The sequence below is a fragment of the Psittacula echo genome (assembly GCF_963264785.1).
Source record: "Psittacula echo genome assembly, chromosome: 7".
Taxonomy (NCBI): domain Eukaryota; kingdom Metazoa; phylum Chordata; class Aves; order Psittaciformes; family Psittacidae; genus Psittacula; species Psittacula echo.
Window position 1 is genome coordinate 31,572,278 of NC_137740.1, and position 143,389 is coordinate 31,715,666.

Sequence of the window (143,389 nt, forward strand, 5' to 3'; positions counted from 1 at the left end):
CCACCGCTGCGAGGGGACGGTTTTGCGCTCAGTGCCCGGTGCCTAACACGAGGCTTCCGCTGACACCGCGGCTACCCCACACAGAACGCAGCCGCCCTTCTGCGGCCAAGTGAGCCCCGCCCGACCGGCCTCGCCACGCCACCTTGGGCTACAGCGAGCTCGGCAAGCCTCAGTGCGGGGATCTCCGCTGCGCTGTCCCTTTAAGCGCTCTGACGTCAGTGCTGGGTAGCCATGGCAACGGCCCGTCACGTTGGCTGGGTCCATGCGGGAGGGGGAGGAGCTCCTCCTGCCGCGACTGAGCGCCATGGAGGCGGCTTCTCGGTGACACCCGCGCGGACCGTTACCCGGCGGCGGCGAGCCCGCAGGTATTTCCCGCCCGGGCCGTGGCGGAGCAGAGGATGCCCGCAGAGCCTGGCCACTACTGGCGGAGGGCGAAGCTTTGCCCGGTTGGCAGCAATGGCCGGCCCCCAGGGCTGCCTGAGGGCGGCGGCTGGTTCCGCGGGGCGACCGGCGGCGTTCCCCCGCCATCGGGGCAGCCTCAGCCGGGTGGGGCGCGGCGACACGGGCAAGCTGCTGGGGGCTGCAGGCTCACTTCCTGCTCCGGCCGCCCCCGCGCCGCGCTCAGTCGCACACGGGGCGGAGGACAGGGGCTGCCGGCGGGCGGCGGCCTCTCGGGGCCGGGCGGAAGGTTCCAGCACCCTTCCCGTTTGGGGCGGCGCTGCTAGGTTGGGGCTGGGCCCCACCGCCCCTCAGCGCGGAGCAGACGGGGCCGCTCCGGCGGGAAGTCCCGGCGTGTCGCGTCCTCTCCCGCCCGGGGCCACCCCGTAGCGCTGCCGCCGCCCCGCGCCGGCCGGCTCCCGCCCCTCGTGGGCGGCTCCATCCCGCGGGTGGGAGAGGGGGGGAGCATGGGCGGCACCACCGCAGCGCTGGGGGGAGGAGGCGGTGCTCGGCGGGGAGAGCCCAGCCGCAGCGGGAGCGAGCGCTAAGGCTGCCGCGGGCGTCGCCGCCAGCAGCGGCCCCAGGGCGGCCGGGAGCCCCGTTGCGGCCCTACACAGCAGGTAAAGACCCCCCGACGCAGATAAAGCCCTGCGCTCCCCACTGGGCCGCTGGCTGGGGCCGCGGGCGGAGGGGGCCTGCTAGGGCGCCGCCCTAAGGATGCGGACGGGTGAGGGGCGCGGTTCTGCCCCGGGGTTGCGGGCGCCGGGGTCCGTCGGGAGCGGCTCGACCCAGCGGAGTTGGGCAGCATCGTTGGTTGGCATCGTTGGTTTCTCGTCCCATCCCGTCCCCCGCCGCCCCGGAGCGCGGGCATGCCGAGGCACCGCGCCCAGCCCCCGCGGAGAAGGGTGTTGTCGGGGCAGGGCGAGGTCTCTAGGGCTTCGCGGCCTCGGGGCAGGGGACCCTGGAGGTGGTGCGGGGGAGCGGGAAGGGAGGGAGAGGTTCGTCCCCACGCTGAGGGAGAGGTGAGAAGCGGAGCGGGCGGCTCCAGCCGCCTGGGGAGCCGGTGGCAGAGAGATCATCTTGGTGCCCCTTCTCGCCTGGGAATCATTTCCTTGTGCCCGGGGGTCGTCCGGAACAGGCCCGGGGCTGAAACAGCGGTACCAGCAGTGCCGGTGGCAGGCTGACCTGTGCGCCGGGGTGTTCAGAATGCTCCTGCCGCCCCAGCAGTGTCAGGCAGCCCAGCAGTTCGGAGTTGAAAGTCTGTACGGCTGACAGCAACAGGCAGTTTCCGGGTTTATGGAATATGTAGAGGAACTCTTCTTTTTTATTTCTATACCTGTCTAGAACTTTTTGGGTTTCCATAAATTTATACTGTGGCCAGGGGCTATGCCTTATGTGCACCGTGTATTTTGTGACAGAAGTAAATCTGAAGGTACTCTCTGTCTTTAGGAAAAATGCAAAGTCATTAGATGCTTTTTGTGTCATTCTTCGTAAGTATTGCTGGTTTTCACATCCAGATTTGTATCCCCCCTGCCCCCGAAAAAAGTCTTTTTAATTTTATTTGCACTTTCTGTTGAGGTTATCAGCTTCTTTAATTTTTAGTTTGGTTTCTGTTGGAAAATGTAAAAAGCATCCACATGGTTTATATCTGTTAGACAAGTTTAGTTTATGCTGTAATATTACCTGAACTAGTGCAAAATAAGCTTTGATCTATTCCTTCTTGTTAGTTATACAGTTTGGGAATAGACATGTTGTCTTTTATTAGAATGATGGTTGTGGCTTGGAAAATACATGATTTTCCAGGCTGGTTTTCAGTTCTGAACTAGGAGCATGGAAGTCTCAAAGCTAAGTACGAGTTGAGGAAAAAATTGCTTAGAGTTTAGTTGGTTATATAGAATCAATTTGTGAAACATCAGAGTAGTAGCTGTTCTCTGCTAGGTAGAGAGTATTAAGACAGGAAGGGAGGAAATGGCAAGATGCTCTGGAGACCTTTAAAACTTGCCATAAAAGCATTGGGAGCGATGAAAACTGTCGTTTTCAGTCTGGTGAGTTTTCCGTGTTCAGTGGAGTTTTGTATTCTAGTTTGGTCTCTGCTTGAAAAATGTTTTGTCTATTTTCTGCTGCCAGTGTGAACTGGGAGCTTGGAGCACTTGCTCTGAGGGAGGGGGTTCCCAGTCGTAGCTGGGTGCTTTTCCTCTTTGGCCAGTTGTCAGTGCAGGCTCATTCTGATTCGTAGGGATTGCAGTGCTTCACTTAAGGAGTTCACTGCAAGAGCGTTTAATGTGCCTTACACAATTTCATATACTTCCCTAAGCGTAAATGGGGGATCCATAGATTTTGGCCATTCTTGTGGGGAGTAGGGGGAATATCAGGGGACATGAGCCTTCAGACTAATTTGAGGGTGCGGAAGAAAACCCAAAGCTGCTCTCTGACTGCTAATAGAAATACTGGAGGTGATGTAAAAGATGACTAATTTGACAATTAAATGACAGATACAGCAGATGTAATTACTGGTTAAAGTTGGGGAAAGTCTGAAGTAATGTTAACAGGAATAATAACTGTATCAACAGATCAAAACAAAACAAACCACATGACAAATCCTGACAATCTTGAAAGTATTTTAGTGGGATAGGAATCTTCAGTGGGTTTTTGCGATGTTTGTTTGTGATTCTTAAGCACAATAGCTGTGGTGAAGTTAATTTGTGCTTCCAAAAAACAGACTGATTTTTATCTTGAAAGAAGGGGGCTAGGAAAAAGAGGGAGATCGTACGTACATGGATATGTCTCGCTGTGTGTTTAATATAGCAAAATACAAGCAATTTTGAATTACACATTATTTCTTTGAAATGAACAGTTTTTACAGTGGGCAGTGTAGAAGAGTTGTATAAATTTAATACAGTGAGAAGCAAGCCTATAATAATACCTGTCATCTGTTAATCATGAAAAATTTGAGCAAGTTACAGGGATGTCTTTTTCTGTATCTTGTATTGTTAAAGTGATACAACAAATAGCTGGTGTCTTTCTCTCTTGTTTATCCCTTTCCTGAGTGCTCAAAAAGTTGGTCTTGATTGACCACTCATGTCATTTGAATCTGAAGTAGAAGATTGTTGGCTACAAATGTAATTTGCTGGATAATGAAAGTTTCATCTACATCTTCATGTTGCTTATTACTAAGATATCTAGTGTTTAATTTGTCCATTTTAATTTTCCAAACAGTTTCTAAAGAAAAACCTGGCACCTCATTATAAAACCTTGCAAAAATATTCTTGCATACAGAACTGTGCATAGTTCTCTCCTAGACCATTATGCAACTTTAAAAAATGCCACAAAATTGATGATGAGATTTTGAAGGTGAAGTAAAAAATAACCCCCAAACCCCACAATATGCAGTGCATTGTAGGTCTTCCTCAGTTACTGTCTTCTCTGCCAGAGTCCTGAATTAAGACTATCGTGTCATTGAAGACAGGGTAATTTCATTTATTAACTTTTTAATCTCAGGAGTCATAAAAGTCTCATCAAACTAGTAAGAAATTAGAAATCTCTGAGCTCGATGTGCAGTGCGTGCTCAGGGAATGTAAATACCAAGAGACAATGATAATGCAGTGATTGTGTTTTGTACTTAATACTGTCTGAGAATATCAATTCTCAGATTAATGGAGTTCACATGTGACTGGAACTTGCTATTTAGAAAGTATGCATAGTATTGGTAATCAAGAAAATACTTTTTTTCAAGTTCCACCAGAATTCTTTTCTCTAATTGGATGCAGACCTGTCACTTATTTAATCTTCTTCAGTGTATAATTAGATCTAGTTGTTATTTTTTTGTTCTTGTATGAAACCTCTGTGTTTTGCAACTCGGACTTTTGTCATAGAATTTATGTTAAAGATGCTAAACAGAACTAGAGCAAGTGATCACGAAAAATGTGAACATATGCTGTTTTCTTAAGGCTGTGGTTTGATGTGATACTAGGGCAGAAAGCTTAAAAAGCTTTCTAGATAACGTGAGGCAGTGATATACAACACTGCAGCTTTAATTTAAAAAGATCTGTATTGTTTCAGATTATGTTAATGTGTTCAGTGGTGTGGGAACAATGAAACAGTCCATCTTTGCAGAAAGCCTGAAACACAAGAGCAAGAGGTGAACTTCTTAATGTTTTGAATGGATGTCAACTTGGATGCCATCAGATGCTTGATGTTCTGATTATTATGAGTTGCTCTAGTTACTATGAGGAAGAACCAGAATGAGAACTGAGCTGAAGGTTTATTAAAAACAAAATTAAAACAAGTACAGATGGACATCGACTGGCAGCTAGTTATGCAGTGAAGATAGTTTCATTTCCTTTAAGGTGTCTCAGCTTCTGAAAGTAAATACTGACAAACAGTAAAACAAATTCTGATTCAGTTTCTGTAACTCTTGCAGTCTGTTGCCTTCTGAAAGGACTTAAACTGGAAAGGAAGGAAAAGACAGAAGTGCCTGACTGTAAATTAAAGTAAAAGACACTTTCAAGTTCCACTTGTTACCTAAAATTAGTTGCTTGGAGGCAAAATAGTTTTGCCAATTTGCAGAAACTGTTGTTATCCCCCCCCTTCTTATGTTAGATCTCAGACAAGTATTAAACATATGGATTTTCAGCATAAGCCAAGTGTTTGAGTCATTATGAGACCTACTATTTTGAAACATTAGAAAAGCTGAGTAATATTAAGATTAAAATTATAAGATTTTAATTTTCAAATGGGAGAGAGGGGACCAAAATAAAACCATCAAATCAATCCCAGGATTCAATGTGTTTCTTAAGTGACATTGAAGAGGTTGGAGCTGCACTTGCTGACTGGCTTGGCATCTTTTGACAAGAACAAATAACCTCACCGTCAGCAGTGGGGACTCTTGGATCTGTTTGGTTTGTTTTCATAGTGAAGTTATTAGTTCAGTTGTCAGCATCTCATCTAACACAGGAAACTCAAGGAGATTCAGGATAACCTGAAAATTTGATTCTTGTTGGGTTAACTTTTGTCTTAAGTTTTTGCTGCCCTATATATATTTTTTTTTTTACTGTAGTAATTATTTCTAAAATATATTGCAGTTATGTAAATTTAAATTTACATGTTAAAATGCAGTTTGTGCACATGTAAAGTATTAAAGATGTTTATTCATGATCTATTGTTAAAACATGTATTTAAAATTGCTCTGATAAAAAGAAATATTTGATCTGAGTATTTTTCTAGTGACCCTTTCTATCTTGACTGATCATTTTAAGTGATTGTTCATGTAAACCAATTTTATCCCAAGCTTGGAAATGGAAGACATGTTCCTTCCTTCAGATTCTTGATTTAAGCTGAGCTTAGTTGTTACTGAGCTGAAACAAATACTCAGGTGGCATATATAGATGCTACACTTGTCGAAATCTGATGTAACACAGTGTGAATTTAGAGCCTCAGTATGTATCTAGTGACTGATTGGTCTTGGTGATTTGACTTAAAGATTTTGACAGTGCAACATAATGTCAAGACTCCTAAAAAATTAATATATCTGTAGTATATTAGGTTTTGGGTAGGTTTGTTCTAGAAAAGCTCTTCTCAAATTATAAATTAGGTTTAAACAAATGATCTATCTTGTGCTGCTATGTCAGAATGCAAACTGGAGTACTTTATGTGTTCATGTTGGTGATGGGAAGGAAAAGAAGTACAAGAGCTCATCAAGTTTTGTAGCAATCTAAACATTAGGTACAACAGGCAGAGTTCAAAAAATGGCACAGCAGAGTTTCCACGAAAGCACGAAGTCCAGCTCCCCCAAATAATGACAATAATATCATTTTCCTTCCATTGGAGTGGTAGGAAGGACACAGGAGGAATGTCTGGGTGCGCCTAACCATCCTGGGGGAGAAGGGCAGTGGTCCACAGGGAAGTGTTCCAGTATTTTATAGGATGTTAACTGTCCCTTTTTAATCTTAATGACTGACACTTGAAGGACAAGAAACTTTTCCATTGAGGTTGCTCTTTCTGGTGGTTTGAATACAAGATGTCTAAATAAAAAAAGCGGTCTGAAGTATGGATAATGAGGTGGCCAGGAAGTAAAACTAATGTTTTGGGCACTACGAACACAATCCTAATCTCTTAAGATACACAACAGAAAAGGGGAAACTCCTCTGTTGTCCTAAAAGCAGCCTAAAAGAAGGAGCTGGATATTTTTATTTTTGTACAGCAGGATAAAAATGTAATACAAGTCCAAAGTAAAAGTGCTGTTAATGAGTGTGTGGTGGTGTCAGCACTGTGTTGCTGTTAGGCTTTAGGAAAAAGCGGCTAATTGGGAAGGTCAGGTAGCTGGAGACAGGAAGTCATAGAAGCTTTTTTCCCCCTCTCTCGTCTCTTATAGTTTGTTACAAATACAAATAGATGAGCATCAAAAGCCAAACATGCACTTTGAAAAGGGATGAAATGAGGAAAATTGACTTTTCCTAATGGTGGTGCTTCAGAGGTTTGAACAATTTTCTCTTCTCAATCTCTACAGAAGCCTTGCAGCCCTGAACTGTAGACTTTCATAGTAACTTTTGACAAGATGACAGCTAAGAGGTTAACATCTTAAGCGAATAGTTAAATTGCTTGAGAGTTTCGTTGGTATGGCTAATGTTTGCCTTTTTGTTGAGTCAGATATCATTTTGCTTTACACTTGGCTTAGTAATCTTTCAGACAATTGATGAGAAAAATGCTAAACTAGTAGTATGCATATGCCAAAGGTTAAAAGCCTTACAAGAACAGTGTCAGCTCCTTGGTGAAGAGTAGAAGCAGAGATGATGTACTTGGCTAGGCTGCTTTTGACCCAGCTCACTTTGACCAAGATATCTAGAAAATATCTACAAGAACAGAAGTTTCAGTGGGTTGGAAATACAACCTTCAGCAAAGCAGGTTGTGGAGCCACAGGCTCTCTTGTGGCCACAGTGCCTGGCAGATACATTCCTGTCTATAACCTGAGGCTTTGTCTCCACAGGAGAGTTTTGCTATTTATAACCCAGTGAGTGTCACATTTTCATAGAAAAGTTATTGTATTAAAAAAAAAGAAAAAATCCCAAAGTGACACATTAGGGAAGACTGTTTCTAGTGGGAATATTGTAATTATTTCCTTCAGCTTGTTCTTTTCCATCCTTTTATGTTGGAAACCTTATCTAGGGTAATTTTCCTTCCAATAGCCAGGTAGGTAATTTCTGACTTTTGGGCTCTTACAGTCTGTATACAGTTCATGTGACCTGAATGTCTTTTTATTCTTTTTGGGCTGTGAACTCTACAAATATATTTGTATTTTAATGCATTGTAAAGGTGTGAAAAATAATGAATCACAAGTTTAATTTACAACTTCCTTTTAAATAATGCCAGCTTTATCTAGATAGGTTTTTTTATGAGAGGTTTTTATCTTGCCTAAAAATTTTGTTGTTTTTTTGGGGGCTAGGTATAATCAGTGTGCTTAAAATATTCCTACTGTAAAGACAGCCTTGATTTTGAGAACATAGAAACACAGTGGTACATCCTGCTTCAATATAACATCTTCCTTAAATACTTCTTAAATACCTTATTTTTTAGTAAGTGGCCATTTGAAAACTGGCAATACTGCATGAGAAACATCAAAAGCAATTCAAAAGAGTATGGATCAAATATATCAATCTCATCTGAAGTGGTACCTGAGGTAGTTACACAGCCTGTGTACTCTTAATCCTGCACTTGGGTTAGTAGGAGTGAAAAACAGTTCTTGGGGTTCTCACTTTCTACTCTTGAGATTTTTAATTAAGTGGCCCTCTGTAAAGTGAGATTGCTGATAGATATTTTTACAGGCCTATGGTATAGTATGCATCTCAGAGAAGAAGAAAAGAGAAGAGAGAGAAACCTACTAAAGCAGACTGGAAGAGGACTTAATTTTTGTTGCTTAGAATCACAAATAATTGACCAGAAATGCATTGTGAATCAAAAGCAAAATTAAAATTATACCTGAGGGTAATAGTTTTGTCTGATCTTTGGATAATAGTATAAAAAAGCAAATGTTTTTATTTCCTTGTTTTCTTAAGAAAGAGTACAGCTGTATGCTAAATGTTACAGCTGCATGATTATGTGAACTGCATAATGCTTCGCTGTAACTTTGGTACCAAGGGAGTGTGTTTGTGGTGCTGAATGGTGAGGAGGAGGGAAGGGTGCTGAAGACTATGTTTAGATCAAATGCATTTTTCTTTTCCCCCAAGCTGGTGATACATTAGAAAGGGTGCAGTGTGTGTGTAACTGGTACTGCTGGGCTCTCTTCTCCTGACGTGTGTAAGAATGCTTCACTTCGAAAAACTGCCAGTCAGGAATTATTTCAGTCAAACGAATAGTCATCTGAGTTGAATTGAGGCACTTGTGCTGTAGATGGTATTAATGTTTCTTAATGTGTATCTTCTTCACTGGCTTTAAACTTGCTTTTTTCTGTGTACTTCGTGCCTTTTATGCTTACCATTCAGTCTGCACGCTGTCAGAAAACAGGAGGCTGCTTAAGCAATTTTTTGTGCATGTAGGTGCCAGACCAGATTTTGTATGCATAACACTGCTTGGCCTTACAAGATGCAAGGGTACTCTGCCACTGCAGTAAATATCAATGTGTTAGACCCTTAGGAAATTCCAAAATCAAACTTGTTTAGGGGTGGATTTAAATGTGAGTGGTCTTTCAAAATGACTTTGAATTGTCCCTCTACGCTTTTCATAGGAAAACTTCTTAGAATAGCTTCTGGGTATAGCTGGGTATTTGGAGAGAAAAATAACAGTATGTTAGCTCACTCTGTGTGTCCACCTGTATGTCCCGAAGGAAAAAATTGGACTGGAGAACCATCTCTGTCTTGTTACTTAGGGTTGTATCTTTTTTGCTTAATTAAGCTTTCTTGTCACTTCTTACATGTTTTGAATTGTAAAACCAGTAATAATTTGTTCAGTGATGGACTGTCCTGTGGTCAGTGATCCAAATTTTCACTGGAGAATTATCGTTACAGTCACTAAAGACAACACAATTTGAATTTCACATGAAGTTCTGTTTGCTGGGAGTGTGATAAAAATAAACCTGTGCTTGCATACTAAAATATTTTGACCTGGAAATGAACATAATGAATATAAGATGTGAGAATGTTACTTTTGGACTGTGAAATATTTATGACTTTTAAAATTCCTTGCTTCCTGTGTTTTTTTCAGTCTTGTGCTTGACACTGAATTTCTTGGGTTTTTCTTAGAATCTAGTGTGTGGGCAAAGAAGAGTAGGGGCTTTCTGTGCACGTTTTATGAACGTACTTGTCTGTGCTGTAGAAATAAACTCAGATATCTCTAAGCAGCAAACACTCGTCTAGTGAGCTGTCAACTTACTGTATAAAAAAGAGTAAAAGTCTAAAGTCACTGATCATTTTTCCTAGTAAACTTAATAGAATTCTTTCACTCTTAATTTCAAAGCAGTGATTTTCTTTGTTTTGTAACTGCTGTTAACAAGGTCGATATTTATTGGTCTGTTCTGTCTTCCATGGAAACCATAATCAAACCAGTCGTCAGACACAGAGACGTGTTGTGATCTGTTAAGACTGGTTGTGGTTAGGGTTTGCTCTCTGTTTGGCAAGCTGTGTGTGCGCAGTGGCAGCAACACTGATAAAGTGGCATTGGCTTCTAAACCAAACAGCACTCCTGCAAGATGCCTCTGCTTTTCTCTTTTAGTGAAAAACACTAAAGGTTGATACTTACCACACTGAAGTCTGAAGGTGAACACAGATATTTACATTCGTCTGACTGAAATTGCTTCTCTTAATAACTCCATATAGTTATTGCAGGAAATACAAACATTTTTGTGGCAGGCTTTATTTCAAAGTTGTATTAAAATCACAAGCTAAGTAGCTATGTGTGTATAAATGGCACATACTACTTTATGATGTGTAGAGAGGTATGAGGTGTTTTGCAGAGGAAGGGAGGAGCAATATTGTTGGCTTGAAACTGCTTCTGCCACACAGTTTGTGGGTGGGGTTGTATTTGTGATGTAACTGTATGGGGCATATTGGCACACGAAGCAAGACTCTTCATATCCCACTGATCTCTTGTTTGCTTGTGGGTCTCTTTTGTGACCTCTCCTTTCTAGCTGTACTTGCAATTTCAGGCACATATATTCATCAGTTCCTTAAAATTGGGAGTGGTATCTGTTAGAGAAATGGGTGTTTGAGTAAGTTCTCCTAATATCCTTCCTCTTGAGAGGCGTTGGTTGATTATTTCCTGTTTTTGTACCAAAGCTATAATGGAGACATATCACTTTAAAACACTTCCAAAATGTGCAGAAGTGCAACAATAGCGCTGACCTCAGTGAGTGAGGTCACACCCAGGCTGCTTCCTGTTTTCTTCTTGGAGAGACCAGAGGCCCTGAATACGGGAGAACCCTTCTATATATGTGCCCTGGGGGCTCAGAAATTGGAGTGACAATTAATTCCCTCTTACAAAATGAAAATTTAAAAATCTTAAGAAAAAGATTTAGTTAGGATTTCTGATTTTTTTATAACAATTTTCTTAAAAATTTACCATTATTCTCTTTCTTTATGAAAATGTCTATGTTCTGCAACATAAATACACTCCTCAAAAGTATACATAAAAGATACAGCAGGGAAGGAGATGCACTGGCAAGTTTTGAGGGGAGAGAAAGAAAGAGCAGGATACACAATGGCACAGTTACAACTCTTATATACTGTTATTCCAATTTATGTCTCTCTGTTCAGATTTAAGTATTAGTTGACCAGTATAAAAGCTCCTTGCTTTGTTGTCTTTGTTTATTGATGCAGTACAGCTACAAATCAGAACAAAAAATTCTTGTGAAAATAAATAGCTTGTAAGGTCTGTGAGAAAGGGAGGAGAGACAACTTAGGGCCAAGGTACGGGGAGGAAAAAGGCATTGTGTTTATTTTCTTGTGTGGAGAGCTCTGTGTGTGTGTGGTCATCAAGCAGCTCTGCTATAGTAAATATATTACATAAAATTCCAACTGAAATACTGTTTATATATGAAGGTACATAACTCCAGCAATGCATTTATTTCAAGTGACTGTTGTGCAGGCAGCAATTCCACTTTATGCAAGGCTTTGTCCACTGTGTCAGAGTTTGTAGATTTTGAGCTGTTCTTGAATATTGCAAATCCATTTCCTTCAGGCTGTGAGATATAAAACCTCTGTCATGTTTTTCTTCTCTAGTCATGACTCTGAGAAGACATGAGCGAGAAAAGTTGTTGAAGTCTTGGTTAATGTCACTAAATAAGAAAAAATGTTTCATCAAAGTTTTCTTTGGCACATCCTGAGCATATAAAGTATTTGGTTTGTGTATGGTGCTGGAGGTCAGCTTCACAGCCTGAATCCCATTGTCTACCACTCTTGAGACAGCAAAGCCTGTGTACACTGTCAGCAGTTACTCAAGACAAGCAGGTAACTTTACACAGGTGACTTCAGCATATAAGGGTTTTGTGGCCTGAAGCTTGAATGTGAGTTACAATATAGCCCCGTTGAGAGGTATCTGAAGTATGTCTAGGTGTTGTCTTCCTGTAATTAGTAAAGCCTTATAGTTCCTTATGTTTACTCACCTGTGTGATCACTAGTAGGAATGAAACCACTTCTTACTTTCTGCTGCTGTGTGTTGATGACTTGGGTGATGTTACTATATATATGAGTCAAAAAGCTGAGGTTGATTTATATAGGTAAGCACTTAGTTCTAAAGGACCGATTTTTTTTGATACAAAATGAAATTCTTGCCTAAATAATTCTTAGTCTGAAGCATCCAGACAGGCAGACTATTCTTTCTGCAGTCCCTTTAATCTCTATATATTTGGCACAAAACCAGCAATGCTTTATTGTGGGGAGGGTATATTGACACTTATCTAGTCATTGGTTTTGTTTTTTTGCTCTTGCCTATATGGTCATTTTTACATGGGAATAAGCTGGGCTTGCTGAGGCAAGTGCAAGTGCCTCCCCCCCCCCCCCCCCTTTTTCTTATATATTTTTTTTTTCTAGAGAAACCAGATTTTTTAGCCATCTTAGTTTGTAAACTGTAATCTTCTCAGGGACAGAAAGATTAAGAAGAAGAACTGTAATCTTCTCAGAGACAGAAATAGATCTGCTTTGCAGAACTAAAGGTTCCCATCACTACAAGTCTGACTATTCTGCTTTGAGTAACCTGCAAATATCAGACTATTTCCTGGCTTTCCAGAGCTGTGTTGGCTCTCGGTCCCTGTGCCAGCCTTCTGCTCAGTGCTGTGGGGTCAGCAGGTCCCTGCCTGATGAACTCCTGCATCCCAGCTTGTGTAGGCACTGTGTCCTGCTCTGCTGCCAGCCAGGGTTACACAGAGGTCCTGGGCTTGGTGAATCTTCTTACAGTGTGTCCTCAAGTGCATTTGGAGTGATTTTTTTTTTTTTTTTTTCCAGAGGAAAGAAATTTGCTCAAACATTTGCAGTGTTGGAGTCCACAGGTTGCAGGGAAAGTACTTCAGAGACAAGAACCTGTGGTAATTTGTCACTGCCTGCCTGTATAATGAAGAATTAAACTCTTAGCAAATTATGCTGCTACTGAATCAGGCATAGTGTAAGGGGTAATTTATATGTGGAGCACTCAAGCCTGCCAGTGGCTTTCTTGACGCTAGATAGCTGTGGAATCTGACTTAGTTAATTATTTTGCCTTGGGAGGCACTTTATTTTGGTATCAGTAAATTCACTTGTACAAGTCCACTGAGGAAAAATTGCACTGAGGTACAGTTCAACCTACAAATGATATTACTTTTATGAAGGCAAAGATGTGCTGCCTTGGTTACACAATAGTTATTGCTCACAATGAGCTCCCATGTTGTTGCTTCTGATGGGAAGCATCTCATGTCCTTGACCCCATTTCCTAATCACTTGGGTGTCCTGCAGTGGTACACCCTCTGGCTACCAGTTGTATTAAAAAGTTCTTCCTCTTCCTGTTGCTCATCCCCTCAAGGCCTTTTTGCCGTAGCAGATTATATTTTTCCTAGTACATCTTGCACATCATCAATTGCTTTTGGGAGAAGCATCTGGTGGCTTCATCAGGGTTTCTACCTGTGAATGCTGAAAAGCAGATGCCACTAGTATTCCGCATCTAAGGTAACTCTAGTATTTTTTTCTCTGACTAAATGTTTATTAAAAATATTAATAAATCATGGAGATAGACATTACATTAACCCCAGTCTCCTCAGGTGGTAGGAGGAATCCTGACTGCCCATAGAAGTGCAAGAGATGATGGCCTTGCTGTGATCACAGCGGAGTATGATGCAACTGAGCTCCAGGGGAAGTTCATGTCCAGAATAAAGAATTTTCCAAGCTGTGGAGCAACGCTCCTTCCTGTCTTCCTGGAGGGGGAGAATAGACAGGTTAAGTGGCCTGTGTAATGTAGTACAGGTTGGAGGTGAATCCATTGAGTTTTTCTGCAATTTGTTGTATGTGGAAAAATTTGCAATGAAGAGATTAGCTCTGTACTTCGCAATCCCTGTAAGCCCTGCAGAAGCAGTCCCAGCACTTAATCAGATAAGAAACAAGAGGTTTTTTTTATCTGATGACTGGTAGCATTGGGAAATAGCACATTTCAAGGTTGTGGTGATGACCTGCTTCTCTGCACTGAGAACAGGTTTATAGGATGCAGCCTCTGCTTTGCCATTGCTGCCAGCCGTCTCAGTTCTGTGTTCTTGCTCTGCTTCACTGGTCACCTCACTGATACACTTAACTATAAAGGGTATTACAGCAAGTGTCTACCTAACTGATACATTTAACTGGAAACAGTATTACAGCAAGTGTCTCCATCTTGACTGTGGCTTTCTCTCTTTATCCGTATCACTTTAGTAATCATTAGAAGCACTAAACCAGACACAGATGTGTCTGTGCACGCAAGTTCCAAGCAAGTGCTTATCTTCTTGGGTTGCTGTTGTATGGCATCAGCAAGGTTGTTTGTATGGTAGTCTGACATGAAGAGTTCAGAAATGCTGCTTGCAGAGTTACTGTGAATCAGGAAAGGCATCCATTAGAGTTTCCTCCCTACCCACTCTGTTTCTTTGATTTTCTTTGAGTACCTCAAAATAGTGCTTAAAAAATATAAAATCCCAAGTGGAAGCAGTTTGCTCATGGTTCTGCTAAATACATAATGGTGAATAATCATCTGAACACACAAGCAGTTGCACTGGGAGCTGCAGACAGCCAGTACAACAGAACGCATTGAATAGACTTCAGTTTAATAGTTAAACTGTGCATTTAGTTTGTTTACTGTGTTTGTTTACACTATCCCAGTGTTTATATATAGCTTAATAATGTCTGAGAGTTTGCTGTTCAGCTGCTGTGTAGTGGAAAGGAACTTCAGTGCTTTAAAGCTAAAATAGTCTAGGTCTAAAGTGAATCTAGATCTTGTAAAAATGTGTACTGGCTTGGAGGCCATTATGTTCATTGTGATATAGCTTGACCTTGAACCACTGATAATGTTTCTACTAAGCAGCAATGCCAATGACCTTACAAATTTAGAACATACTGATGTTCTAGGACTTTTGAACTACAAAAAAGAATTCGTTCAAAAAAGCATGCAAGATCGTTGTCCTTTAATTTGCTTTTAAAATTTGCTTAGGAGTTGATTTTTAAGCTAAAGGTGGGTGGATGGGAAGGGCTTCTGGAGCTGGATTTTGTTCATGTAGGAACTTGTACAGGTATAACGCAATTTGAAGATGTTAAGCTTAACAGGTGTTTAGCTGCTGGTGCTTCTTGATACAGAAATGGCATTAATGATGAACAGTACTGCCATGAATGACAAGGTCATTAAGACTGACTTTGTATACAACTGAAGTGCAATACGGTCATTGATGGTCTTTGAGTGCCAGTGCAATGTTACAGCTAATTTTCTAATATGGTCCCGTTTTTACTTAGCGATAAGAAAATGCCCTGACTTCAGCTACTTGTGAAGAGCCATATGTGCTTCCAGTTGTAGTAATGGCACTTTCTTTATGGTCAGTTCCTCTCTGTGTTGATGTTACTGTTTACAGAGCACTGAAGTGTGTGGCACATCACAGGGCAGAAGCTGACTTCCCTTCTCAGAAAATCAGAGATACATCAACTTCTGTGTTAGGAATCCTTATCTTCTGCTAAAAAGAGCAGGCAAGACTACTGAAATGTTGGCAGGCATCATGGCTGGCTTGCTTTAGACCTTTGAATCCATTGTTTTGTCTGTGTTAACCTTTGTGTAGGTTCTAGAACAAAAAAAGGAAAACATGCTGAAAAGGCTAATTTGACACTCTTGAAGCTGAAAATGGGACTATATTTCATAGAGGTATAGTATTCCAGTCAAATGTATTAAGATTGTAATTAAGCTTGATAGACTATAAAGGCATGTGATTAGCATGCATGCTAAAGTGATATTTTTAATGCTTGATTTTTTTTTAAATCGGACATTAGTGTTGATGACTTCTGTTTTGTGCCTGATATGCATTAGGCAGTATTAAATAGTCTGGGCTTCTGAAATAGGAAAATGGTAGTAAATAAAGTAGTCCCCTAGAGTATTTGCATACAAACCATAATGTCTTTGTAGTTGAGCATAAGTTTGAGGAGGAGAAAGGTGTGAACTTAATTTGCTTATGTGTAACTGAAAATACAGGTTAGACCTTCTAAGTCACCACTAGTTAGGATGTATTTTGATTTGGAGATGATCCAGTTTGTACATGCGAGTTGATTCTGAAATGGACTTTCCAGTGATATCTGTGTAAAGCATGGAGTTTCATATTGAAAAAAAGAGTAGGTGGATAATTAATGAGGATGGACTTTTCTTGAGTGAGATGTTTCATAACTCTCAAACACTTGCTTAAGGTGTTTAGTCCAAGGTTAATCATCTTGTTAGTAAGTTACTTTGAACCAAAACTTTTCACTGTTTACATCTATGGAGTGTCGTGTTTTATAGGTGGAAAAAACCTTTCCAGAGTCTGTCTTTTAGAGCAAGTCACTACTGAACTACAGAGGATCCGAAGCCAGAGCAGACAAGGGGTTTTGCTAGAGGTGTATGACTTGCCAGACACTGTGACCTTTCTTCACTCATTTTTTGTGCATTTTTCAGTGGACTAAATTGGAGGTACGCTACTGTATTATGTCTTGTGGCTTCAGTAAAAGGCTAATAATAATGTTTTAAATTGGTTCTTCTCCCTGCTTCTTTAGTTTCCTCCCTCAATTTTAATTTTGTAAGCAGTTTGACTTTTGTCTTTCTTTTTCTATGAGCTAGAAGTGTTTTGGGCTTTTGAGATAATGTCATGGGACCACCACTGCCGCCTTTCTGGCATGGTTTTTCTATAATGAAAAACATACAGACAAGTGCCTGGTGTGTTTTTGAGCCGCCCTACTGGCTTATTTTATTTTCATTGCAAGGTTATTGAAGTCTGCATGTATGTGAATAGACTTAAAAGGTTTCTGTAGTGGTATTGGGTGTACTGCTGCTCTGGGAATAAAGAGGAAAAATGAACTGAGGAAACTGTTTAACACTGAAAAAATCAGATGCAAAATCTGATTGAAAAAATTGCTAACCTGAAAGTGGTCTTACTGTTTCTTGATCTTTTTATTAAGGTTGCTTTGAGTCCTTGTTCAGATGAGAGCTGCTTTAGGCTGCTGTGGGCTATACCAGCATGAGGATGCTTTTAGGGATGGTTTGGTTTTCGCTATCCATTTTCACTGTGTGGCTGCCTTGAAATAAGAACATTATTGTGCCTTGCCCAAGAAAAATATTGGGCGGGGGGGGGGGAATACCCAAGTAGAAAGCTGCTATTTCAGCCGTAGTCCAGGGTTCAAAATTTTCATCTTCAATAAAAAAAACCCGCTTGGATGTCATGTGCAAAGGTGCTTGTATTGCAGCACTGTTGAGCTCAAAGGTTAAGAAAGGTTTAAGGCGACCACTGCCGTCTTTGCTCTCTGTTGCCATCTTGGGGTGAAGACTTACAGGGGTTTCGGGGAGGGGGGTGAGGAGAGTGGTGCTACAAATGCATTCAGTAAGTTTTTTGAAGTACAGTGGGTGTTTCTGTTGACAGCTGCTTCTGTATTCGAACTGGACTTCATTTAATTCTGTTTTTCATGCTAGTTCAGGAATTAAAATAACTTATGTATTGCCAAACTAGGCAGTGCACTAAAGGGAAGCCTTTCTAAAGGCAGAGCAGGTATAAGTTCATGGTGACTTTGGGTGTTTTTTTTTTTTGAAGAGGTGAAAGTGATACTGAAACTTACTTTTCTCCCCCCTGGCAGGTTTTCTTCACCAGTGGAGTGTGAGAAGTAGAGGCTGAAGATGAGTGAGCTGGAACAGTTACGGCAGGAGGCAGAACAGCTGAGAAATCAAATCAGAGTAAGAATTGCTAATTGCTTATTCTTCATGATAAAGTTCCTCCTTTAAAGGAATAAAATGTGACGATCGCATCTATTACTTACTTTTTTTAAAGTTGTACAGAGCTTGAAATATTTTGGGAATATTTGCTTAAAAATCGGAAAAGTAAGCCATTGGTCTGATGAAATGCATTTGTGATGTGTTGAACAAAGTGTTTTGTTTGCTAAGACGTTTGCTGTGTTTTGGTACTAGGGATGTGTCTCTGCAATTTTTTTATTTTGTATTTAAAAAAAAACAACCCAAAAATGGAGCGGCAAAGTGCCAGAACCCAGGCATGACAAGTAGGGGTTAAGGGTATTAAAAAAGCTTATTCTGGCTAAAAGTGACTACTGTGCTGCCATGCTTGGTAAACGTGCAGGTCAAAGCATTACGGAGTGCGGGAGAAAACCTTCAAGGGGTGGATGTCATTTCTACAAGCCTTATTTCTTTGCTTCCTGTTGAATTTTTTTTTTTTTTTTTTGAAAATGTAGATCCCCCCCATATGTGCTCATTTTTTGTTAAAATTACTCATTGAAGAGAGACTGAGTATGAGCTCTGAGTTTACCAGAAATCTGTTGTAGCACTTCTGTGTATTTCAGAGATGCAGTTTTCTGTAGGGAGAAAAGTACAGAGTATAATAAGGATCTTCAAGGCCTGTTTATGCTTCATCAAGATTTCCCTTTCCTAAGCATGAAGCATTCATAAATCTGGTTTATATGGGAATGCCATATTTGCGAACATTTCTGTCGGCTCAGGCTACAGGTTTCCTAGAATCTGTTGCATGCACACGGACTTTTTCAGCGTGGCATCTGCTGGCAGTAGTTGTTTTTGTGGTGGTTTGCTGCTTACTGCAGTGGATGTCAAGCTGCTTGTTAGCATCAACCACATGGTAAGCAACACTTTGTATGGTAGTAGTTATACTACTGAGGACAGATGTTTTCCTGTCTGCTCACTCAGTATCATCCAAGGAGTGCTCTGTGTCCTGTTTTCAGTTAATACACTGATGAAAGATAAGCAAGGATCAGTCAGTGTTGTGGCACTTGGTATCCCTTTTAGCAGCTCTGTAGAGGAATGCAAATAAATTTTAGTTTAAAATACTGTTTCTTAAATTTAAGCTTTATTATGTCATTGCACAAATAAAAGGTATACATAACTTTTCAATTATTCCTCTGCCTGATATTTAAAGACTTTCTCATTATACTATGTTGGGGTGAGCCAGTTAGCCTAAATTCAGTCTTAGTAATCAATCAGTCTGGTTCTATGCAAAATTATGTTGCGTGAAGAAAGAGATACAAGGCAAGTAAGAGAGCTAGACTGTGTTGCAGGAATGTTTGGGTTTAAGTTTTAGGTCATAAAAATCTGATTGTCTCTTTGTAAAAGTATTTAGTTTTGTGGCGTTGGATTGATTCAACATCTCCCTTGTAACTCTGTCACTGAAAGTTGTAACTGGATATAGACAGATGTAGCTGATTAATCATGGTTATTGCTATTGGAGTCCTTTGGCTCAGCACTGGTAATCAGCATTTGCCCCTTTGGATCTGAGTGCAGGCTCCCGATGACTTAATATTCAAGAAACTTTCTGACCAAATAATTCAGTTTCGTATTTGTATAGGTGATTATTTATCTTGCTTATTGTGCTTATCTTCACACAGTTTTCTTTATAAATTGGTGTGTTGTGTGGGATGGGTACCAGGATAGATAAAGGATCTTAAAAAATAATAAAATTTCAATTGTCTAGAATAGCGAGTGGGCTGGGAATTTTCAGAAATTATTGTTGATGCATTCCTAAAGAGAGATGAGGTCAGCAACAGCACTTGATGTTTTACAGATAGCAGTTTGCTGTTGTAGCTGTTCACAACTCTTGGGTTTTGCCTGATATTTTCGCTAACAATATAATCGCAAAAAATCAGCTTTGTGCTTAAGAGTGAGGTCCAGATAAGATTGTACCTGCAGCTTCCTGAAGTAGAATAAACTCTGACGCGTAGCTTTCAGTTTCCCATTAGTCTGCTATGTTTTAGGTATGTTTAATGATTATTTTTTTTCTTTACAATACCTCGGTGATGTAGTACCTTTGCCTCCCCATGCCGTTATTACAGCTCTAGCTCTGTACACAGATACACTATGCTGGAGGGATAAAGTAAAGCTGCATGAAGTTTTAGTGCCGGAAGTTCGAAATGTCATTGAATAATGAACCATTAGATAGCAGATGGCTTTATGATCCCCAGTTCTGTCTGTAATAAAAAAATAAATGTAAAGCATAATAAAATTCTCATGTGATGCATGTCCCTCACTTTCAGAATTGAAATTCAGGTTATGATGTCTGGAGGTGTTGTATACTTGGTACAGTGTGATTTGAAACTGAATGACATTTTGAACAAATAAAGACACTATATTTAGAAAAACACATATAGGGGGTTTTTTGGAAAAAATGAAACCCTAAGTGTGTGTGCTGGGAAGTTCTGGGAGCTGCACAATCCGCATGGAGTGCATAGATTTTTCTCACAAATTCTGCATTGTCTACTGTATGAACTGAGAAAAAGCTACAACTGTATAGAGAAAGGTGTTTATGTTACGACACTAATGTGTCCCTGCCCCTGGCAGGGGGTTGGAACTAGACTAAGGTCCCAGTATCCCAGTATCACAGTATGCTAGAGATTGGAAGGGACCTCAAAAGATCATCTAGTGCAATCCCCCTGCTGGAGCAGGAACACCTAGATAAGGTCCCTTCCAACCCAAACTGTTCTGGGATATTAATGGTTCTGCTACAATGATTCATATGTAGAAATGACAGTTAAAATAGGAGAATTAAAATAGCCTGCTGAAACTTTGCTTTCCCTCCAGCTTTGCCAATTTCATGGCAAGTAATTAGACAGCCTCAAGTATAGGTGTTGCTAATAGCCCTTTCTTTAGAAAAATTGCTTTGTTTTGTTCAGTCTGCATTCAGAATTCATTTGATGTTGAACGTGTTCAAGTATTCCAGCTACACTAAACAAAGTTGTTTAAAACGCAGTGTGTTTCTTCCTGTGGATGAAATAAGTCCTGAGTGCTAGGGGATTTGCTGCTTTGGTATTTTAAACCCCTCCTGATTCCAGACGTCAACATTTTATAAATAGTTTCACAGTTCAGACATTTTAAAAAGAAGTTGAGATGGTTTAATCCACTCTAAGGCTTGTGCTCTGGGAGGAAAGCTTTAAAGGGTGGTCAAAAAAACATGCACTAAAAATTGTTAAAGTTGCAGTGTCAAGTAACTCTCAAGCAGGAGCTTGAAGAGCTTTAAGATCTCAGTCTGAAAGTGTTGGTGTAGTTCCAAAATGTGTTGAGTAAATGTTTCCATTCTTCCTCTCAAAGAGGGCATTGCCATCAGTGCACAGATTGAATGCTTTCCTGGGATGGGGGAGGACACACAGATTAGTGGCAAAGGTGTCCATCCATCTGTCATTTGTGAGAGGCCTGCTTCACTGCTTTACAGCAGTTGGAAGGTATTTGGGGAAATTACAGGGAATTAGAGAGGATCTTGTTAGAGAGGGCTAATCCTTCAATACTGCTGTTGATAGTTTCATCTTTAACTTGTGCTATAGTTCCTGTCTTTAATATTAAGTTAGTTATTTTAAAACATGCTTCTCAGAAGTGGTTGCTGACTGTGTGCCTGTTTATTTGGTTTTTTGGAGCCTGAGTTGCCAGGGTGTGCTGTAGTCACAATTGCAACTGAAACCAGGCTTTGCAAAATCAGGGTGTTGCCTTTGTCAGGTGTCTAATCTGTTACTCTGATTATATAAACAAAAGTGAAGTCTGTTTTCTAGGTAAGATTGAATAATGTGCAGAAGTATGTCGTATACCCGTAGAGTCTGAAATAATAAAAGAAAGACAGGAGGATCTGCATGGAGACGTGAGCACCATCCATTTCATGAAATGAATGAGGGTGTTAGCTGACTGGTTTTATCTTGGTTTTGTATGAAGTGCATCAGCAGCTTAAGCTTCAGTTAAGCCTGCTGTCTGTCCTGCTCTCCAGGTCCTGCCTGTTAATTTTCAACCTGCCTCTCATAACTAGCATCATCACAGCTGTGCTCATAAGGGGGTTAATGGAAAAGTCTCCTGTAGCACAAAGCTTGCTAATTATGTATAATACATAGTTGGTTTTTCAGGTGGATTGGTTTTCCCTTGGTGCTCAGCACACCCACAGCAGGGAAGGAATACAGGGAAGAGGATAGGCTATGGGACTTCCAAATGGGTCCAGATGCCTTTGAATCACATATTCTGTAGAAAGGTACTCCAGAGAAGGGCATGGCCCTCCTTAAGTCCCTTTTCCTCTGCTACCACCAGCTTAGATTCGTTGGACAATAAAACATCAGGGTGACAGAAGGCATATTGGCATGTAAGTTGTTACTGGCTTGAGGCATTTTGACTGTAGTGAAGTCTAGCTTAAGAGTTATTTTTCCTTTAGATGCTTTCAGTTGTTGCTCTGTGTTGCCTTTTAGATTGAAATTGTCCCATTATTTTGTTTCAGGATGCAAGAAAAGCATGTAGCGACACAACTCTTGCTCAGGTATGTTATGTTCTTGATTCTGTGCATAGCCTGTTACTTGATGTATAAATAAAAATCCATACAGTTTATGTCTGTAACATGCTTCTGCTTAGTAACTGACAGAATAAGGTGAAATAAGCCTTTGGAAATGTCCTATGTATTTTTACAGTTACTTAAAACCAATACAAAACAACCTCACCAGAAAACCCCAAACCAAGTAAAACAGCAAAAAGCCCCAGCCAGTCAAAACCCACCACCATCATAATGAGTCCCACTTCCAGTTTACAAATAGAGTGTGTTTATTGAGTTTAGTATATTTAGAAAGACTTAAATAAATGTCTTCTAGCTCTGTTTTGGAAACAGAAGTATTTTGCATTTAAAGTTCTGCCATGCTTTAAAAAGTAGCAATGCAGCAAATACTGGAGGATTTTCTTCCATTGGTTTCAACTGAAAACTTTGAGATTCAATAATATGAAATAGCTTAAATATTACAGGGCAGTATATTTTGAAAACCTTCGGAAGTTTTAGGTACACCCATAGTGAAGTTGTTAGTCTGTATTCTATAAAGTTTTTCCTCAGCATTGCATGGCCCTAACTAATCCTGGGCTGTACGCTAGTGTCCTTTATGTTTAGTTTTATGTTGCATGCCAAGATTATTCTCTATCAGAGTTCAAAGTATTTTGTTATCTTGTGTATTAAAAATAGTTCTAAGTATCTCAAGGGTTTGTTTTATTTATTTTTAGATCACAACAAGTCTGGACTCAGTGGGTCGAATTCAAATGCGAACAAGGCGTACGCTTAGAGGTCACTTAGCCAAAATCTATGCTATGCACTGGGGATCGGACTCGAGGTTTGTACAAGTGACCCTTAAACCTGCAGCTTAAGGGCTAGAAATCAGAATGTCGACTTCAGAGTTAATACCAGGTTTTGGGAGCCATGTGCTATGGTGTTGGTGCCCTTGCAGGGGGGTCACAGACCACAACTATAGTGGGGTTTTTGTCTTTAGTTATAGTTCACCTTTTTATAGCCAGTGAGGATTGCGTAGTGGTGACAGAGGAGCCTTGATTGAAAAAAGAGGTACTTTATGTGTTCTTACCACAGACATTTTGCCCTTTCAGTCTTTTAGTGTTAACTATGTTTATGTTCTTTGAATCTTAAGCAGAGGAGGTTATGTGGTGGGGCATGTTTTGGGAATGATGGATATTGCATTTTCCATGATGTTGACTAATCCTGTAATTTCTGTGATAACAGATTTAAAAACTTTACAAATTTTATTTCATTGAAAAAAGATCCTTTTGTACACAGTGGGAAAAGTTACTTAGCTTCTAGGAAGGAATTTTTATTGTGCTGTCTTTATATCAGCTGATGGTCAGTTGTTAACAGTGCCTCGTCATTGATACTCTGTTTTGTAGTTCAGAAAGAAATGCATCCAGAAGGAAATACGTCTAGGAGCTGCTCTCAAAACAATATTTATTTCACCTGAATTTCGTGTTTATTTTTGTGTAGCTGTGCAGGTAAAATATTAGTATCTGAAAAATAAAAGCAGCTGTGGAGAGAGTTCATAAAATGCATTTTCAGTAAGTTTGATTTCGTCCATTGTTAATCATGAGTCCCTGTGGACATGTGATTCTTTGATCAGGTAATGTGTAGACCTTTGCACGTATTTTTTCCAACACCATCTCTTCAGTTTCCAGCCCCCAAAGAAGAGGGTTATAAAGAAATTATGACATTTCTGAATCACTTGGTTATCGTGCATGATGTATGTCTGGTTTGAGCCTTTTGGGGAGTTTGGTTTATATTAACATAATTTATCTTATTTTATTTTTAGGCTACTAGTCAGTGCTTCTCAAGATGGAAAATTAATTATTTGGGATAGTTATACAACAAATAAGGTAGAGTTATTTATCACTTCTATCAATAATTCATGGACACTTGTGTGTGATTGAGGGGGCTTGTGTCTATTTTCTTCTATGGTTGCAAGGCAAAAATGAAAAGAGGCAATCTTTTTCTAATTCAGACATAACCTTTTTCCTTTCATGAATAGCTGGTTACTAGTGATAAGTTGTAGGTTGTGTTTCGAAAGCAATAGTTGTAGGTAACACATCGCATTTTCTTTCTAACTTGCTAGTGCGGTAGCTTGTAGCGGTTGCTCTCTGCCTGTGTGGTGTTGCTTCTGAAAGTCATTTGGTTTTAAATTGTAGACATACACAACCTCAGAATTTACAAGAGAGCTTTGGAGGGCAGAGAAAGGGGGGGGGGAATGATGAAAGAAAAACCTGTTAAATGAGAGAAGCTTAGGTAGAGTGTGGAGTGGTGACCTGTTTTGTAAACTGTCTGCTCTCCGTGGGTGCAACCATCCCATTTTATAACCTATAGTTCTGTAGAAGAATTGGACAAAGGAATTTAAGTAGAATAAACAAATGTTGAAAATGTTTGTTCAGAATAGCTTTGCTATTAAATAATGTTGTACTGAAGTTCTGTACTTCTACTTCGGAGCCTACTGGCACTTTTCATCCTAGTGTGTATGTTTGCTTAAATATGAAATGAGTTGTAATATGTTGTAAAATCAAAATACTGAAACTTACAATACACACTTTGTCTAATCTGCTCTAATTCACAAACTGATACGAATGACCTCAGTGAAAAATGAAAGCTGACATGTAATGAGACATTCATGAGCTCTGTCTTTCTGCAGATGCACGCCATTCCTTTGAGATCCTCCTGGGTGATGACTTGCGCCTACGCACCATCTGGAAACTATGTTGCCTGTGGTGGATTGGACAACATCTGTTCCATATACAACTTAAAAACCAGAGAGGGCAATGTGCGAGTGAGCCGAGAGCTGCCAGGGCACACAGGTCAGCCATATTCTTGCTCCAGCTTTGTTTTTTTATTGTACTGAATGAGTCAATCTCACTTTGGAGTGCATTGTGAACTGTGAATTAGTTTTGTTGGCTAAAGATTAGCTGTGGGAGAACTTTATATCACTGCTTTTGGATTTTAAACTTCAGTTATTACTCCAGCCTCTGAAATTAACATAAAGGTTTTGTTTTCAGGTTACTTGTCCTGTTGTCGCTTTCTGGATGACAACCAAATTGTCACTAGCTCAGGAGACACCACCTGGTGAGTTTTTGAGCTGTTGCCCCCTTTCCCCTCTATTTCCCCCTCTTGTTTATTTTCTTCACCCCCTCACCCATCCTCTCCAATGCCTTAGTTTGTATTTGAAACTTAAAACTCTCAGATAAACCACATACATTGTATTAATGTTGTCACTTTACCTGCAGCGCTTTGTGGGATATTGAAACTGGTCAACAGACCACCACATTCACTGGGCATACTGGCGATGTGATGAGTCTCTCCCTAAGCCCAGATATGAGGACTTTTGTTTCGGGTGCCTGTGATGCCTCCTCAAAGCTTTGGGATATTCGAGATGGAATGTGCAGGCAGTCATTCACAGGGCATGTGTCAGATATTAATGCAGTTTGTGTAAGTGATCATTTATATTTCCACATGGGAAGAAAGGGGGAGGATAAAAGTTGTAGTTGCATGAATTCAGCTTACTTTCTACTGAGTTACCTTGATTTAAAATCAAGTACTTTGTTAGGGTGGTGACTAAAATTGTATGTAATGAAGAAGGTTGTCTAATAACTTACAATCTAGTTTATAAATGAATTATTATTACTGTTATCTGTGATGCGTTGAAGTGTTCTTGGAATAGTTTCGACTATGTTTTTGTTCAGTAACTGAGAACTTCTATTAAGAAGCAAAGAATGGAGGAGTGAAACTTTTTTGCAGTGTGGTGATGTGTTAAAAACTGAAAATTGTAGATAAATGCAATACACTGACAGGGAGCAAAATAGCCAGACATCTTCATCTGAAAGTTCTGTATTGGACAAAAGTACTTGATGTATTTTGTTGAAAAGAGCTTTTGGCAAAATACTCTGGAAGGCAAAGTTTAAATCAGTACATATGTTGAATATTCATCCCTGGAATAATTTTGTAATACTTATAAACTGGATTATATTTCCTCCCTGTCATAGTAACACTATGTTCTGATCTGCAAGATACACACTCTGATAAATAGGGAATGAAATCTAAGGCTAAGCTGCTTCTGGTTTTGATAAACATGAGACATTATGAATGCTGAGAAAATACCAAAAGCATGACCAGCAGAAAAATGCTGTTCCTATACTTAGACCTGAATCCTGAGCTGTGTTGAGCTCTCTTCATTCCCTTTTCAATCAATATGGCTGTTGTAAGAATGACTCTGATCTGGAGTAGGTTTTTTGGAAATTGAATTGCTTGCAATCCAGTCTCCTGGCTGAGCGAATCAGGATGACCAGCTCGAGATGGAACATTGGGCCCATTTCACCCAGGTCTTCCTGGCCCGCAGCCAGGATCCACACAACTGCCTTTTGCTTCATTTTGTTAGGAGTTAGTTGCATCTCCTTTGATTCCCATTAATACCACTTGCAGGAACTGTCTGGGTAAAACTTCAGTCATTCAGGTGTCACCAATACTATTCCAGAAGCGTTCCATTGTGTAGTTGGGTATATGCATTTTTTTAACGTGCAGATTGGTTTTGGGTTTGTGTTTTAAATAAATGATTGTGCCTTTACCTTGTCACCCTGGCAAAATAATCCTGTGATGTTCTTGAAATAATGCATGGGCAATGTATCTTTCTGGTGTCAAACTCGTGTCTCCTAATTAAAACTTCCAGTTTTTCCCTAATGGACATGCATTTGCCACTGGATCTGATGATGCCACTTGCCGACTCTTTGACCTACGTGCCGATCAGGAATTAATGCTGTACTCCCACGACAACATCATCTGTGGGATCACTTCTGTAGCCTTCTCAAAAAGCGGCCGCCTCTTGCTAGCAGGTTATGATGACTTCAACTGCAACGTGTGGGATACTCTGAAAGGGGAGAGAGCAGGTGAGGACACGTAACTGCAATGAGCTGAACTTTTCCGTTTCCTTAGGAGAAGATGGATATTCAGAATCTCTGCAAAACACTGAACCAGGTCCTTGCCAGTGCTATTGCTGATGATATGGAACCTGCTTGCTTTGTTTAAACCGTATCTTCTTTTGGAATGGCATCCTTTTATTTTATTGCATTTGGTTATATTTTCCAGTTGTTACACTGCATTATAGTTTCATCTGTATGATGTGTGAAGTAAATGCTTCAGTTAGTGAAATAGTCTTGTTCTTGGGTATTGGCTATTATATATCTGTGCTGGAAGATACCAGCTCTTGAGGCTAAGGAACAGCCTCCAAAATTATGTCCACAGGAAATTTATTTGACTCAAGTGTGTGAAATGAAGTAATACAAAATTACATATTTGCAGGACATAACTTGGATTATAGTAAATTACACTGGTCCTTTTGCTCTGGGGACCGTAATTTCCTGCTATTGGGAGAAGAGGGGAAGTGGACATTTTTAGTCTTTGAGTTAGTCACTTCTGTGAGGATAGGCAGCATAGCTGCATCATTCTCACTTTGTACAGTAAATCAAATGATGGGGCTTGGTTCAGCTCTAAACCTTGATCTTGCTGCTCAGACTGAAAATCTGTCCTTTTCCTTAAGGGACATGGACAAGCTGAGTTTTAATAGACCTGGATGTGGTACCTCAGGAGAGCAGACAAGTGCAAATAGAAGGAAACTGAAAAGAAGGCAGGAGTCAGGGTACAGTGCTGACTTTCCTATAGTCTCACAGAAGTACATGGGGGATTTTTGATCCTCAAGTTTTGCAAACATGAGAATATCAAGGTAGCTCCTGTATCCAGGACACTGTCAGGAGATAATCACATTTGTTTTCAGAAGCACTTGATGGCTGAAATTGTGGACAGTATTGTTGAAAGCAAGGGAAAAACAGTAAAGAGGCTGAATAGGGATGAGGAGGTCTTTGGGAAGTCAGAAAGGAGAAATAAGAGCAAGAAAAATGGAGGGAATATTGTGCTTACACGTTTGTTAAAAATCTTGTTGGGTTTCTCTACGGCTGTTGTGATGTACAGAGTTCTTCAGGTGAAAGAGAAAAAGGATGATTGGAACTTGCAGTACATTGTTTTTAGCAAAATCTGAAGACTTCTCTGGGCGAGCAGAGGAACAGCTGAAGTCCTTGGCATTCTGTGGATGCTAACTTCTGTTGCTTCTTCTTTTGCAGGTGTCCTTGCTGGCCATGACAACCGTGTGAGCTGTTTAGGTGTTACTGATGACGGCATGGCTGTAGCTACAGGGTCTTGGGACAGTTTTCTCAGAATCTGGAATTAACTGGGAGCCAAACATGTACATTCTCCATTTGAGATCTGGAGAGATCAATGCTGCAGCCTATAGCTGTGAAATAACATTTCTACCTTGTATTTGCAGGTGAAGTTTTTCTATTCACTGATTATTACACAAAAAGGCTTTCTGTAAACTAGAAAAAAAATCAAGTGAAGAAATAGGGAGGGGGGAAGAAATCACTGACTTTTTAAAAGGGGCCAGCACACATAATCATGGTGACCGACAAACTAAGAGCCAGTCTTTTTGTTTTTGGTGGTTTGGTTAGATTGTCCTTGAAGGGTTTTTGCTTGTGCTCAGTCTGCTAATCCTGTACTTTTTTTTTCTGTACATAACAGAATATACACGTTATAGCGGCCAATCATGTAACATGTGTCTGTATGTAAAGAAATATGTTTGCATTTTTTAAGGAACTACATTTATAGCTTTGCTTTTAACCCGAGATGTCACTTCCGAGTTTGTAGTGGATGAACTAGATTGCTGTTTTAAATGTTTTTGTGAATTTACTGTAGATAAAGTGAAGCCAATGGTATGTATGTGTTTTTATAATGGAAGGCATTTGAACTTTTGGTTTTTTAAAGGCCCTGGAGACTCCCAGTTAATACCTACCGCCTTACACACTCACTTCTTGACCTGCTTGCCTATTTTTAATCCTGGGGGTTCTTTCTTCAAGCTAGTGGTTCCTGGTTCATCCATTGGCAATCATGGCCTCCAAACACCAAGGAGTTAATGCCAGGCAGACTTGCAACAACAGCAAAAATAATTATAAAATAATAACATTTTATAAATCAGAAGTATTAGAGCTTCCTTACTGCAGCTTTTCACATCAGTTATTCCATGCAGTCCTCGGGTATGGAAGCCCAGTGCCCTCCACTGCTGTTGTTAAGTGGCCGAGTGCTTTTTCTTCCAACAGTTCAGCTCTAACTAAATGAGATTGTTTCAACCCATCCCAAATTCTGGCTGACCTGCACTCCCAGACTGACTGGGCATGCTGCTCAGTGCAGGGAGCTGTGTGTTTGTGCTCAATTACCACAATCAGCTGAGAAATTCAGGAGGACTTTGCTTAAATTCTTAACATAGATTTAAATGTGCAGTTAATCGCCTGTAATCCCCCTCGAAGTTACGGGCTTGCCAAAGCATACCACAACCAAAAGCGCTTGTCATTTATGTGCAGTGTGAAGTCTAAAAGGAATTGTGTAACTTGCAACAAACCAAATGACATTACTTACCTGTATGACCCTTTAAAACTTTACCCTGTCAACTTTGTGACTTGCTTCTTCTCCTGTGGTCACAGAGCTCTGGGCTGTGGGGGCTTATTAGATGCTAATTGTTCTGCAGCTCTGACACTGTAAATAGCCATTTCCTCTCCCGTTCCTGATTTTATTCTGATTTTGATGTCAGCTGCTTATAATGATAGGTTCTAATCAAGTACAGGTGAGTGTAGAGGTAGGAAAATCAAGGGACTTATGCCTGTTTCAAGTGACCTAAGATCAGTTAATTTCTTGGTGCCTGGCAGCACTCCTGCACTTGCAGATGTTCTCTTGGAACCTGGATGTCTGTGGCGTTTTTGGAAAAAGGAATTAGTCTATTGGCTGCTCATAAGTGGCTTTTTTTAAGATAATGCAAATTTTAGATCATTGGGTTGGAAGGTAATGTTGATCTGCCCTCATCTGAAGCTATGGGGAGCCTGGGTATCTTGGGGTCAGGTAGGAAATAAAAGGGCCTGGTATCCTGTAGTACACCACAGCAGATTTGTGGACGAGATGACTCCTTGTCAAGTTTCTACCATTTTTAAATCCTAAATTTTGGTACTTCCAGACTGTGCCTGTAAACCTGCCATGTCTGTAATGGTGAAGTGCCAAGAAACATACCAGTCAATCAGTGCATTCACTTTTAGAAAAAGGCGCACCTTGTGCTGGAGAAGTAAACATTTCCTGACAGTAGACTGTAGTGTAGGACCAAAATCACACTGTATTGTATGTCACAGGGATGCCTTGGCATTTTGCTTTATGATGTCTGCATTAACAGAACTATTATGGAATTCCTGTTACTCTCTCAAGCGAGCAGCTCTTCGGGATCTTGCAGGCATGGTTTATTTTTTCAGTGGTGCACTTGTTTTTAACTCACAGCTGCCTTGAGCGAATCATTCTGGAAATTTGTTACTAAGGCATTATAAGAAAATCTTCTTTTTCTAAAAAATGGTTTTCCATAGAAGTGTTTTGAACCAATTTCCTAATGAACACCTTGGAGAAGACAGGTGCCATTTTTACATTATTCTGATATTAAGAACTAGTTTCTACTTGCAAAACTCCAATAAAATTTTACAGATGTATATAACTTTTCTCAGCAGTTCAGGTAGACTGTAATGTGGTCATGCCTCTCGAGCAGGGATTGCCACAAATAATTTGTCATCGTTTGATGGGCAACTGTGGTTGGATTCAGCTGCTTTTAAAATAAGGAATGCCAACTATGTGCTAATGAGGTTTCCAAAAGCATCATGCAGGTATCTGCCGGCTTCTGCCATCCAGTTAACCAGTGTCTGTAGTATCGCAGGTCCCGAGGTGGCTCCTTCTGTGCCTGTGAACAAGGAAACCTGAAAGGAGCCCATGCACAATGGGGGAAAAAGGGTATTGATGCTTCTGGGGAGCTTGTAGGAAGCTGGTGGTAGATCCCACCAAGGTGATGTGTGCTGTTGAGTTACTGTCCTGGATAGAGCTTAGATTTTGGTTGTTTTTTGTTTAAAGCCTACAGATTCAGTGTAAGGCATTGATATTATATGAGGCCAAATAATGAACTTGCACAGGCCAGGTTATTTCCTTCTTTCCGCAGTGAGCAGTGGCCTTTCAAGATTGATGACTTTACTAAAATGGATGGGGTTTTAATGGTAGAAGCTCAAACTCCTAACATGAGAAAGGTAATAAAATGACCCTTCTTCAGTTTTACTTCAAAGGTTTTACTCCCAGTTTTGAATCTCAAACGAAAGGGAGTGTGCCTATAGTTTAATGTAGGTTCAGGTATGTGTCTTGTATGCCTGTGCACCACAGCCTTCTTACACTGGAGGTTTTGCAGCACTAGTGGGTCCATTGGAACCCATCTGTAATGGTTTGTTGCCAAACCACATCATTACCTGAATGTCACACAACTTGTGTAATTACAGGAGTGGAGGAACTAAGACCACTCTGCCAAAACGGTGGCGATGTAACTCTTACCCAGCCTCTTGTCTATGGCTTGAAAAGTGGAGCTATGTGCTTTGGGTAACAAGATGTATTTTGTTCAGGTACAGTATTTTTGTCAGCATTTTCTATTGTTGATGTATCTTTGCAATAGCAAATACTTATCAGGCAAGCGCCCAGCCAGGCTTGTTCCCATATAGACTCAGACATGGGTTTGTTGGTTGAGATTCTGGAAACCACAAGAAGCTTCTCCGTGGCATTGTGCTGATGTGTACTCGCTTCCTCCAATACCGTGGGCCTGTTTCCATCTGTCTCTAGAACTTTTTTTCTTCCAAACATCGCTGTCCTCTGCCTTGCTAAATTGCAGGTATGTTGCAGTATCTGGCAGAATTGATAGTTCAATGTATTGACAACAATACAACCCATTTCAAATGGAACTCGGATTAAATGGGCTTTTCCCCCTGCCACAGGAGAGGGCCTGACCTTGACTTGGCAAAGCTGAACTGCTGTAACAGCTGGTCCTAGTGTGCTTACTGTAATGCATGGGTTGGAACTAGTTACTCTTTAATTCAGTTCGTGTAACCGCTTGTCCCATGATGAAGTTCACATTACTTTAAGGTGGAATGAAACCATTGTGAAAACATTCCAAGAGTGCTTAGTCTTTCCTCTTTGAGGACACTGTCACCTCCACTAGGTTTAGTGCTGTGCTTTAAGATGTTGGTGAGAGTATTGGCTAATTAAACTAGTTGGTATAAATGGTCGTGTAGCAGAATGACTGATTTTTGAGATAGCATTTCCTGTACAAGTACTTAAGCATGGGTTGATGGTGCACTTTGTATACCGTAATCTGGCATGCATGCTGGTAAAACTACTTCCTACACTTCGGAGGCACCACAAGCCTTTTTATCCAATTGCTGGTTATGTAAAATACATGCAGAATGTTAATGCAGTGTTGTTATGGTAAATGTGTGAACAGTGTTACTAATTGATATAATAACTGATAACAGATTACATGTGCCTGACATTCTTATACCACACAGTATGTTTAGGTTTTAACTAATATGGACTTCGGTGGAATAGTCTTAGGTATTTCAAGCCTTTATTTTACTTACACAATGGTGCTCTCTTTGTGTTTTTCCTCCTTTTTTATTTTAAAAAGACAAAAAGCATCTGAACCCTTGTAGTACATATTACATCCAAAGGAGTCCAAAAAAAGTGCTTCTAAACATGCTTGGTTTTAATCTGCCTTTAGTTTCCAGCAGTTCTCATCAGCTTGGTTTCTGTTTTGTTTGTTTCATTTTTTAACTTGTTGCTGACTACTTTGGAAAACTTCAGTAATGTTACCAATTATGAAGTGATTCTGCACTGCCTTTGGATTGTGTATGTATTCAGAAACAGTCTTAAAGCTTTTATTTAAGCTATTAAAAAAACCAGGGACTTGTGCCATTTGTTCTTTAACAGTGCTGTTGTAAAAAGACTTCCCTGTGAAAAAAAAAAAATCACTTGCTATGAACTCTGTTTATAGCTTCTTTTTTTTCCCACGATGGATCTTTTTCTTTGTATTTGTACAGTGGCTCAGTGAAAGATGTTGCCATGAGTTGATATTGTAACCAATAAACAAGTGCTTTTAACCAGACTCTGGCACCTGTGACTCTTTTATTACAGCATCCACATTGTTCCTGTTGACACTGCCCATGGACAGAGCCACAACTAACTCTTGCGCCCAGTTACCTGGGCACAGTGAGCTGAGCTGGTGCTTATGCATCTGCAATGGCAACAGCAACATGCTGTGCAAGTAAATGCCCTCAGAACAGATGATAACTGAGATGTTTTTTTCTTCCCCAAAGCAGAAGGTCTTTGTGTGTGTTCTGCCTGAGGAAGGTGCAAGGCATGTTTATGCTCCAGTGAGATGAGCTGGAAGTTACCCACCAATCTCAGACTGGAAATAAACCCAGCTTTTAGAACACTTATTCATCCTTGGTGTTAGAATCACTGCTAACTGTACCACACTCCCATCAGGGGCAGACACTGTTGAGCCCTCTGTATCAGGTCTGTATCAGTACTGCTTTTCTCCAGAACACTGAAGTGGGCAGTAAGCTGTGCGGAGCGCCCAGCTGGCTACAGGAAACAGCTTTTTTAACTCCACCTCAGCAGTTTTGCCCTGTACTGGGTATGTACAGAGCTGCCAGAGTGCTACAGTGTGGGTTTTCACCTTGGATACAGCTGCCAAATAACTGACTAGAGCAAAGGGGTAGTACTGTTTTTAATAAATAGCTCTATAGAACACATGCATGTCAAGTTTTATCTTCATACAACATCCATTAAACGCTCACACACCTGTAACCCTACACACAACAAGGTTGGGCTGTCATTCAGTGCTGTAGTTCAGTTTCCGTTGAAAGCCTGGAGGCTCCTCACACTTGCTGCTACTGACAGTTCCAGGAGAGCTGCGCTTGTGCTAGCACAGTCAGACACAAACAGCAAGATGCAGTGTGGTGAAAGAGGTGTGCTTTGCCTGCCAACAACAACCTGTCCCTAGCATTAGATTTTAAATCTGTTTCCTTAAGACAGCCCTTATTTACTGGAAAACAGCAAATCCCTACATCTTGAGTTTAAAGTCGAATTTCATTTAGTCGCATTAAGAGTTGCATAAAAATATATAAATATTCTGAAAAGGCTTTCTCTCTTAAAATAAGTTATTTTAAAAAGTCTAGTTAGAAAATATTAAATGAGTGTAGATGCAACAGCAAAAATGTGCTTTTTTTTTTTTTAAAGAGGCTTTGCATTGCTGGGCATGAGCAAAGGTGGATACTGCAGCCCGCCTGCCTTGTGTCTCACCCAGGAGAGAGCTGGGCTACAGCCCAACCAAGCAACTGTGCAGGATGGTGCATAAGTACAAACTGTCAAACCCAGTTGCTTCCTGCGCTGTTAATCCAGAAGCAGGAGCACACCCCCAGCTTCCTCCCCCAACATGAAACACCTGCTCAGCAAGTTCTCTTTGCCTAGACACGAGCTGGGTGGCATCAACAGGCACCTGCAGCTCCCCCCAAGGGATGCTCTCATGGGCAAATGACCATTTCACTGCTTCACCAGCTGCAAGGCAGACTTGTTGAAATAGATTTATTTTTACTTAAACAATGCCATCTTGTCTAAATGTGTTAGCCAGAAGGAAAACTAGAGCCTACTGCATTTCATTAGTGAAGACTCTGTGCTTTACTATCAGTTTTCACTTCAATTTACAGAAGAGAACTGCTGCCCAACACAATTTCACTTCCTTTCAAAACAAGTCAAGAGTCCTTCTCCATGCTAGAGTTTGTATCTCCATCCTTAAACACACTCATGAAAAAGCAGCATCCTCCATCCCCAGGTAATTCCTAAACAACCCAAACTAGGAGACAGTGGTAACCGTGGTAAGCTCTCTCTCCCTGCATAAACTCCTGGATGCCAGGAAGCGAGACTTGCCACTGCTAAGTACTAATGGAAACCAGTAGGGATTTGTGTTTTTATTGTCAAGTGCCCCAAGAAATCTAGTGTTTAAAGATAATTTTTAACCCCAAATCTGCAAAACATGACACTCAAGAGAACCATTGCTCTTCAGTTTGATTTACCGTCAACCTTTTAGAATAATTAACAAATGTAATGAAAGGAACATCTAAAATAGAAATCATTTCATGTGACTCCACAGAGGAGAAGCATAATTTGTAAAAATTCTACCTTGTCCTACAGAGGATCATTGGGAAAGTTGGCAACAATGTTTTATTTGCTCTTTTGAAGAAAGTGTTTGGTGAAGCCATCTAGTTCATTCTCAAGGTGAATGGCTTTATTCCTGCAAAACAAACAAAAGCGGTGGCTTTACTTCAATGCAGTAACCAGCAGCAGTACTTAATTTCTCTGCTCCTCTATTCCTGAAGCCCACAGCACTGAGAAAACCTAAATGTGTTGCCTGCGACCTCATGAGCACAGGGCCTGGCCTGAGAGCAGAGGCCTGCCAGCAACCTGCTCCACATCTCCTCCTCCCCAAAGGATGGGCCAGGCCCACGTGGGGCTTCCCCAGTTCTGGCCTTTCTTTTCCACCTTCACCTTAGGAGAGGTTTGGCAACTGGAAGGAGGCAGAGGGCTCCTCACACAGGCTGTTCATGCGGCACACCATGCCACAGGGGTGCGCCACAGGGCTGGGCTTCATCCGATGGTGGTCTGCAATGCCTGAGGCCAAGAGACAGCCCCTGGCCAGGGCAGGCTTACACAGCAGGGAGAAAAGAACATGGGAACTAGGGCTGAAGCTGCCTCTAAGAACCTAAACTACCAGTTGCTGGAAGTTTTTCTTCTGTCTAAATACCTACTACTGGTACTTGAAAACAGTATTGTACTGAATGGCGTATAAGGCAGCTCTCTTGTGTTCTCCTGTGGGGAAGGTTCTTTGGGCAGAACTAACTTACCTACAGAATCATAGAATGGTTTGGGTTAGAAGAGACCTTAAAGATCATGGAATTCCAACCCCCTGGCATGGGCAGGGGCACCTCCCACTAGATCAGGTTGCTCAAGAAGGTTAACACATGAAACTCATCTCTCCCATACAATAGAGACAAAGGTAAAAACAATCTAAGGAAGAACATTCTCAGAGCTTTGCTCATTCACCTAGGTAGAAGCCTACATTGATTTAACCTAACCAGAGCTGTTCAGTTACAACTAAAGGAAACAGACATTGCTGTGTACCCTGCTGCACCTGCACCTACCTCATTTCAACCTGAACAGCAAGCACTAATCCCACTTACGTCAGCAGGGCTGGGAATCTGCTCATGGCCAGTCACAACCAGACTTACCTCAGCTGCTTGGAGCTGCTCTGTATGTTCTCCAGCTGATCTATTTCTTTGGAAAGCCTAGCAATTTCTTCTTCCAGGTTTTTCTGGGTAATATCCACCTGCTGACAGAGCCGAGCAAAGGTAGTGGCCATTTCCCTAAAGGGAAAGCAAGGTTGCAATCATGATTTACAGAAGTCTGTGGTATGAAATAAAAATCTTAAGAAATTAAATGAAGTATTTTAAATCTGATGGCACTGCAGTGTGCAGGACACAGCAATCTAAGTCTCCCGCTGTTAAAGAGAATAGCAGAAAGCAGGAAAAATGTGTGTTTTTTAAATTCAAAAAGAAAACTTAAACATGCAAAATGCCTCTGCCAACGTCATGTCTGGCCACCTTCCATTGAGCATTAACAGGTACAAGCCTGAGATGGGAACTCTGGCAGCCGCACATGCTGGAGCAGCTGAGTGCCCCTTCTGAAGTGCCCTGTGCCACACCAACTGCCCTGCACACTGGGAATATGGGCACTTTGCAGGGTGAGGTCCTAGCTGCCTCCTCAGCCATGTTCTCCCAACCTGAGTTCCAAGACTCCTCCTTACACGAAGGGAAAACAACCAGTTACCACCCTGAGCCAGCAAGCAGGCTCTCCCATAGGAGAGGAGACACACCCTCTCCTCTCTACTTCACCTCACTGGAGCACTGGTTTGAGTCCAGCTCTTCCATGTCCTCACAGAGACACACGGCTGCTGGACACGGGGATGATTCTCCTTCCTCTGCAGAAGCTGAACTCTGTATTAGTAAAGTATTCCCTGGGCTACACAGGAGAGGTGTTCTGCACCCTGGGGGTTAGAGGTCTCATTTAGCAGGCCTAATTTTCTGAAATAATAATTTAATCAAAACAAGCAGTTTCAGCAGGAGAGGCTGAGCACACAGTCACCCAGATGTTACTTTGCAGAGACAGGTGAAAAACTATTTGTGAAAGATACACACAAAAACAATGGAACTGTTCAGAAAGGCTGTTGAGTTCCTCTGCCACAGTGCTGAAAGGCCAGGACTGGCTGTGTAGATCTCACCCATACCAATGCCTGAGGCAGAACAAATGCTCACCACTGAAGTGACTCAATGCTCATCCATAAGCAGATCAGTTCAGCCTCCCCCCTAGATCTGAGCCAACTCACATGTTCACAGTAAGGTGCTGGACAGAGTCTGCAACTTAAGACTAACTCTCGCACTGCATGTACATACACAAAGACTATTGACCTCTCCAAGTAGTAATTTCAAACTCTTAAAAATCCCTTACGATAAACGCCCAGGGACACTAAAGCTGCCTTCCCACATCACATACAGCCAGTCTCTACTCCAGGACAGTACAGCACTGACAGGGATGAAACACCAGCATGGTACTTACTGTTGCACCTGATGGCTGCAATTAGCACTTGTGAGACTGACGATCATCTGCAGCTTTTCAGTAGCATAGTTTACAAACTGCTGTTTAAAGGCTCTCTCTTTTGCTTTAGTGGTCCAAGTGAGTCTCTCATAAAGATATAACAACCCATACATACTTAAGGAAAGAGAGATGAGTTTCCAGCCTACTGTTCTCCAAATCTGAAAGAGAGGAATCTTTATTAGCTTAAATAAATTGCCATGCAGAATAAAATCTAATTCCCACCATTTTTAAAATCCTCTTCACAGCCCTTCTACCACATTAGTTAAAAAAAGAGTATTATTTCCGTATTATTATTGCAGCTGTATTCAGAACAGCTGGTACCCCAGTGGCATAGAGAACATGCAGGTTACAGAAGCTTTGCTGCTTTTCCATGAAGGAGAAAGCAAAGCCTCCCCTAAATCCAAATCGAATGAGGTATCATTAAATCATCCTTTAATTCAGAAGCTGAGCCCAGATATATGGCATAGAGAATACGTCCAACTATCTTCAGAATAATTAGACCAATTTTCTCACTACAACCTCATTGCAGGTATCAGCATACTACACGCACTCATCCAGCCCATTGTTATTAAGTCCATTACATGCTTCATGTGGCACCCAAACCAGGAAAGATCAGCTTAATTTTTGCCATCCCTTCTAGTACAGTGAATGTTGCTAATACTACTTGCCACTCCGCCAACAATGATGATGCTCATAGAAGTCCGTGATGTCAGTGAAGCTAAACCCATTACCAAAGGAACCATAAAATCATCCTGCGATACATTCTCTGGAGTCATAGCAGGAAGGCTGGCAGTAGACGGGGTGGTAGCTAAAGGACGAGGGATCTAGAAGAGTGGAATATGGCAGCCTGAGTAAAAGGCATTAAGGAACTACACAGCAGATTGGTTTTATTTTCATATATTCAGGGATTGATTTACTGAAAGGAAACTCTTCAGCACAGAAACGTGAACAACGCTCCTGATAAGCAGTGGAGGTTTTGACAGTTCCTTGCCCAGTGGGGACTGGGACAGAATAAGGGTTCTGCATGGTCCCTGCAATAAGGATCCAGAAGTTACAAATAAAAAGGTTACCCAAAAGGGTTCAATCCAAAGAAAAACAAAACTCAGGTAACAGCTGCAGAAAGTTTAGGAAAGGTTTTTTTGTTCCATTCTAACCCTGAATATAATCCAATAAAAATAATCCTCACCAAAAATGTTTCACATAAAGGGACTAGGGGAAAGTAGCAGTGAGCATGTAAATAATATAGGCAAATAGAGCAAAACCCAATATATTCTCATCAAGGTAAAACGAAGCACTTAACGTCAGCCTAACCTCTGAAGCACTCACTTGTAAGTTTGGATCTGCTAGTCCCAACAGTACTTTCTGAGCTTGTTTAGCACCCACGAAACGGTTTACAAGTGAAGTCCATCCCAAGGAAAAGTGGAACATGATATCCTCTTGAAAATCTGCACACAGACTATGACAGTTTAGATCATAGCTAAGGTCAAACCTCCTGCAAGGAATTAGCAAGTGGAGCTGATTCTGAGCACCAGAAGGCAACAATGGTTTCAGATTTTCTAGAAATAAAACCAAACAGTAAAGGTGAGTTAGTATGGAAAACTTCACAGCATATTCACAAGTAACATCCTTGCACTGCTGACCGGCTTTGTCAACTACCAGAACGTAAACTGATTGGGCATTTTAGCAGCACTGATTCTAATAGAATAGGCAATTTATTACTCTGATAAAATAAAACAGTCACACAAAATCAACTCAGAGAAAGCACTTCTGGAAAAAATGGTCAAGGTAACTGAAAGACCTCTAGCAATAGTCAAAAGATAAGGACAGACTAAGAAAAAGTTGGTTTATCCAGCAGTGTCATACAGAAAAGGCTATATTATTGCGTTAAGAATCTTGCTCAAGCTTTTACTACCAGAAACAGATCACAACAGATGAATACGCAATAAAGTTACTACTTATTTAAAAAATAATAATAAAAGGGAACGTACAAATACTTTACGAAACTATCCTGTTTTGCACTCAGAATCTGGAGAGACCCAGGGAGAGGAATCTACTGCAGAAACATTATCTACCTAGTGCATTTCATGTATCTGTTGTGGAAGCCAAAGTTTAAATGGGTTTATAAAAGGATTAGACAAGTTCCAAGAGGAAAGGTCCATTACTATTCCCTTAAGCCATTAATCCAGATGCAGTATCTTGTCTCAGAAGTCCCTGAATTGAGGATGCATTGCTGTATTTACCCTGGTTCATCATGCTTCTCCCCAAGCATCTGCTACTGGTTCATTGCAGAGACAGGGTACTAAGCTGGACAGACATTAGTCTTGGTCTAGGATGGCTTTTCCTTTATCATTTTATAATGGTAAATCATTATCAGAAAGAAAATTATTTTGAAAGCAAGTTTCCTTAAGTTGTCTTCCTCTAAACAAGGAAGTATTTTTTTTCCTCTCTTCAGCCCAGAGAAGACAAGACTCTAGAGAGACCTTATTGTGGCCTTTCAAGTGCTTACAAGGGCAGAAGATGGAGAGAGACTTTTTATCAGGGCCTATTGCGATAGGACGAGGGGTGATGGTTTTAAACTAAAAGAGGGGAGATTCAGGCTGGATGCAAGGAAGAAATTTTTTACAGTGAGGGTGGTAAAATACTGGCACAGGTTGGCCACAGAGGTGGTGGATGCCTGGAGACAATCAAGGCCGGACTGCATGGCGTTCTGGGCAACCTGATCTAGTTGAAGACGTCCCCGCTCACTGCAGGGCAGCATGGACTAGATGACTTTTGAAGGTCCCTTCCAGCCCAAACTATTCTGTGATTCTATAAACAAAAAGTCTTAACATTCCTCCTCCCTCATCTTACCAATCATCTCCTGCTGCGACTGACGCATTGACTCATTGACTTCATTGGAGCAACGATCAGCCAGGTTCCTTCCCAAACCATCTTCTATATGTTTGTTCAGTTCCTGAAGTTTTATAACTCATCAATTATATTATACAGAGCAGAGATACGTTAAACACCAAGTGTTGTTATTTACAGTGGGAAGAACAGCATGTTACCATGGAAATACCATGCTTTTAAACCGCACACTGTGAATGAAAACTTAATTGAAGTGACACAGGAAAGATTTCTCTAGGGCTGTAATCATTAAAGGCATATGGAAAAGGCTGTATTTTGAATAAACCATGACACTGAAAAGCATACCATTGTTATACTGCCCTGCAAAGCCTCTACTGTCACTGTTTGATGAGAGCCTATTTCATTGCTCTGCACAAAGATAAACTGATCCCTTCAACTCCCACGGGGGTCTGCTCTGGGCATTTTGAAGAGAACACACCACAGAGGACACCGCAGACTGGCCTGAAAACACAGCAGTATAGAGCTGATCAACAAGGCTGAAGCAGGTGGGAGTTATGGGAGTCATTCATCAGCAGCAAAGGTGTATGTATGCACCTTTAAAACACTAAGGTTGAGGAATCTACAAAGTTTTGTTTGTTTTTTTTTTTCTTAAAAATTTAAAAACCCCCACAAAGTGTTGGGTATTTGCAAGCTTGTTTCATTTTTACATCAGTTTCCTTTTAGGTGCAGTGAAAATTGTTTATGTAAGGTCTTTATTTACTAGAAGTGAAGACTATGGATCAGGGTGTCAGTTTCAGTAACCACTCTGGTAAAAATGGCAGTGGAAACAAAAACTAATTCCTGTCATAAAACAAAGCAGAAAATACTTTCAGGCTTTTCCAGTTTTAGGTAGAGATATGCATATGTCAGAAAGTAAAACACCTGCTATGCTTAAAGTGTCACATAAAATGCTATGCAAATTATAAAAACACAGCAGTAGAAATTCAAGGAAAGACAAGGAGCCTGGCTTCAAACATGGACGAAAACTTACTGTCTTATACAGCTTCAGTACTTGAGGAGAAGGGTGAAAATCTGAGTAAAAGTCATCAACTAAAACCGAAAGTCTGCAAATCTCATCAGTCATGGCAGAAGAGACCTGGAAGAAAGCAGTAAATACATGAAGTATTTCTCCTACCTTTTCCAGCCACAGTGAAACCAAACAACTGCATTAACTGTTACAAAGAATGATAGCACTACCTGACAGTCAAGAAGGATTGCCATTTTAAGGGAGTTTTACTCTTTTTTTTTTTAATATTGGCAAAGGAACATACCAGACATTTCAAATATACTTCGTGAGATGGGTGGGCACCTAAAGAAGCTGCCTTCTAGAAGGGACAACACTTGAATCTTGAGAGATTGCTCACACTGCTGTTACTTACTTTGTTTTCTACTTCCTCAGTAACACGTTTGATTTTTTCCTTAGTATCTTCTGTCAAAATATTCAGCTGGTTTCGAACAAAGTCCAGTCTATCCTTCTGATCTTCTCGCTCTTCCATTGACTGGACTCTAACATAGCAAAAAGGAAATCATCATCACCAGCAGATACTCTCCCAGCAACGAAACAAGCGCCATCATCAGGCACGGACCACCTAGCCGATGGTTTTACTGAGTTTACTGAGCAGCCAAAAAGAATTCAAAGTAACACAGGCTGAACAAAGCAGAGGTACTGCTTCAGAATGACTGCAATACAGGTATTAAATTTACAGGTGCAGTTAAAGGCTGCACTGATTGTACATAAGCCAAATTACTGTTTTTTGCTATATTTACAAAAACCAGCATTTGCATTTGGGATTGTTACCACTGTACGTAGTTATAACTCAGAAAGCTGTGGGGAATCAGCCTTTAATACTTCACCTATCCTGATTAGAAAATAAAACAATAAATCTAATCAAACTGTCCTACTGCTGCTCACCAGCACCACTCAGCTATTCCTTAATAGTGACACGGGTCTGATGACCCTGCCAAGCAAAGGGGAGGTGGCAGAAACCAACCTTGTCACAAACAGCTCTCTTCAGAAATCCTTGACCTACCATTTATGTAAAAATTGCTTACAATCTAAAACAGTTATGTCTTGAAGGGCCAGCAGAAACATCAAACAGTGATTCAGATTAAGAAGAGTCACTACACAGGTTTTAGCCAGTCAACTGACAGAAAGAAGCGGAGTAATATTTTCAATCATTGCACAGTATGTTTTCATAGGGTCTGACAACGTGAGACAAGTTAGTACATAAACACGGTTTGCAAAAGCTGACATATACAGGAAGCTGAGTATGTTTGACAGGCACAGTGGAGTTTGCTGAAACATAAAGACACACTATTAACAGACGTAGAAAGGAGAAGGAGAGGATTAAACATGACAGCAAGTTCACTGTGTACAACAGAGACAAGAGGCAGCCAGAAAAGTGAGGAAAAACACCCATACATATGCAAACCTCAATAGATGAGCTGCTATCATTAGCACTAAAAGGATTACATGAGCAAAGAGAGAATAAAGATATTTAACGATACAATCTGGAAAGGGCCAGAGGCCAAGACTCTGTTAGCCTGGGCCTTTCTCAGCAGTTAGCAGTATTCTAACCACTTGCAAATTAAAAGTGTCTACATCCTCCCATTTATTTTCTCAGTGTTACTGTTAACAAAAACCTTCATTAAAGCAGGCCCAAGCATCACTTCTGAAATGCTAGATGCAGCTAAAAAAACCTTAGTATTTCAAATATTGTTAAAAAGTATCTGAAAACTTACAGACTGCCTCTGTAACTGTAAGTCAGTAATGAAGAATAACAAAGTATACCAAAATCCCTATACAAGTGTCACAGACCAAGCACACGACTGTGTGGTGCAAGTGAACAGCAGTAAGACTGACACACCAGAGAAATTCTCTGTTTCTTACCAAGTGAGAAAAGTGAGTTCTAAAGTCCATAATGGCCCAAGAAAAACACCAGCATAGAAAAGGTTCCTCAGAGGATCTGGATAAACCAAAGCCAACCAGCCCTCCATCCAACCTACCTTTTCTCTGCTGCTGCTACGTTTATGGCGTCCATAATGTTTTTCACAGTATCTATTATCTGTTTAGCTCTGATAGTGTGCTGTTCAAACTTGGTTTTCACGGCTGACTGCGAGATACACTCCTGCGAGGGGCCCAAGCCACAACACATTACTGCAATTCCATGCCAACACATTCAGGAATTTCACTGTCAGAAAGCACACGCTGCTAATTTTACTACGAACTTAAACCAATGGGAAATAAAAGGGAAAATGTGTACAGAAATTAAAAGACAACAGAACTGAAATCTCAAATGAGCCTATAGCAGCAAATCTGTACCTTTGTGTTCATTCACAGTAATGTGCATAGGTTTTTAGTCTTTCAAAATAAATAACGTAAAGAAAAAAGAAAACTCAGACAAACACATAAGATAAATCTAGCTCTTCAGAGAATTTTCCAAACTAGCTCTTGGGAATTATAAACATCTAGTACGAATGCAGGTAAGATTGCTTGCCTTGAGTTTTCTTTGTTGCAATACATGCTCTTAGTTTCAAGAAGCAGTTCTGTTGACAAAACTTGACATGCTCATGTCAACACTGACCATCCAGGAACATACAATTAGCAATAAGAAGGATTAAAATCAGTAGACAATGCTCTAAAGATACAATTTCTGATCAATTTTCCATCTTGAATATTATTCACGAATTTACCTATAGGACATTAACTGAAAAGATGTAAAACTGTTCAATTTGGGCAAAAGCAAATCAGTTGTAGTAAGACATAAATTAAGACCTGCACTAGGTCACGAAAAGGTAGCCTTGTCTTCTGTGGTTGAGGGGAAGAAAGCAAGCAGTTAAGTTTTCTTATACCAGATCTTTTTTGGTTTTTAAATTGTTCTCAGTCTATGGATGCACCTTTCCTAGCCCAAACAGGTTTAGGTTGCTTTTAAAAGACTTGCCTATGACCTTAGCATACTCTGTAATAACAATTTTCAGCTATCTAAAAATAACAGATCAAAACAAAATAATAATAATAAAAAAGTATAAATTATAATCTCTGTTCCTCGATGAAGCAGATCTAGAAATCAGCAATGAAAGCCCAGAGTTTCATAAATATCAGCACATTGTAAGAGCTAGACTATGTGTCACGGAGGAAAGAGTCTTCCCAACATTAGTATGCAGTAGATAAAAGGATGACAGTCACTCACAACACAATCAGAAAATCCAAGTTAGAGCACTAGGAAAAACACAAAGGTTAGTTAAATGACTGGGAAAGATAAGAATGGGACAGCAGCAATTTTGCTGTTAAGTATTTACCAAAACAAAGAGAAAAGGTATGTTTTAACAGCATAACGAAAACCAGCTGCCTTCCAGCCCACTTCCAGTATAACAGGACAGTTTTTAAACACACTGCTTATTTACATTCCTGTGCAGTGTTAGGGAAGGACTCTGCAGTAGTGTACTAATTCACTCCATTATTTGCTCCAATTTACAGCCAGAATTATTATTCTACCCTGCCTTCCTCCTCCACTCCTCCCCACACCATTTCTGTTACTAGCTTTTTGAACAAACTTGGGAAACACTGCAACCTGAGGCATAGTGAGGTTTGGTTTTATGTAGAATATCCACTAAGGATTACTGCACACAGTACACTGCACAGGCACTTCTTTGCTGTTTTGATAAGACATTTCTTTGTATCTCACCGTAAAATTTCAGAAGAAAGATACACAGGCTACTGTTAGTCCACAATATAAAAATTCAGAATTGAATTCAACCCTTTGCTTTTTTCCTTTGTTGTAACACAGCTGACAGACACAGTAACATTGCTTTTTAAAGCTACTACATTTATTTCCAAAATCATAATTTCACCACGGCTTGCGTTTCTAGTAATGCCTGGACCAGTTTTTCTTTTCACAACTTTAACCACCCTGTGCTTTGCAGAAAAACATGCTTATATCTGTTTCTCACACGAAAGTCTACATAACTGTAGTTACAAACCTTTCAGAATGGTCCAAATTTTTCCCAACACTGATGCATTGTTTCTAGATTTTAAGATTCTAGCTACATGAGCTCCTATCAATCCTGAATGAACGAGCTTTCCCATCAGGGAACTGATGCTAAAATCAGTAATGTGGAAGCACTGGAGAAGTAACAGTTCCTTTTCTAAGCCCATGTGGAGAAGAAGAAGAAGGCATCCAATTTTAATGAAGATACAAGCAGGGTGAGAATCTAGGAGGAGCAAACCAGCAGATATAGCTAGTGGGAACACGGAACATGTGGATGCAAAAAGAACGCAAGAGATGTTTGGAAAGTCAGAACCTGAACAGAGACTAGGAGCTAAAGGCAAGACACACAGACTGTGGCTGGGAAGTGTTTGATGAAGACAGATAAAAGCATCTGTGCTCTCATCCCTTCCTTTTCACAGTCTGGAGTGTAATCCAAAGGTTGTGGGACCTGCAGCTCCTCTGTCAGGAACCAGAGCAAATGCAAAGTCCTTGAGCCAGAAGTGCTTAGGCTGTACTCGTGGCTATACAGCATCTGAATTTAGGCAGCAGTGCATAAAGCACAGTATCAAGCAGGACTTTGTTCCCAGACTGAACACAGAAAATTCTACCTGATGTACGATATTCTTCATTAGTAAATGAGCTGGGATAGCCTAGTGCTGCTAAACACAACTAATGACAATAGTATGCTGATGATAGCTGCTTTATCAGCTCAAATGACAGTACTCTGAGTATTAGGTCTGAAGACTTCAGACCTGGTGAACCATTTAAGTATCCCTCACTTTAAAAGCAAATAAAATGCCATTATAATTTTGGAAATTGCCCACAAAACATGAACCTGAAGGAGGCTGTGACACCAGGCACTCAACGTTTAAGTTGGTTTGGCAATCTTAATTTAGCACATTATCATTCTCTTTAAGTGATGTGATCACACTTGTATTCAAAACCCTTCATCATGATTTCAGGATGAAACATGGCTGAGCAGGGAAAAACATTACAGAACCAATTCTCACTGTTGGAAGTTGGAAGGTGTGCAGCAAATGAAACATGCAATGTGAAAGAAGAAAAAAGTTGTTTTAAGGCCTTACCATGCTATCACAGAATGTTTTTTTGTCCCAGACTCTGCCAAATAAACTTGTCATGAGGTTGTGATCTCATGGAGGATGCTTCTCATTTTGGTGGCCAACTTGAGACTGTGACATCTGATTTACACGTGCTGAGCACTCACAGCATCACATCATTTATTAAGTCAGACATCCATCTTAATCTTAAAATATCCTAACTGTTGAGTGCTCAACTGTAATTATAAGAGATTTTGTCAAAAAAGCTTTAGGTACAGCAAGTGGCAAAATATCTTAAAAGAACAGTAACTGATTTGGTAGCTGAATTTCCACTTCCTTCCTACTGGTTGAAAATTTCTTAGTGTAATTCAAGGACAAAAGTTACAAGCAAAAATGCATGTTTGGCTACAACTTGTGGCACAAGCAACAGTTTTCATGTCTCATGGGCTCAGGCCCTGTCAGTATTATGAACCAATCATTTCAACAATTCAGTCACTATCGTAAGAATGTGGATAAGAAATAAATTCAAACTTCAGTCTGACATTTTCTTGCTTATGCAGGACTGAATAAAGCTATCATTTTAACACCTTTTTGATCTACACACATTGCAGATAACTTGGTTTTGCTAAAGTCAAATGGGTTTTTTGTGATGTGAGAAGAAGTACTTTTCAAAGTCAGTTTAATTTTTCAAAATAAACCAAGGAAGGAGTTACCAGTTCTGGCACACAAGAGCAATCCTAAGCATCTACTGTATGCAAAGTACAGCCACTGCGTTCAGGCTCATGGTGCATGACATATGCTGATCCACACCACACAAAACCATGAAGGCATATCCAAGATGCCTCCTTAAGATATGCGAGAATGGCTTTAGAGTTATGAATTCAGCAAGGCAAATGGATTCTATCACAAAGAAATCACTCACTGTCTAGCCAGTCCTACTTCTGAAGAAACTATAACCTCCATCTATGGATACAGCTAAACTGAGGTTGAAGGATGGAATACTTAAACAAGAAGGATGCAAAAACAGTATTAATGTTCAGAGCATCAGAGCTAAGCAGTAGATAATGGTGATATTTTCAGAACTCTGGCTTTAAAAATGCAAGTAAATATTTAGATTTACATTGGTGAAAGAGAATTTCTTACTAGTGGTGTCCTGAATTACAGTGACTGATTGCAAGGCTACAACTTCAGAACAAAACAAGGCTTATTGTAGAGAAAACATCATACCAGCTCATGGTTATAAGTGATACACACCTTTCTAAGAGCACCAGCTCTTTTTATGTAGACTATACTACTATAGAGATCTCAAAACATGAGCTAAGAGTTTTGGTCCCTTTCCTCACAAAACAATACTTCTTTCCAACAACTACCTGCTACTCAAGGTGAGGAGATTTACAGAACCCACAGATAAGGCAAACTGTCAGATGGTTTGAATACCTTACGCTCCTCCACTTGCTAACATGGGTAATGTTCAGTAAAATGAAGCGAAGCAAAAGCTACCTTTGCATTAAAAAACAGGCAGTCTGAAAAGCCCATCATAAATACCTCAAATATCTGCTCAAAATGTTGAAATTCTTGGAATCTTGTTTGAAACCCTTCAGCAAGTGCTGCGCCTGTAAAATATAACAGACCATAAGGGAAAGAGCAATACCTCACAGCAGTGACTGTACCTTAAATATTTTTGTTTATCAGGTTTTATGATATTTTTCTGTATTTGAGGAAAGCAAGAGTTCCCACACACCACCCTCTGGCATTCCTTGGGCCTTCTGTCTCCTGGCACTCAGAACTTCTTTTGCAGAAACAAAAAAGATGCGATTCCTCGCTTCTACAGGATCAATAACTTTGAGCTCATCAACTAGGAAAGTCAGACAGCGCTCCATGTGCTGCCTGCGCACCTATGGGAAAGGTAAAAAGCTTGTGAGAACAAGGCAAAAACTGAGTCATCATCAAATCAGAACATCAGAGTCAGAAACAGATACTGAACAACCCCTTAGATAGCAGATGCCTTCTAATCCTACTGATGCAGCTTTTAACCATTTAAACAGATCTGGAAGCAACAATATGTTTCTGACAGTGGTAGAAGAAAGTAAGTCAGAAATGTCAGTCAGTTACTGGGGTAACCACTTCATTCCCCATATACAGAGAAACAACCACCTTTGCAAGCTAGCTGCTGCTGGAAAGATCTGAAGAGCACACCAAACTGTTACCATCTACCGCTGTACTTTGCCAGCTACTCTCTGCATGTATACATGTATAATCTGAACCCTCAGGCTGCATTACCATTACAGAAATTAAAAATACAAAGAAAACTTAAAACAAGCTTAACTGTGGAGGAAAAAGGTTCTAAACAAGCTTCCCACTGTATTACCTGCCTGCATATATTGGAGTTTGAATGTCTGAATTGCAGGTTGCATTTTGCTCTGAACAAGGAATAAATTATTTCCATTTTTGGACCAAATAACTTATAACTTATCCTTTTATTAATAAAACAAAGCTGGTGTTTTCATATTAATAACTGTATCACCTAGACAATTTAGCATGTCTTTATGCATGTGGGGGCCTTTTCTTTAGATATAGAGATATATATATATATATATATATATATATATATATATATGTTGGGGTTTTTTTTAATCAACCCAAATAAGAGCCATCAAGTCACTCACATCTTCCATGTATTCTGGTTCTGATGCAGAGGCATCCCATCTGTTATTCAAGATGAAGATGTTTGGCTTGGAAAGTCGTTCATTCACTTTATGGAAAAAATGCTTTTCCTAGGAATTAAAGCACAAACAGAAAACTCCCCAGACATCCAAACAAGAGTCATGTAATCTTCTGTAAGAGATTCTGAAGTTATTGTAGTTTTTTAAAAGGTTATTAAAAATAATTAATTAGTATTAAACCCCACATACATCTAACACAAAAAAAAGGGCTCATGATAATCATTAAATGTCTTAAGACCAACACCAGCGCTAAAAGTCAAAGAAGCTTCTCTAAAAATAGGTATGAATACAAATTAAGAAAACAGTTTAGAAAACACTGGAAAATAAAGTCTATTTTTCTATAAATCTATCATGTTATTCACTGTTGGTTTTTTTTCCCCCTCACAGAACTTCATCTCCTTTGACACTTCTAGTCCTGTAGGAAATTTGTTGCAATTGTGTGACACTCAAAATATTGTTGGGGAAGAGAGAAAGGGAAAAGGAACACACAAGATGCGGCTCATTTCCTTTTTAAAATAAGATGCCTGGCTAAAACTGTGAAGTCTTCCTTATTTGAAAAGTACAAAAGTACTCCTGTTCACTCTGCGAAACCTGGATTCTACATCCTGAAAAACACCCTCTAATTGTATTCTTCAACTAGGTGATGTCAGCTTGAACTACAGACAAGTTACACTGCGTATATGCAAATATATGGCTTAAGCCACAGAAAGAAAAGTCACTGCTGAATGTTTTAATTTTAAAAATAAGGCGGCCTGAAAATGTATTTGGGTCCTTTGCCCGTACCTAACACCCATCATTGCTGTTTTCATAGTCACAATGGGTAAGTCGTGATGGAGTGAATCTCTGCTCAGCACAGCTGAAACAGAAGAGATCCCTGGGCTGCCGTGAGCTTTTTGAATCTGCAGCAGGACACCACTGCATATTCTGGAGATACATTAGTATCCGTCATCCAGGGAGTAAGCACGTGTAAACAAGATGACTGCTGCAGAAATAAGAACTTTGTCTGAAGAGAATTTATGAGGGAATATTAGAAAAATTGTGTTTCTGAAAAAAAGCTGTGCTTTTGTAGCAGCTGCCATGAAGAAGCTGCCAAGTATTCTCAGATCTGTTATGGTAAGAGGTAAAAATAATGCCTAAGGAGGATGAGAACGTAGTTATCAAATGCTTTACCTGAAGGACAAGCTTGTGTAGATGAAGAAAGAAATTACCATTTGCCACAATGCAAAGCAAAATAGAAATGCTTAAAAGCAGGTACATAATTGTTAAAGGCAACTTCATTTGCATCTACCAGGCTGAACAATTAAATAAAAGAAAGAGTAAGAGAGCTGTTTACTGAGCCAAAGCCTCAATCACAACTGAGATGTACTTCATTTCCCTCTAATATGCACCCTGGACACTGGTGTTTCCAGATTCCAGTAATTACAAGGTGCTCAGTATTAAGTGAGGATTTATAAGCATGGCAACCAAAAACCCTCAGCAAGACTTTAATGCTTGAAACAAATTGCAAGACTAACCTTTTTCTATTTAGCAGCTTCCAGCTATGCCTGACAAGGAACAAAGGTTGGCCAAAAATCTCATTAAAAAGCAGAAGAGCACTTCTGTGACTGGGTGTTTAGGATCAGACAAATACAAAATCAACAGAATCTTCCAGCAGATAGTTGGAAAGACAAATAGGCTATACATTTATTATCTTGGTCAGACTGGTTGTAATGGTTATTTTTTCCTGAGCAAATGAGAGACCCAAATAAAATTTGGCTTTTTCTCTGTTACTTCACTACACCAAACTGAAATCTGGCACCCAGGTCCCTATTGTTTCTGTGTTTAAATAGTAATGAGATGTTCACTGAAACCCAAACTTTTTTTCTTCTTCCCTTTTTTAATTAAAAAGCCCCAAGCCAACTACGGTATGCACACAGTACAAGCAACCTCTAGACTTCGTCCATACTAAAAACCTCAAAGTGCACCTCATGTGAGATAATGGAGAAGATAAAGGAAGAGCTGTGCCAAATCCTCTCTCTTTATCTCGGATGTTGTCAGAATTTTCTTCTTCCCCCTCTTTTAAATCACATCTCTTTTGTATCAGAATCTTTGACGATTAGGCTCAGAAGATGGAACGTAATGTTTTTAAACTCATTCTTCTCATATCTACCAAACTATTCTCATTTGCTAGAATGCAAGGAAATACTGTCTTTGTACATTCAGTTCTCTATTGTATTAAAAATTACCTCAATAATTAGAAAGTTCAGACACTGCATGTCAGAACTATGCTCAGAACAATCAGAGAATTTTATTTGTCTCCAGTAAGCTCAATAAAAGTCTTCAAGAGATTTCTCAGTAGCATCATACTACATTTTGGCAGTCACAGTTCCAATAATTTGGAAACCTGATATTGACATTGTCTGCATTCACAATACTTAGTTTAGTGAAAACTGAAGACCACTACAAAATTAAACCAAATCTCTGGTTTTGTATTTTGAGTATCATAACAGCTCCTTTGGTCACCTTGCACTCTCTTCTCCTACAAGTCATACAATATCTAGGCTGCAAGGTATACAGGAGTCTTCTCTCTTGAAACAAGGCTTTATAGAATAAAGGTGTTAACAAGTCTTCAGCTCTCCAAGTTGCACAGAACCGTGCAACATGAATACTTATTGCTAGCATTTCCTTCAGAAGTACCGTCCAATGAGGGGAACGAATAACACTTGCCCTCAGCAGAAGGTGCATCAAGGGAATTCACCCTCTTCTGAGACAAGAACACATGAGGAACAAGACACAAAAATTCTAACTTCCTTCACCTACTTTGTGTATTTTCCTGAATTTCTGGACATGAAATACTCTGTAATTTATTTCTTTGATAATACAAGTGCCTTGAGCTGACAAGAATCAACAAACTGTAAGGCAAGACATGCACTGCATCACCCATTTATCAAAAAAGAAACTGAGATTGGAAGGACAAATATGATGCTTAAGTCAGAATAAGCAAAACTGGTAAGAAACTTGGTTCTCCTTTCCCTTGCGAGAGATATACATCATTTCTTGCTTCCCACCCTGAAGAGCTATTCACAACATCCCAGTGCAATAATTCACGGGAGCTTCTGTAAAGGTCTAAGAGAAATCATTTCAGCTGTGAAACTGCTGAATACTTAAATGAAGAACTAACGTAAAATCATTGCATAACATACCGTGTTCATGAGAGTTGATTCAGAATTGGCAACCAAGACAAACACATCAGCATCTAAACAGAATTTGTCAATCCAGCTGTCCAGTTCTGTAGTGACATCTGTGCCAGGGCTGTTGAGAATAGAAAAAACACAAACTCATATTTACACAGAAAAGGGGTATTTGATTTTTATCAACTGAAAAAAATAGAGTGGGATTGCCTCACGGCCTTGTAAGAACATACAAAGCTTTTACCTTTAGGGTGATGCCTACCTCAAGCTTAAGGCAAACACAGAAAAGGCCAATTGCTATTTTTAACAGTTATCAGTCACTTGCTCATTGGACCATCTGCTTATTCGAAAATACGGTTTCTATTGAATAAGTAGGCAGACCACAACTGCCAAGAAAAGTGACAGGCAGTCCATCAGAAATCCAGGCAGTCTCACAGAACAGTCCCCCATATCCCAAGTTTTAGATTTCAACCAAAAAGGACAGCTGTTCATATGATGTTTTTTCCATTAATAAAGGCTTACTTTAAAATGAAATGCTACAAAGCTGTGTATAGATTTAATAAGAAACTAAAATGAAGTTAAAGCCATAGTGCTGTCAGGTTTTTTAAAATGTAAGTGGAATATGAGATTAAATCATGTTTGCAACTCCTCAATTATTGCTGGTTCAAATTTTCTCTATGTAACAGTAAAAAGATAATGCTCTCCTTCCAAGTACCTGTTCTCAGAATCCAGACTGTTTTCCCTTTCACATTTCAGCTTTAGCATCCGAGACTTTGCAGATCAAATCATGCCTTGTACCGTATCTATGCAAGGATACCTTCTGAGTTTCCAGCATCCTTGTGCTACGCACATGTCCCCAAGGAGACAGCACATGTGCATAAGCTTGGAAGTCCAGCAGTGCCTCAAACCAACCAGCTCCCTGTGCCAGTCAGTCTGGCTTTCTCTATGACTAACACAGGACCTGAGTTTGCACCCAAGAAAACAACAACAAACTCCTAGTGATTTCAAAGGTGCAAGACCAGAGATGCAACAACAAACTCACTACAATTTATCAGAATACACTCTGGATATTGTTATGCTGGATATGAAAATAATCATACTTACAAATTCACTCGTACTCGAGTGAATTACTCTCAAATTCAGTCAATATTGATTCACAAAGCAGGTCATACCTCAGTGGCCAGGAATATCGACATTTGACACAGAAAAACCAACAGCTTTCAAAATTCTTCAAATACACGAACTCTGAGAAATGGTAGCCCAACACACAGGCACACACAGCCCATTTAGTCACAATTACATTTTGAGGTCACCCATTACTTTGGTATGTAGGCAATGCAAGTCTTATCAGAAGCTCTCAAAAATGAAGTCCAGATTGCCTACACATCACATGATCAGTGTTAAGTGTTCAATGAAAGCAGATGGACAAGAGGTTGCTGTTGCATCAACCCTACTCACATTCCCATACTGTTTGTTTTACAGGTAGAAGCATCCTTAGACAAAAAGTAGACCCTTATTAAACTAAATCATAAGACACTTGTCTGTTCCAACTGTTACAAGGCCAAAATCAGCGGGGTGATCACAGGCAGCAGTATAAACAAAAGAACAAACTTTGTAATCTCTCCCTCTCTAATAAAGTCTGCCTTTCAATAATTTTGCAACCTAACAACCAAACCACAAACTATCAGTAAATCAATCTCTCTTCTAAATAATATAATAACTAATTTAAGAAAACATTTACTAAAACAGAAAAAATACCTGTCCACTAAAACCAAATCATCTCTCAGCAGAGCACACTTTGACTTGGGCCAGAACACATGGACAAGACAGCCAGCTTTCAAATCTTTATCCATATGAAGTGCATGAGCAAGCTGATTGACTGTCTATAAAGAACAAAAAGAGAAGACAAACATAAACATGAACCAATCTGTAAACCAGTATAATTTAGTTCTCAAGCAAACCTGGTCAGGATCTATCTTGAACAGAATAAGAGAATACATACATCCTTCTCGTGAGTATTTGTGATGTTACTTTTTTAGAAGCTCTTAGACTCACCAGCATCTAAAGAACAAGTTGTGCCTTGAAACTCAGAAGTTTCTTTGGAGGGAGTGGTATTCTCCACAGGGCTAGAGTGTGTGATACTGAGCACCATCATGAGTTTCTCTTAGAGATTTAACACATCAATGCGAGCAGTTGAATAAGCTAAGCACCATGAGGCCAAATGAGAAGCACATTCCAAATCCTTAACAAGTAAGAGAACTTACTTTCAGTTCTATAAAAATAAATCACTCAACATACGCTGTGCTACAATGAGACATGCATTAGTTGTTTCTCTGAAATATCCAAGATAAATTGCAAAGTAGATCACTGTAGTTTGTTAGATGTGAAATTGCTAATGACTGTGAAAAAAATTACTGTGAAAATCAGCATTAATCATTCAAAAAATGTACCTTGACACTCTTCTTTTCATCTGATCCTTCTGTCATAAGATAAGCCTTATCTCCATCTGTCCCTTCCACACTGAGGAAGCAGTTAGTTGTATGGCCAATCCCACTAGGAAGTACCTTATCCCACAGCATTGCATTAATAACCGAACTTTTCCCACTGCTCGTTCTAGAAGGATAGAAAATCAAAGCACTTTGAGCACAGTACAGTAGCATTAAACATACCTTTGTCCTGAACAGAATACACCCCATTAATTACATCAGACCCACATACTGCAAGCTGTTTTGGGTGACAGAGCTTCACTCCAGTACAGCACAGCTTGCCGGAAAACAATAGGGAGTGCACGAAAAGTTTATCTGGATAGCAATTTTAAAAATCTTCCTTGCTATCAACATTGCCTATCCAACCAAGAAAACCAATTTTCATTTGCATTAACACACACTAGCTTAACTAGCCCAACCTGGACTGGCAAACCTGCTTTATTTGGTATACCTCAACCTGTGTAAGGAATCTGAAAAAGATCCTGGCTCAACTCTGCTACACCAGAAAAAGCATCTGGCATAAAAAAATACCTCACATCAACTTAAAACAACTGCTAAATCACACAAGGGGCAGTCCCCCTCTTCTTTGTGCCAGTCTCAGCATCCCTGAGAAAAGGACCGATCAAAAATATATGTAACATTTTGGGCAGAATTATGTTCTGACCAGACAATTCCACATTCTTGCTCACAGCAAAGCTAATGGAATTCCACGGACGCTGGAGGGAGGAGGCCACAAGAATGCCGCATGACAAAGGACTACCCTCTATGGTGGCAATCAACAGCAACTCCTTAAAATGTTAATGAAATTACCACCTCAGCAACTTAAGCTGCCTTTGGAGAAACACCTCACCTTTACCAGTCAGAAAGGAACTGCCACTTCTGATGGAGTCTTCTAGGCATGAGATGAGGTACAAAGGGAGTGTCAGTGTACTAGTGCCTTCAGGTAAGTTTCAAAGCACTGTTGTCTGGAAATTCTCACCACAGCCAGCAATGACAATCCAGAACAATTTAATGCATGTTAATCTCAACTGAATGAAAATTTCTAGGGCAAGACATGAAACAATGTGCAAAAAATCCTCAATTTTTTTTCTTGTGCGTAATCCTTATAATGCACGTGCTGTTTAATTACAGAATTTAATCTTGCCCTTCTTTTAGAAGGCTGAGGTAGCTAAGTTAACCAAAACCCTGTTGATTAAAATTAATTGGTCAGCAACTCAAGATTCTGCAAGAACTTGGGAAATCTCAGCAATGTCCTACTTCACAGTAACCCTCACCCCTCACCCATAAATATCTAAAGTTTAACTCTTACATAACAGTATGAAGTTACAGAGGCTTTTTGAGCTATTTTTGAGCTATTCCTAGAAAAAATTCAGTGCTCACTGTACAACAGTTTACAAATTCATTCAAAATGTCAGAGGAAGAGTGGAATTTGCTTTTCCCCGCTCTGAACCTTTGCCCTTGGAAAAACCAACTTTTATCACACATCACAGCTTGCAAATGTATTCTACTTTTAATTTTGGGAAATATCAAAGCTAAGATATAACTAATTCCCTTATCTTAGATCCTTTTATTGGTTTTCTTTAAATAGCTGAACTATTTTTAGCAAAATGAAGCTAAGACCACTGTTCCATGCATTTTTTCCAATACTTTTAGAGAATTTTTACAACTAGAACCTGAAGATTCACACTCCTGGAAAAAAATGCTTAAATTTAAACACAGAAAAATCAATCTTCCTGAAGCAAAGTGGACTAACAGACCCCAGACTAACTAGGCACATAAAAGCATTTGAAAGGACCAGAACTGTAGTCTTTTACAAGGATTTCTCTATTTTATATCTGACTTTACATTTGGAAAGCAGATTTTTCCAACACCTTCCAAATTCTGTAGGAACAGAATGGCACAATGTTTGGAATGCAGAAAATTATTGGAAACGTTAAGGCCCTATCACAATTTCTTACTGAAAATTTACAACTTTTCCCCTAAAATGGGACTCAAATGCAAAATAAAATACAGACAAGCAGAGACACATAAAACCTAAGTGCTCTGGGTTTATACACCTGACAGCATCTGTTCAGAATGCTTCTTATGTAGTAATACATTTCAAGTGCAACAAATACCTTTCTTTTTAACTCCCTTCTTTCCTGCTGCAAAATTAAAAATAATAAAAAAAATAGCTGAGATGATCCCAAGCTGACCAAAATGAAAAGTTTTCTAATACTGAAAATAATTTATATATATACATGTATTTTATATATATATATATATACCCAAAACAAAAGTGAAATTAAATCACCTGTAACTAATATGCTACCTAATATGCAAAAGATTTGACACTTGGTTTGTGGTAATACCACTAAGACCTGTGAACTAGAACTTCTCCTAATTACTGTTTCAGGAAAGCAGAATCAACAAGGCAACCATCTTGAACTCTCCATTTTTCTTCAGCTGCTTATATACAGAAACATAAGGAGCCCAAAGTTTAGTTTTTTAGTTCTTGTGATCAAACACAACCAAGACAGTTGGTACACCACAGTAACAGTTCAGTAAAACAAAGATGTAAACCAAAGATATGAAACAAAATCACCACATTAAAAAAAAGAAAAAGCCATTCTGGAGAAGACGGTGACAAACTCAGACCTTCCCAAGCCAAGCAACTGATCTATAGAGGATGATTATTTTACAAAGTTTATCAATGAAATGCATGTAATGATAAATAATTAATCTACAGTCACAAAGCAAGATGGCATCAAAAAAATGTTCAGTATCAATTAGGTAAGAGTGAACTCAGTTTTATGTACTACATTTCAAGCAACAATAACGATGAAAACGATGAAGCACTGACTCCAGTGCATTTAAGTTATAAAGATGGGCATTAGGCGCTACAAGACAGAAAAAAACAACAAAAAACCCAACTTAAGTTCTGGTAATTCCATTCATTACCTGCCAAAAAAAGCCACTTTCATATGTCTCCGTGAAAGCACCTCACCGATGACTGCTAACTTGTTTTTATATGCCTGTATTTTTGCTAGTTCGTCTTCTGTTGCTACATGCTCAAGCTCTGGGTTCCTGTATGTGGCTACACATAGAAAAAGAACAACATAAAAGTAATCACATACAGACATACGTTATCACTACTTCATATGCTAACAAAGATCTGTGCAAATTTTAATGATGCAATGGTAAGAAAACAAGACAAAACCCCACTATGGACACTGATATTAGTCTTTGTCATCTGACAGCTCCATCAAAAGCACTCGTGCCATCATTCCAGATTAATCACCAAACTAACTGCTGGATTCTATAACCCTGTGAACACAGCCTGCTGTGCTGATGTGCTCCACTCTCTGCAACACCTGCCTCCTTCAGAAAGGAAAGCCAGGACCTCTCAAGGATAGAGCAGCTAGGCTGGACCATCTCCCTGCAGAGATCATTGAGGTGATGAACCAACTCCATGTGATGACACACACACCTACACGTTGGTAAAACATCAAACAGCGGTTCTCTGCATTACATCACGTTGATCTACTTTCCAGCTGAATAATGGGAGAACCTGTTTGTCCTTGCTTGTACTAAAGATAAAAAGCAACAAGACTACAAACACTGGAGTTGTTCATGGAAAGAAGGCTGGTTACTAGCCCAAGCAATGCAATCAGCTTCTCATATACATAACCATCCTAGGCATTCCTGCTGGCCTGAGTTGGAAAAAAAACCAAACATCAATGTTAAATAAAAAATGTGACTGCTTCTGAAGGTGTACGTTTACACAAACAGCCTATATCATGATGTACACTGTTCTACTGTAAAATACATTCAAAGCAACAGACAAGACTCTTGTGTTTAAGATGAAAGCTAACCTTCCACAAAAGTTGCTCCCTCAGTGACATAGTCCAGCAGCTGGTCGAAAATGGCAGTGATAGTCTTTTTAGCCAGCACAAAGTGCTTCAGGGGAGAGACGGTAGCTTCTGCCATCGTGCAACTGCAAGGAAAGTTACATGAAAGTGACCAAAATGCTCAGTACACCCATCTACGTGAGAAGTCACATGCTTCTTCCCCAGTCATTCAAAAAAACTCCAAACAAAACCCAAAACCAAACCACCAATAAGCAAACAAAAAAATCAACAACAAAAAGAACCCCACAAAACAAGAAACCCAAACCCCTAAACCACAATGAACGCCATTAAATTTAGAGCACTCTAGTTTTATCACTCTAACAAACTCTTATCTCTTTTGCACTACACGCGCCGACACCGGCTCACGAAGCTCACCGATTTGGTGAGGCCTGTCCCCGAAATACGAGGCTTTTTGTATCGTAAAACGCGGCTCACGCTTTCCCCACCGCTCGGAGGTCAGGGCTGTCCTGTAAGGCCAGCAAGGCCAGGCCCGTGGAACCCCGCGGCCGCCCAGGCAGACCTTGCCCCCGCCACGACGAAGGGTGACACCCGCCGCTGAGAGGTCGGCTCGGGCCGCAGGGGCAGCGGGCGGCCCGCGGTCACTTACAGAGCTCCAGCTAGTTTCCACCGTTACTCGGCAACCGCCGCGCCAATCGCGGGGCCCTCCCCACCGCCTCCTACTCCTGGCCCGCCGCCGCCGGGACGGCGGTCACATCATTTCCGCTTCCGCCTCAACCCGCTCCCGGATCCGCCTGGCAGGGGAGGGGAGCCGCCATTTTTACTGAGGGCTCAGGGGTATGTGGGTGCCATCTTCAGCGAGGGCAGCGGAGGAGCAGGGACAGGTGAAATGGAGGACCGGGAGCTGATCGCTGCTCTTCGGAGAGCAGCTGGACAAGCCACCCGCGGGGGGCTCGCAGTAGCTCCGCGCACGGCTGTCTGGCTGCCCGGCGGGAGGCGCAGGAAAGCGTAACCAGTGGCGGCCCCCTCACCCAGCATGGTGAACTCGGGCTGCAGGCCTTTCAGCGTTTGCACGGGGACCTAACACAAAGACACGAAACATAATTCCGGATTCCTGCGTACTATCAGCACCATAGTTTAATCAAAGTCCGGTAAAATGCCAGACTAAGTACTTTCAAGAGTTAAAAAGCACCAATAATTTATACATGTGATACAAAAGCATAAGAGAATGAGAACAACCATAATGACAATCACCAACACAATAAGCATTATAAAGAACACATTATTGGAGAATTACTAGCTTGCTGTATTTCAAGTATTTACAATAACTGGTGAGATTTAAATTGTCTTTTAAAGCCAACAATGTTTCATTAAAAAGAGTTCTTTTGTTCATAAACACAGTCTGGGAAGCTGAAATATGTGACACACTTACAACCTAAAGGCTCCAAAGTGAAAAAAAAAAAAGACTCAAATACAAATAACTTCCAGATACAAAATACTTTCAAACCCACTCTTGTAATTTCGTATAGCTACTAGTTAGAATGCTGTTCTTGGAGTAGATTAATTTTGTGGGCATCCATGTAACGAACAACTGAAACTGAGTGTCCCAGGAAAAAAAAATATAATACTGGCATACTTTACGAATTAGTACAGCTAATTTCTCTCATTCAAGACTGTGATGAATTGCTGGAGCTACAGGGTTAAAACCAACAAGTCTCCAGCAGGGTCAGACCAGCTGCTTTCACGTGCTCGCAGTCCACCTCGGTGCAGCAATGTCAGAGCACTGACCTTCCACTGACGCGCATCATGTAAATAAGCCAAACTCCTGTCTTCCCTTCAATGGCAACAACATTCTGCTTCTGGCATGTACAGTCATTCCTTTTGGCCTTCCAACTTCTAGACAGACTCCACTCATTACCTATTTTTTCTATTACTTAATATCTTTCCTGTTTTAGCATGCTGATCACATGGAAGCAGATATCCTACTTGTGTTCCTACTCAGGTAAAATGAGTCAAGCTACTCCTGCACATTTCCATTTACTTTCTGGTAGGTATTAAAAAGAAAATACTAACATTAGTCTCTTATTTATAAAATCCAACCTAAGACAAACTTGAATATATTTCCTCATTTGACACAGTGAGGTGCATTTTAATTAGGAATGATTTGGCTTCGTTAACATTCCTACAGGGTGTTCTATCATTCCCAGTTTAGAGATTAGCAGTAACACAACTCAAAGATAGACATGGCATAGTTATTCAGGAGTCAGCAACAACTTTATCATGGGGCACTCTGCTTTTACTAGAGGCCACCTTTATGTACAGGACACAATGCTGGTCTGTACAAACACGTGCTTACTTCTCTTTTTTTTTAAATGCCCTTCGCCCCCACCCCTTGTTATTACCAGCCCCTGAAGCAGCTTTCTCTCCAGAGCTCAACTGTGCCATTGGGGGTTGGAACTGGATGATCTTAAGGTCCTTTCCAACATAAGCCATTGTATGATTCTATGATTCCACTTGTGTGTCACCTCTAAGGGCAGGGTTTTAAGAGAACCTTCCCCAATTATACTCATGAACAAAATTAACTTTCCATATAAGAAATAATTCTTATTAGTGCTTTGTTAGCTGTATTATTGCTACCATTTTAAGCCAGCCAGGATGTTTTAAAAATGGGAAATTAGCAATTCTACCACAGACATTGTCATTCTCTGTACAATGGACTAATAAAATACAGTCAGGACACCATCAGGTTTTCCTTTGCAACAACTACACAGAAGATTTAGTAGTAAATCAGCATTTCAAAGTGATGAAAATGGTCTTGCCTCCTGCAAAGAAACACACGCTAAGTAGTTCATTGTAGGCTTTCCAGAAATACTTCCTCTAGAAATTAGAACTTCCATAAAGCAACTAGATTCAGCCAATTTTTATCCTTAGCTGTAAAATTCAAACACAACCTTGCATGCCTTGAAGCTGGTAACACCAAATCTTACTGAACAAGAAATGTTTTATACATTCATTAAATCTATACAAAGTTTGCATTAGACAATCTTACATTACAGATTTACAATCAGTGCAGGAAGAAATGTAAACTCCACCGCTAACTTATGCGTAATTTCACCCTGGTAACTAGCACAATCAAATGACCTCACTCTTGCTTTTATCTGTCCAAGCATCCGCTCGGAAATACAGCTACATAATGAATTGTAAAGATTTGCTTCTAATGATTATAATGGCACGACAGCACTATCTAATCTGAACAAATGTGTGAAAGCATTTGAAAGTGATTAAACTTAGTAAGTACTGCACCAGTGTTTTAAGCCAGTATATAGACATTTAAAACCTACAGAATTAAAATAACGGTCCTCAAATTACTAGCAGTGGCAAGCTAATTATACAGAATTATAATACAGACTAATAGAAGCTTGCTGTAAATGAGGTTGGTGACATACATCATTTCACTGTAGGAGCTAATTTACCATTTTAGATAAGAAGATCACACTTTGTATATAACTCAGCTATATAATTTTGCAAATTCCCTTGCAATTGCTCTTTAAAACATGACCCAATCTACACAAAAGCAATGTGTGCCTCCTTGGTGCATTAAAAGATAGGAACTGAAAGTAAATAGAGGAGAGAAAAATCATGCAGATACGAGGTCTGTAGCAAATGTGTGGAAGAGAAGGTTGTTGGATAGTTACAATGACAGTAGTTGAAATTAAACACTGAACAAAGGAAGTGAATGACGGTATTGGATAGGTACCACAGGAGAAAAACAGGGCAATTTTCAAAGCTTAACAAGAGTACATGGTGGGAAATGCAGGCTTGTATGTGAACTTGGAGATGTTCATGCTTAGGGATTTTTGGAACACCCTTATCTTCAGCATGCTGGTGCAATTTGCTGAATGTCAGGACAATGACCTGCTGCTGCAGAGGGTAACATGAGCTGGACATGCAGTCAAGATCAGTATAGCGTCTTTCTGTCATTTTAAACTTGGGAGAGCTGATCTCCTACATTACATGTGAAAGCATGGGATGACCATCAGAACTGCTATCACAACATGCAACTACTTCCACTGTCCCTCCCCCCAGAGTCTGATCCGTCACTGTAAATATGATTAATCCTACTGAAACCCCTACATAAAGAAATTCACAACATCAAGCTGTTCTGCATGCTTTGCTGATATAAAGATGAAACCCTTAGAACTGCTGTTAAAATTGTATTTAATATAATATTTCAGTGACTGGAAATTAATCCCAGTTCTAAAAAACTGATTACAGGGAAAGAAAGTAATCACACGGTCTCATGTATCTGAAGATGACTTAAGAGATCTTTCTCATTTCCAAACCTCATTAAACAATCAGTACATTTATGGGGCAAATCTGCTGAATGCCTGAAATCCAAATGAGTTTTGAGGTCTTCAATCTGTCCTGTTGAATATTCACAGTATTGACACAAATAAATCCCTTCAGATAAATGAGTGCTTAAATGCTTGCAATATTCCAACATACCTGAAAAGCCCTTCCCACAGTCATCACAAACATGAGGGAATATTTTGGTGTGTTCAATAGCTACATGCCTATTGACATTGGTATGCAGCCTGCTCCTAAAGCCACACACTTGGCATACAAAGAAGTTCTTGCATTTGTCAAAACTGATTTTGTTTATGAGGCTGTACTGCCCACGCTCCTTGTTATTATAGCTGTCACTTAACTCTATCAGTCGACATGCATGTTCATTCACCACATGGCTATGCAGATCTTCTGGGTCATTTGTTTCATGCTCACAGAACTGACACAAATACTGCTCGTCACAGCTGTGTTCCTGGAAGTGCAGGTACAACTCACTACTCGAGGAGAACTGCATGTCACACTGCTCACACCAATAAAGGTGATCACTGAAGTGAGTGTCCGCAATGTGCTGACTCAGATTCTCAAATATCACTGTTTTGTAATCACAGTATTTACAGATGTATGGATCCTCCTCATGGAGTTTTACATGTTCAATGAGCTGCACTTTGCTGGAGAAGCTTTCTTTACAAACTCTACAGACATGAGTGTCTGTACATGTCTTATGCTTCAGGATCATGTGCTGCTTTAAATCAGAGAAATACTTGCTATTAAACTCACACAGCTCACATTTATATAAGCCACTGCTGTTGGCTCTCAGCAAAGGCCATTTCTGTTGAGCTGTGATATTCAAAGCCTGGTTCTTCTCAAATATTTTACAGGTTTCCAGAGGGATCTCTTCTAGGTCCTCAGCTTCTAGTTTTTCAGGTGACACAGTTTGTGTTTCTATATCATGAACTTCTACAGCATTCACTTCTGTTGTAGAAATTTCTACAGTTTGAATATCTAGAGGTTTCTCTTCATCTGTAGGGCTGTCACTGAATATAGGTGAATCACATAAGTCTCTGCACATTCCATTATTAGTACCTTTATCTGCAGGATGAAATAGATAATAGAAGCAAAAGGTTAAAAAAATCCTGCAAAACACCTGAGTCCATATTTAACTTTTCAGTTAGTTGTAGCAGCTTACACACGTGAGAAGCAGTTACTCTTCCCCAGCCCCCACAATGTTTTATGTTTAACAAGTAAATAATGGAAACTACAAATCCTTCACCTCTTCTGTCAAAGCAGAAAACATCACAGTAAAAGCCAGTGGATGTGCTCTCCAGATTCCCAGCATCTAAGCTGCAAACACACATCAACCTTTACCTTTATCCTTCTTTTTAGGGTCTGTATAGTGAAACCCCACATTTGCATGTGACCCACTCCACTGAGAAGTCCCAGCATGCACTGGACTTCCATCATCATCTGTGTCCACGCTCTGCGCCGGACTGTGGAATCTACCTGCAAACACAAAAGAAGGGTCTTCTTGACATCATTTGCCCATATGAGCATCATCATGATTCTCTGATTTAACCGCAGATCTTATTTGCTATTTATGCATTCTAGTTACATAAGTTTGTATACAAATCACATCATAACCTACATTAAAGAAAGTAACAATAAAAAACCTTAGAAATTATTTCCATATGTACGTAATACAGCAAAAAAATTCAAAAGGTGGCAACTCTGTCTTTAATATTTCAGCAAAAAATAGTCAGTTGATTATACTGGAAAAAACTGAAAATCCTTAAATGAAACTTTACATTGGAGACACAATTTAAAAAGCATATTCTTAAATATTTCTGGACATTTTAAAATACAATATTTCAAGACCTCTGGAGACTTGCTCACTAAATGATGAGACTAAAAATAAATATAATAAAAATACATCCTCACATTTGCTGTGCTAAACTTTACATCCACCAGTGGACATCTTATAAAAAGGTATTTAGTTTTCTGTAAGTACAAGTACAGTTCAATGCAATGGGTGGTAAATTCCACCTGGCCTCTTAAGATTATTTTCATCAGCTTTACATTACCTAGCTAGTGGACATTTAGACAAAGTAGTCTAACCATCATTATAGATCTAACATTGAAGAATCTTTTTGTCATCAGTGATTCGACTTTGAAAATTTTATTTCCATTAGAATAATTAAACAGACTTCCCCTACTCTGAGGCATATCTCATCACAATGATGCTCAGAAGTCACCCACTATGTATTTTGTATTCTGTGAACTTCTAAAGAATAGGAGTGCGACTCACTTGGTAAAGAATTGTATAATAAACCCCCCCAAACATAGTCTTACCTCTGTTTTCAGAAAACTTTGTATCTGGCTGTTTTATAGAACAGACACTATAGCAGTGGTCAGAAAAAATGCCACTGTTGTCTATGTATTTGGTCGCACCTGAAGAATCTAAAACAAACAAAAAAAGGTTTTAATGCTAATACATTGATGTAGCTACATATGTATTGAAGGTTCAGCAAAATTCTCTTCATCAGCCACACATCTTCTACCAAGTTGGGTAGAAGTCAATATATTTGGACCACAGCTTCTTGTCCCACGCTTTATGTTACTGATTCTCCATGTATGAGCACATGTGGTCCATTCTCATTAAACAAGTAATCTGAGAAGATCCTACATAACTCAAGCTCTAGACTGACCTGAATATCGAGAAGGATGTAGAGTTTTCCTTTTCCTCTTTTTAGGATGTTCATTCATTTTGAATGGTCTAAATGGATTGTAAAGTAAAAATACTCAAGAGTTAGACTTGTTTGTATTATCTTTCATGATTTCATTAAACAAACAATACTTTTGAAAACCTGCATACTAAATACAAGAACTTTGTTCCTACTCCCCCCCCCTCCCCCCATCTTTTTAAAGTTAAGCACGCAACTATTTAAGTCTAATTTCATATTTCTACCCTGAAACAAAAGAAGGTTCACCATAAAGCCAGACTGGTCAGGACTCTGGGCATTCAAGAAGTCAGTGTAACTTATGAGGCAGCTCTCCAACACCGTGTTGCTTTTTGTCAGAGAGCAGCTTATTCTGAGGCAGAGTCCTTCAGATAAAACTTTAATGTTGAAAACACCCAGAAAGTCATGCTCTCTTACCAAAATATCCTAGACTTTTCAGTAGCAGCATGCAGAACAGCTAAGTAGCTGATGGCTGTACAGCTTCCAAACGTAGCAAATAGATCAGCTTGAGAAGATTTTCATCTATGAAGTGACAACATTTTAAAACACATGAAATCTTCAGCACAAGATAAATAAAAAATCACAATCAGATGCACAAGCATTACAAAGAATGAAGCTATGGAAATTGAAGCTAGAAAACAACATAAAAAGTTAGTATTAATTTCAGAGTACCAAAATAAGAAAGGTAGAGGCACTATATATTTTACTTTGGTCCCAGCTTAGTCTGTTTTTGCTGCACTTGGCAGCTCCTGACAACAGAAAATACTTGGAGACAACACCAAATATACTTGAGCTACGTAGTTTTGTGTTTTGTATTTGGACATATGACATTTAGGTCTAAATAATTTTGAAGAAGAAGGGGCTGCAAACATGGCACCTGATATGGTTTGCACTAAAGCACTCAGGCCTAGGATCTTCTGAAGCCAATGCCATTCACCTGGGAATGAAAGCAGGGAGAAACAGCCGCTCATCAAGCAAATGCAGTTCTCATGAGATACGGTAATTTGTCTGAACTCGAATTTTATTTTAAAGAGAGAATGGGGAAAAAAATCGGTTTTTTTTTAATGTTTTATTGTTGTCTGAAAGTATCAAGTACCCTCATCACTTCTGACTGCGAGGGAAGAACCTACAGCATACAGAGGCAGCATGTTTTATCCCAATTACCGCGGCTAATCTTCATCCCTGTTAACCTTTTACCCACGGATCGGGTAGAGGGACGGTAGCGCCTGTTGTTCTTCTCCAGCGGTTTTTCCCGGTAAACCTTTCCCGGCGGTTTGGCGCAGCTATGGGAAAGGCTCAACAAGGCCCTAAACACAGACATCCCCAAAGCCGCCGCCCCCGCGGCCTGCGCGGACCCCGGAGACGGAGGCCGCAGCGGGGAGCCCCGGGCAGGAGCGTGGCATCACACCGCCCCGCCCCGCAGGCTATGGCGGGGAAGCCGCAGGCAGGGGCGAGCCCGCGGGGAGAGAGAGGGCCCGGACCGGATCCGCCACCGTGGGGCGCCGGGTGCGGACTCACACTTCAAATGGCGCCGAGGCGAGAGGTAAGATGGGGACGGGCGCGAGGCGGTGGTCAGCGGCACGCAGGCCGCACCCGGCGCGGTAAAGCGCTGGAGGGAGGCGGGCGCCGGTTTAGCTGCGGGGCGCCCCAGAGCCGCGAGAGACGCTGGTGGCCGCTCCCCTCTCGTCTCGCCGCCGGGACTCACCTTCCGCTCCGCGCCCAGCCACGGGGCCGCTGCCGCCTCCCGTTCGCCGCGGGGGAACGGGTGGGGCGCTGCAAGGCCGAGGCGGGAGGGCGCCCCCAGGCGGCTGCGCGGGCGCCTCCTGACCCCCGCCCGTCCCCATCGCAGCCGGAGGGGGGGCCTAAAACTGTGTCGCTTAATTACCCACGATCGTGATTTTTGTATCATTGTGGAAACTGACCCTCAAAGCTTAAAATCAACATGAAATAAGGTTTGGAGAATTGAAATAATCAATTTCCCTCATCTCAAGGTTTTCCAAAGTTATAATCACAAAAAAACAAAAAACAAAAAAAAAAAATTCCCCCTTTTCGCTCACTCTACCTTCACTTTTTTAATGCCATAGGAAAGCACAGTAACTTATACTTCTCCAACAAGCAGAAGATTTCAAACAGCATTTTCTTATTTTGAAAAATAGGAAGTTTCTGTTTTGAGGAGAGAAGGGAGACCAGTACAGCCACTTAGTTTGAGGACTCAAAATAGATGATGGAATTTCACCAAGCATTTCATTCATGGAGCTATTGTGCTTTGGCTTAGCCTGAAATTGCCTAATTTTAAGCTAAAGCTTTCAATTAGCAGAAAATCCACAACATGCCCAATGTTCTTGCTCCACTGATCAGTAAAAGTAAAAATTACACCCTGCTTCTGGCCTCAGTTTTATTCACCAGTTAGAAGTTGAGATCAAACTTATGCTGTTAATAAAATCCTACCTCTAGCCTTTGTCCTGCACATTGGAAACATATCTCTAGGGAGATGTGAAAGAACTTCATCCTGTGGTTATACGTAAGTTTTGGTAGCATGAATGTAAATAAAGGTGTCCTGAAGGCACTTAATTTCTAAGGGCTCAAGCAGTGTGAGTGTGGTGTATCCATTAGCTCCTGAGCTGAATTACCAAACAAGATCCTGGCATCACAGTTCATTTTGTTCTCTGCTGTTTATTCCAGCCGTAGAAGCTGAATTTTTCCCAGGACACCTTCTGCTAAAGTTGTCATAAATTTGCTATAGCCACCCAAATGGGTGGATGCCCACATATTTCTCCCTCTACTCACCAAAATGTTTTCCATGTAAATATTCCGAAAAACCCCACTTTCCCCACTTCCCAGCGGAGGGCAGTAATGAGAACTTAAAATCTGTAATTTGCCAAGGGAAAGGGGGGGGGGGGGGGGAAACCCCGAAAACCCCACAAAACCAAAACACTAAAACCCCAACTTTTCTTTGAATTCAGTCCTGCTCAATGAAACAGACTTTGGCTAAGCAAAGCTCAAGACATCGTCTGTACCTTTTGATTGATTTCTTCTCCATACAAAAGCAGCACAGCCCAACATCACCTACGTCCCAGTGAAAAGCTAAGATGGTGGAAAGGAAAGCATTAAGGAGGATCCCCTTTGAAGCCACTGAACCAGTTCAAAGTCACAGGCATCAAACAGTGATATCAATGCTTCAGGAAAGTCTCATGAGTCTCATTTTCTAAACCACCACGTGCTTGGGGTGTTCAGGCAGCTCTGGATTAGGTTTTCATCACTCAGAACCTGTTCCAACTGGAAATGTAGAAAAGCCCATGTCATATTCACCTTATTTTTTAGATGAGTACCACAAATGATGCTCATTTCAATTAGCAGGGATTCATCCTTTCTGAAATAAGGATGGAGTAAGTCCTTTCTTCGATGAAAGTAGTAAGCTCAGCTCACAATAATAATCTTTGCTGAAGAATATTAGCATTTAAAAGGACATACGGGGGGTTAATCTGAGCTATCTTGTCTAGCATCAGTTTTCTTGTTCTTTTGCTATGTAGGTTCAGATTTTGATTCAAGTTTTTCCAGTGCAGGTTGGAAACCAGATTGATTTCTGAGCATAAAGTCAGGAGGGCTCATTGAGATTCCCATGCTAAAGCAAACTGCCCATATTGCAAGTCTTTCTTGTTTCACCGCATAATTTCGCAAGTTTTCCACAATCTTTTTATGCTTTAGAGTCAAGACTCGGAGCTACCCCAAATGGTAATGGCAATAAAGCCTAAAATTTGCATGTGAACAAATCCCCTTCCCCTGAACCATCCCATGCATTTAAAACAAGGTACTAACTGCTCATAACCATTTCAGAGTTACTAGGAAATTTAAAACTCACTTTTTGCTTTAATAGAAGTTTAATTTGATAGTTCAGGTTACTGAACTAGCTACTTCAAAAATCACCAGCCATTCTTTGATATGCTCTCTCCAGTCTAGAGCTCAGCTTGAGCTTCAAAATAAATGTAAGGATAATGATGTCCACCTTTTATTATGGAGTTTGATCCAGTGCAGACGGAGAACCTACTAGAACATAGCCGTTTTCAAAGCTAGGCAGCAGTGATCAGAAGGAGCTGACCAGCATACAAAGGTTCAAGGTTACTAGGGACAAAGATGTGTAGAAGTGACCTGATTAAAAGCCCTAACGCTTCCTTTGTCCCTCCAAAAAAAGTGGAATTCTCAGCAAGAGAGCTCAAATCCCTCCCATGGTAACAGTTTGTTAGCAACTGAAGTCCAAAGCAGACCAACATGTCCACAGAGGCAATTCCACTGCAACCCCATGCTCTTACATGCACCAGTGACTAATTTCCCAAACATGTTTTTTACTCTTTCAAAATTAGCACTGGATCCAAAAATACAGCTTAGTTTTTGATTGGGTTTTGTTTGTTTGTTTGTTTTTTTAAATATAGTTTCAGTAATGAAAGCATGAAGAATGTTTTTCAAAACCAGACTTATGTAGCAGGGACTTCCTTCCAGCTGGAACACTTCAATAACATCTGCTCTCATCATAACTTTGACAACCCACATCTAAGTTACTCATTTTGAAGATCAACAAGTACGAAAACCAAATGCCACATGTATTTAGGACAACCCATCTGTAAGTAACGCAAACTCCATGTTATCCCCCAGATTAACTGATGTATAGAATTTCTCTGTCCTTTCTTCTAGCCTTTTTTGAAAGCAGAGCTGCAACACCAAATCACACCTGCAAGACTTGAGATTCCCTAATTTCTCACTTCAGAATTCACAAGTGTATCAACCACATTATTTTAATTTAGTTAGCGTATATACATTAACACTCGAAAGTGTGATAAAAAACAAAGTAGGTTTTTTTAATAAACAGCATGTGATACAGACCGAGAAGATAAATAAAAAGCAGACTTTTTACAGTTTCCCATGAACATGAACTACAGTAATTATCATAGGCCAAACTTTTGTTACTTGAGTAGCACAGCAGAAGGGGGAAAAAAGGATTGTGGGTTTTTGCTTTTCATAAGTACTGCAAGACTCTTCTCAGTATGACAGCACATGCATCTTGCTGCATTTTAAACACTTTCTTGGCCCACTAAAAATGTCTTGCTTTCTAACTACTTTACCACAGGACCTTTATCACAGAATGACAAAAACATGGCAACACACATCCCCCCTCCCCACCCCCCAGTAGTGGTTATTTCAAAGATAGTTGTCTCATTTTAAAAGATATTTAAAGCACTGGTGGGTGTTTGCACTCTGCTTTTGATGCAGACATGTAACTGCTACCAGCTTCCACAAAGTTACATATAAGCATCAAGAGATTACACCCTCCTGGGCTCTATTTATTGAAAATGCCAACAGGATCCTGGACTGCCTTAGGAAGAGCATCGCCAGGCAGGTAGGTTAGCCTTCATCCTGCCTCTCTGCTCAGTGCTGGTATGGCCACACCTGGGTTGCTGGGTCCAGTGCTGGGCTCTCCAGCAAGAGCTAGACATGGATGTAAAGGAACAGCAAAAGGCTGTGAAGACAGAGGTGGGGCTGACAGAGATGGGATTGTTTAGCCTGAGCTTAGGGAAAGCTCAAGGGGCACCTTGTCAATATATATAAATACTTGATGGAGAGGAGCAAAAAGACAGGCAAGACTTTTCTCACTGCTGTCCATTGAAGGGACATTGGGCAATGAAATAGAAGAAATTTTATATAAACATTAAGGAAAAGCTTTTATTGTAAACTCTTTCTTGGACAGACTCTAAACCCAACTGGACAATGTCATGAGCAACCTGCTGTTGGTGTCCCTGCTTCAAACTGGGTGGCTGGATTAGGCCAGTTTGAGGTCTCTGCCAACCTCAACAATTCTGTGTGATTCTAGAAATCCTTGCAGTTGTGGTGCCAGTTACAGTAACTATACTTTCAAATTTTCAAGCCTGAGAACCCAGACCTCAGACTGCAGCTGTATACATTTTAAATCCTTATCAAAATCCACTCTCCTGCTGGAGAAAGTATGTGGATATTCAGTTAGAACTTGCAGAGGTGCAAGGGGGCAATGGGAAGGGATTATACTCCCAAATCATGAGTTATAGATTTATCTTTACAAGAGAAGATGAAGAATTTGGACCACAGTGCCTGCAAGATAGGAGGAAGATGCATCTCCGTCTTTTCCTTTTCTTTCTCCTGCCCCAAATGAAACCTTAAGACAACTTTGGACAGCCTAGGGCAGTTGATAATTCAGGGAACAGAACACTATTACTAAAGCCTGGAAATAGTTTAAAAGTAGTTAAACCAAAGAAACAAAGTCGAGTGAGATTGCAGCCATGAATATCCATGTTTTGGCTCTCAAGGATTAAACTACAACAGACGAGATTCTTAGGAGAAACAGCTTCTGCCCAAATTAGACTTTCTATAACTCCAGCAATACAATTAACTCAGGTTTAACTATGATTAATTTTATTACTAGAACAGGTTCCTAACAAAATTTATGCAGTTACACTTAACTAAATGGTTCCTAAACCAGTTTAATAGCTACTGGGGATCTGGCACCAGAATTTCAGAAAGAATCAAGATAGAATAGCGTATTTTTGGCCTTCCTTATGCCAAAGAAATATTGCATCACATGCAGAAGTGACAGTAAGGACACTTAAACTTACGACACATTTATAAAAACCAATGTGGACTAGCTTCAAAGTACAGGCAGACCATTGCTTCAGTCGATCTTATCTTACAAATAGTTTATGTTGTTCTTAAAGGGAGTTGTTCTTTTTAGGGGAGAGGGGTGTTGGAGAGGGAAGGGAAGAGACTGGGACAGAGGAATCCACCTCTGGTTTTGAGTCAGGAGTGCTAATACAGCAAGACCTCATCCTTTCAAGAGTCTATCCCATAAAGTTCAGAAGTCAAGAATACTGTACTGCCAATTAATAGCAACTCTTTTTCCTGAGTGTGGGTTCTACAAGTCTTTATACTATGAAAAAGCAGGAAGAGGAAACATTTAAGCTAGCAAATAATAAAAATCCTGAAAGTTTCAGGAACAAAATAACTATAGACATTGTCACAGGAGTTATGAATTGAAGAGCTGAAAAGGCTAGTTAATAAAGACTATTTCAAAATAAAATTGTCAAGTGTTTAACTGGGCTGCTAGCAAACATTCCTCTCATTACAAGAACACTTCACACTGCATCATATGAATAAACAATCTGGAGCTTTAATATGCATATAGTCTAATTCTGATTTCATATGCTATTGTGAATCCAGAGTGATTCTGATGAAATCAGTGTTATATGAGCATAAAATGAAACCAGAATTTCCTCAAAGACCAGAGCACCTATAGATTTGGCTAGTGTATACAGATAGAGAACTTTCAGTTTCCAGTTGGCTTCCCTTCATTAACGCAGATGTAAAAAAACAAAACAAAACAAAAAACCAACCCAAAACACCCACAAGCAACAGCAGGGGTGGTGAGCTACACATCATTTTGGACAGAGAGAGCCCTACTGAAACTGAGACAACTTTCAGCATGAAAAAAAGATACAAATTCATTATATGTATGAAATATGTAATGCAAAATTAAATCGGGATTCATCAATCCACAACATCCACAGCGTGTAGTATTTAAAAAGAAAAAGCAAAACAAATAACAAAAAAAACCCCAACCCACAACCAAAACCAAGCGTGGTTCTTCTTCCATTCAAGTTAAACTAAAATGAGAAAAAAAAAATAAAATAAAATAAAATCTTAGAAGCAGCAAGTTACAATTCTTTCTGTAATACCACATCATTTTCACTAACTTGAAGCATTTTCAAGATGTCAAAGACATCAACAGAACAGTAATTTCAAGTGGCTTTTCTGATACTTGTTTTTTGAATGGGTCCAGCCCAGGTCTGCAACCTGTACAGACATGCAAAAAAGGAGGAATTCACAATTATTCTGAAGTACAGATGTTGGAACATGCAGTTATAAAAATGACAAAGCAAAGAAAATACCTTCAAACTGTCAACAACCATGGGCTACTGACCACCTGAAGAGCATTTAATATTTTACATAAAAAAGAAAGCTGGAAAAAACCAAAAACAACCTTCCAAACCCACTAACAGCAGCGTCATCACATACAAAGTTCTCTACAAGCTTGGTAATCTCTATATTGCCCTTAATATGCAGGCTTGTATCTTCTCCACAAGATGCCAAACCACTAACAATTTTGGTTTTATTTAAATGCTTTTAATTAAAAAAAAAATATATATATATACTGCAAATCCATTTTGCTTATTAAAAAACTACTAATGCACCCTTTTGGAACAGAAAAGTGTGCATGTATAAATCAGTACAGGCGCTTCTTCTGCTACTTTTAGGAAAGCAAAGAACGTATTTTTAAGAAAAAATAATTATCAGCAGCCTGTTCTGTCATTAAATCAAATGTAGTTTCACAGTTGAAAAAGTTACTGTTTTTAAATTTGTATTTCCCTAAATCACCATTTCCTAATGCTTTGTACTAAAACACATGCCCAGTCTTGGGCTCCTTGCTCTGGCAGTCCTACTACAAAGTTCTGCAAAAAGTAAAGTGTTCAGATTCAATTCAAGCTCAAAATAAGCTACTTAGTGTTTTGTGCAACTGATTCTCAGAACAAAGGGAACATTTTTGAATCTCCATAAAGTGTGAATAGTTAAAAATAAAATCAAAATTCCAAGCCATCTCTGTAAAAATCTAAAGCTCAGTCAAAGGTGGTTTTACAGTCTATAAGCAGATCTTATTTCTGATACTGAGAAAAGATGCCATCCTCTTATTTACATCAATGTAAGTAAACAGTACCTCCACTAACTTCAGTTAAGTTACATCAGCACAAGACTGGCACAACAGGATAAGGTAATTAGGGTTAAATGCTTTGAAGCTAAAAGGATTTATTTATTTGTTTTGAAACACTGGCAGAACATTTTTCAAATGCCCCTCCTGATTATGGTAAGAACTGCTTAAAGCCCATGAGCTTCTACTTTTTTTTTTCTTTTTTCTTTAAATTTAAAGTCTATATAATGATGGTATGATTTGGGATAATTAAAGTCTTTCTTTTACTACTTGATGTTCAAAACTCCTACAGCGTGTGCATGGCATTTAGTTGCAGTATGTTTTGGAAACAGAGCTTAATTCCTCATACCTTTCTGTTCGTGCAAAAAGGGTGCAGAACAACGTGCCTGAACTGAAAGACATCCATACTTATATTTACAGAAATAAATGGCTAGGAAGGAACAAAGTACAAAAGAAGTTGGGCTCATAACATCCAAAAAATTTGAGTTGATATTTTCATTCAGGCTGGAAAAGGCTGACCATCTCTTAGATAAATGAGGTAAAGCATTGTTTCAATACCAGACAAATAAGGATAATATAGCACCTAATGTGGCATTTGTGCAACAGTTTCACTCAGTTAAATTAAGAGTTATAGCTAACAGGGTTTCAGATTGTGAGCTAAATTTAAATTGAATCCAAGCCATATTTTAAGAGAGCTGAACCTTCAGAGTGTGTTGACTGCTAAGTAATACATACAAGGGTAATTTTGCTCTAGAAAGTAAGACCAAGGTTAGCAGGAATGAAAATATTCATATGAACAAAATGGATGATGTAACAGTCAATAAAAAGAGTATTGGACTACTCCAAAATATTCAGCAGAACTAAGGAAATACAACTTCACATTCCCCATACTATTCTTGGAACTTCTGCAGTTTTCACAAAAACAGGTTTCCTCCCACAGCATCAAGTATCCATGTGTGCAGTAATTGACTGCAGAATCTTGACTATGAAAGTGTCTCGAAAGACCAAAGTCTTGGCTTTACAATCCCCGAAGGCTTTCATAATGTAATTGATTGCACATTTTTGATATATTACAATTTTCTAAATCAAGCCAACCACTCATTACCTCATCAGTACAGCCTGCACAAAGTACAGTTTATTTATATACTTATATTCTAATCTAACACCAACTGTCAGCATATTTTATATCACATGGGGTATTGCACTTTCTGAGTGGCGCCCTGGTGCATGTTTGCCAGTGAACTAGCTGAACCCCCCAAAACCCCAGACCTTTGCAATTCACTCCAAGTGCTGCAAATCTAGCAAGTTAAAATATTAGGGTGAACATCACCCTCAGAATTGTGGGCTTCACTAATTAAAAAAACTGTTTAATAAATAGAAAACCACTCCTACCTGAAGCTGTGCATAAGGGCAATCTGAAATCCTCAGTACTTCTGAACAGTTTCAAAAAGTGGTGCCAATTTAACTGATTGCACACATTGTATTGTGTTAAAGGACAACAACTAGGTATACAAATATATATAACACACACACAAAACAGACAAAGCTATAAAATGTTTGGTAACTCCACATGCTTTGAGCTAGCCAACACATCTGCTGTATGTTGAACTGCTTATTAGTGATCATATTGAAAAACCTAAAATTCTCTTTCTGATGTATCTGTTACTGATGTTATCCAGATTAAACAACCACTTCCAAAGGAAGAAGAAAGAGGAGAAATGGTGGACCCAAAGATTGAGGGCTTAAATGTACATTCCTTGAATAGCCAACATATCACTTCAGTAGTGTGAAAGTGATGCCCAAAAATTTTTGAAGAGACTTAGGCCAAGTTCACCTCTGGCATTAGTGGGTGTATGTCCCACTTCTTTAATGGTACTTGTGTCCTCTTTCACCAGGGTTGAATTTGGTCCTAGGAGTATATCTGGTCACCTTCAGTGACATTAATGGAAACGGGAGCCTTGGACAGATAGAACTGGGCTGCAAAATTAAAAGAGTGAATATTGGACAAATCATGTAAATAAAGAATATATATTAATAATAGTTCCTGTTATATAAATAGCCTTTATAAAAAAATAATCTTTCAATAATTTTAATAACTCACCTTTCTTTAGGTTCTGGAAAACATGTATGAAAAAAATCTATTCAGTTCAAGTTAGATTAAACCAAACCTAAGATGAACAATACAACTCTCTGTTGCACTAAACCCAATTTGACCATTCAATTTCCAGGTTAGTCAGTTTTGGGGGATGACAGGGAGTTTCTTTGTGAAGGTATGAATTGCACCTCTAGAAATACTGAGCAGAAGAAACACCATACCAAGTGGGCCTATTTCCTACTGCTTTCAGAAACTGTGCATATGACAGACCCAGATATCAAAGGGTCATCTAAACCCCATAACTGTTAATGCCTCTGAGCACATTTAAAAGGCACTGTCCTCTCACTATTGTTTTTAGATCTTTGAGCTTGAGACTCCTTTCCTTCAGCCTATGCGGATTTTAAATATTTGCTATCACTTGAGTTCTCTTCCCCCTCTTGTCAATCCAGCATAGGCTCTACCTGTTGTACCAGATCTAAGGTAATATGTGATGGACTCTATGTTCATGCTAGCATTATTTTCTTTCTCCTTCTAATTTATCCTATCAAATGAAAAAAGGAGACGTTCTTCCTTTTTGGGCTTAAGGCATAACATGAAGTCACACATCATACTAAAGCTTAATTTTTGAAGTGTACAATTTTAGTGCTATCTGAAACCCTGTTTTACATTATTTTTCAACAGTTGTCTGAACAGTTCATCTCTTTTCTTGCCATAAATTCAGATGTTCTTCATGGTTTGTGCAATTCCTATGCAACCAGTCTTTGCTGCTAATGGGTATTAACAGTGCAATACCCACAAAGTGGGCTCTCAGTTCTTGTCTTCTTTGTTTTCATTTCAGTTCAAAGCATGTTGTTTTATTGTGTGAAAGATCCAGTCCATTTTTGTTGTCCAGCCACCATGGTGAGCATCATTCATTTGCTTCATGAAGTACTCCAGAGCTTCCTGCTCAGTTTTGTCCAATGCAAGGGTCTTTCGAATGTATGCAATATCGTCAAAGGACTGCAGTTCTGGCATTCCTGAGCCAAGCATCATGGAGAAAAGATTTATGAAGAGATTGGCATGCTGCCGAATTGCTAGATAAGCTTTATAACACATCTCCTGGAACCTGGAAGAGATAGGGGAAAAAAGGTCAGTGTATTTATTTCCCTGTTAGATGTGTATTACTTTTTCACTTCCAAAACAGTTTTCAGGTAACTGGACACTAAAGAAGTAGACAGTCTAATAAGAACACCATAATGTTGCTGAGAAAATATACTCATCTTCCTACTTAGGTTTATCTTAATTTCAGTAAGAATTAGTAGTGGTCAGACTAACACAATAGCCAGACTGAAGACAGGCTTTCTAGCCTTAAACCTCATTTGCAATTCATGCAAGTATTTAACAACAAGTTTATGGGTGTTCACACAGCCATTTCACTCATTGCTACTGACATTTCAGATTTCAAAGCACATTTTCTGATACATAGCTGCAAAAAATGCTTTCCTGGTTATCAGAGATGCACTTCTCCTGTAGTTTTAAAAGGGCAGTAGCTGTTGCTCCTTAGATACTCTGGAGAAGGCATTGAAGACAGGGGAATTTGCTGTATCACAACATTGGGTGAGAAATGCACATTTATGCTGAAACCACTAATTTAAGTGAGGTTAAGGAAAAAAAAAATGCCAAAAATCTTCACTGCAGCATTGAGACAGACACTATAACTTAAAATCTGTCTCTGCCTAATAATGAAATTAGGATTAAAATTGAAACTCTCAAAGACTGAATCTCTGGAAAGACACATATTAAGAATGACTACAGCATCAGATATTTATTTATTATTTTAAAGTTATCTTTTCTTAGCAGGTTCTGCAGAATGTCATAAACTACACAGGCCAGCTGAAGAGCTGATATCACAGGAGCTATAGGAGAGAGAAGCATTGCTGAGTGACCAGCAAGCCTCTGATGCACATTACACCTGATATTTAAGAATTCTGGTTTTGCAGTTACGCAATGCTAAAAGGATTTTAAGTGTTATCAAAAGAATTTCAGATATTTAAAAATTTATCTTTATTCACATATGTGCTGATCCTGCAAAATTAAAGTGAGGTTTCATGAACCCAAGCCCACATACAAGCTATCACCTACTGAGTGATAAGTCGATGGCTGATCCTCCGCTACAGGATTAGAACATTCCCGCTGCAAGCCAATTAAAATACTACTTTTCAGTTAAAAGGTCTAATAATTAAAGATAAAATGTACTAAAGTAATGAAGAATGTACTAAAGTACATTTTAGGTACAAAATACTCTGGAAGTTAAATGCTGCAAAGGCTCACCTTTCAAACTCCCTTGTTTTAGTGCATTCTTGGGCTCCTTTACTAATCACTATTAAGAAATCCTGTGTTAAGACAAATGGCACACGCTCCCTTTTATAACCAAATTTTTTCTTCTTGTGATCCAGGAAGTGCCCAAAGTCAATGTGAAACAGCTTGGAAAAACAGAAAGGTATTTTAAGATTAGTAATTCTTTGTATAAAGTATGTCATAGTAAAATTGATCATTTACTTATAGTTCAGATGGATTTTTTTTTTTTAAACCAACTCATATCAAGGTGACATATGACATTATGCTATGTTTTTAGAAAAATGTATCTTACTTGTCCATCATCTTTCACCATGATGTTACTATTGTGGCGATCACCAATGCCCAGTATAAAGGTAGCAACACAGTAACCAGCACAAGAACGTGTAAACAAGTCAATAGCTGCATCATACCTATTGAAAACAGGAAACACTTTCATACAGGTGTTCTAAAGACACAAAAGTGTAGATTTCCCCCTCCCCTCCCTCCATTGAGGAGGAGCCAACTTCTACTATCCTCCATCAATGAAGCAGAGCTTCTGGACCGTATCACAGTAAGGCACAAATTCAGCATACTCTGAGAACAGTAGTACTTTGTTAGATCACTGAACAGTAAATTAGCTATTAAATTGACTCTTTTGAAGTCCAGCAGTTTTCATTTTGATGAGCTACTGTTAAAATAGAGACTTAAGCCAAATCTTCACAGCTCTACTTCCAACTTAAGCTTTACTGTTGAGAGAAGTCACACAACTGAACCCATTAAAAGAGCTACAACCAGGAATCCTAGGCAAACAAGGCTACAGGAAGAAAATAAACCAACCAAAACCAGATGGACATAATTCCACACTTGATCAGCTTTAGTTCTCTTGAAGTTTCCATCAAAAAGAGCATATGAACAAGAAAAACAAGCAACAGGAAATCTCACATTTCTCCTTTGTTTTTGTCCTTAAGCCACTGATGCAACGTATGGCTGTTGAACTGCAAAGCTCCTTTCAAGCCTCCTTTACACTGAATCTGCATGATGGTATGAGAGCTCCTGACTACCTCGATGAGTCCCACACAGTCACCAATAGACAAACAACCATAAGGCAACATCCTGAAAGAAAAAGGGTTTTTTTTAAAGTTAAGTTTTAAGACAGCAAGCAACAGGTATGTTTGATAACCCTTATCAAGTATCACCTGTCACTTACTTTAGGATATGAAAACCTGTTTTAATGTTTTATAGCTGTATTAACACTAGTCTTGTGGAAAAAATGTACCAGATATTACTACAGTAACATGCCAGCCACTGTGTCCACCAATGTCATTCTTCAGTTTTATATCAGGACAAAAGGTTGAGGCAAAAGTTTAGTAATGTGTTCCTGGAGGCCTTAGGCAATACTCTGGAAAAACCCTTTAAAAGGCATTCAGCATAATTTAATAAGATCTATTCAATGATATTCAAAGTGAATTATTAGAGATAGAATCTATGTATTCAGAAAATATTTGTTAAGATTCCATGGGTTACTGTAAGCAAGTAGCAGGTAATACTTTGTATGTAAAACCAGCACAGGACCTTCAAAATGAGTTTCTGAATAGTATCTGACCATATTACAAATACTAAACTGGACTCTACAGTCAACAAGACTGATGTTACCCAGATGTTAGTGAACTGTAAATAGATATTTGTTAATGGACTCTTCAAAGAAAATCATAAAATCACTTTTTGTAATCCACAGGACTACAAAGTGAAACTCAAAGGATGATATTAATTCAAACACTGTTGAACATGAGGGGAGACAAGGGGTGGCTATAAGGGGTGAAGGGCAGTCGTGAGGGGAGATCATGAAGGGAGAGGAAGGGCAGCCATCAGGGAAGATCATGAAGGGAAAGGAGGAGTGGCCATGAGGAGAGATCGTGAGGGGAGAGGAGAGGAGGGATGGCCATGAGGAGAGATTGTGAGGGGAGGGCAAGGGCAGCTGTGGGAAGTGAGGGGTGGCCATGAGGGGTAAGGGGCAGTCATGAGGAAAGATCATGAGGGGAGAAGCAGGGGAAGCCATGGGGTATGAGGGGTGGCCATGGTGCGTAAGGGCAGCAGCTAAACACTGTGGGCCACTAAGGGGGGCAGATGAGAGGTGTCTGTGAGTGGATATCATGAGGGGCAGCCATAAAGGGAGATCTCTGGGGGAGATAAGTTTGCCCTTAGTGACAGTTTAGTGGTGAGTTTGGCAGTCCTGGGGTAATAGTTGGACTTGGTGATCTTTAAGGCCTTTTTCAACCTAGTGGATTCTATGATTATATGATCTGAGTAGCCCATTTTTCTCTTTACAAGTAAAAGAAATTAATTCCATTGCCTTCCCTTTTTTTCACAGGTCTCTTTCATCACCCTTCCTTTAAAATCTGTATTTCTTCCGGTATGCTCAAAACACTTTATCTGCAAAAAATAAGTCAAAACCAGTCCTTTGTTCAAAGACTGAAAGAAACACAGCCATTACCATGTTTACCATCCTCTGTTAAAATATTTGGGAGTGATGGTCATGTACCTAAAAGCAGCCTTTTTCCCTCCTGAAGTTTCCTTTCTGGAGTGAAAGTGTCACACCTACAGAGTAAACCAGCCTTTTAGGAACACTGGGGTATCACAAGTTCTTAGTGATGCCATGGTGAAAAAAAAAACCAACAACTAGAAAAAGAAGAAAATCTATCATGGCTTTGTATTAGCCCTAAGAATCCAAGAGGCACCACTGCAATGCACAGCCAGTGGCAGAGCTGGTTGCTGGTGTTGCTGTGGAGGTGGGCTTCTCCTTTATGGATTAACAGAACTTTACTTGCAGTTACTAAAAAAATATTTATACCTAACTACACTTGCATTTTTAGATAAAAATTCCGATTTGAAGGTCAAAGGAAAACACTGCAACCTATCTATTTTCTTAAAGACTGTTAGACTTTCTGTACCATAGAGAGATACAGTTTAGTGGCCTTAGTGGGATGAGTTGCAATTTCTAGATCCTCAAAAGATTTGATTTTTGTCTGCAGCTTGCTCAAGATTCAGGGCCCATCAGCTGCCTCATCCTGCATGCTCGTTTCAGTCTTTCACTACAGCAGATGGACAGTTGCAATTTTTCTGATTTTTTTTTTAAATCAGCCTGTCACATCATGCTTATTCCACTTCTCTTCTAAAGCTTTATGCCACCTCTTTAAAGAATAATGGTGGCAAGAGGTGCGAGAGATGTATTCATGCAGGTTTCTACACCTGGCACTCTTCAAGATGTGGGGACTGTGAACTGTAACTCTGCAAACCATTCTTAGACAAAGCCGTAATTCTGTTCCTCATTACAGTACTAGAGCACAATAGTTTGCCAGATACATTAGAGATGATGTAGACCAGTGGGTTCTTTTATCTAGGTAATGAGAAAATGAGAACTGGGGGTGCAAAGAACATACTTCGCTTGACAGCGCAGAGGCAGCTCTATTATGCCACCACCTAAAAAAAAAAAATCTACCAAACAGCAAATGTGAAATTGGAAGCATAACCTGTCTAGTATCAGTTTTCTAGAAGCAGAATAGTTTATACTGAATGTCATTCTGCAGAAGTTACTGTACTCATAGACTATTTAAAGGTGGAGAAGCTGCACATGTATCAGAACTGGGCAATACCTACTTTGTGTACTGAAATGAAGGTACCCACTACAAAGAGTCATCACTCAACTGGGCTGCAAGTTCGGCAACTTGTTCAAAGCAAATCCTACAGATACAAATTAGCACACCATAGCCTGGCTACTGTGTGTTTTAGCTCTTGTATCCATTCCTGTATGTATACCCCTCACACCCACTTGAATGAGACTTAAGTATTTTTCAAATACAATTTTATCTCTACAGAATTCAGTAGTTTAGTTAACTGAAGGTCATTAAAAAAATTGAAAACTGCTCTTACATGCCTATTTATAGCATTTATTACCCTTGGGAAAACAGAAGCAATCTCTGGTAACAAACTAATGCAAAAACCATTAAGAAAAATATTGCTTGAGAAAGACCTCTAACGCTTACCGAAGATCCAGACCCTGATTTTGCCAGATGTTTTCCATAATTCTAATTATCTGAAGTGTCAGCATGTCCTGACGCAAGTCTGGAATAGTCAAATACAGACAGATTTGCAAATATGTAGAGACTGCAAATTTTGTAACACCAGAACACTTTGTTACATCTTACTTTTCCCCCCAAAAGTATGCCTAAAGTAAATGAGAAATGAGGCTTGCAGAGTTCAGCATAGGTTTTGTTCTCTCAACAGAGAGAAACGTGTTAAGTAGTTGACAGTGAATATAAATTTGTGGTGGTGATTTCAAAGCTGTTTAAAAAATATACACTAAAATCATGACAATGGAACTACAGATTATACTTCTGTAATATCTTGGAAGACATTTTCAAGTAAAAAGAAGAAAGTATTGAAATAGTACCATTTGCACAACTCTTACTTGTACATGCTTAATTTTTCTGGAAAACTGCTTTCCTCCTTCTCCTCCCCCCCACATGCATTTTATATACTTAGAAAAAAATACTGAATAGTAGGTTAGGAAAATAAACAGATGTGTAGCTTTTGGATTACACTTGCTTTTCCTTACCGTCTCCATTTTTAAAGATTATCTCATTGTTCTGAAATAACAATTCAGACATAATATCTGGGTTTTCCCAGTTCAACCACAGTGGCCTTTTTGCAGATGACATTATCCTGCACTCCTCAAGCCTAAAAAAAGATGTAAGATTTCTATGAAACAGGCACATAACAGATTTTCATTTAATATTTCCATGACATTAAGTTCTCCCTGTCTTCATCAAACTCTTTGAAATAGTATCAAAGATGTATGGGTAACTGACAATCAACCACTTTTACTTTCAGCTTCAAACTTAAATTAATAAGTGCAAAGTTACCCATTCGCTAAGCCCAACAGAAGAGCCAGCTATATTGTAATTTCCCTTTGGCAGTGTGTGTTCCTTACAAATGGAAAAAGGCCTGCACTTCCTGTCACCTTAAAGGAACAGCTCTCATGTTTTTCCCTAAATTGTTAAACCATTAGACTGAAACTACTTCACTTTTCATGAGTTATTGTGCTACAAATTTTTTTCTGTGAACTTTGAAGATACTAACATTTTTCAGTATGTTAACATTTAACCTTAACATTGTTAATGTTAACATTACTAAGCATTTACTTAAATATCTAGATAAATTTAAAAAATTAATACAATACCGAAGATTTCCCAGTTGATGCGCAGGATTAAGAGGAGAGATAAAACCCTGTAAAGCATCCATAAAATCTGGCCGCCTCATTTGTTCAACAAGAAACTTCATCTGTACCTGATAAATAACCACATTCAGGTTTTGATAACACTAATTATATGTAAGTGAAAGTAAGTTTCAGATTTTTAGCTTTGTTTTTGAAGCATAGTTTTGCACATTTCCAGTGTAAGCAACTCTACTTAGCCACACACTATACAAATTGAAACCCTTAAATCTATTGCCTTAAGAGGTAGACAATGGCAATGCACATAGAAAATATAGCAGCTTCTAGAATAACATATTATATACTCAAGTTATCATTAATACTCTTCTAGTTAATCAATTGATACACAGTTCAGAGTAATTCCTGTGACTCAACAGCAATAGTCTGGGGATGCAGACATCTTATAATACCTTCTGGGTCTCATCTTTTTTTTCCTGCTTGAGAATATCAGTGAGGTTAATCAACTTCTCCATAGCCTCCACCTGCCTGCTCAGATGTTTTAGGTACATTCCACACGCTCGACAATAGGACTCCAGAAGTAAACCAAACCTCTGACTTACAGTTTTATTGTGCATTTCAGACCTACACAGAGAGGAAGAACAGTTATAGCTTTAAGACAAGATGACATAGAGGTGCCAAAAATGAAGCAATAGCTGTAACATCATCCCACTGACACATCTTCCCGAGAGCTGCTTATAGACCCATCCTTTTCAGGTAAATAACTTTTATTAATCTCCCACAGCTCATCTCATTTTGACTAGACTGATCGAACTTCAGTACCTTTTACAACTAATTTGGCACAGAGTTCATAGGCTTTTCCCCCAATTGCTTCTTGATTTATTCTGCCCTCTCTACCAGTATTCCTTGCCTTTATTCAAAACCCGTGCTTCCCAGAAACTCAAGCTTTCAATTCAAATTCCAGGTTTCTTTGCCAAGAGCAAAGCTAACCTGGTTAAATAAGACAAGGAGAAAATGAAACAATCCCAGGCTGTGGCCCTTCAAGTTTCCTTGTTCTTACCTCCTCTTATTCTTTGCAGCTCTTAAATACATCCCTCAAATTAATCAGACAATTTATTCCATTACCTCTGATGATTACCAAGGGAAATAGAAAACAAAGCATAACAAAGATTTCTTGCTTCTTCTGTGCCTGATCACACTGTCTTAGAACAGCATTTTCAGGTGAGACCTAGCTACAATCCATTATACTGTAGGCTGATCTATGCTCAGCCTTCTGAACACCAGGAATTACAAAAACCATTGTTACACTTAGTAAGGAAAAACATAGATATTTAAGCTATCAAGCTGCATATTAATAAGCATGTACAAAGAGTTATTTTTTCAAAGCCTTATCTGGTCAAATTGAGTGGCTCTCTTTAGACCTCAACTATTTGTAAAATTTGCTGGAAGACTGGTGAGTGATAAAAAATATAAAGTTCAAACAGCAGTAATCTGTCAAAGTTGTAAACAGTTGACAGGATGGGACGCCTCCAGCAGACAGACTACCCTGCTTTCAACATAATTATCATTATGTAAAAAGAAGTAGAAGACTAAGTATCTATCATTAACTAGCTTTTGAAACTGCAAAGGATGACTTCTATTACCAAACTCTACACTCAAACTTTCAACCAATATGAAACAAACTAAGCGGTAATACTTTCCTTAAAAAAAAAAGAAGACATTTTAGTATGCCAAGCCTTTAGAACAATAAATTGTTTACAGCTAATAGGAATCCCACTACCCCTTAACATATTAAGCTTACTTTAAATGCCAGAAGAAGAAGTGTCCTATCCTTTGATTGGTCAGTGCCTTCTTGAGTAAAAATCTCACAAGCTGATTATCCAAGTACTGTTCATATTTCAGAACCTAGTTAAGGATAAAGAGAATAAAAATAATCTGCTGCAGTTACTTCTATGAATAAAATACAGATTAAAGGAAGTTAAATAAAAAGAAATCTATGTTTTACATGAATTTCTGTAGAATGACTGATCTGGTATTAATACTTGCATGTGTTTGAATTTGAACAATATCTACTAACAGTGCATTGGCTGCCTGTTTCAGAAACTTACCATCTGATGCTCCCTTCACTATTACAAAATATTTTGGCCTCAACTAGCTTGAAATTTTGAGAAGATGCTTCTGGCTCATACTTTCCCATATGTCAGAAAAGCTGAAAGAGCTGCCTGTTCCAGTTGGTAGAACAGTTCTGCATCTCTGTAAAATCCTGGCATTCAGTATCAACATGCAAAAGCCCAGCACTACAGAAAATTAACTACATTTCATCTCCTCCTCCTAAATAATCCGCAAGAGAAACATACTATTGATTACCTGTTTTTCACACCACCTTTTGTTGTATTTTAAGCCTCTGTGATTATTGGATATACACAAGACATCAAGTATACCAAAATATGTTATATACCTGTACTAGCTGGATTAAGTACTGAGACAGTTTGTCATCTGTCAAGTACTTCTCTAGACACCGAACTGCAAAAGCTCGCACCATTGGATCTGGATAATTACAGTCCAAAAGCTCCATTGCTTGCTCTGGCTTGATTGGAGGCCAATCTTTTACCAAACAGTACATCTGTGGACAAGAAGTCCAAGCATGTTACACATTTGCATTGATTACAAAGAAGCTGTAATACACAGCTATTAGAAGGTATTGTCAGACACGAACTGCATCCGAGTAGAAGCTATTTACTTGTCAGCCCTCTCTCAATAAACAATTTGGTATTAGTTGCCAGCTGATATTTTATCCACTATAAACACAATGAAAACAAAACCTCACATATAACTAATTGACAAATCAGCAACATAACAGGGATTCAAGTAATGCCACAAAAGGAAATTTTAAGACTTACACTGAGCTAAAGAACAAAAACTACGGACCAGACTGATCCATCAATTATAGTGGCAACTTGGACAGGTTTTCATTCAATGTATCATGCACATGTAACATGTTTTAAACTTCCAGAAGTTTCTCTAATACCATATTTTTAAGCTTCTTCAAAACTTAAAATTTCTTCAGCACTATATGTTACCTGGGCCACTTCATCTCTAGAATTCCATTTAACAGACAGAAGTAATTTGGGTAGAATTTCTGGAGTATTCACGCAATAGTGTCTGGGAAAGAGAAAAAAGGTGTATGTACAAATTGCTTTGATAACCATCTACTATGTTCCCCTCAGTCTTGCACATTTTTCTTCCGTTGTCAGCAGAAAACAATCAATACCATATGGTGGTGTTAGGATTCATGTGTGAAAGTAAGACTGCAGTAATGGGGAAAATGTAAACTAATTCAACAACTTATTTTTCCCCATGGCTTATGAATTAAGACATACGGTTCAGAACGCTTTAAAAGCCTTTTCTAAAACACTAACCCAACCAATACAGAGCATAGAAAAGGGAGCAAAATCCAAGACAGTCATGACAAATTCGAGAGTGATTAGGGTAAAGTTGATTGTGCCAACAAGGGCTTTTCTTTAGTTAAGTTTTTGGTTTTAAATACCTGTGGCTCCAGAGGAAGTCCTTCTCTTGCTCAGTGATTTCAGACAAAGGATCTCGTGTACATATAGCTCGAAGTTGCTCCTTGTCACTTTCTCTTAATTCATTATCTCTAGCTATTCTGTTACTCTGTAGAGAGAAAGCAGTCCATTAACCCTCCATTAACAAATTTCCTTCTGTTGTCATACTACATACGTGAAGTACTTTAAGAGTACTTAACACAACACTTACAGCCTATGTCATGCAATACTATCTTGTTTCCTTTGCTGTAACTGAGGACTTAAAATTTAAAAACAGAGAGATGAAAGACTAGGCCTTTGATTTCTACAACTACTTCTAGCCACTACTGGGACAAGAAGAGTGACATTCCAACTAAGTCAGCTGTGTGGAGAAATAGCAGCAGTTGCATCTGATGAACAACATAATGCAGCATGAAATGAATCTGGTCATTTCTATCTCCATTTTTGAGATTAGCTAGAAGCTGCTGAAAGGGATGAAAAAGAAACAGAACTTGAAAAACAGAATATGGGGTGTGAAGCTAGGTAAATAAAAGTCAGAACGCTGTAGGAAAGCCAGAGTAACAGGAGGACTGGAAAACATTAACCAGAATTAGCATAATACATTTCCAAAAGAGTATAGAAAACAGAACTGGTATATGTTGAAATTAATTTTATGTAAGACTTCATTCATTAGAACCAGCTTAGACCAATGGAAGAGGTATTGAAACTACTGCTACGAGATATTTCACAACTCATATGGCAAGTTCAATTTTTTTCTCCTATACTTTCCATTTCTCAGTTCATTTAACGTGGATTTTTTTTTTTTTTTTTTACAAAGCAACATACGAAGTGATGCAGTTTGAGGTTTCAGCTACACAATCAATTGCACTGCAAAAACCAAAAAATCTTAAGAAACTTATATTACTGTGTTCAGTATAAAATACAGGTGTAATAAACAAGATTGAAACTTAAGATAAAGCTATCCCAACAATTCCACAAGAATTGAAGTTTTTCATAGTGAACTTATGTTTTCACATCTGCATGATACCTACCACTACAAAAGAATAAGATCACTCTTCCAAATTCAAAATGTTTAAACTGTAGAATCACAGTATTCGGCCTCTTATTCTGCTTTTTCCCTAGGCAATTTCTACTTAGCACATTAAACAAGATAATAAACAAGAATGAAGAGAGCTTTGTCTTCCAGTTGTGATAATGAAGTTTTCAACTGGCTGAACTAGTACTTTGAAACACAAATACCCACATGGCTTTTACAGAAGGTCTTTACAATGCATCTAGCTTTAAAAAACATGAAGAAAAGAACAATCTGAAATTTCCAGGTAGGAGATCAAGGCATCCTTTAAAAGGTGAAGTGGTGTTTTCTAAGAATATGCACAAATACAGACACAGTTGTCAGGTTATACCACATGCTATAATACCTATTTCAGACTGAAAGTTCTTTATTTTATATTTATCTTTAATTACATAAAGTATGCGTTCGCATGATGGGTTCACTACTACTATGTGGGAATATCCTGGCCTTCAACCTTACATCCACCAATATTAAGGTCTCGCAGGATTTTTAGCGTCTTGCCCTGTTAGTAGTGTGATAGTGCAAGATCTTGCACTAGTAGTGTGATCTAGTGCAGGAACATGCACCAACATGGTTTTTTTTTAATTATCATTCTGAAGCACATGGATTGGACTTAAAAGTGGGGAGAAATTATTCAGGACTACTCTCAATGTGGTATGGGAAAATTTTTATAACACATTTTAAAATATTATGGTATTGGATACAGTGAAAGTAGTTAAGAGAGTCATTCTGCAAGGAAGTTATTGGATAAGTGACTTAATCACTCTATTCCTGACATAAGATCAAATAGTTCATACTGTTCAATAGAACAAGTAATTGCACATATTCATCTTTATTCTGAAAGAGTCATCCTAAATAGTAAGTGAAAGTCAAAAAAGTATAAAATGTACCTGCATAGTGGGTCAGAAAGATCATAGTTTAGGTCAAGCCCAGAAGGAAAATGCATTTATCCTGTTGCGGTCAACACCAAAAACTTGAAATTCTATGAATTGTGGGACAGTAAATTAGATTTCATATTTGAAAATTCTTTCATATTTGAGATATTAATGGACCTATAAATGATCTCTTATCAATAAGTATTAATTGATTGTAAATGCAGTGTAATGCATTTCAAGCTTACACAAGAAAGTTATGCTCTTTGTATCATAACAAAAACATTTAGCTAGAAATCATACCTCAGTGACTGCTTTGCTGATTTTGATCATTTCAGACAAGCATTTTTTACCTCCTTCAGATATGGACAATGCTACACAGTAATCAAGTATCCAATTTTCAAATGAGTAACAACATGCTTCATTTTAAATCCCTAAATATAGTTAATATTACAAACAGCTATAAATATGCACAGTACATAAGAAGATTTTGGCAGACCACAAGAAGAGTTGAAAGAAAAGCAGTGTGAATGAGAAAGTGAGACCGAAGCAGTGATATACATATTGTTTCCCTGTCAACTTACTCACTGATGTAAATAGGCTTTCTCCATATTTAACCACTGTGACCACCTTCTACAATATTGTCAGGTTTATCACAAAAAAGACAATAATTTGAGACTTTATTTGACCTTGTATTTTAAGATGATCATTACTTCATTACTTTGTCACTGAAGTGAGAGCTTTTCTCCTTACCATTTTCTGGTTTTGCATACAGATCATATTATCATAGAAAACAACGAGTTGAGCATATATAAGGGCAGGTAATAGGCTGTGTTATAGCTAAGGAATGTTATTTATGAAGGAGCTAGCTGTTCTTAAACATTTATTAAGAGCCCCTCAGCACTGCTCAGTTACAATATATACCATAAGCAGATATACCACTCTATGATGGACTTCCTGTGGTGTCTCAAGAGAAATAAATGCCTACAGCTCTTTGTTCAAGATATGTTGAGACTGTTATAAATATCACCAGAATGCCCAAAGTGGAAACTTACACCTACACACTTTTTGGCACAGCAATACTTTCCACCCTGAGACTCTTCTTCACTCAGACCACAAAGCTTTCTTGGGGAAACTCTCAAGTCTTTGAACCAGCCTCCAAAATAAAATGTAAAACATACCAAGTAATTTCACAGCCTTGTCTTCGAATACATAGTATTTTTAGCTTTACTAATTTTCTTCTTTCTCCTTCTAATCATCCAACAAGTGCTCCTAAGAAAGTGCCAAACCTCACCAAAAAGCCAACTATCAATGTGCAGGTTCTGTTAATGGAAGAGGGGAGATTAAGGGCTACACTCATGTATGCCAGTCAATTCCCTCAAAATTCCCTGTACTTCTGGTCATAACTAACCCATCAAACAGCCAGTGAAGACTTATAAGCACCTTTGGGATACACAAGAATGTCTACCTATAAACATAGAACTGCAGCAAATTAAAACAGCAACAAATTAAAACAGCATCATTGAAGGAGAACTGCAACTTTTGAAAAAGTTCAGGTAGTTTAGACATCTGCATTGGTAATATAAAAATATTAAAAATGCCTTAACAGTTTGCACAGTAAAATAGTTACTCTTTTCAAGTGTTTTGGTTGGTCATTGAAACATTAGGTCAGTTTAAAGGAGAATGTATTACTCACTTTGCTAAACAAAACAAAAATTCATTTATTGATTTTACAGTAAGTCAGGATATAAGAAAAAAACCTCTTTATTGCTAATATACTGAGTAAAATAAACAAAGTAGTAAATACTACTTTCATATTTTAGTAGCTAATCTCAGAAGGGGAGTTTGCCTTACCAGCCCCGCATAGCTGTAGTTAAACCCCAGTTCACGTGATATAGTCCAATTGGCATGCTCTTCAATCACTGTCATATCTGGAAACTTCACAGGATTGCTAAACCAATCAAATTCCAGCTCTAGACATGGAGTTTCCTATGTAAAGGGAATTGAAATTACTTTTTCTGTTGAATGATGCTAATTATAATATGACATATTTTGAAGTACTAAGGAGGAAGCTGGCATGCAAATATTTACCTTATTTGGATTTGATCCAGTAACACCAATAGGATTTAACAAATCCTCCAGGCCATGAGGTACTGCCCAAAGATTCAAAGCCATTTTCCCAGATACAAGAGTGTCTGTGTAATCAAACATGTTTATATTTCCCCAAGCCAATGGACAGTGCTCCTTAAAGAGATTAAAAGACTTTTTTTAGTGTCATCTATTAATTACTGCAGAGTGAGTCAGGAGAAATAACATTTCCACCCCAAAGCAAGTTGTTACACTCCCAGATTAGCAGAAAAGCAGGTTGTGGAAGCTGCACCATATTTTTCTATGAATGACTGTCATGGCAGTCATTTTGCAAAATGATAACAAAACACTTTCAAACACATGCTAACTAATATCTTCCCACATCAAAAGTAACTCAAGATGATGCAAAGTTTTTTTGACAAAGAGAGAATTTTTACCAAGGTCTATAGTAATGTAATAAGGAGAAACAGTTTTAAACTCTCATACAATAGGTTTAGATTGGACAAGTTTTTGTTTTTTTAATGATACGGGTGGTCAGACACTTATTATAAAAAGTGGGAACAGATTGCCCAGAGAAGCTGTGGATTCCCCATCACTGGGAACACTGAAGGTCAGGATGGGTTAAGCTTTTCAGCAACCTGGTCTAGTGAAAGATATCTCTGCCATGGGCAGAGATCTTTAAAGGCCCCTTCCAACCCAAACATCCTACAATTCTGTAAGATTTGTAAACCTGATTGTAGACAAAAATAACTGTATAGTACCTGTGACAGTCAAATGCAGAATGCAACGATGCTGTGGCTAGATCAGATGCCACTCTTAAAAATTACTATTTGAGATCTTGCATCAAATGCTAAAGCAATACAAGTTTTCTTTAAAGATCAACTCTAAATACAAGTATAAATATCACCATTTTTAGTTAACAGGCAAGTAATATATGGGTTTAGAAACTTGAGTTTAAAGGCACTTGCACCTCAAAACGCTAACAACTGATCTTTGAGCCTGGCAATACAGTATAGACGCTACTTACACTGTTGAACAGGTAAGCTTTTTTCCATGTTAACTTCTGACTACAAAATCAGTGGTAGTCTGAGTAAGGTACAAGAAAAGAAAATTCCTTTTTTAAGATCAGATTAAAATAAAATATTGTACTAATACTCATTGCCAGTACAGCATTTATCAAGTATCTTCCCAAACTTGACTTCAGTTGCTTTTGTTCATTACTGTATTAAAGACATGAAGTATTTTACCTCTTTTGCACCCTTCCGTCCTTTAACAGAACAGATAGAAAGGCACAGACGAGCAGCACGTGGGAGATCAAGAATGTACATGTCATACAATAGCCATTCGTTCCATCTATAAGATTTAAAAAGCAAAATAAAACCAGGTTAAAGACAGTGTGGAGACAACTATGTTCAATCAAAGTTATACTAAAAAGGTATTTGTTATATTCCTACATAAACTATATAAATGTATAAAAAGTACACTTTCGCACTGGAAAAGGGTACTCCTACACTTGCATTTGCCCACATTCCTTTTGGGAATGGAAACTTTCCCAAATAGCCTCCTAGCACCAACACTGTTTAAAAAGTCATGAAAGGTTCAATTTCTGCAAACTTAGTAATAGGTTCATTAATTTTCACTCTTGCAAACCTACTGACTGCAACTGTCAGCATAGGCATAACCTGAAGTAATGGATTTGCATATGTGCTACACTAATATAAGTTTTAGTTTGCAAAATATTTTTCACTTCAGGAAAAAAGCAAGTGGGAAAAAATGTGGCATAGCTTTCAGAACACAACTGAATCTGAACTACTGGAAAATAAAAAGATAACTGCAAGATGGGAATATAACAGAAATATGACACAAATCCAAACCAGTATTCCTAATACAAATATTATTCTATTTATCATAGTAATAAGAGCACAGATTGGTTCTACAGGAATATGTATTTTGCTTTTGTTAACTTCTCTAAGTAGATTTCTCAGTTGGTGGAACTGTGCTTTTGAAGAGGAACTTCTGAGTAGTTTCTTTTCCTAAGCCAATTGCCACGGTGAATTTCCTCAGCTGGAAAAGGCAGCAGATTCCAAGGACAGCATTAATTTTTCAACGTGTCCGTAGCTACTAAAAGCAGAGTTTTTATAAAGAAATAACTGTCCAAACCCTGCTCTAAGAATTAAGAAATTAGCAGCTAAATTTTAATTCACTTTTCTTATGTGTTCATTTCATAATACAGATTTTTGTGATTAAACCCATGTTTTCAAGCCATACCCATCATCACCTTTCCAAGAAGATTTTGTGTATAGACCAGTTAAAATATCATTTCAAGTATAGCTATATTTGGGTCAACTCAGAAGGAGAGCTATTTTCCAACAACTATACATATTAGTAAGCCCTCTATATAGCCTAATCATATTTATAGAAAACAGACAAAAATAAGAATTTCAAAATGTATTCATAAAGACAAGAATTCAGAAAGAAAATGCAAATCAATAATTACTTCTGAACACATACTTTGCATCTCATCCTAGCAGATGCTGAAATTTCACACCTCTCACTCAAAGTTACAGGAACATCTTTTAGATACTTGTTCTGAATATATTCTAAAAGTGCATATAAACTTCTTCAGTTCACATGCACTTTTAAGTTCATGTGTGTTATTTTTCCAGATAATATTGATGGTAGGTCAAATATCCTGAAAATAGTCAGCCCAGATCTGGAAGCCACTTCCATGTTAACAAATGATACCCACCTCTCCACACTCAGTGGTTCTGCTTTAGAACACATCATGAAACCTCACTGAAACAGATTTGCAGGTTACATGACATCACATTGCCTCATGCTCAAAGTAAAATCTGAACCTGCAACTGGAACACCTGCTGTTGATCCACAGTGAAAAAGAGAGCTCAGTTGCCCAGAGCTATGCTGATTTCACAGTGTTAATAAGTAATTTTATTGGAGTTTCAGTGGCAACTGTAAATGCACATGTAAAACAGATAGAACAGTTTCTTTACCGAACAGATGTGAGACAAAATACTTGTGTTTTAATTAAATTACTTCTATGTGTAAATATAGGGATATGTAAAAGTATTTTTATAAAGCTGAAGGTAAGGAATTCCCAGCAAGGAGCACTACTTAAATAATGGCTAAGGCAAGCCTTTACTCCTTCAGTTATGATGCCCTGGAAGTCAGGTTTTCAGCAGTCACTCAATTATTTAGCTTACCTGGGATTAGAACAAGGTACCCTTTGCGTATTCACATTGTCACACAGAGGTTCCCCTCCATGGTAGATACCTGTTCTTACATAGATCTGAAAAAACAAATGTTGATATTAGTACTGCCTTTGAAATTTTACTGTATTTTTTTTTCAATCCTATCAACATAACTACAATTATAACATATTATCCTTTCATTTTCATCACCTAAAAAGAAACAAAAAAAGAAATCTGAGAACCTAACAGCTCCATCACTCCCCAACCCCAATTCTTTCATGCTCTGTAAGGTGGGAAGCACGGTATATAAACATACCCTTCTATAAAAAAATGCTTTGGTCTTTTCCCTTTTCAATTGCAAAACTAGTTCTTTAAAAGTGCAGTAATAACCTTGAAATGAACGCTAAAAAAACCCCTTGAAATCATTCTCAGTTCTTCCTGTGTCAAGGTATAGTTAAAAACTGAACAAATTATGAGAGAGCATGCCAGGCTGGTAGTTCAATAGGATTGAACCCTACCTGCCTTGTCTTCTTGATCTCTCCATACCTCCCTTTTCAGAAACAAAGATGGCAGCACAGTATCCAGCATCCTCTCATCAAAAGTATTGTTAACTACCGCAATACATTCTTAAACATAATATAATTATTATTTAGAATAGAGATAACATAGGTTTTGTTTTTCTATTACATATGTAGCTGAAGTGAACTATCCTGCTCCTATCAGGCAGGATATTTATCTAAGTACTACAACTCACTTTTGAAGTAGTATACGAAAGGTTTCAGATGCTAAAATATGGCTGTATTTTTTTTTTTCTTAAATGAAATTGAGTACTTACATAACAGAGTGGTCTAATTTTCTAACATGTTAAATAACACTACTTTTCCAATGTAAACAGATAATAGAAAACTCAGGAAAGAAACCGTGAGTTGCTGAAAACCTGCACAGCATTTGCCTTACCTTGTCTATGTCTCTAATGTTCACATTTACATAGGTTGCACACAGGATTCTTATTCTGAGAGCACTGTTTATAGTCCAGAGGGATTTGGCTGTAGCTTCTCCATTCATGTAGGGTGTAGCTGTAGAGATACGCCTGGAATAAGATGGCATTGTAAAGGTGTCCAGTGGCAGCTGGGTATATAAGCTTTCCTTAGCCATCAGCATCAGATTCGGCATGCGACCAAGCATTATACAGCTTCTTATATACTGCAAGAAAACCAAACCAAAATTCATTATGTTTTCAAAGTTCATACTCTTGATCATCTATACCTAAAAATATTCAGGAAAATATAAAAGTAAAAGCATATTTAAAGAGCTTATCATTGTCCCTGTATGTACAACCTTTACTGTGTTTACAGTTATAACATCCAACAGCTTAAATACATTGGGTAGGATTGCACAGCAGCACTACATACAGATTTTGAGATATGAAAAGCATCTACACAGTGGAAGGTTGTAATTGGAGGAGCTAGAGAACAGAGCCAACAACATGACGAGAGGTTTCTTGTAGAGCTCCTTAGCTCCGGCACAGTGTAGCACAAATCAGACTGCTTCCAGATTAGAGCTTGAGCTGTTTTTCAATACCAAGGTGCTGTACTTACCTGGTGTGCAGAGCTAGCACAGATGACTTGATACTCCTAGTCACAGGCAGAAAGCACAAGGCAAATGGCAGACAGTCATTTTTGGTTCAGTTGTGCTTATTACCTTACGCTCAGCACTGATGCTGACAGACTCCAGCTGTAAAGCTGTATGATGCCATTCAGGATTGAGTGCTGAGAGCATTTAGTCTAGCAACAGTACCATAAAATACAATGCACTCGGACAGGCCCAGCCCTGGAGCATAATTAGCAAGCTCTTTTGCAGCACAGTAAAGACATACCAGATACATCTGAAGAAATCATGCTAGATCAAATAGGTCTGGTGTTTGATCTTTAGATGACTGTGCAACATTTTTCATGTATGCCTGCACTTGTTCCCCAGCTCCCATAGAACAGAGCTGCTTTTCCCATTAATCAGAATTCCCTATTCCCCTTCTCTCCCCCACTGCTCTGGAAAGCAGACTGTCAACCATTTTAGATGAAGGAATGGAAGCTGTTTATTACAACAATACATTCCTGAAAGAGGAAGCAGCAGCAGTCTGTCAGGAAATCTACAGGGTAACACTGTTGTCTGCTTCAAAGAGGGGGCTGCTCAGATGCTCTTCTGTCAGCAGTTCTGCCTCACACTCATAGCACTAACAAAACCCAGAAAATGAAGGACAGCCAGCCACAAGGAAGACTTAAGAATAGTTCGCACAGTGCTGGAAATTTATCACTCCTCTAATAAGATTTAAAAGAAAAGGGAAAAAAATTACAAGTAACAGGCAAACAACTAGTTTAGGTTTTTTCCACCCCTAAAGCAGGAAGAGAGAAGATTCATAGTAGCAATGGTTGTCTCAATTTAACACCTGACTGAATTTCCTTTTGCAGTGTATCAGCCCATTCAAGCATAAGTCATCTCTTACTACCAGAAACCTAGGATATTTCTGAGACTACCTACCACTGTTTTATCACTAATGTTAGCAGTAAACTACTTCATTCAAGGACAAAACACTAGTGATAAAAATTCTAGTTTAAATTACCTTTTCTCCCCCCGGGTTCTTTCAAAGCACATACAGCAACAAACGTGCACACTACTCACATGCATTAGCCAGTTACAGGAACGTACACTTTCACTTACTATGTTTTGTATTAATTTAATGAAAGCCAGTCATAAAATTGATCACTTTTCTCCATCACAAATTTGGATTATGTTAGCATAGTTCAAAATAAATCCATCATGTTACTCACCTTATACTGGCTCAGTGGATATTTTTCTAGCAAGTATTCGTCACAGCCACACACTTTTAGAATGTATTTGCCTTGGTACTCCAAGACGCAAAGTTTCAGTTGTTCTGATGACAGCAACATACTTCGCGTTTTCTTCCTAATTGCTTCAGCAATAACTTGCTCAGGCACACAGTCATGATTGATTTTTAAGGTGTATTTCTGCTTATCATTGTTTGGTGAGACTATTACCCATATCACCACTATAATTTGCCCTAGGATAAATGTAAAATAATGTTAGGCCTACAATTTTCAGTGTAGTTTCAAACAAAACAAAAAACCAACCCAAACCCCACAAAATAATCTCAAAACCCCAAACCAAACAATCTCTCAACCCTCCCCAACACAGAGAATTGCTTGCAGTGTGAAAGATGTAGACAAGATTCACAGTTCAAACTGACAGAGGGTTTCTAATATGCAAGGAACTACACTCAGTTTATTTTTGACCCTACTGTAAATTCAAACTTTTACTCCTTGAGGTTAAGAACACCTCAATTAACCAAATACACTTGACTATTTAATCTTCAAGAAAACAGCGGTAACTTTCATATTTGAGGATTGCAAGATAACTTAGTGATTTAGCATAATTTAATTCCAGATTTCTGAACGTCATAGAAAAAAAAAAAAAGCAAGCAAAGCCAACAAGCTCTTTCTGTCCATTAAAAAGAAAAAATCACCTCTATTTACCCATGGCATGAGGGCTGGAACTAGGTGATCTTTAAGGTCTCTTCCAAATCAAACTATTCTATGATTCTATGAAGATTTAGTTGTCACAATAGCAAAAATGTAATTTTAAATGTTGTCTTCCTTTTGAAACTATATTCTGTCAAGAAAGTTACTCTGAATAACTTAAGGTGTAAGATATAGAATCCTAGAATCATAGAATAGTTAGGGTCGGAAAGGACCTTAAGATCATCTAGTTCCAACCCCCCTGCCATGGGCTGGGACACCTCACACTAAACCCAAGGCTTTGTCCAACCTGGCCTTGAACACTGCCAGGAATGGAGCATTCACAACCTCCCTGGGCAACCCATTCCAGTGCCTCATCACCCTAACAGTAAAGAATTTCTTCCTTATATCCAATCTAAACTTCCCCTGTTTAAGTTTTAACCCGTTACCCCTTGTCCTGTCACTACAGTCCCTAATGAATAGTCCATCCCCAGCACCCTTATAGCTGAAATCTACATAAAAGTGATTTACTGAAGTTACCTAGGTAACCAGCTGTAACTCTTACTTCAGTCACTGAAAATAACCCATTCTGTTTCTACCGTAAATATTTATCTTACCTTTATCTAGTTTATTGTATATATGTTTGGGTAGTTCAGGTGAAGACTCTACATTTGGAGGACAGACATATAATGCTCTACTATGCGGTGCATTGGCATCTCGAAGATCCACTGCTTCTTTACAAACGTTAAGAATATTCCTTCTGAAGTCTTGTACTTCTGGATCCTTAACCATGTCAAATTCACAGACAGGCATTCCAATAGCAAAACCTACAGCATTGAAGCAGCATGAGGAAATAACTGTAACTGATAATTAAAGCTAAAGATTCTGTCCATCACTGACACAAAAAGCATGCTTTAAGCAAAACAGAACCTAAAATATTTGTGCTAACTACTGGCTTCTACTTTTATACACAATTGTTTTCTGTCACTAAAGGAAAAAAAAAGGTTCTGCACTTAGCAGTCACAAAGAGTTAGAAAACAGGTGTATATTCACTGAAGGAAGATCCTTAAATCAGCACTCTCACAGCTAACACTCCTCCTGGAGGAAAAGGATCACTAATAAATTTCCTCTAAAGTCAGTACGAAGTTTCTTAAGTGGACAAGAGAGGCCCAGTTTTAATTCCTAAAATCCTAGCAGGATTACTGGTAGCTATTAGGACCATAATCAACTTTGCTTACAACTGAAGGACAGCTATTCAGTTTATTTTAATGAGCTACTCTGTTTTAAAAAATATGACAAGCACTCCAAGAGATACCGAACTTAAGCTCTTTGGCACAGATTCATGCAGTAGGAGCACATTTCTCTCAGGTCCTCAGTCTCAGATGTAATTCCATTTACTTTAATAAGATTACTTGCATAAATAATTATTTATGCATGAATGTTCAAATGGAAACTTTCAACTGTCTGGTTGCATGGTTAGCTAACTGGTGTTCTCTTTAAGTCCTGAACAGGTTAAGCTTTACAAAACAGAAGTAGTTTACTAACAATGAATTCATAACAATTAAATAATTTAACAATTAAAAGCATCCCAGAACAAATATTTCCAGTTGACAAGTCTCTACCATTGCCATATACATCTGTTAGCAACTAAATGTGTGTGGGTATGTTTGTCCTGCCCGACTTCACATACTTAACCTAGCTCAAACACATGCTAGCCTCCCTCTGCTTTCTCAATGGATATGGAAAATCATAAGCTACTCCAGAGATGACTGAAAGTATTACAATTTTCCTCCACTCTGCCCCTCCAGCTTCAGGTGTTTTTGTTTATCTCCCCTCCCCATGTTAGAAGGCAGGAGGGAGAAACACCTCATTTCTGAAACTTTATCTCCTAAGCGAGATAGAGCAGTATTACGCATGTGCTACTGCAAATCTAGTTTTAGATTTGTAGTTAAACCAAAATATACAACTCTGTAAACTTCAAAACAAATTGAAGATGTACTTCCCAAATGACAAAACAAGCTTTGCTCTGCAATAATACAAAATCCTGCTAAGAGACAAACAAGAAATGTCCCCTAACCCAGATACAATTACAAACACATACAAAGCAATGACATCATGTGAATTAAACAGAACAGTAAAAATAAGTTTAATTCACAGTTTATGAATGTCAGCTTTACTATGATCAGCATCCTTGGAAATCTGATGCAAGAAATGACAGCTACAAAATGCAAACTGACAGATACAAGTGACAAACACAGCCCATTTCAACTTTTCATTTTGTATTTTGAAGAGGAAAAGCCAGTTAAACAGATTAGCTATGTTTAAAGATAGTCTCACCTATTTCTCTATTGAGAATCTTTTCTTCTCTGTTACCTACTGGTTCAATAACTTTTAGAAAAGGCTGAAACAGTCGCAGGTCACAAAGTCTCCGTGTTTCATCAAAAAATTCTTCTCTTTCTGCTTCTTGTGTAACACTTACAAAAATATAAGATGATTCATCTTGAAGGAGTTGATAGAGAGGGTATTTTCTTGCTTCCTTAAAGAGTTCATGTTTAATAGTTAGTAAGGTGGCCTCACGGAGGCATTCTAGAGTCACTATCATTCCATTTGGGAGAAGACACTCCACAAGGATCCGCGGTGGCATCAAGTGGATGCCCCATAGTTCACCAGATGATGGTCGTGGAGGCATTTTTAGGTCTTTAGATAACTTCGTATGGGAAGTTTTTCAAGCACTGATTCATAGGCATAAACCTAAGTAAAAATTATATTTAAACATTAAAATTTAAAATATTAACATCACAAGGCATTTCAGATAAAATTATTCAAACACCACTTATAATTGCAGATGAATATTCATAGTTATATTTTACATTCATAAGGAAGAGTACTTGATTAAGGAATGTGTATTTGATGTAAATATCTACTCAACTAAAAGAGTTAATAGCAGGATCACATTAGTTTGTAAAAAAAAAAATTAAAAGCCAATATTCATATGGTCTTAAAAAAGAAGATTAAATTTTTAACTGAAGTTTATGAGTAGAACACTTACATAGCATGGAGGATGAAAATGTCAAATATTCACATTATTATTACAGCAATTTTTAAGCAGAACTCAAACCAAATTCTTCATATTTTTATTTTGGAATGATCACTATAAACTACTCACACCAGCAAAAACCCCATTTTTCCATGAATGAGACAGAAGAACTGAGCTCCATTAACGCTTTTTGGTTGAACTTGTTTTATTTAGGATCAATTCCCTGTTCTAGTTCCCTTTGGCAGCCACATGAATGTCTTTATGAAGTCAAATGAAATGAGTGAAACACGTCTGACTTTCTAGCAGTGCTCCCTTATGCCAGCCTAGAACAGGTACAAGAAAATTGTATCTGGACAGAGCAGAGAGGTCTTACAGACCAGCAACCAAGAGCAGATGCCAAACAATGAGCAGAAGAACTAGGCAGGAACGCAGTGATACTTCATCAGTAAACTCTCCTAATCACTACCTGTTCTTAACATTTCCTTAACCAGAGACAATACGTATGTATTTGTGAAAGAAATGCATTAGGAATTACTGAGTTTGATCAGGAAGTTTTTACACACAAACTGTTGGCATCCTGTGACAAAAGTGACTAACATTCCATGTTACAATGTATTTGCTTTTCTTCATTCTGGAGCCTGTTACTTTCACCTGATATCCCATATATCTTGTAAAGAAACCAAGTTCCTTATCTTTGCATCCATTGCTCTTAATCTTATTGCAATCCATGAAGTCTTCCCCACTACATCTTTTCCATAATAGTCTCAGATTATTTAGCCCTCCTCTGCCCAAAAGCCATTCTATATTTTTGTTAATCCTTGTCACCTTCTTTGTACCTCTTCCATATTTACCACGCCCTTTTTTGCAATGCAGACTGGGAACAACCATATCTGCACGCCACATTCAAGGTACAAACTGAGCACACATTTACACAGTGACATATTTTCTATCACTTTCCAAATAAGTAGTTGCTGCTCAGTGACAATCAGAAAAGCAGGACATTCCTGCTGAACTGCATACCATATATTTAAGCTCCCACTGCAGAATAAGTTACCACAAAGTTACCATTATACATTAAGTAAATCTTGAACAGGACACTACTTACACTTAGACCATAATTTCATTAACTTCAGCATGTATATTATGAGAAGATAATACCAACAGACCTGTAAAGAACAGTCCATTCTCCATTATGCCTCCTCCATTAAACAAGTGTCCTGAAAACACAGGGCTATACCAGACTACTATACTAAAGCCATTCTTAGTCACCTCTTCAGTCAAGAACCCTCTTAGGACTTCTGATCTGCCTTAGTTTCTTTTTGTAGTAACAGAAAGGAGGAAAAAATCCAAATCAAAAGCTTCACATCTTTTCTGTTTCATCAGCTTCCTGTAAACTCTCACTGTGGAAAGACAATGAATGATGTTTGCCCTTGCTGAACAATTTTAAAAAATATATAATGTATATATAAATAAAATTATAAATGTCTAAACATTGTCTATATGTAAAAAACAAAAAAAAAAAAAAAAAACACACAAAAAAAAAATCCCCATTTCTGCACTTCTATGCCTTTGTGCTTATTTTCTGAATTTTTTTCCAAGTACATCCAGTACATGATTTTGGCCCATTTTGGTTCTTAAAAAACCCCAAACATTAGAATGAAAGTATCTACTGTTTCTTAAGCAACTCTGAGTAGCAATAGGTTTGTCTTTATTAATCCCTCCTTTATAGTTGGCTTTTGGGCTTTTAAAAACATCAACAAGAGTACTGAAGTGCCACTGCAAGTTTAGAAAACTGCTGTTTCACCAACACTTCATGCATATTTACAAGGTCTTTGCAACCGACTTTTTTTAACAAGAGCCTAAAGAAGCTATTTAATTTTCCTCCTTATTCTAATAGTTCTAGTGAGCAGAAATTGAAAGCTCCAAGCTGAAACTGAAAGTTCCAAGCACACTCACGGTGCAGGTAAAGAGAAAAACTTAGAAAGCTTATCAATTACAAAACACTTCAAATGAACCCAAATAACATCATTTAGAGTAACTTGGGAGAATTCTGAATTACCGATAACTATCCTTAGCTTACAGATAGAAAGAAATACACAGAGGATTAAATAGCATCTTTTTGATCAGGCAAAGCATGAACACAACTCCCTCTTAATTCTGCTGAATCATATGCTTATTTATATTTCTTAATTACCAGCATTGGCAGAAACACATTACTGTTAAGACATATACCAGCATAAAAAACCCAGAACAACAAAACAAGAACATGCAGTCGTAAGAACTTTTCTGTCCAGACATGCAAACAATGACAATATAGATGGACCACAATCAAATTAAATATTCACAACACAGACTAGTTTATACCAGCAGTCTTTTAAGTTCAGTTCTACAATCCTGTTGAGGTTCCTCTGAACTGACAGATTTAAGAACCCATCTTCTGCCTGCCCAAGGCATGTGTTCTCATTCTTCATCATGCTGGCATTGGAGCCAGCTCCTTACAGGGTCTGATGGATTAAAGTGGCAGAAAACTACTCACTTTTCCTTTCTGGACTAGCTTCTGCTGTTTTAGCTGCCTTACTGAGATCACCATGGAGTCAGATGAATGCCAAGGTCTGCACAGGAGAGTGAGCATGACTGCAGTAGTCCTGAGCTAGTTCAGCTTCAAGAATGGCAGTTTGAGCCACTGCAAGTTTTTTCCTCCACCCCCACCAATAATTGTGAACAAAAAAAAAAACAACAGAGGCAGGACTAGGTGACACACACATATATTAAATCCTTTCAGGCAAGTATCTTTTCAAAATAAACGTCAACCTTGGCTTTTAAGTATTTCAAACATTAAATGACAACTCAATACTATTCACTTAAAGACTTGTAAACAGTCCAAAACCTACACACTTTTTAGAGCAACTGCAACAAAACAGCAGCTCTTGTTTTGAACTGGCGTACAGACATGCCGGAATGGTGCATATAGTCATTCTGTGTGCACATTCATTTTACTTGCACATGTAAGCACGCCTCCAGGGTTTGGATTTGGAAAGCAAAAATGTAAACAGAAACAGTTGTGAAGTATAGTTGGCAGCTTGTGTTTCTGTGTACACTTTCAAATCTGGAAGGCTGCCTGGAATAAATAGAATCAATTATGTTCTTCGACAGTAAAAGGGCTGTAAGAGAATTCAAGAGAAATGTTATTTAAATCCCACTAAGAGTACATGCAAACACTTCAAATGAATAATACACCACACATACAATCCCTGACCTTCCAAAACCACCTTAAACTGTTTTCCTCTGCCAAAAGCTTTGGGATATCTGGATTTGTACAAAGCATTTAACACTGTCCCATGCAACATCCACGTTTCTAGATTGGTGAGACACGGTTGCAAAGAGTTGCGATCAACTACTTGATGTCCAGGTGGACATCAGTGACAACTGCCATGCCTCAAGGGTTAGTACTGGGACCAGCACTGTTTAACATCTTTGTCAGCAATGCAGAGAGTGGGATTGAGTGTACCTTCACAAGTCTGCCAATGACACCAAGCTATGTGGTTACTTGGGGGTGTTGGTTAACAAGAAGCTCAACGTGACCTGGCAATGTCCGCTCACAGCCCAGAAAGCCAACCGTATGCTGGGCTGCATCAAAAGGAGCACAGCCAGCAGATCAAAGGAGGGGATTCTCTTCCTTTACTCCACTCATGAGACCCCAACTGGATTACTGCATTCAGGTCTGAAGCCCCCAACACGAGTGACATGAACCTGCTTAAGTGAGTCCAGAGGAGGCCACAAAGATGATCAGAGAGCTGATCACTGCTAAGGAGACAGGCTGAGCAAGTTAGGCTTGTTCAGCCTGCAGAAGAGAAGGCTCTGGGGAGACCTTAGAGCAGCCTTCCAGTACCTAAACGGGGCCAACAAGAAAGCTGTAGAGAGACCTTTTAAAAGGGCATGTAGGATAGAACAAGGGGGAATCAATTTAAACTAAAAGAGGGAAGATCTATACTAGATATTAGGCAGAAATTCTTTGCTGGGAGGGTGAGACCTGGAACAGGTTGCCCAGAGAAGCTGTGGCTGCCCCATTCCTGGCAGTGTTCAAGGCCAGGCTGGATGGGGCTTTGAACAACCTGGTCTAGTGGAAAGTGTCACTGCCCACAGAAGAGGGGGCTGGAACTAGGTGATCTTTAAGGTCTGTTCCAACCCAAAACATACTATGATTCTGTGATACCACAGGATGATCAGAAAGGCCAAACTCAAAAAACATTGATTAAATCCACATTCTTTTCAGCCTTCCTGATGCATTCAGCACATTCTCTATCACCAACATATATTATATATTAAAACCATATTTAACCGATAAGGCTTTTTACCCTGTTTTGTCAATTACCTCTGAACATATTTGCCAAAGAGAGGAACTTCATCTAGCATTATAAAGCTTATAAAGCAGGTGAAGACCCACAGTGAAAGTCTGTGGGCCAGTCCAGGGGGGAAAAAATTTATTCACTTTATGAGACATTGTTAAGGTTGTCTGTCATCAGCAAGCATAGAAGGAAGCAAGAAGCAGAAGTGTACTGTGCTATAATGCTGTGTTAAGTGTATAAAGTGTGGTACTGCTTATGTAAAGAGGTAAGCATCCCCATGACTGAGAGCTGAATAATTTGGTATTGCTATAAACATCACCTAGTGTTTCAAAATCAATTCAAAATGATAGACTAAACACTCTGTTTTATCAGTCCATATCTGAAACTGAATTAGTCATTCAGTAAACTATTAGAGTTTAATTGAAGTCTATTACCTTCTCCAGTCACAGCACAAATTCCATTACATTGCTTTTATAGGCAGGATGTAGCAATGTTTTATAATTTGCTGTATCTTTGGTACCAAAGAGCTGCTCACGAGGGTTTGTGTCTAGATTTGATTTCTTTTCCATGTAGAAGTTTACTCTAGACTCTTAGCATTACCTTAAGAAAAAGCCTTCTACTCAATAAACAATCCAGCTGTGTTTATAGATTTTGATGTACTGAGCACTTGTGTAGGTTATATAGTTTTCTTAATTCTCTATCAAACCAATAGTATCAGGCACAGGTATATCCCCAAATAAGCTTTTTTAAACTTCTGTCCAATTCCTGAAACAAAAGGGAGAGGGAGGAGATAAAAAGATTCTTGGGACAAGAGTAACACTTCTCAGAATGAAAGATACACTGAAACTTTCTAAAGAGCAAAATGTTTTATTCTCATCTTCAGACATACCCATGTACTCCAAAACTCACCATAAAGAAAACAGGGCAGAATTGCCTAATTTTGCTGCTGTCCAAACCTGCTGTGTGGTGACAGTAAGACTGCCCCAGACTAGATATTTTCAGTACTGTCCTTTTATTCTTCCTGATTGCCAAGCTGGCATTTTGCCAAAATCCAGGAAGTGGATACAAAGAGGTCTGAAATTGTCCTCTATCAAAACATTACTACACACAGATTTAAAAAGCAGAAATACTGCTTTGTTTAGAACAGAAACAGGAGACTCTTGTATTGTGGTTTTGTCATCTTATTTCTTATGTTACTGTCATTATTTCACAGAAAAGGCTCAGATACATGGAATTGCTTATCTGACCACAAACAGCAGCTCAATGGAAACAGAAGGACTTAACACTGTCAAAAACACATCTTAATAGCATTTAGCTTCCTTCTGAAACAGGCAAGTATTCCAAATACAATCTATTTTATTTGTAGCTACCCACTTCTCCCCTGCAAAACAGTGTTGAGTAGCTTTGTCTTCTTCTACATAGAGCAAAAAAACCCAACAACATTACTGGTAGCATCCACAGAATTACAGTACAGCAAAAATACAAAATTATTCTTTCCTGTGAATATTAAATCTCAGTGGAAATTAGTGAAAAGAAATTTCAGTTTTATTAGACATGGGAACATGGGTTGGCTATGTTTCAACGCTGTTTTTTTTGAAGTTATCTTTCAAGCAGACTTTTTTGTTTGTTTCAAAATATAATATTCTTGGATTCTGGTTGTAGTGACTTTCAGACAACCATGAATAAGATTAATGGTGTGGTCATTCTGAAAAGAAAAATAGAACACACTCTCTCTCTCTCTCTATATATATATATATCAAACCTCTTGGGCAATTCCATGTTATCTGTTGCTGAAAAGAATACAGAATCGAACAGCTAAAACAAAACCAAGTTGAACAATCTAAAAAGATTTACTATTGCTGGATTTATTTGTTTATTTTTTTATCCAAGAAAACCAGAAGACCTTTGTAAATTCCTATTTTCAAATCCCCTTGCTTGCCCTCCCCCATCCATGCAGGCATAATGTTTATAGCTTCACTCACTATCTGGGAACCATGAAAACAGGATCACGAGAAAGAAACATTTGCAAGTTGCTAGTGACCTCTACAACTCCCACTACGATGGTGCTTTTTCCCCAGGGATCTCATGACATATCAAGAGCAGAATGCCTGTCCTAGAACATTTTCTTCCACTTAAAGGCAGATTTTTTTTTCCTCTTTGTTAACAAAGGAAACCCTGGAATTAAATCTTCCTTTTAGTTCTAAAACATTCCATAATTCTATTTCTAGCTTGATCTCAAATGAAAGGATTTTATTATTTCTAAAAGAGTAGTAGTCATGAAGCACAACAAAATTACAAAACCAACACATTTTCTCTTTACACTTCACATATCTGCTTACTCATTATTTCAACAATTAGCTTGGTTTGCTATGTAGCAGGATGAGAATTACTCTCCTGCCTGGCTCTAGCTACAGCTGTTCCTCCACAGATAAGTGTGCACTCTGAAACATACTGCGCAGCACTCAAAATTCTTTCAAGCTCTTCAAAAGCTTTAAAGTTTAGCAAAATTCAGAACAATATTCCATACCAATAGAAGTAAGGTTTTCCTCTGATTACATGCTCTATTTTATACGGATGACAAACACTTTTTATGTGAACATTAGAAAGAATGTGAAGTAAAAAACACACCACAAACCATATTTGCTCCTTGCTACAAATACTAAGAACTTCAGTGTCAATTTTCACATGAAGAAATGTTCTGCTTTTGGAAATTAGTGTAAGATTATATATTTAAAAAAAAAAAAATTACCCTAGAATGTCATTCATGAAATTAGATAGGTAACAAATGCTGACACTATATAAAAATAAATTTCCACCTTAAATAATGCTGTTTTCTTTCCTTGTTTCTTCCCATCCTCCCACCTTCCTGGGATATTTGGAACACAGACAGTAAACAGGATCTTTAAAAACAGGAAGTGCTGGCACACAGACAAGGAGCCTGAGCAGAGAGAATCCAGGTGTTCCGCACTCTGGTCTAGTCTGAATCTTCATCTAACATGAGCAGCTGTGTAGCAGATCTGTAATTCAGATAGATACTGGACCTTTCCTGGTGCTGATCTCCCCCAGGCATGTCACCTTGGCTTTCAGAAGTAACTCTGCTGCAGCAAGATCAATCTTCAGTTCTACTGAAAAAGAGCAGAGATTTCCTCTCCTACTGTCCATACCTAGAAGGGCAGGGAAAGAACTGCAATGAAATACAGGAGGCACTGCAGACCTCACACTTCTATGCTTGCCTCTCTACCACAACCAACAGTATCAAGAGGGTTCAATCTATAACATAAACTTGATCAGCTTCTCTGGATGGAAGACACAGAGAAATGTGTTCCTTAAGAAAATATGACTGAGATTAGGCCCACTTCTGTTTACAAATTTACATCCATCTTTACTTAAAAGACCCACTCCTGCGAGCCCTTCCCTTTTCTCGAAGCAGGTAAAAGATATCAAACTCTGACTTACAGCATACTCTGTACTTCCCACAGAACATTTCTTAGGATGAGTCTGACAGCAACTTTAAATTGAAACAAAAGGTTTCTTCAGTACCAAATTACTCCAGACCCTGAAAGCATTTAATGTGTGTAAAAATAAAAGAAGTTTCAGTGGCAGTGGATAGCAGTACTTCTACAGTTTTGCAGATTTTTAATATTAAGTTTAAAACAGTGAACTGGAAGACAGAAGTTCCTATTCCATGATCTCAATATGAATTAGCTTTCCGTTTATTCTACCTTAACCGACTTCTGTAGCCAAATAGAATAGATGTACAGGTTTAGTCTGCATAGACATACTGAATTCCATTAGCAAAAATCATTATCTTCTATTTCATTTTGATAGAGCTTTTGTAAGGAACCACATCCCTCAGCAAAAGCCATGGAAGCAGCGTGGAAGCAGTTTTGGTTTCATTTTTTTTTTTCCCAACTCCCTTTTTAAACCATTTGTTGAGAGAAAGAAGTTTGTGGTGGAGTTAACACAAAGGCACGGTCACCATAATGAAAAATTTCAATCTGGCAGCTAAACACTCTTGCCTTATAAAGAGGTGAAGTTAATGTTCTCAGCAACTTTTTCTATGCAAAGACACATGGAATAAGATAGCAGGCAAACAAGTCCTACTTCTACATGAGCTGTAATTGCAACAAGAAAACACCATGGCTTTTCAAGAGTCAGTCAGAAATAATGAAGTACCACTTTCTAGCAGACTTGTTTTGTGATAGTCAATAGTGATTAACTAAATATTCATTTAGCAGTAGATGATAACCTGCTGAAAGTTAAGCACCAACAGTTTTCCATAAAATATCAAGACTTTTATCTTCCCCCATCCTGCCTACCTTGCACACCAAGTTATCAGAGCAGCACAGTGGGATACTACTCACCTGCAAAACATTTAGCACCACTACATGCTCCCATCAGGCTGCATCACCCTAAAGGTCCCAGATCACTCAGCTGTATTGCTCCTAAGCCATCAGAAACTCAGCCTTCTATGTGAAACAACACTGTTGATTGAGTTACTGATTTTGTAAGCATACCTAGCTGTTACAAAAGCAAGCATAAATGTTACAAAACCCACAAAATTCCTCTGAAACCTTAAGGTATGTAGGTTTATTCTTGTTCTAGCTATTGACTCTGGTTGAGGAGGACTTTTCTCTGCATTTACAGCTGAATGCTGAAGCAATAATCATGACCTGAGACACTAACATATTTGCATTTGTGTTCAAGAAGTGCAAACAAACATGATTCACTGTGACTATGTATGTCATTAGGTACTGCATGCTTCTGCCTGAAGTATGAAAACAGCTATGGTAAACTGTGACAAATGATTCTTCAGCATGTTTAATGAAATGTTTATCATTTTAGTACATATCTGTTAGAAGCATCTGCTTTGCAAACCTTATGTTGTGCAAACACAAAAGCACCATTTCAAGTGTAGGGCTACAGTATCACAGTATGCTAGAGATTGGAAGGGACTTCAAAAGATCATCTAGTCCAATCCCCCTGCCGGAGCAGACATTAAGCTTGTTGTTAGCGCATCTCTTTTTCCTGTACTTCAAGCTGTTACCCAAATTGTTTCTCTAACGAGGTCAGACTACCAGCAATTTGTGTTGACTACATCTGAAAGAAATGGCTAATATTTGCCTAAATGGGTAATGTTTGTAATTAACATGAACTTTCCAAAGAAGAAAGTGACATAAGCTGGTAAGTATTTAAGCATCGAATAACAGCAACATCTCCACAATAGTTTCCCAGGTTGGAAAGTCACTTTCATATCCAGATTAAACACTCAGACTAGAGACACATGCTGCCTACTACTACAATCAGAGCTCTGTAAAAGGGATATGTTAAGACAACCTTTATTTAAAAAAAAGGTCAGAAAGATACCAGCAGTAGTCAGTCACTGCTATTAAGAGAACTTTATACGTCTGTACAAACAAGGAAGTATTTTTAATACATTTCCATTTTAATAGTCCTTTGGAAACATTTCATTCATGTTTTTTACATATGTATGTTCCAAAAGATTGAAATCACTTTTAAGTCTGTTCTGGGACAGAACAGAAGACCACAAAAGCTTAAGTGTTTGGATTTAATTTAAACTCATAAACCCCACCAGTTAGGGCAGGGTGACTATACTGCAAATCACCTTTTTGTTGTTTAAATAACCTGCCCATATACAAGGACAGAAAGAGATCAGAAGCTACAATAATGGTTACTTCTCGTATTGCCTTGAAGTTACTGGTGGTGCTATCCTATCTGCTGATGTACAATGAAAGGCTTGGAAATGAGATGATTAAAGAGAAGTTGAAGAGCTGGATTGCAAAGTAATTTGACAACACATTTACAGAGTTTCCGCAGGCAGGAGTAGGTTTTGCTACCCTTTTCTTTATGCATCATCTCTGCTGTTTGTTGCTCATTGGCTTCCACTTTCATCCTTTATCTCTTGGCAGTAGTTATGCCATCTTTACCCACACGTCAAACCATTCCAAGTCGGAGGTATCTAAGATCAAGGGAGTGCTGCTAAGTAGTGATAACAACATCAGGGCTCTATCCTCCATTTCAGAGACAGTTGAAGAGGAAGACAAGTTATTAGAATTTTACTGATCACAACCTTGGTAAACATGAGAAAACCAGTTAAACTTTAACATTTTAATTGAGAGGGTAAACCTTAAGTGCTTTCTTTTAGCTAGCTATCACTTATAAAAATTCACATAACTGATTATGTTTGTCATCTGCAATGACAGCATTTGAATTTCACATATTACTATTTTACACCAAAACAAACATAATTAATTGTAAATAATTTTTTGTAACAAACTTGCTAGACTTAAACTGGCACTCACAGGCACCTTATTTGGACACATCCTCAATTATACACCACAATCAAGATTATTCAAGATATCTGGATGTTCTTTAAACATTAGCTCTTTTCTTGGGACAAGTGCTCTTCTACAGCACTTAACATCAGAACTGAAGGAGATTTCAGAGGCAACAGCATGAAATTGCAAGATGATAAAATACACTATATTAGTTGCTTTTCTCCCACCAGTGGAGACTACCCTGATAAACTGATAAGCGGAACTCATTGTTCAATAGCCATATAAACTTTTCAGAAGGCAGAAAAACAATTTGATAGTATCACTTTCAAAATCCAGCTACAACATTTGCTGATTATTCTGTTAACAGCTGGGAACAATGAAGAAAAAGTAGTATGCTTTAAAATATAAGCAGCTTAATGACCACAAGAAGCATATTTTAGAGTATTTGGAATGGAAGTTTTTACTTCCTTTTTCCCAAAGGGAGCTAGCTTTATTTAGAAACTTCTCCTTATGTTAGCACTATTAACTTTAATCTTTCAAACTATGCCTGTAGTCAAGAGTCATGTTAGTGTTTTCCAGCCTTAATGAAAAGCAACTTAACGGCACAAGCAGCAAAGCTGGATCATAACATACCTCATCACACTAAGTATATTTGTTGAGTCTGAGAACAAAATCTCCACTCTACTTGCTTGGTAAGCCAGCCTTTACTCTGACCATTCTTTCTTTGTGGTTGCCTTTTCAAGTGTTCAGTGTTCAGTTTGCCTACATCTTTGCAGAGATCAGTCTCATCACTTTTCTAGCAAGTCAGATGTCAAAGTCTCAAGGTACAGAAAATTTTGTTCTAGTCGACTGATATTGCAGAACAGCCAAGTATTTCTTATGGTTGATAAGTCTCAGATGAAATGCTGAATGCTGAGTATTTTCTTTTCAGTAATGTACAAGGCTTCTTGCATTCTGAGGATGTTCAAGAACTTATTTCTTTGGTGACTACTAATAGCTAAAAGGAATATGGTTGCAACAAGGGGTAATTTTTTGCTGAACAGATTTAGTGTCCTCTGCAAGGATCCACAGCTAAGGAGCTCATAGTTTAAGATACAATAAAAATCAATCTCAGCGGAAAAATCTATGCTTCTGGAAAGACCATAACCCAAGTTAACAGCAAGAGTTAAGTCAGGAACAGTCTTAGAACAAATTGGGCAAGAGTCATTCATCACCATTAACTGCCACATTAAGGATTGGTAAAAGACTGACTAATTAGAATGGAAATAACAAAAACAGTTAAGTCTCAATGACAGATAAGTTTGACATGTACAATCTTGGAGACAATCTTCCAGTTTTGCTTCTTCTTTATGTTCCTTTGCCAAAGAGGGTCATAATGTACAGCCAATAGTGTGACTCAGCTGCCTCAAAATTCCAGGGAACTTTACAGTAAGTCTTAGTCAATTCAGTAAGTCTCCTGTATTCAGCAAATATGCTTTGTAGTTCACAATCCTCAAAAGCTACATTTACAAGCATTTCTACAATCAGAAGCTGTAAGCAAAACTACCAAAATTTCCCTACATAAGTTAATTTAAGGAAGTGTGTTAATGGGTAGACAAAAAACTCAAACAACAGAACACAATCATCAAGGTATATCTAATCTTCTACTGGAAAAAGCAATGGCACACGAAGCAAGAGACTGATGAATCTTAAGTTCTACGTTTGACCCAAATATTCTTAAATTAGACTGAAGCAGTCATTTACTTCTATTGCTGCAAGTCAGCAACATGCCAAGGACATGAAAGGCTCACCATTCCCTCCCCTTCAATTTCACAAAGGTAAGCTGGTTTCTTTGAATTTTGTTTTTATATTTCTGGAGGTATCTGAGCACAGGTTTGGTTTCATTGTTTTAGGTTTTTTCTGTTTGGGTGTGGTTTTTTTTGTTTTTTTTTGTTTTTTTTTTTTTTTTTTTTTTTTGTTTTTTTTTTTTTTTTTTTTTAAAAAGGGACTATAAACTTCTCCAGCAAGTGTACTTAGCAGGCATAATTGACTAAGTGCTTTTATTCCGTTTCACAGGCTTTAAGAAAAGGGAACTCTCAAACAAGTGATGGTGTCCACTGTCCCTCACATTCCTTATTTGAAATACACAAGCTTCTTAAACTGCCTTTCGAAAAACCTGCATCCAGAATTAACTAAAAAACCACATTTTCTAGAACTGAAGTGTAAAAGCATGCTATATAAAATAAAACACAATGGTTGCAAAGACATTAACTACTGCTTAGACTGTGAAGCCAGATCCAGAATTACAAAACCTGTACTGCTGCACTCCCATTTGCCCACAAGTCACATTACATGATCTATAAAAGGGTCATTTCCCACCCCTCACCCCCCCTTTCTTTTTTCTTAGCTTTTTTAAAACAGTTTAATCCCCTCTATCCCTCAGTTGGGCTTGGTTTTGTGCTCAATTTTTTTGTTTGTTTGGGGGGGGAGGGGCACACTTTGGGTTTGGGGTTTTTTGTTGGTTTGCCATTTTGGTGTGTGTGGGATTTTTTGTTTTGTTTGTTTCGTGGTTTGTATTTTTTTTTTTTTTCAGTTAATACTATAGCAGCAAATGAGATTTTCCATCCAGTTTTAGCATAAATATCTTTTTGGCCTCTTCTAGCCATAGCTACAATTTCAGACAGACATCATCACTTGGAGCAGCTGATGTCTGGCTGTTTAAAAGGATGAGACAAAGCTCACACAAGCAAGGAATGCAATGCATAAAAAGCTGCAAAAACCCCAAACAAAACAAACCAACAATAAACTCTACCGTAGCTTACACTCCAAGCCACAAGTCCATTTCTTCAGTTAGCCAAAGTACAAACTCTTCTTTCTCTAATGATGCCCCTTCAACTCAATCACACACACAAGCAAATGCGCACATGGCCCATTTTTCTTCAACTGGGAAATTTATCAAATCCCACACAGTTTTCAGTAATCACAAAACTGTAATAAGACAAAACTTTATAATGGTTTTCTATAACTAAACTGGAAAGCCTAGTTTTGCAGTATTATTCCCACTCCAATTATAAATCATAAGAATCAGTTTCCTCATTAGTATCAATGTTAAAAATTCCCTTAGCCTCTCCTAGCCCAAATACAACATTTTTTAAGTTTCCTATTAACTACAATCTTTGTCTTCATTAACGTACTCAAAAAGGCAAAGCAAACCCATGTACGATAACCATCTACAAGATCTAGTATTTCTTGCATGATGTGGAATTAATGTATCATCCCCCCAAAACAGGCAAGAAAAGCAATAGCAACCATTTTTTTATTTGGAAGCAACTGATACCTGCAAGGTATTCAGATACCTGTGTTTTCCTGCTTCCCAGAGAATCTGTACCAGAAGTCCTGGAGACTACATAATGGATTGACCTGCTGTGTACAAAATTTTTAAGAAAATATTGTTTTGCAGATCAAATATCAGCCTTAGGCTTCTTGTCCATCCATTCATAGGTAACTTGAATTTCTTGCAGAGTTAAAACTATTATGATAATCAAGCCTTCTCAAAGTTGTATTACATATGACCAAGCCATTAAAAAGCACAATTAGCATTTGAATCTGAGGAGCTACTGTGAGCACTTTATGTCATTCTTTATGCAATAACATCTTTTAAAGGTGTGATTTTTCTTCCAATAATTGGAAACCTCTTACAATATACTTAGTCTTGTGAGACAGCATGATGATAAATTGTGAACCCTCTGCTTGTTGTCGGAATTCCTATTCTGAAGCAACTTTTAAAAAGTGATTTAGCCAATAAAGAGGTATCCTTCATTTGCTTCCAGAAAGCAGGAATGACCTGATGGTCAGAGAAACAGTTAACTAAGTATTGAACTGCTTTATGACTTCCAATAAAGCACAATTGCTTTGTAAACAGCACAACTACACCACCTTTCCCAAAGAATAGTCCAGAAAAAACCAAAACACACAGCAGTGTTATTATTCATGCAAGTAAGTTGCAACAAGCAGCAAAACAAATTTGGCCCAACACAACAAAAATCTGAAGCAGCTGAACAACTGAAGGTATGGACTTGTACGTTAGGCTTAGCATGCTTTGGAAAACAACACAAAACTGTTTCCAGATTGCTAAGAAGGGCATCAAGTTAACACCCACGAAATGCAGGGTATCTGCTCTAATCAAATTTCGACTGCAGCTCTGAAATCGCTGTATTTATTGTCTTAATGAAAAAGCAGAATATTTCATGGATCACATAAGGAATTGTGTGGTTTCGTAAATTCCTCTGTAAGCACTATGAGCTTGGCTAATGCTTTGTTTGCCTACATGATTACATTGGCCAAAATATGCTTCCAAATGGAAACCACTATGGAAAAGTTTGACAATGTTATTTTTTGAGAATAAAGTTATTTACTGTGAAACTTTAGGTTCACATGGAGATTTATTTCAGGACAGCTTATCCAGTTTCCCACAGCAGACAAACCATTAAAGTCTGTCAACCCAAGTACTGAAATATTACTAGGAACTAACAATACTTAGGTACAACAAGAGCTGGACTTTGATTATTACACTGCATTATAGAATTGCAGCATGGAAGCAACTGAAGCAACAAGTATGAGAAGAGCTCTATAAATTAATTGTGATGTGGAATAAATCAAGGAATGATTCAAATTATGATGGGAAAGTTCTAATTTTATCCAATGTGATGAATTCCAAAGCCTACTATAGCTCAAAGGAGGGATGTAAGGGTACAGGTAACTGACAGAACAGAGTCCAGACTTCCTCTATTAAGTACTACAAAATCCCAATTCAGACCTCAGTTTTCTACTCCTTTACAAGTTTGCTGCAGAATGCTCATGACTGCAGAATTAACTCAGATTCAATTGCAAATTACAAAGATTTATAGTCCATACTGCCCACTTTTAAACATATATTTTCCTTATGCTTGCGCTGAACAAACACTGTTTATAAACAACTTCTGTTCAATCATGTTCTTAAAGTCAGTAAAAATTCGAAAGAAAAAAAACCATACAGAAACACATAAGTAACAACAGCAGAAGCAATAAGTCTAATATCTTAACCTCAGTAATACCAAAACCAGCAACAAAACCCCTAAAGAAAAATAAGCATGCAATTCGTATTAGCTTGGTCAAAGTTTTGTAAGCATTCAGCCTACTAGAAAATACATAAGGTAAGATATAGCAGTTTCATATTTAATTTCAATAAAGACAGATCCCTGCATAGTATTAAATAAGACGTTTTTACAGGTAGCAGAGATGGGACACTACTACAGTAAGTCGGCTGCAGGTCGAAACGCACACACAGAGCGGGAAGAGCCTCTCCTTCCAGTGCCACTAACTAGCCGAACCGTGACCCCAAACGCACTCCATCACAAGGTCTGTTGAAACATATTTACAGAAAATAGCTACATTTCAGGGGTGGAGGGAGCCGCACTCGAGAACGACAAGCCACAGGTTTTTCCTCTCTCAAGTTATGGCTCTAGAAGTGGAGACCCATAAACCGTGATGTGGCGAACGAGTGCCAGCTGAGGAAAGCCCCACCGCTCGCCCCAGCCACCCGAGGGTCGCGCTTGCCTCTCCAGCTGCCGAAGACGAGCGAGACTCCCCACAGTAAATGAAAAACGGCGCTTCCCTCCGCCGCCACCCAGCCAGATTGCTGGGCAGCCCGGTCAGCCACCCGGGACGCCCCAGAGAACACTGTCGTGCTGCAGAAGAGCCAGGCGGCCCCGACCCTCGCCTCACTCACCTCACAAGCACGGCTTCTCCGCCTCCGAGCCGGCCCGCAGCCACCGCCCCACTGGGCAGGGCTGGGCCGGGCAGCACTCCGCAGCACTCACAACACCAGAGCCACGCTGCAGCCGCCACTGCACCCCCTAAGCTTGGCAACCGTGCCTGCGATCACAAACAGTAACAACACCAACAACCACCACCCCAATCCCAAAGAGCCGCCTCCCGCACGGGCAATAACAGGAAGAGAGCGGGGCCCTGACCCCGGATGGGGATGGCACCTCCCGCCGGAAGTGCAACAGCAGAGCGTCGGGAGGAAGTGGAAGCAACGCGCGTGCGCGGCTGAGGAGGGGTAGAGGCTAGGGTCGCGTATTGAGCGCCGGAGGGGGACTCAGGGTGATGTCACGACACCGCGCGGTGAGGCTGCGCCCCGCCCCATCCAGCCCCCCGCCCCGGGGCTGCTCGTGCAGAGCTGCAGGCGTGGTGTCCTGCTGCGCCACCTAGCGGGGAGGCGGGGCCTGCGCAGGCACAGGCAGCAGCTGCCCGTGCGAACGGTTATGGCACCGGGGCCCCGCAGGTGGCCTGGCTAGAAGCCAGCGTTCAGAACGGCGGGCTTGTCCTACCCCGAATGGGCGCCTGTCCCACTTACTGCCGCAAGCTTATTTAAAGCGCCTCCTGGCGGTTACGCTGTACTACAGAGAAGGATTAAGGACGGGTTTGACCGACTCCGGTGCACCCGGTCCCTGTTCCCAGGCGATCGCCAGCAACGCCTAGTTTTCCTTAAAACCTGAGCCGCTACCGGGATGCAGTCACCGTAAGCGGTTCTGGCATCCTGTTTATGAAAAGTGGCCGCCAGGCGAGTACCCTCAACCGTGGGAAAGCAGAGTGAGGCGGCGTTTAAAGCGTCGGCCCGTGCTGGCTGGGGGTTCAGGATGCGGAGACGGCTGGGCTCGGGGGGAGCCAATATTAGGCGCAACAAGTGGGGCTGGCGTTGAGGCATGCTTTTCCAAGGGGTATTTATCACCGCAGCAGAATTCTCTTTCTTGAAGTGTTGCCCGGGGCCAGCACAGACTCGACTCGCCGCCGTGGCCAGTCTGAGCTGCTGCAGATGACTGATGATGGAGCACCAGCCTCGCCGGTGACAGCAAAGCGCACTCCAATGAGCGTGCGGCAGCGGTGTCACCCGTTAACACATCTGCTGTGAAACGCCCGTTTGCTGCTCTTGCTGGAGGCTGCCCCGGTTTGTGATTCCCACCTGTAGTGATGTATCCGATAAATTGGAATTTTTCTAAGATCTCCCAAAAATTAGTGCGTGTGGCTAACTAATGGGTTCCCGGGTGGGTTGGCTGATTGCTACCGGGAAGTCTTGATGATGGTTTCAGCTTGCAGAGACTTCTCGGTGCTCTCCTGTTCCAATGCAATGGGGGAAAATCAGCAGATGCTGTTGTGCTTTGAGGCAGGGCCGCCAAGCTGGGAGGGCGAGGCCAACACTCGGTGGCTGAGGGGAAATTAACTCAACTCTGGCTATGAATAGCGGGAGTAAGCTGAAGATGTTTATGTATGTAAATACAGGCTAATGGCAATTTCTGCTGTCATAAACAAAAGGTGCTAGGAAAAAAAAAAAAGTAATAAAAAAAGACCACTAAATGACCTACACAAAACCTCAGCTCAGGATTTGTTTTGTTTAGCATGTAGAAGACTCTAGGGAGAGCTTACAGCAGCCTTCTAACGCCTGAAGTGGCCTACAAAAAGGCTAGAGAGGGGCTTTTCACAAGGGCATGTAGGACTAGGACAAGGGGAAATGGCTTTAAACTGAAGAGGGAAGATTTAGATTAGACATTAGAAAGAAGCTCTTTACTTTGAGGATGGTGAGACATGGGGACAGGCTGCCTAAGAAACTGTGGCTGCCCCATCCCTGGCAGTGTTCAAGGCCAGGTGGGATGGGGCTTTGAACAACCTGGTCTAGTGGAAAGTGTCCCTGCCCGTGGCAGGGGGGTTGGAACTAGATGAGCTTTAAGGTTCTCTCCAGCCCTAACTGTTCTATGATTCTATGATCTGACCGTACAGTCCAGTATTTGGAGCAACTTTTATACTACGTATGGTCTGTAATACCAAATACCGTGTTTCAGCGACCGTGAGGCTCTGTGAGTTCACTTCACAAGAAGTCAGACGGGAAATACCAGCAGCTACCTGGGACCGGAGGAGAAAACACCGGCCACAGCACGACAGGGTCGCACACCACCTAAAGTTCCCGGTACAAAAGCTGCGACACCCCCTTCCCCCAGCACTACCGATCCACGGCGGAATAAACCCTCTTCGCAGCGCCGGCGTGTGGTCATGACGTTCGGCTCCCTCCGCAGAACCCTCCCCGCCGCGCTGCCGTCACTTCCTGCAGCTGGTCTGGGCCGCGCTGCCGGCCCCAGCACCTTCTGCGGCCTCCAGCGCTGTGTGGAGCCGTACGGGGCAGTGGTACCGCTGGGGGCTGGGGCCGTCGCCCTTAGCCCCCGCCAGGTGGTAGGTGCGGCGGGGTTCGCGGGGGGCTGGGGTGCGCGCGGCGGGCACACGGCGTGGCCTCGGCTAGGAGCACCGGCGTTTTAGGGGACTGGGGTCGGCTTTGCCAGTCGGTACGGCATTGCGGGGGCTCGCAGTGTTCCTGCCGTGCTCGGGAGTGCTTACGCCGCTTCGGTGATGCGGGTTTCTGCATCTGCCTCTGCTCTGAGCTGGTTTCGTTTCTGCGTTTCCAAAATCGTGCCGTTGGTACGGTGATAGTTGCTTAAGTTGCGGTTTTACAAGGTATTACAAGGTAGTACATACCCGGGCTTGCTTTCTTCCTTAGACCCCATCGCCCATTCTTAAAGCCGTGCAGCTTTACAAAAATAAGATGTCTGGGGAGACCTTCGAGCAGCCTTCCAGTGCCTAAAGGGGCTACAAGAAAGCTAGAGAGAGGCTTCTTACAAGGGCATGTAGGAATAGGACAAGGGGGAATGGCTTTAAACTGACAGAGGGAAGGTTTAGCTTAGACATTAGGAAAAAGCTCTTTACTTTGAGGGTGGTGAGACACTGGCACAGGTTGCCCAGAGAAGCTGTGGCTGCCCCATTCCTGACAGTGTTCAAGGCCAGGTTGGACAGGGCTTTGAACAACCTGGTCTAATGGAAAGTGTCCCTGCCCATGGCAGGGGAGTTTGAATTAGATGATCTTTAAGGTCTCTTTCAATCCTAACTATTCTCTGACTGTATGAAATGTCTGCCCAGGATGTCAGGATTTACACTGTGGTTTCTGATGCTGATGTCAGAGCTGCTAAATGCCCTCTTGTTTCTGGATTACTAAATGTGTATCCTCATCAGCAGAGGGTTAGTGGGCTTATACCTTGATGCAGAATTGTGTATAATGCGTGCTTGTTTTGTGTGCTGTTTTCCATCCCTACAGCATTATAAAATGACCTTGCCCTTCATCGTGAAGTTCTGTAGGCCTATGGCCTACAGAAGGCCTATGGCCAAAGGGAAACTTTCTAACAAAGTTAGGTTAAGTGATGTCAATGTTCTGAGATAAAAGGGAACTTGAGAAGTTTCTTATCTTGAAAAAAACCCCACCGCAAAACCTACAACTTGTTCGTCGTTTGTATAGATTTCTGTCACTGTTATTAGTTGCCTTAACTGCATTAAAAAACTAATTTTGATGGGAACATATGGCATATAGAAGTCTCACTGTGGTTTACACTTATGGCCAAGGATGGTCATGTGTATATGTGCCTTCCCCATCAAATGGTGATTTGAGGCTATTCCAGTTCCTTTTCCAGAAATGTGCTGTTGATAGCTGGTGAGGTTGTTCCCTGTTGTCTGTGCCACCAGCAGTGCCTGGCTACTACCAGGCTGTGGTACTTGGGGCATGGAGGCTGGGTCTTCTCCTTCAATGCTGCTGTTGGGATGCCCCAACATGAATGTAATGTGGAGGGTTTGTGCCCCTGTTTGCTTTGTATCCATCTGAGGACAACTGGCGCAGAGTGGAAGTATTTTCTCACCTGTACAGCTTGTAGAAGAAGGCATGCTGAGATCTGAGAAATGCTGTCCTGAGCAGAATGTCTCTTCAGCTCACCCTGGAGAGCTGCAGGTCCTTACCTTGCCTCAGGCTGTACTGTTATGAGTCCTTTGTGGCAGAGATTCGCTTGCTGTTTTGCAGTGTGAAGATTTTGCAGCTTCTCATGTAAAAGGAAAGGAAGAGTCAAAAATGCCCTGTTACCTTCTCCTGGACAGGGTATCTGTGACAACCAGCAGTGGAGGGTTAAAAGGGCACGTAAATAAGCTGAATTGGATTTTTTTTTTTGATTTTTTTTTATTTCCTCTCTTAAATAATATCTGTAAGAAAGAAATCAACATAATTTGAACAATTTCAGTGGTGAAAGGTCACTGTTAGAAGTAAATCAGTTGCCTATGCCAAGTCAAGAAGTTTTAATTTTAAAATTGCCCATATAGCATTAATTTTACCTTCAGATTACTGCTTACCCTAAGAATCAGTAAATGACTTTACAATTAAAGATTTTCTAACAATATTACATTATACCTTTTCCCCTGTGTGTGCAGATCTTCTAAGTACTGTATCCTCTCTTGTATATGGCAGATCCCATCAGTGACAGTTGCGTATAGAAGACTAAGTGCAACAAACACTCATGCAAAATTAAGCAGATGGATCCCAACTGCCATTTACTGCAGATCTCTTTATATTGCTCTGTGAAGTATTTAGCTGTAATTTACTCGCGTTTTAAGGTAGGAGGCCCAATATGCTGGTATAATAAAACTGTGAAATTGGATGGCATGCTTACCTGCATGCATAGTTAATCTAAACTACCACAATAGGCCTGCATTATGATATATTTAACTGTCATGAGCATGAACATATTCCATCTGTAGCCCCACTGAAATGAATCAGACTATCTACAGAATACTACTTGAGGAAGCTAAAGACAACAAAATCTTCCATAGCTCTGTTTAAACAGGAACACATATGCTGAAAGTTGGAGAGAAGTTAGGTCACACTACAGAATTTAGAGTGCTGGTGGATGATTGGCACCGCTCTGTTCCTGTGTGTCCCCTTCCTCCTTTGTGGTGGATTCCATTTTATCTTGTTTCAGTTAGTTTTCATGATAGAGGTTTTGATTTTGTCTTTATGGTGACACCACATTAGGTATAGTTCTCCTGGAATTTCACACAGCTTTGGTAGTGAAGGACTGTTCAAAACCATAAAAACTCCTGGTGGCTCTACTGCTGTCTTAAAAGCCTGTTCCCATGGCAGTGCATGCTGGCTTATTTTTTTGTTTGTTTCTTTTTTCCCTTTATTTTTTTTTTCTTACCTTTAGTTTCTAGTAATAACTGTCTCCAATCTTGTAATATTTGGAAGTCCATTTTTAGAGGTGAACCATTTCAGAAATGCTTTTGTCACTCAAGCATTTTGGTCCCACTGATTTTATTAATTTCTTTTTTTAATTATTTTTTATTTTTGCTGATACAAAAGATTCTGTCCAGATTTTCAAAGGTAATAGAGTACCTAAAAATGCAGGCATCAGCTAGGATTTTCCATAGCTTGAATATAGTAAGGTATTTGTCTCCTGCTAATTTTAGTACATTGAAAACTCGAGAAGTTGTCCCATATAAATGCTATCCTCTTCTCCAGGTTCCTAAGTGTGTTTGAAGTTGAACTCTGTTTTCAAAAGTGACTCGGGAACAAAGTTTCTAGGTGGCATTTTATTTACCTTCCCCTAATTTTCCAGATGTGTTATTTTAAAAAGTAGATGTGACTCACTGTTTGCTTAAACAAATGAGAAAAGCCCGTAGTGTAAACATAGTTGCTACCAATGCAGCCCTAGCTGGAAGTGATCTGCAAAGGCCAAGATAATGCTTCTCTTGATCCCAGTATAGCAGTGAATAGGATTTGTTATGATAAGAAGCTAATAAGACATTAGCAAAAGTAGCTGTGCCTTGATTCGTAATATCACTACTCTGCATTATTCTAGGAATGTACATTGGGGCTTTAAATGTGATTTATAGGCTTTTAATTAAATAAGCCTCTCAGAATTCCTTATTGGAAATGCAGGGTTAGTTCTAAGAACTTGCATTAACTGAGAAATAATTGAATAAAGGTTAACATGGGATAAGCTGTCCATTTTGCAGAAGATGTGGCTCTAAATGTTGCATCAGTTGTAGTTAGCAAAGGAAACATGAGAAATAGCTCAAGGTCATTCAACAAGACCATGTCAAAGAGCCCTTGGGTCTTGACTGTGAACAGGAAGGTATGCTCAAGTTGATTCCCACTCATCCACTTTTGTTGACTTACTTGAGAAAAGTTAACTGTAGAATATCTTTCCTCAGGAAGGAGTAATTGAGGGATGATGTGTATGTGGGTATGCATTTTATATGTACCTATATATAATAAATCTGTTTTTAAATATTTGGGTTCATTTTCATTTTAAGTCATTGTTGGCTTATACATGTAAATCTTTGTACATCAGTACATCATTGGCAAGTTCTTATAATGCTTGGTAAGTTCTGGAGTCTGAGCTTGACCTTGGGCTGCCAAAAGAGGATGTGGCTAACAAGTGTATGCCTCTCATTCCCATTAACACAGCTTTATGTGCTGTGTAGGTTGTATGTCATATCTTATGGTCATGGAGCAGTGAGGTGTGTGTGCTGTTGGTTGAGTACTATGGGTGGTTAGTACCCCAGGAGGGTGCCATGGGGTACTAACAACTACATTTTGGATTCAGTTCACTTACACATGTATCTTTTAATCTGTCCTTGCTTGTTTGGGATGCTGCTGTTCCTGTGGGATAAAGTTTTATAAACTGACTTCATCCTGTTTGGCATTGTGAAAAGTCATAAGGTAGAGGCAATGAAGTTTCAGAGTTTGTCCCCGGGATGGTCAATCTTCCTGTTAGCTCTGCTTATTTCAGCATTTGTGTGTCTCTGGTCTAGATCTGAAGACGACTCCTCATCCTTCAGAAGTTGCATGCCCACAGTCTTCCTGGCCAATGATTCTTCTACAGCAAGCAGGACTTCTTCCTCATTCTGAGAAGCCTTCATCTCTTCCTATGTCAGTGGCTACAAGGCCAAAAGCCACCTCACCATTGTCCCCACCAAAATCTCTTGGACTGGGGCCTTCCTTTCATCACACACAAGAAGAAGAGCTTGCAAAGGTGGTGGAACAGGACCCTATACTGGAGGAACTATGTAAGCCTCTGTGCTGTAAGCTTTGCAATGTCAGTCTGAATTCAGCACAACAAGCCCAGGCTCATTACCAGGTAAGGAGAGTAGCAGAAGGCACAGCTTTCAGGGCTGCTGCATCTGCAGCTTGTGTAGACATACCTGTGCCACCATGTTCACTGCCAGTAGCATTGCTGTGGTAGCACAGAGCTAAGCATGGGCTAATACACAAGGATGAACCCCCTTCAAAAGGGTTTTAGTGTAAGGTGACTGCACGCCAGCAGCAGCATTTGAATTAGCTCACCTGGAGCTACCTCTACACCATTTAATGCACTAAGGCTGCTCTGTAGACATGTCTTCACCCTATTTGAATTTGCTGGTCATCCAGATGTGCTGCAGTGATTTTATTTAAGATGTCATCACTGGAGCATTTTGCAAAAACTTTGTCCACAGAAACAGAGAAGTAGTACCAAGATGGCATGGGTGAAAAAGCAGACACTGATGTTTCCTTTGTTTTATGCAACTCATTTTTCACCTCTTCCAATAAACTTGAACTTCTCATTCCACAGACATGATTTTGTAGGGCCTGAACAGATGTTTTCTGCTGGATCCAGCTGTTCACTAGGAAGGGGGGCTGCTGCCAGATGTTTATTACCATCTCCTTGCAGAGATTATGCACACCACTGATGTGGTGGGGCCATTTATGCAAACACTGTCATCAGCTGGGTCAGCTCAGATCAAATAGATTTTGTTCAAGCTGATCTGGTTGATTTGTCTGAAATAGGTTGGGAACTATTTGCCTATACTTCTTTGCCGAGAGACTGAATATGTCATTATATTGCAGTACCCCTTTTTACTAGTACCCTCTCTGCCTAGTGCTATATTTGTGTGAGATATGGTTTCCTTCTCTACCAGTGAATCCAAAAGAGTGGTTGTCCATATCCTTAGGACACCAGACCTGGATCTCAGATTTGCTGTTGGCCCTAAAAAAGTGGTATCCTGCTAGTGAAGGTGTAGGATGAGTTAGTGTTACACTAATTTCTAGAGTGTGTCTGCCATGAGGGGGGACAGAAGTGCATTTATTCTACATAACTTGCATTTATGCATATGCCTTACTATGTATCCACACTGCATATAACACAGTCTCATGGAGCTCTGTCAGGACACCTAAAAGAACTACAGTGTATGTTTTCCAAGAAAAAATGAAATATGAAATAGGGTTTTTTTACATTCAATCTCATGTTTTAACTCATACGTGCACTGTCATGAAGAATTGTATGTGTTCAGGCTAAAACTGTGCAAAGCAATGTTTCATGTTTAAAATGTGAAGTCCTGGGTTTATGTGAAATGGAAACACATTATGAACTAATTGTAACCTTACTGATTTGGAAAAATTAGTTGAAAATGAGGCCAAATCATGCTGGGTGATTAGCATTTGGGAGAAAGGGGGGAATTCCAGCATCTCTCAAGTTCAGAGTTGTTTTCTGAGTGATAACTTCTTTACCTGAGTTGCCATTTTCATGGCCATTTTCTTATTTTGGTCTTTGGATCCTTTTTCTTTCAGTGTAAGATGCTATTATTAGAACAGTGATTAATCTGGGTTCTCGTTCCAGGGTAAAAACCACAGTAAGAAACTCCGAAATTACTATGCTGCTAATAGCTGTCCGGCATCTGCCAGAATGAGTAATTTGGTTGAGCCTGCCCCACCTCAGATTGTCTCCCTTCCAACTCAGGTAAGGCATGAGAGGGTGATTGAGATCGTGCTGCTTACTTGTCACCTAACCCCCAGTAAGGATAACTAGATCTCATGTTCTGAGGGTTACCGCAGGACTTGGGATGTGTTGATGGCACAGGAGGATGGAAACATCCTGTTGAGAGCTGTTTGCTTTCCTTTGAAGATGCAGGCATTGATCTGCTGTCGCAGCAGAATATTGGACTTAAAATATTCTAGTTCTGCGTGGCAAATACATTGATTCCTAGGTAAGTCTGATGTGCTGCTGAGTATGGTTAAGGGCAGATATAAAACAGCATTGTTGGAGCTGGGTTTGGACAGGAAGGTGTGGCATCTGCTCTGCACAATCATCCCTTCACTTCATGAGGGAAGCCTGCATGGAAAAGTGCTTAGGTGCTCCTACACCCATTGCCCATGGCTGTTGGCTAATTCCTCTTATGTTGTTCCTTTTGAGGTGATTGTTCCTGTGTGTAGGATAAAAGATTGTTCTTTCAGTGATCCAGATTAATTCTGTCTTGGGCACATTAGAGGCAAAAGAGATGATTTTTGCTTTCTTCTTCTAGAAGCTTGGCTGCAGAGATCAAAGCTGCACCTGTTGTTTCCCAAAGCATAAGCCACTTTTGTCTGTAGAAAAGCAAAGAGCATCTTCTGTGGCAGATAAACATGTTGTTGGAGCTGCCAGAGGGAGAATTGGTTCCATGTAAATGGACATGGTCTAGTGTGAGGTGTCCTTACCCATGGCAGGGTGGTTGGAACTAGGTGATCCTAAGGTTCTTTCTAACCCTAACCATTCAGAACTCACAGAACTTAACTGGGATAACAAGAAGTCCACATGGGATGTGGGTTCTGTACCTGCCAGGGTATCTGATGTGGGTTTTGGTGGAGGAAATCGTCCATGGCAATAAAAGGACTGCTCTGGGACTACATGAGCATTCATGTAACATGGAAGTCAGAATTGTGTGTTTGTATCTATAAGCTTAAACAGTATCAAAGGAGATGTGAAAAAACTCGACTTGGCAGATGCTGCAATGACATGGCTGTATGAATCACTGCTGCTGTACTGTTCAGAAAGCACTTTTTTCTGGATGATACACATTGAGGAGACATGGTTGCTGTCCCAATCAGCATGTGGTCTGACTAGACGCAAGATATTCTTCATATGGCAGGAGCTACCAATGTGAGGTTGGGTTCTTCCTCTGAAGTCTTGATCCAGGTGCCCTCCTACCTGAAGGGTAAGGATCAGAGGTTTGATGTGTCTGCTATTGTTTTGTTGGGGTTTTTTTATCTCTTCATGTGGTCAGGGAGCTGTGTAGGGACAGAATACTGCACAGAGATTAGGTACACTGTAAATAGGAGAGAGAAGCACCTTTACGTTTTGGTGAGTCTTCCTTAGTGTGAATGTTACTGTTCATCAGTTCTCAGCAATCAGGAGTAGAGGAAATAAATCATTGCTGTGGAGTAAACAAGCCTCTGTAGCTATGGCAGAGGTACAGGGTGTTTGTTCAGAGTGCTTTCCTCCCCGTATGAGGCTAGGGATTTGCCTAGATGTTGATTTTGCAGATTCTCCTGGAGGCTGAGGCAGGGGAAATAAAGTTCTTGTAAGAACACTTTAGGGAGTACTTGAGAGTGCCCTAATCCATATGTTCTAATTCCAGCTCTCTTGCTGCCTGATGATGATACTGATCTCAGTTCCTGTGATTCAGATATTTCAACAATTTAACCGTCTTGTGTTTCATATGCTCTCTTTCCCTTTGCTGCTAGATGGGATCCAGTAAACCAGGTGGCCGAGTGATCTTGGCCACAGAGAATGATTACTGCAAGCTTTGTGATGCCTCGTTTAGTTCTCCAGCTGTGGCACAGGCTCACTACCAAGGGAAAAATCATGCCAAGAGGCTGCGTCTTGCAGAAGCACAGAATAACTCATTCTCGTAGGTATTGTTCAACTTCACGCTCAGGCTGTGAAAGCATGTGGCAGTGTCTCTGGCATATTTTTTATTTCTCAGAAAACTGAATTGCAGCTGTTCATTTGTTTAATCTTCAGGGATGCGTCAGAACTAGGCAAACGAAGGGCAAGGAAAGAAGGGAATGAATATAAAATGATGCAGAACAGAAGAAATATGTATACGGTTCAAAACAACACAGGTAACTGAGTTGCATCTGTTCTATAGTTGGAATAATAATGAATAATAAGCAGTCTTGTTTTTCTTCTTTGCTGAGGTCTGTTTTAGCAAAGACAGGTTGTGAAAGGAGCTGGTCCTAGCTCTGCTTATCCTTCATGTCTGCATGTGTTTTCCCAGCTGCTGGAGTTGCTTTGTTTTGTCAGCCTGCTTGTTGGTTCATTTTCTTAGTCTGTATGTATGTAATTTACCATCTGCCTATCTCTAAGGCCGCTGGAAGTGGTAAAAACTTTCGTGCTTTATTTTCTTGGCAAGTGGCCAGGTACTTTAACTCCTGCTGTAGCACATCAACCTGTACTTGCACTCCCATGATTGGAATGAGAAAGCATATTAGCCTCCCTCCAGGACCATCTGTTCCTAGAGTGGAGTCCTTCTTCAGGGATTAGAGATTAACTTTGCCTCTTTACTATGATTTAAAGCGTGTTTTATAGTGTCCAGCCCAGCATCTTTTTTATTTTGTGTTATAAACACATATTAGTTGAAATCCTGATTCCTTGTGAAGCCTGGTTTAATTGTGTCATTCTAATCACTGTCATGTGGAAAAGATAAATCTTCTAAAGTTCTATTAAATATTATTTTGTGACAATTTTAAACTGAGGCAATTTAATCAAAAGATTGTTCTAATTCTGGAATGGGAAGGTTAAGAAATAAAGAACCGATTCATCACTTAAATTGTTTCTAATTTTCAAATTCCTACTGATTCTTAATAAGACTGAGGCACTAAGCCCACTCTACTGCTTTAGAAAATACCAGCAAGTACTGCTCCCTGGTGTCCTACATCCCTGTAAATCTGGATCTCGGTGGTAAAGTCATAGGAAAATAAAGTTCAGGCTCAGTTGAGGATGCTAATCTTTGACTGCTTTTTAATAGTTTGTTGGGTTTAGAAGTTGTCACTGAGCTGCCACAAGCTTTTCTTTCTTATAGATAAAACAGACTTTCCTGTTGACTCCTCAGGTCCCTACTTCAATCCCCGCTCACGCCAGAGGATTCCTCGGGATCTGGCCATGTGTGTCACCCCCAGTGGCCAGTTCTACTGCTCCATGTGCAACGCCGGGGCCAGCGAGGAGATGGAGTTCAGACAGCACTTAGAAAGCAAACAGCATAAAAGCAAGGTGTCCGAACAGCGATATAGGAGTGAGATGGAGAACTTAGGCTATGTACAATGATGCGCTACCCTTGGTAGTAGTTTGCAAATAGAGCAGCTTGTCTCTTGCCTGCTGTTTGCCACATGCCCTGCTTTGTGCTCCATTTGATAGGAGTATGCTCTCGAGCTGTACATGTAACACCTGCAAACTTAATGGTATGGTTAGATTTTTTTTCTATCATAGTTGGCAGGATGACGCTGTGCAGGACATGAGTGTTTTTGATGTTTGTTTGCTAATTATCTAAGGCTCTTCATTGTATTGAGTGGCGGGGAGGACTTTGCTCCCCAGCCTTCTGCATGAATATGCAAAGCCCAGAAGTGCTGGGAACTTCTGTGGTTCTACCACACAGGTGGACCATGTGCAAAGCCTACTCCCCTGTTCACATACCAGAGAGCAGTGCTCCAGAATGCCTCCCTAAAGCAGACTGAATCGCTGGCAGCTTGTAAAAGAGGGGCAGGAATGGGGCCTGTGAATGAATGAATTAGGTGGTGTACTTGCCCACAGATTGCTGCTTGTGGCTCCCATTAGCAGCCCAGAGTAAATTCTTTCCACATCATTGTAGAAAAGCTGTGTTAGACATTGGAGAGTCTTGCCTCTTACCGCTTCTTCTGTGATGCAGATTTCATTCTGAACATCTGACATTGGATATCAGCTGATTAGCCCGATTCAGAAATACTCTATTCTACCAGTTAACAGTGAAAAAAGATTCTTAATGTTGTTGACTGGTCACCTTAATACACCATGGCTGTAGCTCATCTCCCTGAATAGAGTATGTGGGGATCTCAGTGGCTCAAGTGAATTGGAAAGCAAACCTGCTCAGGTGATATGTGCTCTGCTCTGATTCTGCCTTAGACTGAGTAGGGTTGAGAATAGGTTGAAAGGAGCTGTCAGCTGTAATTTTTTTGCAAGTGTTGGTCTCCGGCCCACAGCTCTATTGCTCAGGGGAGCAGGGCTGCCTGGACCCTGGGGAGCAGATACTGATGTGTCTCACTTTCATGTCATTCCCTGGACAAAGCCCAGTAGGTGTTACAGAGGAGAGCTGAAATACTCCTTTGCACTAGAGCTACCAATATTGGATGAATTTTTTCCCCTCTATCTTTTCCCATCTCAGGATGGGTTTTAATTCCATTCCTTGATGTAAACTTCACTGTCTTAGGGACCATCAAAAATCTAAAGTTAGGTAGAATGTAAACGTCAGGGGTGATGATTGTTTGCGTAACAGCTTTTTGGCCATACAGAAGTATTCATGAAATTTGTTAAGCAACTTCTTTAAGGATAGACAAGCCCAAAGGTGTGTCTGCTTTTATTTTCCTTAGCGAAAGTAGAAAGGGGATAAGGAACAGAAGTAGAGCTGACATTTATTTTTCTGCTTATTTGGGTGGACGTGAGGAGCTGTGCTTGGAATCCATTTCACAATGTTTCTAAAAGATTGACTTCAGTGGCAAGTGCAGAATGTAGGTAACCCCTGTTGGACCTGATTCACCACTGTGCTGCTATAGCTGTACGCTGGTAAAGCTTCATTGACTTCAGTGGCAGGTGCACAGCAGGGGTAAATGGAGCATCATGGCTTGTCTCTCGTTCCTCTTTAGGCATTACATTGAATTAAATGCAGCTCCATTGGTTTCAGTAGCATTTTACCAGGGATAAATTCTACCTACTTTGTAATGGTGAAGGTAGCTCCCCACCACCTTTTTTTTTTTTCCCTTTTTGCCATTCTGATCCTGCCTCTTACATTGCAGGAGGACTTTCTGCTTGCCTTAAAAAAATGAAAAATGAATAAACTAACCAAAAATCCAGATAGTTTTTATTCATCTTCCTAATTCACCTCAGAAAAGTTTGTTGCACTTGGCTGCTCCTCAGACATTGAGTATTGTTATCTTTAGCTACCTGAGAGCATCAGGTACACCTTAACCTTAGCATCAGGTACAACCTTAATGCAGTCTTCCTAAATCCAGTCAAAGTGAGCTCTTGCATAGTGGACAAAAACAACCCCCTGCATGATTCCATGGTGATTGTTGCCCTGCAGATACAGGCATAGCAATGGGCGTCTTCTTGGCTGGGATTCCCTCCCCTCCTTTGTGCAAAGCCCAAGGGTTTGTGCACTGGAACACATTAGAAGGTAGGAGGACAAGTGCCCAAGTTGCAAAGCACTAATTAAGCAGTTTTGACAGCCTGTAAGTCTGTTTCTTCTGTGCTTTCCTGCTCCTGGCTCATCCTCTGTGCAGCCTTGAAGAACATTCCCCTTGCAAAAATCTCTCATCAGCTTTTTCCCCTCATCTTTTGCAGTCAAACAGGGGCTCTGGTTTTCTCTTTGTGTTCTGCCTTTTGTTTTGACAGTCTGACACCACTGTACAGGGACAGAGGGAATTGGATGAGCCTTACCACACTCTGCTTCACCAGAGTGATCCCTGCATTATGGTTAAACATCCCCCTTGCTGCAAATTACAGCGTGGCATTTCCCACAGGCTGCAATTAGTAGCAGAACAACAACACTGTGAAATATGAGCTGGAAGAGCTGTAGGTACTAATGTTGACAAGCTTGTTGCTAGGGCCAGGAAGGCATTTCTGCTTGCTTTCGTGTGTCCCAAAAATCAGCTGCTCACCACTGTGCTTTGGCTGCTGCCCCTGCTCCCAGCCCAGTGATCTGCTCCTCATTTGGCATTTCCAGTGACTGACAGAGGTGTCAAAACTCAGATTGCTCTGCATGCTGTTGCCTCCTAGAAACAACTGTTGCAAACCTGCCACAACATGCCAGTGCTAGTGCATTTGGGATGGTGTGCAAATGAGGTGTGAAGTCCTGCAGGCTCCTCTCTGCATGGGGCCACATCTGGTTTTGAGAAATGGCTTGAGTCAACCCTGAACAGAGAGGTCTGTATCTGCTTTTGTTCAAGGGAGTGCAACAAGTGAATGTCATCATCCTGAGAATTTCAAAGTGGTGGGTTGTATAACAGGCTTAAAGCAGATAGCGTGACTCAAATGACAAGTGTAGGACAGGTTCCTACATGGGAGGAAAGATATTTCTTGCTGGGGGAAGCAGCTGAGACTCACTTTGCCCCAGAACTCCATTGCAGCCTTTCCCTGCAAGTGACCAAAGCTTTCCTTTCCCTCTTCAGCATTGCTTAACAGTTTGTGATCTTCCTACTCTCCCTCTAGCATAGAAAATTGTTGACTGCAGAGAGAAAATACCCAACTTCAGTAATATCTTTAGGGTTCAGGACAATCCAAACTCCTACTGTCAGATGGAGAAACTGAGGGGATCCTGACTTCTTTGTTTGTTTGTTGGTTTTTTTTTGTTTTGTTTTGTTTTGTGAAATGCAAAGCTGTTCTCTAAATCAGTGTTCAAAACACATATTGAAAACATGTCCTGACCAAACCCTATTTGACATAGATGGGCTGGGGACAATACTGTACAGCTGTAGTACCATTTTCCCCAATTAATCTTTTTTCATGTTAAACAAAGTACCAAACCCAAGAAACAGGACTTTTGTGAAGCTGTCACATTGGCCAGTAGGTTAATGACCGTTGCTGCTAGAAACAAAATATAAATCATTGTGTTCATATTTATTTTACTGTGCTGACCACTAATAGATTTGTTAATATTTAAGGCATTATTCTGTAGGTTGTTTTTGTTTAAATGGAAAACTCAATATCGCACTTTGCTTTTGGATCAGAACTGGTATTTATTGTATTTGTGAAAGTGTTTTCCCTCCCACATATGTATTGTTTTCTTTCCCTTAATGCAAAAAAACCCCTCAGACAACAAAACCCACCCCAAAACAAATTAATTAAAACCCCAAATCCAGTCAGTGGGTCTTCTTTGTTTCTTTTCATACCAAACAAACTGGGAATTTCCTTGCAACTCTCTCTTAAATGTCCATTTCTTTTTATTTTCCCCCCTCCCGTTCCTTTGATATGGGATGACATTTTTAGACGCATAGGAAATTCATACCACATTTAAGCATTTGTTTTAAGGCGAGGAAGTAAACTATGTGGAATCCATATATTTGTGAGGAGTTTGAAAGTGATACTATTTTGTTTGTATTAAGCATTAGCTGTTATTTTGCATTCTGCAGTAATAGTAAATGTGCTATAATCTTGCCCAACACTGGTCAATTTTTGGCTTTCTGCTTTCTTCATGTACATCAAAATGAACCCTGAAAACTTCTGTGGAGTTGCTTAGGATGGTCATCAGTGTAACTAAGTGCAGATTTTTTTCTGTAAAGCTGCTTGCCTTTTCTAGATGCTCATTATAGGGCATTAGAAGGGAAAGCTATTGCTGTAAGCACAGGTTCATATTTTAGCTTACTAATGCATGATGTCCTTTTGCTATGTTATTTAAGTAATATGCACTGTATCCAGTGGGAATCTTGCCCAGGTCAGGCGTAAATGAAATACCGTAGGTAAATATATTATGTTGGCTAGTGCCAGGCAAGGTACATGGCTAAAATTTGTCTTTTACTTCTATGTTTGGGTTACAACACTCTTAAGGTTTTGCTTTTTGAGGAATGTGTATTTGGTTACGTAAGGATTTGGTCTTGTTCCATCTGAAATAATTTAAAGTGCATTGACTTCAGTTGAGTAGGAGCAAGCCTTGAAACCCTTCAGGAATTTCATACTGATGTTGTTTTCTCATATATGTGTTTTTTGGTTTGTGGTATGTTTTTTAAAATTTTACAGCCATATATACAAAGTTGCTCTGGATGAGATGGCTTAGCTCCTGTTATTTTGAGCTGATCTGGCTTCTTTGCCTCATGCGTAAAGCTGGAAGTGAAAATAAAATCTACTTTGAAATAAATGTGGTCAAACAATAGTTCTGGGAACCTCTCCTTTAAAAAGTTTATCACGACTAAAATCATGTGGTTTATGTGAAGTATCTGCAGGTAAAGGCTGGACTGTGGATTTTAAGAAACAAAATCAGTTTTTCAGTTTGTGTTTTGCAGGGGAAAAATTACTTGATTTAATTTCCTTCTGCATCTGTCCAGTGACATTTGCAAGTGCTTTGAACATGTTTCATCTAGAGCCTTCTTGTCAGGTTGGTTTTGTACATTTGTCCTTATTTTCTTTATATTGTATTGATCCCTGTGACGGAGGTTGCTTTTTATTTTTGTTTTTCTTCTTCAGTATATAATAAATCATCTTGCTGTTATCATTGTACAGCCTTAGTGTTTGGTATTGATACTGCTTTTGGTATGGCTGGACTAGGCATGACTAAACTTATTTTATCCTAGCATTGAGTGTGATTACATGAATAATGTGTTTTAATACACTGATAAAGGAGTGTTGTCCAGTGTAGAATTTGTTACCCTGGAGGGGGGTCAGTGTATTTTCGGCTGTTACTGAAAGACAGATGAGTTCTCCCTCTGAGCTGTCTTGGCTTCAGGAGGGGTTGGGAGTGCTTGGCATCTGATGGGATGGGAACCAAAAGATACAGAAAGGGCTCTGTTTCTGCTGCTCTTTCCTCTTGAGTAGACATCACAAGCTCTGCAACAGCCCCAGGCTGAACCACGGACTTACTTTCAACTCTAGCTGTAAAAAGGTGGCGACAAGCTGAGCTCGATACTTGTATTTGTACATTTTTTACCAGTGTGCTTTTCCACTCTTTCATTACTTGAGGGCTCCAGAGGAGAGTGTGCTTATGCAACATAAATGACTTTCCAAACAGAAAGGACATTCTGAACTGGACCCTTAAAACAGCAGAATCTGGGGTATGTTGTGTTCAACTCAGGTAAGAGAAAAATGTTTCTTTTACTTGCTGCTGCAGCCATGCTGTTAGTGCAGTGAGCTGCTGACCTCGAGGGCAGCATCCTGGTGGCACAGGTAAGACGTTCAGAGTGTGCTGTTGAGGCACAGCTTTGTGTGTATAAGCAACTTTGAAGAGGGATTTGTTCCTGTGCTCGCCAGTCCTCTGTTATTCAGTACATCAGACCATTACAGAGAATAATGACGCTGTGATGGAGTTATTCTGATTTACCTTTTGGATGGGCTGAGAGCTGCCTTAGTGCTGCTTCTGTGCTAACAATAAAATGAAGGAGGCTTTGTGTTCTCATGTATAGTAGAGTTGTCAAAGCCTGTAAGTGCAGCCCTTTGTTGTCTTATGCCCATGCAGATAGTTACTTTCAGTCATCCTAGGAACCAGAGAGGAGCAAACCTATACAGAGCACTGTTTCCTTGTTGCTGGATGTTAAAACACTGCCTTTTTTAATATTTACATGTAGTAATTGTATTCTATATTAATTCTATAGCAGTTTGGTACAGCCAAACCATAGTATCATACAGAGATACCTGGGCAACCTAATGCAGAGTCACAGGCATTTATTAAATTAGGCAGCAAATAAAATAGTATGAAAAATAGATTAAAATCTAAGACTAATTGTGTTATTTGAAAGCACAGACAGTCCTCTTGCTTCTTCTCTTACCCTCATGTCTAAGGATCTCACTTAATTTTCTTTCAACATTTTACAACTGAGGAAGTAAAGTTTGGGGAGAAAGTATGTGATTTGCCCAGAAAGTCCATGGCTCGAAAGGAAGATTGAACCCAAGGCCTCTCAATACCAAGCTGCTGACCCTGCTGTATCTCCATTGTCATGGTTTAAGCCCAGGCCGTAAATTAGAACCATGCAGTCTACTTCCCCCCCCACCTTTCTTCCCTCCGCTTCTGGAGGGACAGGGAGAATCGAAAGAATGCGACTCCCACGGGTTGAGATAAGAACAGTCCAGTAACTAAGGTATAACACAAACCACTGCTGCTACCACTAATAATAATAATGATAAAGGAAATAACAAGGGAAGAGAATACAACACCTCACCACCCGCCGACCGATACCAATACCTTGCCCCCCATCCCTCAGCGTTCCAGCCCTTCTGGGCACTCTCAGTTCTACCTCCTGGGCATGACGTGCTGTAGTATGGAATACCTCTTTGGCTAGTTTGGGTCAGGTGTCCTGTCCCTGCTTCCTCCCGGCTTCCCCTCCTCCCTGGCAGAGCATGAGACTCACAAAGTCCTTGGTCAGGGTAAACATTCTGACCAGCAACTGAAAACATCGGCTTTATCAGTATTATTCCCAGGCCGAAAGTCAAAACCACAGCACTGCACCAGCTACTAAGAAGGAGAAAAAATGACTGCTACTGCTAAACCAGGACATCTGTTTAGCCTCCCTGTTTACAGGCTGATGAAAATGGCTGGATTTCATAAACCATTTGATTAATAATTGTTGGATTTTCATTGTTTATATAATGACTTTACAATGCATTAGGAAATGGACTTTAGCACATGATTTAAAAGGAGGGAAATTTGGCAGAGAGATCTCTCAATATTGCTTCTGCTGTTAAATCTTAGTGAAGAGGTGGAAAAAACAACAGCTTTTAGGAGGAGGATTGTAGCGGGTGCATGTTTGTGAAGTGCAGGTTCCGGAGGCTCTTCTGTATCTATTTATGACCACTTCACATAAATTCTCTTAATTCCTACTTCTAGTTCTCCTAAAGCGTTTGAATGCTGCTTGTCTGTTTTGGAATAGTATTGAGCTGCTGTAACAGATAATACCTTGAATTCGTTGGCCTAATCCTTCAATGGATGACATTTCCAATTGGCTTTCTTCCATTGCTTCACTTCTCTACCTGCATGAAACAAGAGCAGATCTATTTAAAGTCGGTGGAATTACACACGTGTAAAGAGAGATAGGAAGAATACTGTGTATTACATGGAACTAGAGAGTGTCTTTGGCAGGTGTTTGCTGTACATATAAAGATGTTAAAAAAAGTATTAATCTGTGCCTTGTTTCTTCATCCCAACTTACAAAGAGAAAGAACCATGAAAGAGCAAGGTATAAGGTTCTAAGAAATGAGCATAGTTTAATAATATGCTGCGTTTGTTGCATCTCTGGAATTTTTTGTAGGAGTGCGGTGTTTACCTGAAAAAGGCAGACTACATGTTTAACTAAATGCAATGAGACCAACAGTCTGAAAAACACGGAGTCTGAGTATTACCCTGGGTTTTAAAAGATGATTTGTAGTAAAAAAAAAAAAAAAAAAGAATGCGAAGTCAAATAGCAAAATCCCTGTCCACCAGAAGAGATGAAGACATAGGGGTTAACACCTAATGTTTTGAGGAGTCTGTAAAGAACACTTCGCACTTAAGGGACTTGATAAACAACAGCATGATGGCAAAAATCTTTGGTTGTGGTGTCAAGAGAGCTCGTTAGCCGAGATGTCATTTATGACAATGGCTTGGTTTTGCTGTGTGTGAACTTGTATAGGTGGGGATTGTATAAGGAAAGAGTGGAAGCTCCTGCTTGAGGCAGGGCTGGCTGTTATCTCAGTAGCCTTGAGGGGTTCATCCTTCTCCCCTCTGACCTACCACATTTGTGTGTGCATGCATGTGAAGCAGTCCCTTAAAGGACTCTTCCTTCTTGGTATTACCCACTATTTATAAGAGATTCCTTTCCAGTAGCTCCTTAATGCAGCTATCTCTAATACTTCTGCAGTATCTCGGCAGCAGCATGTTTGGCTTAATTAGGAAATGGCCAACTACTGAATTCTTTGGGAGTCTTAGACAAGTAGCTTCTGTTTGTAAAAGCTGGTGAGCACCTGCTACTTGTGTAACAGTGATACTGTGAGGATGTTTGGATTAGCAGGTCCAAATTCAGACAGAGGAACAATGCAATTAATCTCCAGGATATCACATTGATTTATGTCAGGTGGGATTATGGGCTGTTTGTTGTACATTCTGCTGGTCTGCCTTGTAGCTAGCACCAAAGTGCCCAGACATTAGAGCTGGATGTTTCTCACACCTCCTCTTATGACTGGTCTCAGTGACTGTGTCTTCGAGGTTCTGTTTTTCACTACTCTATTTTTGGTTTAGCTTGTCACAGTCACAGAAGTGTAATTAATAGGACAGCTTTTAATAAAGGTTTGTTTACTTGTGTGAAGCACAGATTTTTCTTGCATAAAGTCCAAGTAATTTCTAATGAATATTATTGAAAAATACAAAGAAAAGTGGTAACAGAAAAATATCAATAAAAATAAGGCAGATGTTTCAAGGTTGTGGTGACCCCAGGCACAAAAAACTGGGGAGTTAGAAATGGAAGGCAGCAGTGGATAGTATCAGTCTGCTTTTTGCCTATCCCACAGTCCCAAGACACATGCCAGATGTTCAGCCTTGAAATAATGTCTGATAAATCTGAGCTGTGATGCTGACTATTTGTATTAGCCTTCCTTGATCTACTGCAGTCCTGACCCACAGGCAGGATGCAGAAAGCTCAGGGATCATCACATGTGGCTTAGCACACTGTGTCTTCCATGCGCTGTCTTCCCACAAAGGGAAAATGCAGCAGAGCTGGGTTAAGCCCTTGTCCTTAGGGTGAGTTGTGTGTTAGCCTGATACCAGCACAGAAGACATGACAATTTTTAAAACATAAGCTGTAGACACATACCTGAAGCTTTGAAGGAAGCATTGGAGGTTGAGGGTGAAGAGAGTATGAAGAGACGCTCTAGAAGTTCAGGGTGGATGTGAATGCATGGAGCAGTATCTCTCTTAAAAGGTTTCTCGGTAGAGGGACAGTCACATCACCCTGGAGTCCTTTCATGCGTTGCCTACTGTCTAATATGTGGAACAGATTTCTGAAGACACATTGTTCATCTAGATTAGCATTGATCCTCATGCAGCTTCTCACTGCTGCCAAGAAATGCAAGTATGGGTCAGAGCACAGCTATATGTATATATGTGCTGGGTACATATTAGGACATAATAAGCTTCCAAGGGAGTTCTTAATTTGGGTACAGACTATGTATGCTAATTATATGGTGACAGTCTTGACAATTAGCATGCATACTTTTAACTTGCATTTCTGATTGCAGTAACAAAGCCAGTGTTGCCGCCTTCTCTCACTAACTTCAAAGGCATTGTCTTGATTTAAGAAATGGTGTCCTAAAGCTGTTATGAAAAAGTGGAGCTGTGTTACTGTGACTGTCAGGCTGCTCACTTAACAGACTGCATGGTAAATGGATGAGCAGCCAAGCTCTCTGAAACAGTTCATGAGAGGTTTGAAGTTACAAAAATGCCAGCCAGCATTTATTGTCATTGGCATACAACTTAATATTCCCATAACGAATACAGTCCGGGCGTTCCAAATCCGAGCATGCTTCCCTAAAATGTCAGAACCCAAAGATACATGGTTCAGATCACAGGCTGTAATACTTAAAGAGAATATAATGTATGTGTCCCAGAGGGAAAAGTAATAATCAGTGGAAGAAATGAGAATAGAAAGAGAGAGAAAATTTGAGGTTCCCTTGGGTGATTCTGCCAAGCCTTGAACACGGGTCTGGCACAGGTCATGGGTTACATTTAAAAACATTTAGCACCTTAATCTGCTATCTGCTTGGGTGTTTTCATAAATCCCAGCAGACATTTTAAATCTCTGGAGCATTTTGCAAATCTGATTGCAAGTTGTCTTTGAAAACAAGGCTTAAACCCCCAAGAAGTTAGTCTTTTACAAATTTTAACCCTACAAGGAGTCATTAGCATGTGGTTGTGCAACTGCAGAGAGTGCAGCCTTTAAGCCTAGCTAGAGCTATAGAAGACAACCCCCTGCACATAGCTGAGGTTGCCTGAACTGCCTATATCAAAACTAAAGACTACAGACCCCTGTCTCTCCTAGGTTGCACTACTGGTTTCCAGTGTCAAGCTACATTCTATATAGAAACCCATCATCTCAATGCTGCAGTGCCACAAATGATAAATATTTGAATGTCTTCTTGGAGGCTGATTGAGGTCACCCTGTGCTCGGCAGGTGCTGCTGAAGATGATCTAGGTTTCCTCCAGAAGGAAATGAAGCTGTGTCACATCATGCAGGAGCATCACTTATGCGTGGCATTTGGGATAAACCTTCATGTTTTACAATTATAGTGTCAGATAGCTGGCAGCAGTTTTGCCAGACAAATACCACGTGCCTTTCCCAGAAGGATTCAATCTTTAATATTGTTTTCATGCTGGAGACATTTCCAATTTCTGTGTATTAGAAATTACTTATCTATGTTGGAAGTGCTGCCTTTAACCCAGTACTGCTGGTGCCATCTACAGCACTATGGAAAAATCATGGCTGCAGCATTTTGTTTCCATGGAGTTGCTGTTTGATCAAAGAAAACTGTCAAATTTTGCTGCAGATTTCTGCAAAATCTCAAAAATTCAGCATTTGAAGGGCTAAATGTGTGTTAGCTCTTCATCCACTTGGTGTGCTTTGAGGCTGTTTCCGAATAGTTTCCCTTCTACACCTTTAAGCATGAAAATCTATTGCTGAGATTGCAGAAAATGGTGAAAGTCAAGTGATGCACCTGGAAAGTCCGTGGAAGAAAAAATGAAATGGAAGCTGTGAGATGCTAGGGTTGCCCTGGTCCAGAGCCAAGCTGAGGATGGGTACATCCACTTAGCTTCACTCCTCTTTTTTAGTACCTTTATGTTACTACCTTTTTTAAAATCGAATCACCACCTGCAGTGGAGGTTCTTGTTATGAAGCTAAACTGGTAATAAAATGTAGTATTTATTGTGCTGTTCATTTGCAGCACAAGTACAAAGCCAGGTGCCCTGAGTCCAGTCAGATTTCCACATAGACAGCAAGAGGCCAGTCTTAATCAGCATCGACATGCCCAGACTTCCTTCAGCACGGAGACTAGGGAGCAGCTTTTGCTCCATCTTCACCTATCTGAGCCACTCTTCTTTCTTTAATGGAACCTTGGTGAAGCTGTGACATTTCTGTGTCACAGGGGAATCTTGCCTGTCCCTCTGGGGAAAGAGCAAGTGGGGGGTGACTGGATTCATTCATAAGGATATAAATAACATACAAGATGTCATGCATGAGCGGCAAATCTGACTCTGCCAAATGTTCATGTAAATGCAGTGATGCACTTGATCCATTTTCTAAGGACTTTTACTGGGCAGTTCAGGCATTTTTCTGATTAATTTTATGGGGAAGAGAAGACAAGTGAGCAATCATGTTGTGAGATCACAAGTCTCCCTCCTGAAATGGTCTAACAACCATTTAATCTTTATTCCTTGGAGGAATAGCTTTACTAACTGAAAAAATCGAGAACAGTAGAGGACTGAGAGGACTCAGTTTTGAAGAAAATGTGTCACAGTAATTCGTAATTACAAAATAACTCAGTTAGTATCCACCTCCCTGGGCTGTGTTTCTTGCCACCTAAATTCTGGTCCAGCAGCTTTGATGCGGGCTGTGATATGCTGCTTTGTAAGCACCAATCACCTCACGCCTGTTGCAGATTCAGCTCGTGGTTTCCACACAGGCTACTGTGTGGCTACCACAAAATCAAGACTGAAATTTTCTAAAGCCTTTAAAAGCTACCTGTTTTCATGTGGTTGAGCCTTCTGGGTGCAGAAATCCCATCAGTCTTCAGCCAGGTAGAGACTCTGAAGTCCTTGCTGCATCTGGAGTGGTGGTTGCGGAAGTGGCTGGTACCTCGCAGTGGCTTTTATGGGTGCCTGGAGCTACCAAGATGCAGTTGCCCCTAGAAAGATGTGTGCGGGGTGCCTGTCCCCACATCCATACACCAATGTCAGTCTGCCCTGACAGCTGTACTGCCTAACCAAGCCGGCTCGGCTGCAGCTCAGGCAAGCTTTCTTATGCTGTGCTCACACCTCCTGATGGCACTGCAGACATACTTTTAGGAATCCCAAACCATTCCCTTCTTAGACCCATAATTCAA

The 143,389-nt window shown here is 39.8% G+C and overlaps 5 protein-coding genes across 27 annotated transcripts in view; 2 read left to right on the forward strand and 3 right to left on the reverse strand.

Annotated features, from left to right (window-relative positions):
- The first annotated feature begins 273 nt into the window (after positions 1-273).
- On the forward strand, positions 274-33,425 carry GNB4 (G protein subunit beta 4). 5 transcript variants are annotated; one of them, XM_080622292.1, is made up of 10 exons: positions 274-365; positions 17,700-17,796; positions 22,319-22,357; positions 23,080-23,186; positions 24,165-24,228; positions 25,032-25,194; positions 25,393-25,459; positions 25,621-25,822; positions 27,057-27,273; positions 28,501-33,425. In XM_080622292.1, the coding sequence occupies exons 2-10, from the start codon at positions 17,740-17,742 to the stop codon at positions 28,605-28,607; spliced, it is 1,023 nt and encodes a 340-aa protein (XP_080478418.1). In that variant the 5' UTR covers positions 274-365; positions 17,700-17,739; the 3' UTR covers positions 28,608-33,425. The 5 variants fall into 5 exon arrangements, with proteins under 5 accessions (XP_080478418.1, XP_080478419.1, XP_080478421.1 ...); XM_080622293.1 differs by lacking the exon at positions 274-365 and adding an exon at positions 403-1,251; XM_080622295.1 differs by lacking the exon at positions 274-365 and adding an exon at positions 403-1,058.
- Positions 33,426-33,795: 370 nt separating this feature from the next.
- Positions 33,796-59,930, reverse strand: MFN1 (mitofusin 1). 8 transcript variants are annotated; one of them, XM_080623091.1, is made up of 19 exons: positions 59,841-59,930; positions 59,198-59,319; positions 58,284-58,419; positions 55,308-55,470; positions 54,616-54,740; positions 52,870-52,978; positions 49,631-49,738; positions 48,706-48,859; positions 48,510-48,577; positions 43,925-44,046; positions 42,298-42,424; positions 41,910-42,014; positions 40,883-40,985; positions 39,359-39,588; positions 38,701-38,856; positions 37,994-38,190; positions 36,610-36,744; positions 35,504-35,615; positions 33,796-34,318 (listed from the first exon to the last, which is right to left on the reverse strand). In XM_080623091.1, exons 2-18 carry the CDS (start codon positions 59,310-59,312, stop codon positions 35,546-35,548), a joined length of 2,223 nt encoding a protein of 740 aa, XP_080479217.1. In that variant the 5' UTR covers positions 59,313-59,319; positions 59,841-59,930; the 3' UTR covers positions 33,796-34,318; positions 35,504-35,545. The 8 variants fall into 8 exon arrangements, with proteins under 8 accessions (XP_080479217.1, XP_080479219.1, XP_080479216.1 ...); XM_080623093.1 differs by having other exon boundaries at positions 33,796-35,615; positions 48,709-48,859; XM_080623090.1 differs by having other exon boundaries at positions 33,796-35,615.
- A 261-nt stretch (positions 59,931-60,191) lies between these two features.
- Positions 60,192-69,305, reverse strand: ZNF639 (zinc finger protein 639). Its single transcript, XM_080623098.1, has 6 exons — positions 69,291-69,305; positions 66,691-66,795; positions 66,241-66,308; positions 65,885-65,992; positions 64,904-65,038; positions 60,192-64,627 (listed from the first exon to the last, which is right to left on the reverse strand). The coding sequence occupies exons 3-6, from the start codon at positions 66,296-66,298 to the stop codon at positions 63,480-63,482; spliced, it is 1,449 nt and encodes a 482-aa protein (XP_080479224.1). The 5' UTR covers positions 66,299-66,308; positions 66,691-66,795; positions 69,291-69,305; the 3' UTR covers positions 60,192-63,479.
- A 4,957-nt stretch (positions 69,306-74,262) lies between these two features.
- PIK3CA (phosphatidylinositol-4,5-bisphosphate 3-kinase catalytic subunit alpha) lies at positions 74,263-118,877 on the reverse strand. Of its 8 annotated transcripts, none has more exons than XM_080624175.1 (23): positions 118,453-118,874; positions 109,864-109,963; positions 109,224-109,571; positions 101,362-101,775; positions 99,642-99,851; positions 98,320-98,570; positions 96,452-96,697; positions 95,507-95,592; positions 93,533-93,638; positions 92,289-92,441; positions 92,052-92,186; positions 88,238-88,362; positions 87,771-87,852; positions 87,149-87,313; positions 86,492-86,595; positions 85,143-85,314; positions 84,700-84,806; positions 84,076-84,197; positions 83,504-83,582; positions 80,406-80,576; positions 79,777-79,894; positions 79,458-79,609; positions 74,263-78,252 (listed from the first exon to the last, which is right to left on the reverse strand). In XM_080624175.1, exons 4-23 carry the CDS (start codon positions 101,711-101,713, stop codon positions 77,982-77,984), a joined length of 3,207 nt encoding a protein of 1,068 aa, XP_080480301.1. In that variant the 5' UTR covers positions 101,714-101,775; positions 109,224-109,571; positions 109,864-109,963; positions 118,453-118,874; the 3' UTR covers positions 74,263-77,981. The 8 variants fall into 8 exon arrangements, 7 of the variants coding, with proteins under 7 accessions (XP_080480301.1, XP_080480306.1, XP_080480305.1 ...); XM_080624180.1 differs by lacking the exons at positions 109,864-109,963; positions 118,453-118,874 and adding exons at positions 107,008-107,172; positions 118,281-118,438 and having other exon boundaries at positions 109,449-109,571; XM_080624179.1 differs by lacking the exon at positions 109,864-109,963 and having other exon boundaries at positions 109,449-109,571.
- Positions 118,878-120,744: 1,867 nt separating this feature from the next.
- Positions 120,745-143,389, forward strand: part of ZMAT3 (zinc finger matrin-type 3) — a 23,254-nt gene continuing 609 nt past the window's right edge. The window contains exons 1-6 of one of the 5 annotated variants that reach the window (XM_080624183.1): positions 120,745-120,951; positions 125,397-125,722; positions 127,238-127,357; positions 129,118-129,284; positions 129,398-129,498; positions 130,488-130,645. In XM_080624183.1, coding sequence (XP_080480309.1) covers positions 120,771-120,951; positions 125,397-125,722; positions 127,238-127,357; positions 129,118-129,284; positions 129,398-129,498; positions 130,488-130,645 — 1,053 coding nt within the window. In that variant the 5' untranslated portion in view covers positions 120,745-120,770. Of the gene's footprint in view, positions 120,952-121,551; positions 125,123-125,396; positions 125,723-127,237; positions 127,358-129,117; positions 129,285-129,397; positions 129,499-130,457; positions 135,833-143,389 lie in introns of those variants that run through there. The other 4 variants (XM_080624182.1, XM_080624184.1, XM_080624185.1 and 1 more) reach the window with 4 other exon arrangements.

Excerpts from the sequence above, each read along its gene's own strand:
- PIK3CA (XM_080624179.1), bottom strand. The coding sequence starts at position 101,713 with ATGCCTCCACGACCATCATCTGGTGAACTATGGGGCATCCACTTGATG. Across the intron at positions 92,187-92,288 it reads CTGGATCAAATCCAAATAAG|GAAACTCCATGTCTAGAGCT; the intron begins GTAAATATTTGC and ends CCCTTTACATAG. Across the intron at positions 86,596-87,148 it reads ACTTAATCCAGCTAGTACAG|GTTCTGAAATATGAACAGTA; the intron begins GTATATAACATA and ends ATCCTTAACTAG.
- MFN1 (XM_080623091.1), bottom strand. The coding sequence starts at position 59,312 with ATGGCAGAAGCTACCGTCTCTCCCCTGAAGCACTTTGTGCTGGCTAAA. Across the intron at positions 54,741-55,307 it reads ATGAAAAGAAGAGTGTCAAG|ACAGTCAATCAGCTTGCTCA; the intron begins GTACATTTTTTG and ends TGTTCTTTATAG. Across the intron at positions 49,739-52,869 it reads AATCAACTCTCATGAACACG|GAAAAGCATTTTTTCCATAA; the intron begins GTATGTTATGCA and ends TTTAATTCCTAG.
- GNB4 (XM_080622292.1), top strand. The coding sequence starts at position 17,740 with ATGAGTGAGCTGGAACAGTTACGGCAGGAGGCAGAACAGCTGAGAAAT. Across the intron at positions 25,195-25,392 it reads AGAGCTGCCAGGGCACACAG|GTTACTTGTCCTGTTGTCGC; the intron begins GTCAGCCATATT and ends TTTTGTTTTCAG. Across the intron at positions 25,460-25,620 it reads AGCTCAGGAGACACCACCTG|CGCTTTGTGGGATATTGAAA; the intron begins GTGAGTTTTTGA and ends CTTTACCTGCAG.
- ZNF639 (XM_080623098.1), bottom strand. The coding sequence starts at position 66,298 with ATGAATGAACATCCTAAAAAGAGGAAAAGGAAAACTCTACATCCTTCT. Across the intron at positions 65,993-66,240 it reads ACATCCTTCTCGATATTCAG|ATTCTTCAGGTGCGACCAAA; the intron begins GTCAGTCTAGAG and ends TGTTTGTTTTAG. Across the intron at positions 65,039-65,884 it reads AAAGTTTTCTGAAAACAGAG|GTAGATTCCACAGTCCGGCG; the intron begins GTAAGACTATGT and ends TTGTGTTTGCAG.